Source organism: Rattus norvegicus, chromosome 15, assembly GCF_021556685.1.
Source record: "Rattus norvegicus strain SHRSP/BbbUtx chromosome 15, alternate assembly SHRSP_T2T, whole genome shotgun sequence".
NCBI classification, from domain to species: domain Eukaryota; kingdom Metazoa; phylum Chordata; class Mammalia; order Rodentia; family Muridae; genus Rattus; species Rattus norvegicus.
This window is the reverse complement of record NC_141548.1, coordinates 67,152,211-67,296,389: the sequence shown is the minus strand read 5'-3', so window position 1 is coordinate 67,296,389 and position 144,179 is coordinate 67,152,211. Positions and strand designations below refer to the sequence as shown.

General features: G+C 36.4%; 1 long non-coding RNA gene across 8 annotated transcripts; it reads right to left on the bottom strand.

Annotated features, from left to right (window-relative positions):
- Positions 1-58,745: 58,745 nt before the first annotated feature.
- LOC148001080 (uncharacterized) lies at positions 58,746-122,190 on the bottom strand. Of its 8 annotated transcripts, XR_015638363.1 has the most exons (6): positions 122,058-122,190; positions 116,114-116,265; positions 112,104-112,257; positions 97,296-97,468; positions 93,460-93,671; positions 89,312-89,466 (listed from the first exon to the last, which is right to left on the bottom strand). It is a non-coding gene; the product is annotated as an uncharacterized LOC148001080 (long non-coding RNA). The 8 variants fall into 8 exon arrangements; XR_015638370.1 differs by lacking the exons at positions 89,312-89,466; positions 93,460-93,671; positions 97,296-97,468; positions 112,104-112,257 and adding exons at positions 58,746-58,807; positions 62,497-62,613; positions 69,554-69,674 and having other exon boundaries at positions 122,058-122,179; XR_015638364.1 differs by lacking the exon at positions 97,296-97,468 and having other exon boundaries at positions 122,058-122,168.
- Positions 122,191-144,179: the final 21,989 nt, after the last annotated feature.

The following is a 144,179-nucleotide window of genomic DNA, read 5'->3' as shown; positions in this document are numbered from 1 at the left end:
CCATATCTAAACATACTAAAAGCAATATACAGCAAACCAGTAGCCAATATTAAACTAGATGGAGAGAAACTTAAAACACTCCCACTAAAATCAGGGAATAGACAAAGTTGCCCAACTTCTCCCTACTTGTCAATAATGTACTCAAAGTCTTAGTCAGAGCAATCAGATATCAAAAAGACGTCAAAGGAATGCCTCTTTTTGGAAAGAAAGAAGTCAAAATATCACTATTTGCACATAATATGATAGTATACTTAATTGACCCCAAAAGTTCCAACAAAGAACTACTAAGTCTGCTAAACAACTTCAGCAAAGTGTCTGGGTATAAAATTAACCCAAAAAAATCGGTAACCTTCCTCTACACAAAAGAGAAACAAGCTGAGAAAGAAATTAGGGAAATGACACCCTTCACAGTAGTACCAAATAATATAAAATACTTAGGTGTGACTTTTATCAAGAAAGTGAAAGATTTATATGACAAGAATTTCAAGTCTCTGAAGAAAGGAATTGAAGAAGACCTGAGAAGATAAAAAAAAGATCTCCCATGTTCTTGCGTTGTCTGGATTAATATAGTAAAGATGGCCATTTTTGCCAAAAAGCAATCTACAGATTCAATGGAATCCCCATCAAAATTCCAACTCAATTCTTCATAGAGCTAGAAAGAGCAATTTGCAAATTCATTTGGAATAACAAATAACCCAGGATAGCCACAACTATACTCAACAATAAAAGAATTTCTGGGGGAAATCACCATCCCTGACCTCAAGCAGTATTGCAGAGCAATAGTGATTAAAAACTGTAGGGTATTGGTACAGAGACAGGCGAGTAGATCAGTAGAATAGAATTGAAGACCCAGAAATGAACCCACACTTCTATGGTCACTTGATCTTTGACAAAGGAGGTGAAATCATCCAATAGAAAAAAAAAACCGGCATTGTCAACAACTGGTGCTGGTTCAACTGGAGGTCAACATGTAGAGGAATGCAAATTGAGCCATTTTTTTATTGCCCTGTACAAAGCTTAAGTCCAAGTGGATCAAGGACCTCCACATCAAACCAGAGACACTCAAACCAATAGAAGAAAAATTTGGGAAGCGTCTTGATCACATGGGCACTGGTCAAAATTTCCTGCAAAACACCAATGACTTATGCTCTAAGATCAAGAATTGACAAAACGGACCTCATAAAACTGCAAAGCTTCTGTAAGGCTAAGGACACTGTCATTAGGACAAAAGCTTAAATTACCCAAGTTGCAATCCACAGATCACATGAAGCTCAAGAAGAAGGTTGACCAAAATGCAGATGCTTCACTCTTTCTTAAAAGGGGGAACAAAAATATTCATAGGAGGGGATATGGAGGCAAAGATTGGAGCAGACACTGAAGGAATGGTCATGCAGAACCTGCCCCACATTTGACCCACATATATACAGCCACCCAAACTAGATAAGATTAATGAAGCTAAGAAATGCATGCTGACAGGAACTGGATATAAATGTCTCCTGAGAGACACAGCCAGAGCATGTCAAATACAGAGGGTAATGCTAGCAGCAAACCACTGAACAGAGAATGGGACCCCTGTTGGAGGAATTAGAGAAAGGTCTGAAAAAATTGAAGGGATTGAAACCCCATAAGAACCACAATGTCACCCAACCAGAGCTGTCAGGGACAATACAACTACCAAAAACTATACATAGACTGACCCATGTCTCCAACTGCATGTGTAGCAGAGGACGGCCTTGTTGGGCACCAATGGAAGGAGAAGCCCTTGGTCCTGCCAATGTTGTACCTCCAGTGTAGGGGAATATCAGGGGGTGGGAAGGGAGTTGGGTGGGTTGGGGAGCACCCTTATAGAAGAATGGGAGGGGGATATGATAGGGGGCTTATATCTGGGAAGGCAGAAATGGAATAACATTTGAAATGTAAATAAAAAATCCAATAAAGGGGTTGGGGATTTAGCTCAGTGGTAGAGCGCTTGACTAGCAAGCGCAAGGCCCTGGGTTCAGTCCCCAGCTCTGAAAAAAAAAATCCAATAAAAAAAAGAAAGACAAAAACCATAAGTACAATGCAAACAAAAAGTATTTTTCAATGTCTCTATGCCATGTTCTAATATAAAATATAAATTACAGGGCGAATTCATAAATGACTTTAAAATACCAAAAAAAGAAAGTCATTTGTATGGATTTGGGAATGGAGAATTTGAACTCTGTAAATGTCGGTTTGGAATCTAATTCTGCTTAAAAGGATGAGAACTAATAAATTTATTTATCTTGTTGACAACTTTATCTTACATGAGGAGTCAAATAGGCAATTGCGGCATTTTATTCAGATAGGGTAGAAAATTGAGAGTGGATTTTAGAGCATTAGAAATCTTTCCATCATAGTCGCTGTGCCTATTTGGAATTTAGAATTGTGAAGGACAGAACTGCTCAGCAGACTCGAAGACATGCTCTTGACTTTAAGAAAGCTGAAAAAGGTAAGCGTGACCCTGTGATCTCATCTGTAACTCATCTCATCTGTAAAGTATATAAGTGTCAAGAGTGTTGAAAGGCTCTGAAATAAATTCTGATGATGCATTTATGCATAAGCGTAATGCAGAAGGAGCAAACAGCAAAGAGATTTTGTCCAGTGGTTTACAAAAATCTGCACTAACCTAAAATTGAAGAACATCTGAACATGAAGGGGAAAATACAAGGGCATACCAAAGAATTCTAAAAATAGAATGTTTTATTTTGACTTGAAATTTTATTCCAAATACACAATGCATGCATGAAAATAAAGATATAAAATGTACAAAAATATAATCTCTCCACTGCTGTTTCCTACCTCTCTTAATGTCTCAAGGATTCATGTGGTCTTTACTTAGGATGATATGACGAAAGTTGCTGAAGATTCTACAACAGAAGACCTTGAATGCACACAAGCTAAATAGAGAAAGAAGTTAATGAGAAAAGTGCTAGACTTTGTTGTCAGAATTAGAGTAGAGGTGAACAAGGTCATGGTCATCTCCTAGGAGAAAGATGTGGTTTTACATGGGGAAGAGGAAAGACTAATGTTCAACTTGGGAAAACTTTTGCCTAATACAGTAGGAGGACACATGTTCACCAACTCTCTTCTAGTATTTTTCATACACAGATAATTCTGAGGCAGATCAGAAACTACATTAGATGCCATTTCTAAGAAGCAGATACTGACCAAAATATTCCTGTGAAAAGTGATTTGTTATGGCCTTCTTCTGGGGGAATTGCGAGAGTTATAGAAATGCATGACTTAGAAGAATGCAGTATGTAAGATTGCTATAATGTACTACACGCAAGAAAAATTTATTGTGTCAGGTTTGGATACTAGACACTTTTTGGGGTGAAATACTGGTTGACTGATTTTTCTGTGATGTGTGAGGAAAGCATCCTTGTATCACATGTTTTCTTTTAGCTCCTTGTGTTATACAAAATGTCTTTGCTTTGTCTTGGCATTACATAGGCTTTGGCCCATTTCTGCCTTTATCCCTTTATAACAATGTCCCATGTGTTGTTTGCTTTCAAATTCTTCTTTCTTTTAAAAGAAATTAAAGATAGTTAGAACCCACTCACATGAGCAACTTCCCTCCTTATTTCTATTCCCTCTCAATATAAAGTCAGATTTTTGAAACCCAGAGTAATTAAAACATCCTCCATCTTGTGGGATATAATTATACCCATAATAGGATAGGGGGAAATGTGTAATATACAGCTCTTTGTAGAGAATTTGCTCCTGTCCTATGTAGCTTGGAAGATTTTTCAATCTTTCTGTTCAAGAACAAAGAAAACATATTTAAAGCATTGTATTGTCATTCATTGGTTCATAGTTGCTCTAGGTAAATATAATTTTTTAGTCTTTTCCAAACTAGGAGCAGTAGCTAATAGAGAGAGCTCTCAAATGCCCAAAGGAAATAGCTTTGTGAGATAAAAACACACAATGATCCAGTGTATGTTTAGATACTGATGGAATCTGAGAAACTAAGAGCTTTCTACTTGTGACACTCATTTTGAAGTGCATAACAGAGAAAGACAGTTCATTTTTAAATGCATTCATGTTTTCTAGAATTAGAAGATTTATTACGGATGACACAAATCTATCTTGATTTGGCTGTGGAATGTATCTTCTTAAAGTTTCTATTGCTTGGCCAGACTACTTGACAAAAATACTTGAAGGAAGGAAAGACTTATTTGTGCTTATGGTTTGAGGGGGACAGAGCGGTTCATGGCAAAGACGGAAGAGTGGCAGGCTGTTCATGTCAATGAGAGGATGTAGCTGGGACTCTTCAACTCTCAGACGCCAAAAAACAGGTAACAGAAGCAAATCAGGAAGTCAGGCTAGGCTGTGAGGTCTGAGCCCTGCCTCTTCCACTAAGGATATCTACTGCTACCAGCCTAGGACCAAGCATTTATATAAATCAGTGCATTAGGAAGATGTCATACTCAACTCATACATTAAGAAATGTGAAAAACAAAAAAGTTCTCCAGCAAGATTATAGCATTTTCTCTTTTCAGTGTCAATTCAGGCCAGTTTGCCACATGTCTGGAGAGCAATCTGAAACAAAAGAACCTACCTTTGAGGAGTAAGAACAAGTAACATTATTTATTTTTAATAAATCAGGAGACATTTCAAGGGAATCTTTAGAGGATTGCCTGATTGAACAACAACATAAGGTCATTTAAGTTGTATTCCCAGAAAGTATTTGATGTACTTGAATATTTAAAGTTACCTACTTTGTGTAGGTACATGTGATAATTTAGGACCACTCTTGATAAATATTTTGATTAATATTCTCATAAACATAGTAGATAAGTTGATAAATCTATAGATATTTCAACTGTGTCTTGGGAAATATGGCACTAAAAAATTCACTGAAAGTCTTTGGCAAATGGAAGTTATTCCTTTTAGATAATTTCCCAAATACTGCTAAGTGTTTTTATAAAGACAAATTTCATAAAAGAATCTTGTTAACTCCAATACTTGCTGAGGACAATTGTTTAAGGTTGTATCATATGACATCTATTATTGAGGCTAAAAACAATTGTGACAGGACATTGTCCATTTTTATCTGAAAATATATCTTAAAAACAGCAATTCTAGGCAAAACTATTCAGGATTTTATATATACACATGTATACAATATACCTTGTAATGAAGAATCATGGTTAAGAACAACCTATAAATTCTTTTTATCTCTACTTTTCCATGACAAAATATAGCTCACTTTTTTCATGCTGTGTAAAGTTGCCTATTGCATTGGTCAGCTCTTAATAGGTGAAATACAGCTCTCTGCAGATTACATATCTACAATACCAAAAACATCTCTTCTGATCAACTGTCCCTTCCGTTATTTTCTTTTTTAAGAAAATATTGTGTACTTATGGCTGTGAGAGCAACACAGAATTGTTTTGTAAGAAGTGCTGAGCCTTGTCTAAGACACTTTGGAATAATTAGCCTCTAATCTCAGTCTATTTCTTCCTAATAACTTACCTAATTTTCCTACAAAGGACTTTTCCACTTCAGATGATACAGAAATGTATTTGGGGATTTTATTAGATAGCTTATTGTCAACTTATCGCAATCTAGAATCATTTTAGAAGGTAGGAACTCAATTGAGGAACTGTCTCCATCAGATTGGACTAGTCTGCAAAGACTGAAACATTTCCTTGATTGATGATTAATTCAGGAAGGCTCAGACAACAGTGGACAGTGTCACTCTTGGGCAAGTGGTTCTAGTTTGTACAAGAAAGACAGCTGAGCAAGTCATGGAGAACAAACCAGTAAACAGTGTTTCTCCATGGCCCATGCTTCCAATCTTGACTGAAAGTTTCTGGCCTGCTTGAGTTCTTGCCTTGGCTTCCTTCTATGTTGGACTATGATTGAAATAGGTAAGCCAAATAAGGCCTCATCACCCACCCCCAATAGTGTTTAGTCGTGTTTTTATGTAGCTACAGAAAGCAAACCCAGTTGGTAAAAGGAATTGAACAATAGATTCCACCTCCTTGACCACTGATGTTAGTGGAAGCCAACTCTAAGGATGCATCAGGGCAAAAACCCCTGATATGTCTACACACTAGACAAATCAGGAGACCCATATAATAGACTAGATTTTAGAAAAACATTGAGGTAGAACGTTACACGGTGATTCACTGATGACCTTGTAAATCATCTTTAAGAAAGTAATGCATACCAGATTTGGTCCACAATACAGATGCAGCTGAAATTACTTGCCATCCTCCAGGTTTGGAATCATTAATTTTTATTTATACCAATAACTGGAGTCATATGGCTAAGATCTTATTTCTTTACAACAATTTGCCATTGGCTGTGCTCAGCTTCTGACCAGAGTATTCCCAGTAGCCCAGTACAATTCTCTCATAGTGGCAGAACTGCAGATAATAGCAGTTAACATCTCCACAACTGGAGTATGGTAAAACACTGTTCAGGGGAACTGTGGACAAGGATAGTGTAATCAGAGGATTGTTTCAGATAATTCTAAGAATGAAGACAAAAGTATGTAAAACTGTATGGATTTTATTGGACCACAATCCAGATTAAGTTTAAGTTCAAGAAACAAGGAAGGCTTCATCAGTTGGGGACAAATATAACCAGAAAAATGAACATGTTTAGATTAGGGAGAATCAATTGATGGGTCACTTAACACATATTTCATGTACTTCAGTTTATATAGTACATTTACAAATCTTGCTTATTATGTTCTTTATTACTTCAAAATATAGCAGAGCTCAGAAAAGAATTTATATATCACATGTAAAAGTAAAATTAAACAAAAAATCTATCAATGTACTTGCATATGTATCTTTATTACACCGTAAAGAACATGTTTATATACACTTGTGTGGGATGTGAAACCATGCCAGAAAGTTTGGTAAGGTAGAGGAGGTCAAGACCCGGAGATTGGTGGTCATATATCTGAGGCTTAGACAACTCCCATCTCCCTGCCAGACTCCTGACTTGGAACATACACCATGCTTCTCACATAAGCAAAACATGCCCTATGGTCAGGTATGCTCAAAACAGAGTTCTCCATGCTAATGAAGTACCTAGAGGTCCAGAGGGCTTAGCCAATAAGCTTCCCTTTCCAGACACTCCTCCCTGCAAAAGGTAATTAATCTCAGGCCCAACATGAGAAGTGGGGTATAGTTTTACACATCCATTTTCCAACATAATAAACCGTTTAGAACGATGGTCTTCCTCTTTTCATCACCATATGCTGTGGGAAGCCATAAAGGAAGCTTTCACCTACAGAGCCACAGCCTAATCTCCCTTAGAAGGCCTCTCTGTGCTCCCAGTCACAACCATCACCACGCCAACATTCACCAAGCTAAGGACTGTCCCCTAGACTCAGACTCAGTCTGTGGGTCCCAGACTCCATTCTCTGCTCTTCATTGACTCCTAGCAGCACCTGGATGTCAAAGAGTCTGAGAACCCCACATCCCAGCTTCATAGAAGGCCTGGGTCCTCAAACCAGCTCCGGCTTTCCCACATCTAAGACTGCACTTTCCCACCCCTGGAGCAGTTTCTCTGTGGTTCCCCAAAGGCCAGCAGAGGTGTGGGATAAGTGCAGTCAAACTCTCTGCATTCTCCTTCTCCAAGAGGCAGTGCCCTGGAGCTGGGCAGACTGGGGCCTACACACTTATTCTTCCCAGCAAACTATGCATGCATTCATTATAGGAAAAGTTCAGTGTAATTTCAGAGTTGGGAGGTGGGAAGGAGAGGGGTGTTGGGGAGAGGTACGCCCTTATAGGAGAGAGGAGAGGGTTAGGATAGGGGGCTTATGGACTGGAAACCAGGAAAGGAAATAACATTTGAAAAGTAAATGAAAAATATCCAATGAAAAGAAAAGAAAAGAAAAGAAAAAGTTCAAAAGTAGCTCTAGAATCTTCATGTAACAAACTTCCCAGAGTCCAATTCCTGAATAATTTATAGTAGTATTGAGGAAAGATATACATAGGATCTGCAATATTGTGATGCCTCCATGATCATCCTATTTTATTTTTTTAAGAATTATATTAGCCTATCAAGCTGCTTTACTGAAACCTGACAAATGTAATGCATGACAAATAAAGCAAAATGAATTCACAAATATAGATACTGAAAATGCAACTTACAATGAGTCAGTTAGCTTATTACCAAAAAAAAATTACTTAAGCAGTCCATAAGGGCCTAGTTCTTGATTCATCTGTGGCCCCTTAATATTTCTCACATAGTAGAGTGAATGATCCCTTTGGAATTTTATTTATAAGGGCATAAATGCTAGTCACAGGGAATCAATTCAAAGGCCACAAATATCATTGTGGTAGCATATAATTGTTTTAATGGGTAAATTTTGGAGAGACACAATCTAAGGCTTCTAAATAGATTAAGAATTTCAATTTAATATTTCGTTCATAATGAGATTTTGTAAAAAAAAATATTGAAGTGCGACTAGAAATAGGACAGTCATCTCGGAAGTTTTCAGACTTTCTTTTTTCTGTAATTTTGTTTCTGCTAATTTGTTTCCATAAGTGAGCATAATAATTATACAATAACATTAAATTCTTAACTGTTCTTAATGGTGTTAGACTGAATATAGATTCATACAGAAAAGTATATATAAACACGCTATGGTTTGCTTTTGTAAGGATGCTGATTTGACAAAATTCTCAGTGATGATTCTGGGTCACTGTTCTATTTGAAGTCATCTTAAATATTAGACTTTTTGAGTTATACTTCTTCAAAAATTGTTATTTTGGTAAATAATAAATATATCTGCAAAAGCTCTTCCAAGGCCAAAACAAGGTGTTCCTCAGTGGTAGAGTGCTCAATGAGCACGGACTAGCCTAGTCTTAATATTTAGTCACACAAGAGGAACAGAATTTAAAGAATAGGTAAAATAGAAGATGTTAGGTCTTAGGGGCAATAGAACAGCTGCTTCTGACCCCAGGAGGTCATTCATCTTTCTATCCTGTGCTTTTATGATGCTATTAGTTATAATTTCCTGTACAAATGACACATCTGTGAGACACTATAGAGCGTATAGAAAGGTCATCAGCCTGTATAGTAAGCTCACAGAGAGTCTCTACTAAATATTCACTATCACCCTCATTATGAACTAATTCTAAAGAATTTTTGTACCATCGATGCATATTCACATTTGTGAAATTCACGCTACCGAAGGTATAATCATGTAATTTATAAGCCAAAGAGTACTGAATTACTACTTAAGTTCATTTGGATATGAGCAACATTTATAAAATACTTGCGTACTTGTTACAAATGCATACTAGGTGTAATTAGTGTCATTAAATCTGAAGTGTTACCAAACTCTGTATGACAGCTACTGTGGAGATAGTAGACAACCAATCCAGGAGAAATACAAATAGCCTTCAAGTACAAAATCCCAGGTTTCTCCAAACTGTATCAGTATCAAGAGCTTAAGGTCAGGTGCGCTGAGCATACATATTGACATGTTAAGATTTTGGGTATGTGTTTGTTTTATCAATTAGCTTATGACTGATCTATTTAGTTTACAAGAAAACTATCCAGTCAGTAATAGTTAATATATTCAGATAAGGAGATTTCCCCTGACATACAAAACTTCACAGCTCTATCACAACAAAATTAAATTGTTACATTGAAACAACTAGACTTAATAATGGCAACACTTAGATTCTTCTATTTTTATATTTTCATGATGCTGTGTGTGGATGAATCCACAGCAGGTGACCTCAGGAAAAGAAGATGAGAATCATATTCATCTTCAAAAGCATTTGAATGCTCTGCTGCTGATTCTAAACTTGATTTTTTTTTGTCAATAACATGATAGTACTAAGTCTATACTGTGGTGTGAGTTTTGATCCACCTCTGAGTTTAATTTACTGACTGATTAATTGGTTTGGGTAAAGTTAGGAAATTCAATCTTTTCTACCTTTATGAAATTATGGAAGCGAAGGGACTACTTTTAGTACAGCAAGAAGCAAAACAATGGGGGAAGGGACTTTGGGAACTGGATCATAATATCTTGTTGCTTTTGACTAGGTCCAATTGGCTCGAAGGAAAAAGGAATGTTTTTCTTGATTAAAATCACTTTATATCCCAAAACTGGCTCAGCTCAATTAAGCTTTTTAGTGCTGTTACTGTAACGTTCTTCTTCTTAGCGGAAAAACAAAGACAACACAGAGCTCTTCAATGTGAAATAACTTAGATTTTTAAAAGTTAAAATATAATTTACTAAGTTCCGAACAAAGAAATCGTTGAAAAGCAACGAAAATATACTAATATTAGAGATAAAAAGCCTCCTTAACATTGGGGCTAACTGATTTTTATCATGTAGAAAACTGCGTGTTATGTATATACTGGGTTTAATCTCTAGGAAATAGAATTAGCTTTAGAGAATCAACCCAATAGATGAGAATAACCAGAGTCATCATTGTATAATTAAGACATCAAACAGTTATTCAGGCAAGCTTTCCTAGCCATGAACCATGGATGTATAAACAGCAGCCTGGGCAGTGCTGGTGACTCAGAATGTAAGAAAAACTTGCCATTGAAATGTATGGATCTTGGTAGGAATACCAAGCATCCAAACACAATACACAGAGAATGGTGGGACTGCCTATACCTAGCATTGTAGGATGAAGTTGAAGTGATCTCAGGACATCTCTACCCAGTCAGCTTAGCTAAAACATGTAGCTTTATATTCAAAGGGACCCTGTTTCAAGGGAATGAAGCAGAACACCTGACACATGTGCATACACATGCAAATGTCACACATATACACACATTGACAGCTAAAATCAAAATACTCAACGCTGATGCAGTGGTTTGAATGAACTAAGTGTACAAGGAGAAGTAGGGGTACCATTAGCTGAGGCGTTCCCAAGATTCAATATACATGCATAGTTCTTGACCTTGCGTTGATTTTAATTTGTTCAATAACTATCTTAAACACTGGATATTTTTAATGGAGGCTATTTTTCTTTTCCCAATGCACAATACAACCTTATTCACCTCTAAATGCTAAATTGGATAGGTAATTTCCAGAAATTTTTCTTAATTGCTCTCTCAATAGTATTTCAGTCTTACCACTTGCTTTCTTTAAAACACATTGCTCATTTCCAACATTGCAATAAGTCACCACCACCACTAGCAGATCCCTCAGTAGCATTAGTAGTGACTATTAAGTTTCAAATCCTGTATAAATGCAAGGAGTAGGTCAAGAGCATACCTCTCAATGCTCAGAAAGGCTTGCAATAATCTTCAATTAAGTTACATATGGCACAAAATAATCTGTAAAAGCCACTGACTGTATATGCTGAAAAAAGAATCATATGACCTTTCAGTGATGCTCCCAATTTTACCTCTTTCTCATGTGAAAGTCAGCTTGTAATACATACGAATTGCAATGAAACCCAAATACAATGAACATCTGAAAACCATATTTTTAAAATCAAAATTTTGCACCTGACCTCATTATTTTTTTTATTTTTTATTTTTTTTAACTTGAGTATTTCTTACATACATTTCGAGTTGTTATTCCCTTTCCAGGTTTCCGGGCAAACATCCCCCTAATCCCTCCCCCTCCCCTTCTTTATGCGTGTTCCCCTCCCCATCCTCCCCCCCTTGTTGCCCTCCCCCAACAATCACGTTCACTGGGGGTTCAGTCTTAGCAGGACCCAGGGCTTCCCCTTCCACTGGTGCTCTTACTAGGATATTCATTGCTACCTATGAGGTCAGAGTCCAGGGTCAGTCCATGTATAGGCTTTAGGTAGTGGCTTAGTCCCTGGAAGCTCTGGTGGCTTGGCATTGTTGTACATATGGGGTCTCCAGCCTCTTCAAGCTCTTCCAGTTCTTGCTCTGATTCCGTCAACGGGGGTCCTATTCTCAGTTCAGTGGTTTGCTGCTGGCATTCGCCTCTGTATTTGCTGTATTCTGGCTGTGTCTCTCAGGAGCGATCTACCTCCGGCTCCTGTCGGTCTGCACTTCTTTGCTTCATCCATCTTGTCTAATTGGGTGGCTGTATATGTATGGGCCACATGTGGGGCAGGCTCTGAATGGGTGTTCCTTCTGTGTCTGTTTTAATCTTTGCCTCTCTATTCCCTCATTATTTAGAAACCCTAGAGCTTTCACTGTAGAAAACATATGAAGAAAATGTTTCAGTGTGGAAAACCCAAGTGATAACACTCTCAAATACTACTGAGGGATCAGTTCAAAAACAGTTCTTGAAAGCATCTATTTAGTTTAACATCAGGAAAGTGAAAAGGTTTATATCATATGCTACAAAGAAAAGAGAAATAATCTGTTTTTAAAACAAATGATTCAAAGAGTATCAATTAGAGATTGCAAGAGAAGATTGTAGTTTTGTGCAAAGAATATGTAGTGCATGAAAAGAGTAAAACAAAACTTAGAGAGGGTTACTTCCCTTGGGAGGAGGAGATTATGTTCATATTAAAGGAGACAACTATGGAAAAAAGTTGAGACTACACAGTAGACTGACTGTATCACAAAAAAAGAAAGGATTTGAAATGGCTGTAGATCAGGTAAGCATTATGTTAGATAACTCCACTATTTTTCTAATCCAGGGCTGAAGACAAAAAGCTTGATCTTCTCTTTACTGTTTTCTCCCTGTGATATCAGTGACTGCCACCTCCTGGCACCCCTTCTTATCTCATACCAAGCTAAAATGGTATGTGGTTTGCTTGGTTTCCATTTTGTTGTTTTGTCTGTATGTTTGTGTGTTTGATAAATTAGTTCTCTGTCTGATATACTGTGCATAAGGTTTATTAATTATTCAAATGTCACATATCTAAAAGCTAGAGTCCTACTAAAGAAGTCCTTAAAAAGAAGGCAACGGTTTGAGGATTGCCAAAGCTACTGGTAAATGCCAGTGTGTGTCTCCTTGAAGATTACCTTGGTTTAATTATTTCTAACATTGTGTTTTATTCCCATGTCTTACAAAAAATGTGATGGTGTTTCAAAGATAATCTCACAATACTTAAGGAACTCCTTCAAATGAATCTATAACCATGAGACATCTGCCCCACTCCCAGCTTTAAAAACATCACCATTATGTTAACAAACTCAATATTTTTGGTTGAAAAACCCAATATCTGTTGTCAGGGTCAAGAGTAATTATCAAGTCGTGATAACTTATTGTAGTGAAAACTACACTTCTTGTTCAGAGGATGTGTTCTTTTTAAGTCAGCAGAGGTCTTTGTTCCATATCTCCTTGATCTATACTACTTGGCTTCTCCACCCTTACCCCATGGGACAATCTCTAGCACATGCCAGAAACCTAGGATGTTTGACTCTAGCCACCTGCTATAGCCAGCAAGAGGGGTAAGCACCCCCAAAACTTTGTCCTGTCTATAAGAAGTGCAGGAACAAAGATGGGGGAGAGACTGGGGGAGTGGCAAACCAATGACCGGTCCAGCCTGATCTATCCCATGGACTAGAACCACTCCATGACACTATTAATGATACTCTTGTTATGCTTGCAGACAAAACCCTAACATAATTGTCCTCTGAGAGGGTGCTCCAGTCTTATCAGTATTCCTCCTTCTCACTGAAATGGGTGTAGAAGATAAAATCCTAACCTGTTTCAGAGTGTGCGTAGTGCATTGGATCAGAATCACCCCACAGGCTCATGTGTTTGAATGCTTTGTTTACTGTGTTTACTAGTTGATGACACTATGGGAAAGGTCAGGAGGTGTGGTCTTGATGGAGGTGTTGTATCCTTGGTGATTGACTTTGAGGTTTCAAACCCTACATTGTTTTCAGGTTGTTCTCTCTGTTTCTCTGTTTTTCTGTCTTTGTCTTTCTCTCTGTCTCTGGTCTCTCTCTGTGTATGTCTGTCTGTCTCTAGTCTATCTATCTATCTATCTATCTATCTATCTATCTATCTATCTATCTGCTTATATGGTTGAGAATAATGATGTAACTTGTCTGCTACTGTCTTAGCATCATGCATGTATGTCTGCTTCCCATCAAAATGGGGTGGATTCATTGTCTGGTACCATAAACCCCAGTAAACTCTTCTCTAAATTCGCCTTGGTCACTTGCTATCACTTCACAGCAATAGGAAAGTGACTGAGACAGTGTAAAATGTCGAAAAGGAAAACATCTCACACACACATACATTATATTTACCTGTATTCCTAATATGTTCTTTAGATTTTGTCTTATATTTAAGGAAGTAAATTTCATATATTTTTTTTCTCAAATGACTTTTTATGTTTTGGTGGTTGTCCTTTCTTTTCTTGTATTTTAAATTCTCTAGATCTTTATTTTTCATCTATTAAGGTATTAAGCCATTAAATATTCTGTATTTTGGTAGATACAGCTAAATTTGCTTTAATAATATTTAGCATTATTAAATTATGACATTAGTTTCTGCAACAATTTGTTAATTGAACAAGTCTAGAAAATAAGCTATGGATAGTAGTTGTTAACTTATTAATATGAATATATACATTTTTAATATTACTTTCTATTTCACATTTCACTCTTATCTGGTAGAGAACTTGAGGTAATTTAGAAAATGATTGGAATTCTTCATGTCTAAAGGAAATTCAGGGACAAAATTGGAGCAGAGACTGAAGGAAAGGCCATTCAGAGACCATCCTGCTTTGGGATGGATCCCATACAGTCACCAAACCCCAACACTATTGCTGATGCCATGAAGTGCTTTCAGACAGGAGTCTGGTATGCCTGTCCTCTGATAGGTTTTGCCAGCACCTGACAAAGGTAGATGCAGATACTCACAGCCAATCATTGGACTGAACCCAGGGACCACAATAGAAGGGTTAGTGGAAAGACTGAAGGAGCTGAACGGGATTGCAACCCTATAGGAAGAACAACCAACCAGAACCCTTAGACCTCCTAGGAACTAAACCACCAAACAAAGAGTTTACATGAGGGAGTTCATAGCTACCTCTACATATGTAGCAGAGGATTGCCTTATATCACAACAATGGGAGGGAAAGTGCTTGGTCTTGTGGAGTTTTGTGGCCCCAATGAAGGTGAATGTTAGATGGGTGAGGCAAGAATGGGTGTGTGGGGAAGCACCCTGTTAGAAGCAAAGTGGAGAGGCGATGGAATGGGGAGTTTGCTAAGGGGACACCAGGAAGGGGAAAACTTTTGAAATGTAAATAAGTAAAATAACTAATAAAAAATAAGTAAAAACTTTTGGTTGCATTATATTATTTGTCACTGCATTACCTGTTTAAATTTTCTTATAAACCAAAGTTCAAACTTTGAAATGGGCTTGTAGAAAGTTTAATGTTCTGTGGGAGTTTTAAGGAAAGAATGGAGTTAAAATATCCTAATTCAAGAAACTAGGAAAAAAAGTCCTCATACTGTTTATTAAGACTAATTATCATATTCAAATTATTCAAGGCAGAATATTTCTAACACTTGAATATATGACTGCACATATCTCACATGCTTATAAATACTTTCAAATTTATGTCCAAATGGGTTGAAATATGCAATGCACTAAATGATATAGAATATTATGTACATATTTTCTATGGGTGTTTAAGAGCACTAAGCAAATATGTGAAACAATTATGCTAATTTATGCACTAATATATTTAGAGTAATTAGATGCTGTAGAAAAGAAAGGAGACCTTCTGGTGTATGTTAATTCATTAGTTTTGCATTGATATATGATTAAAATCTCAATTTCTTGTTACTTTCAGCACTAATCTATGTATGTGGCGTACATAAATTTAAGGGAACTATTTTAAAACAGATTTTGAAATATTTAAAGTTTGTCAAATGTCTGGTACAAAACTAGGAGAAGCTTTTAAGTAGTTCATCCCACATCTTCATTTCAAGTCATGTCAATCAGAGTGATGCTATTCAGTGTGGCACGCGTTAAGACTTTATTTGTAACTTATTTATTGTCAAATCCACAGCGAATTTTACGAAAGATAATTTATCTAAAGCCACACAAATAGCACAAAATCTGATTACTTCCTGACTCTTGGACAAGGGCTACTAGTGTCAGACAAACTTAGAACCTGGAGGTATACTTTCTCCACACGGTAAAGCCTGTCCAAAAGGTAACAATCTTATTAATCCATTTTGGTAGTTAACTGAAGGTGATTAGCATCACCTTGTATTAAAATGAGGGTCTTATCAGTAGACATCTGCAATAAAATCTAGTTTCTGTTTGTCCTATGAGAAATGAGTGACAGTCAGATTGATGCAAATACTACAAATTATTTTAAATGCCTAGACATGTATTTAACGAGTATTTACATTTTAGTGGTTAGTCTGGGAAACTGAAACACAGGAAGCACATTCTGAATCAACTGTCAGATTAATTTATATTCATTACAACTTAGTTTGCCCTGTACTTCAGTATGCCATAATTTTCAGGAAATATATAAAAATTGATTGCTATTAATGAAATATATATATATATATATTACATATATAAAGAATTCATGTATGATTTAGTCAAAATACCAATTTAAATAAACAACACTCAACCAGTGACTTAATCTCTCCCTTTTCTCTTTGGAGAAATGAAGACAATAAATTATGCCACAATAGGCAGAAATTATTTCAGTTACAAATGACTGAATTCCAAGTCTCTATAGTTTAAACAATAGTATTCTCATAAGGACTGTGAAATATCTTAAGAAAAGTTATTGAAACTAACAATGTTCTAACATATAAAATGTTTAAGTCAGAAACATACAATATCACTTATATTGTCTTGCCTCATTTTGGCTGTCTTTCTCCTGATAAATGTGGGTTCTCTCAAAGAAGGAAATGACTGTTAAGACATCCCAGAAGATATTTGCATCTCTGATAAAACATAATATGCTGCTCACTGTTTTTAGATTACAGATACAGTGCTAGATCAAATATTGAATTTATAAAATGTTTATATTTTACTCAGGCCCAACAAAGAGATGCTAGTTGTTATTACCATTCTTGAATGCTAAGAAAGTTCTGTTCTTTAAGGCATGGGGCTTAGCTTCCCTAACAGCAGTCACAAGGGGAAAAGTAGCCAAGGTGGATAAGACTGATCTTCTCAACCACTCTATTTCTTGAGAGATCTTTGTACAGGATCCAGAAGGAAGTCCAAAGCTGGACTATTTTCCTTTCCATCCTATCTCTCTGAATGATTTCTCCAATTTCTTTTAAATCATTTCTCAACTTTCTCTTCTGTCATAGAGGAATAAGCACACCATTTTACCTTGACTTTTGTTCTCATATTCGCCCAACTCACTTAACTTTTTCAAAAATATCTGCTCTACTTTTACACTTCCCAACAAAGAGTTAGCAAGCTTCCCATGTCTCAGACTTTTTTGATAGGAATCCTGAAATAAGTAAGATAAAATTTGACTTTACCATGTATTCTCTATGTCCTCAAGAATAAGTTTGCTTACTTTTCCTTATTCTCTGCTTGATTTCTAAAACATAAGACTACCTCATGTATGACACCTCTTGAAGTAATAATTATTAAATTTGAAATCACTAGATTTGGCTTAGGTGATAAAAGTATAAGATATATCTATAATCCAGCATAGAAATCATATGAATACTTGCCCCATGATTTGCCAGAAAAAGTAATATATCATTGTTTTTCCTGAGGAAAAATACAACAAATCATATACATAATTCCCAACCTATGTCTACCTCCATATTTAAGATATAGAGGGTCACGAAGAATAGTCATCTATGTCAAACAATCATTGTTGCTGAGGTCGTACTAGACTACTTTGTGTGTTGAAATGCTGCAGCATGCTAAGATGGTGTAGAAACAATTCAGCAGCTTTCTTTCCCATCCTTGTATTTATTTCTCCTTTTCCATCTGGCAACATGGGAAAATAAACAAAGGAAACAGCATCTGTTGCTCCTGCTGCTTTGAATTAAGCTGCCTTAGTTTAATCAGTTTTCCCCACAAAATCCATTGCTATACCTTCCCAGGTCTTAGGCTGACCTTTACTTTGACATGCCTGATGGTCGGTGTACTAGATTTCGTTTTAAGATGAAACAACCAGAGAGATTGCAATTTTAAAATAACTAGCGTATATTTTAATAGCCTGTTCTTCAGTTTATATGCATATATAAACCTAACAGTTTAAAAATACCAATTTCCATATTAGCGTCTATATTTAAAACACATGAAATAAGACTCTGATATTAAGAACAAGGGATTTCCTAGAGCTTTGCTTCAAATAATAGGCTTTGCAGCTTTAGCACTGGTTATAGGGTGTTTCTCCTTGATAAAAGATAGGCTGAAATGGAGATTACTATATGATTTGGAGTTTGGGGGATCTGCTTGCTTTTATGCAAGCTTGATATGCTTCAGCACACAAATCCTTCCAATAAATTTAAGAACCCTGAACAAAAGGGTAATGGCTAATGAATTTTCTTTTAAAGTCCTGCCCCGATCATCATCAATATCAACAACAACAACATCAACAACACACACAGAGAGAGAGAGAGAGAGAGAGAGAGAGAGAGAGAGAGAGAGAGAGAGAGAGCACCAGTCTAGTGTTGACACATAGGTCTGATTCCTAATATATCACTCCAAAGATGTCAAGGAAAATCAGGGCATTTCCTTCCCATAAACATTATCTACTTGAGTCTGAACTCTGTTCACTTGACTGCAAAAAAATTCAAGTCTCTAAAATCGTTTAATAAGTTTGTCTTCTCTTGTGAAATACTACATTTTAATGGAAAAGAAGCCTTCCAATGAAGCTAGACAACCACATTGGCATTTAAATGAGGAAAATAGAAATCAACATGAGGAAAGTAAGTTCGGAAGATTCTATCAGGTTCTGACAGACAAAAGCATGTAGTATCCTCACTTATAAATTTTATATGCTAATTATCACTCCAAAAATACAATTAGTAAACACTGAACCCCAAATGTTTCAAATCTTAATCTTCAGTTCCAACAATTTGGAATTGAAACAGTATGTTTTGACAATTAATGAAGATTGAGTTGACCAAGTGAAAGGTTAAAACCTATTACGATTACAGCTACTCATTCTGTTAACAGTTTCTTCAAAGCAACATTCTGTTCCTTGGTACTTATTTTTAATACAACAGAAACAGTTGTGTTTTACTTAAACAACAGTTGTGCTGATATTGGTGAAAATGGAAAAATCAAAATTGTTTATGTAGAGGGTCTAACCTACCATGCAAAGGTACACTGAATTCTGCAATCTACCTATTAAGCATGAATGGGCTTTTCTGTGTGACATTTTTCTTGACATTGGCAGATAACAAAGACAATAATACCAACTTACAAGTAAAGGGGAATGAAATGTTCACAGTTTTGTCAAATACAGAACAAATGATCCTTGTATGAATGAAGCAATGTGCTATTCCCCTAGTCCTCCAACATTTAAGAATGCATTTAAAAGACATCATTAAAGCAATTTTATTACAAGCAATTTTTTGTATACTAGTGATTTTTTTAGACCTTTTAATTTAGTGTGTGGGTTATTTTATTCGTCAAACTGAAACTTCATCATCCTTCAACATCACTGAATTGTTTTATAAAAGTAACTTGTCTTTAGAATACTTTCATTGGGCTTGGGATTTTGACTGACTTGGAATATAGCATTGAACTTGAAGGTTTTGAGTGGCAACTATTGGTCAGGTGTGTGAACCCATCCCTGGGGCTCTGTTAATTCCAATTAGGAGAAAAAAAATCTGGATTCCAGAGGTAAAGAAACTTGAGAATCTTCTACCTTCTTTATGTCCTAGAAATAGAAGATGTCATACTTTCACTTGACCCACCAAGCCATCTCCCAAGAATAAATTTAGTATCTTTTTGTGACACATTATTGTATTTGAAAGCTTAATGTAACAAGTTTGAAAAAATATACCTATTTCAATATTTTATGTCAAGTTAATTTGTAATTTCAACTTTAATTTTTTATTATTAAGATGTATTACACTTTGAATATCAATGCTGTTCTTTAAATAATGTATAAAAACAAAGGTAATTATATGATTGTAAGTGACTCATAAAAATAAGAGTATATTTGGATATTACAATATATCTTGATATTATATTTTATAAATTAGTTTAGAGATTTCTGCACCTTTATATTTGGAAACAATTGAATAGTAAGCACATAAAATATTTTTGATGAAGAGTAGATTTTATAATGAGAATTAATGTACTACTTACGGAACACAACAATCATATGAAAGTGTGATGTTTTCTTTAATTTAACATAAGAAATTAGTTATAAATAATGTGGAAATTTTTGCATTTGCTAATTCACTTTTCTGTCCTATTTCACTAAAATAACTTTGGATATCAGTCTTGTGTTTCCTTTTGTAAGATAAATGAGATAGTGTGTGTAAACTGGACTGATAAAATTTCTATGATGCCACATCAACTTTCCATTTGATATATGGCATATCCAGTTTATAAATTTTTTCCATTATAGTGCTTTTAAAAAATAGTTATTTTTTTGTTTTCTTTTTTTTCTTTTTCTTTTTTTATTAACTTGAGTATTTCTTATATACATTTCAAGTGTTATTCCCTTTCCCGGTTTCCGGGCAAACATCTCCCTCCCCCCTCCCCTTCCTTATGGGTGTTCCCCTCCCAACCCTCCCCCGATTGCCGCCCTCTCCCCATAGTCTAGTTCACTGGGGGTTCAGTCTTAGCAGGACCCAGGGCTTCCCCTTCCACTGGTGCTCTTACTAGGATATTCATTGCTACCTATGGGGTCAGAGTCCAGGGTCAGTCCATGTATAGTCTTTAGGTAGTGGCTTAGTCCCTGGAAGCTCTGGTTGCTTGGCATTGTTGTACTTTTGGGCTCACGAGCCCCTTCAAGCTCTTCCAGTTCTTTCTCTGATTCCGTCAACAGGGGACCTATTCTCAGTTCAGTGGTTTGCTGCTGGCATTCGCCTCTGTATTTGCTGTATTCTGGCTGTGTCTCTCAGGAGCGATCTACATCCGGCTCCTGTCGGTCTGCACGTCTTTGCTTCATCCATCTTGTCTAATTGGGTGGCTGTATATGTATGGGCCACATGTGGGGCAGGCTCTGAATGGGTGTTCCTTCAGTCTCTGTTTTAATCTTTGCCTCTCCCTTCCCTGCCAAGGGTATTCTTTTTCCTCATTTAAAGAAGGAGTGAAGCATTCACATTTTGATCATCCGTCTTGAGTTTCGTTTGTTCTAGGGATCTAGGGTAATTCAAGCATTTGGGCTAATAGCCACTTATCAATGAGTGCATACCATGTATGTCTTTCTGTGATTGGGTTAGCTCACTCAGGATGATATTTTTCAGTTCCAACCATTTGCCTACGAATTTCATAAACTCGTTGTTTTTGATAGCTGAGTAATATTCCATTGCGTAGATGTACCACATTTTCTGTATCCATTCCTCTGTTGAAGGGCATCTGGGTTCTTTCCAGTTTCTGGCTATTATAAAAATAGTTATTTTATTTATTTAATTTCCAGTCATTGCCTGCCCTCCAGGTCCCCTGTCCCTTCAGTTCCTCATCCATTCCTCCTCCTCCTCCATTGCCAGGAGGTGCTCCCCCTCCTCTAGGACTCCCTTTTCTCTCAGGCCTCAAGTCTTTCCAGGAGTAAGCTCAATTTCTCCCACAATGGCCAGGCCAGGCAGACCTCTGCTATATATGGGTTAGAAGCCTCTGTCCTGTCCCTGTAAACTCCTGGTTGGTGGCTCAGACTCTGGGAGTTCCCTGGAGTCTGGGTTAGTTGAGACTGCTGGTCTTCCTATGGGGTCACTCTTCCTTTCAGTTTCTTCAATCCTTCCCCTAATTCAACCACAGGGGTCCTTGACTTTAGTCCAATGGTTGGATGTAAGTATTTGCTTCTGTCTTAACCAGCTGCTGGTTTGGACTTCTGAGAGGACAGCCATACCAGGCTTCATTCTGTAAGCACATTATAGCATACGTAATATTGTTAGGCCGTGGTGCCCATCTATGAGTTGGATCCCAAGTTGGGCTGGTTATTGAACCACCTTTTTGCCTGTCTCTTCTGCATTTTTTCTCTGTGGTTCTATTAGACAGAAACAATTCTGGCTCAGTATGTTGACTGTGGGTTACTAACCAAGTCCCTCCACTTGAGGCCCTCTCTATCTACTGGAGGTGAACTCCTCAAGTTTTCTTTTCCCAATGTTGGGTATTTTCGCTAAGGTCAGCCCCATTGAGTCCTGAGTCCCAGGTCTCTGGTACTTTCTAGAGAGTTCCCCCTCTGAAAGACTGCTTATTTCTATTCATTCTCCTGTCCTCTGGGCTTCTCTCCTGTTTCCCACCCCATAACCTGATCCTGTTCCCCCTTTCCCTTTTCCCTCCTCTCTCCCACTAAGATCCCTCCCTCCCTCAGCCTCCTGTGATTTTTTTCTTCCCCCTTCTAACTGGGATTGAAGCCTCCTCACTTGGGCCTTTCTGCTTGTTACACTTTTTATGGTCTGTGTATTACTTGTATTGTAAGTATTCTGTATTTTTGGGTAATATACACTTATCAGTGAGTGCATACCATGCATGTACTTTGGGTCTGAATTACCTCACTCAGCATGATACCTTATAGCTCCATCCCTTTGCCTGCAGATTTCATGATATGCTTGTTTTTAATAGCCGAATACTATTCTGTTGTATAAATGAAGCTTATTTTCTGTATCCATTCTTCAGGAAAATCTGGGTTGTTCCCAGCTTCTGGCTATTACAAATAAGGATGCTTATGAACATAGTGGAGCATGTGTCCTTGGTATACGGTGGGGCATCTTTTGTGTATATTCACAAGAGTTGTATAGCTGGGTCTTCAGGTAGAACTATTATCAATTTTCTGAGGAACTTGTAGATTAATTTCCAGAGTGGTTGTACCAGTTTGCATTCCCACCAGCCAAGTAGGAGTGTTCCTCATTCTCTACATCTTTGCCAGCATCTGCTGTTGCCTGAGCTTTGATCTTAGCCATTCTGCTTGGTATGAGGTGGATTCTCAGGATCATTTTGATTTGCATTTCTCTAGTGACTAAGGACTTTGAACATCTCTTTAAGTGCTTCTCAGCCATTAGAGTTACTTCTGTTGTGAATTCCAGTTTAGCTCTGTATCTCATTTTTAAATTGGGTTATTTGGGTTTTGTTTGTTTGGTTTTTTTTTTGAGGTTCATTTTTTAGTTATTTTGCTCTACTGAATGTAGGTTTAGTGAAGCTTTTCTCCTAATTTGTAGGCTGCCAATTTGACTGATTGATGGTGTCTTTTGCCTTTTAGAACCTTTTCAGTTACGTGTCGTCCCACTTAACAATTGTTAATCTTAGAGCCTCAGGCATTGGTGTTCTGTTCAGGAAAATTCGCCCTATGACAATGTGTTCAAGGCTTTTTCCCATCTAGTGCTTTTAGTATCAAAACAAATGACAAATAGCTAGAAACAAACAAACAAACAAACATCAATCAAAAGAAATTTTGCCAAGCAAGTATACCTAAAAAGTATAACATATATTCAGAAGATTTTGAAATATTTTTCATCACAAATGTCAGATATTTATAAGCACATATGAAATCTCTGACTTTTCTGGAAGAGTCAATAACCCAGAATTAATAACCCCACCATCATCACCACTCCCCTTTCTCAAGGCCTCAGGTCTCTGAAGAATTAAGCTCATCTTCTTTCTCCCACTGAGGCCAGACCAGGCTGAGCTCTGCTATACATGTGCCAGAGCCTAGGCCCCTGATACATATGTAAAAAATGTACAGCTTTGTCTTCATACTAGAGTCCTAAAAACTGGAGCAGGGACTGTCTCTGTCATTGTTGCCATCCTTTTCACCCCTTACTCCTAACTGGGCAGAAACCAGAAGAATCCTGTTCCAGACTGCTCCTGGGTTCCTGTCCCCTGAGGGCTCCAAGAGGCCCACATGGGATCCAGGTGGGTCCCTTAGAACAGAAGTGGGGGTCTTACCTCTGCTCTCAGGTGTTTGAGTGCTCCTAGAGACTGGCTTTCAGATCCAGGCTCAAGTAGAGACCAGAAGTATCCTGTCCCTGGGTTTCCGTGTCCAAAGGGCTTTGGGAGGGTTCCTCTTGGGCCAGGAATTTGAACAGAAGTGGGGGTCTCCCCTGTGCTCTCAGGGTTATCCGTATGTCTGAGAGTCCAGTTCTCTCCTCCATGGGATCTGGGTACAGAGATCTGTGGGACTGGGTCAGCTTCAGTAGTATTTTCTAGTTCCTTCTATTTGCCTACAAATTTCATGAAGTCATTGTTTTTAATCGCTGAGTAGTACTCCATTGTGTAGATGTACCACATTTTCTGTATCCATTCCTCTGTTGAGGGACATCTGGGTTGTTTCCAGCTTCTGGCTATTATAAATAAGGCTGCTATGAACATAGAGGACCATTTGCTTTAGTTATATGTTGAAGCAGTTTTTGGCTGTATGCCAGGAGTGGTATAGCTGGATGCTCCAGTAAAACTATCCTATTCTCAATAAAAAGAGATATCCCCTGCCCTACTGCAACTTGATAAGTCAAGGTAGATTAATATCCACAAGATTATTCACCTACTTTGAGGAGACAAGGAGGAGTGCACAGGGAGATGTTAGGTAATGTGAGGTTACAGGGAGGTACTTAGAGGAGAGGAAGGATGTAGAGGATTTTGAATCCTATAATATGGCTGCTTTGGCAAGGGATCACATCCGAAGACCATTCCAGCTGGAATGCTGATGTGCTTCGGACTATGATATGGTCTTTCTGGTGTATAGTCATACCCTTTGTACACATCTTTAGTCCCTAACAAAGAAGGAGAGTTTGGTTTGTACAAGGAAGAAGCCATTTTTGAAAGCCACATGTGATTGAGGAGCAGAGAAAGTGATGACTTAGAGAAAGACTTGGTTAGAATGAGAGTCTGCCCAAGACACAGCACAGGAGCTCAGTTCAATCAGTCAGTGCAGGAGGCATTACAGTGAAGTTTAGTTCAGTTCTATTCAGTTTGTGCTGCAGAGGCAGTTGAAGCCAGAGAATAAGGAGCCTGAAGATTAAATTTCCAGAGTTAGTTTGAGTTCAAGTAGAGCAATGAAGTGAGAAGCTGAGCGGAGCCAAATTGAATCAGTCAGCCTGGAGGAGTTGAGAAAGAGCTAGAAAGTTTGAACTTATTCAGCAATGAACCTCCAACACAACAATTATGTCTGCTGAATATGTTATATTTTCAGAGTGAGGGAAGCTATGATTAGGATGTAAAATAAATTAATTCTTTTTTTAAAAAGAAATGAGATATAAGAGAAATTAACACATTAGAATTGAACAAAACAAACAGAAGGAAAATATACCCTAGAGAAGGCAAAAGAATTAGTCTCTGGTTGCATACCAAGGAATTCTATCAAAATACTAAACCAGGAGCCATAATATGTGTTCAGAGGGCCTGCTCTTGAATCGTGGAGGCACTGTGGATGCTGCCTCAGTCTCTGAGAGTCCATATGATCTTTGTGCAAGTTGATTTAGAGGTCCTTAATTCATTGTCATCCCCTATTGTCCCTCTTATAGCCTTTCTATCTCCTCTTCTACAGGGTTCTCTGAGCCTTAAGGGGTGAATTTGATGAAGACGGCCCATTAAACCTGATTATTCCAATGTTTCTCACTCTCTGCATAATGTCTGGCTTTAGGTCTCTGCAAGATGAAGCTTTTCTAGTAATGGCTGAGCAAGGCACCAATTTGTAAGAATAGCAGACTGTCCTTCTATTTAGAACTTTTTATTTAGAAAAATACTATTTAGAACAATGCTATTCGATTTTACTCTAGGCCCCAGGCTAGCTAGTCTCAGGTTATTTTTCAGCAGAATTGTGTGTCAGAGATGTAGCCCATCTGGCAGCCTTAAGTCCAATTAGATGTTGGTTGCTTACTTCCACAAACTTTGTGACACCATTTCCATAGCACATTTCACAGAAGGACACCATCGTGGTTCAAAGAGTTTGATTGGTGTTTACATTCATTCTTTGTCAATTTCCGAGTACCATTTTGTTTCCAAAGACATATGTGCCCCTCCACTTCTCTATGTTCAATGAATTGTGTTGGTGTTGTCTTCAGTAATGGGACCTTGCTATCAGTTTGTGGCAAGCAACCTATAGGGTCTGTAATAATCTGAACTGTTTGGGGGTTAACATGGTACTCCTTTGGCCAACAACTTCAGTAAAATCCTGATAATGAAAGCTTCCTTTGATGACAAGCGATGGCCCACTGTGGTTCTGTCCCTTCATTATTTGGAGAGTGTCTTTAAAGTTTTTTAAAATATACATATATTTTAGGAAGATTCTACTGTATTAGGTTTGTAGACTACTCCTAAAATTGACTTTGTTTGAGTTCTTTCTGTATTTCCTCCTTCTTCCCTCTCTTTTTTCCCTCCCAACAGAACTACTGCCCCATCCATCCATAGTTACCAAGTCTTTTGTACTTTTCTATCTGTTCTAGTCTCTTAGTATACCTCAGCTCTGTGGTACTCTGTGTTAAATCTAGGTCATTATTGAGTTAACAGCTAATATTCACATATAGTCGAATATAAACCATTTCTTTCTGGAATGGAAAATGGAAGTGAAAAGATCACACTCGGGAAGATTTTTTTCTACTTACATCCATTTACATGATTTTATTTTTTAAAGGCTCAGTAATTCTAAATTGAATAAATGTACCTCATTTTCTTACAATTTGTTTGAGGGACAGAAAAACTGTTGCCTGTTGATATTCTTATAAGAGATAAAGAAAGTATTTTGGTGGATGGATATGAGGATGGAATAACTGCATTCACAATTTTTAAAATGGTTTGAGATTTTAAAAGAAAAGAATATTCATAAATTGTTTTATGTATTTATTTATTGTTAAAGATTTATAAATGTCTCCAATAACATTTCCACTCCATTGAGTTTCTCTCATTAAGTTAAACAACCTGATAATTGCCAAATTCAGGGCATGAGTTCAATGTTAATTTTATTTGACTTTCCTGTCCTGTGACACTGTTAATGAGTATGAACTTGATCTTTACTTCCTCAGGAAACCTATAAGAATGTTCATTATTGATGGCCCTTTTGTATCCTCAGAGTACATGTTTTAGCTGTATGACATCAGTGTACAAACATGAGTTGTATGTACTTCCCCCTAATTTTAACCTTGTCCCCCTTGATTTCAATTGCCATCTGATAATCTTGTGTTTAAATTGATAGCACAGCTGGCCATGTATTCCTTATGGAGAACAGGACTACATGCTTCTCTGCTTGTTTATCCTATACAGAAATTGGCTTTAATATGTGTGATATGGTCTTGCCTTTCCAGCTATGCAGCCTCATAAATGACCACATTCTTCTTTACATTATGTTTACATCGCAATGGCAAACTATTCCAAATCTTGAAAAATGCCATGCTCCTACATAATTTTATGACTGTATATAGATGACCTGCTCTGTTTAGAATATGTTTCCTATTTCTAGGATTGATCCTATAGTACATCTAATTTTCTCGCACACAAGACGCCTTCATAGATTTCAGCAGTCAAGTTAAATATCCTCTCAATAGACTCAATTCTCTGTGTCATGCACCTAATCTCTAGCATATCACTTCCTATGTTGTATTACTACTGCTTTCATATTTGTTTATAGAGATTGAATAAATTTAGCACAAATAATGTTATTGAAATATTTTTATAACATTAATAATATTTTTATAACATATAATATTTTTATAACAGACCATAATAAGCTAAATGTCCTACATTTCTGGAAATTATATAAGCATTATTTTATCTAGTTATGTTGTATACATCATATTAACTGTTTATGTATATAAGGTACATTTAACTATTCATACCAATACATATTAACTTTATTGTCTACCTAGTCTTTGGTATTGTCTCCAGTTACTTTTAGTGATCTAGACAATCATTTCTTGGAATAAATTTTTGTTGTTGTTTTGACATGGGGTCTTTCTCCAGCCTAGTTCTAGCTAGAAACTTGCAAAGTGCCAAGACTGGTCTTGTACTTGAAGCAACTGTCTAACCTAAGTTTCCCAAGTGATGGAATTACGAGTCTAAACCACATTGCCAAGTTTATCAAAAGATTTCTGGTAACAGACAGCCGTGGTACTAGTTATTACCAGAGCTCTGATCTGAACATTACTATGGGAGGAATAATTAAAAGTCTCACACGTAGCTTTAATTGACCCAATTCTAATCTGATCTATGCATATGTTAGCAAAATAACTATTTTAGGAATACAAAATAGAGATACAGTGAAAATATTACTTCTTAATTCCGGCTTCATTGTTTTAAATTATGTAAAATATTTCTGTGATTAGCAAGAGTTTACTTTTCAGAAAATTTTTAGTTTGTATATAAAATTCAAATGCTTTATAAAATAATTTCTTCAAAATAAATAGATTTATCTAATATTTTATAAATACTGTTATATAACAAACTATAATTTAAAGTCTATTAATGATTTTTATATGTATATACATATATGTATATATATATATATATATATATATATATATATATGATGAAGAAATTTAAAGAGTTGTCAACCTAAGACTTCTAAGTGCTTTAGTGCCTTTTCAGTTTTCAGGATTTTCATATATTTTTTTGAGATTACTTTAGAATTGACACATTTATCCCTTCTCTTTCTTTCCTTGGATACCCTCCCAGATGCCCTCCCAGATCTCTTTCTAATTTATGGCCTATTTTTACATTAATTATTTTATCTCTATATATAGAATTCTATCTATCTATCCATCCTAGATAGACCGATGGATAGATGGATAGATTGATGGATAGATACATAGATAGATAGATAGATAGATAGATAGATAGATAGATAGATAGATAGATAGATAGATAGGTAGATAGATAGATAGATAGACAGACAGACAGACAGACAGATGGATATGCACTGGGTGTGAATTATATGTGTATACATAGATGTATGTATGTATCCAGGGCTGACATTTTGTATTGGATAGCCAATTTATTTGTTCCTTCCTGGGTTAAACAATTTTTTTCTGCTTTCAGTTTCAGGATCTTATTTTCCTGTAGCCTATAGGTTTTTTTTGTGTGTGGGGGTGGGTGGGTGTGGTGAGGCCTCATGAGTTTTCCCCATCCACTTTGGCATGTCTATTAATGTCAGCCTTGTTCAGCTCAAGATAATTCCTTTTCCCTTTGAGTTTGTGATTTGTTTAAAAATTTTTAATTTATTCAAAACTTACTAAAATCTCCTAAATAGAAATTGTTTATTTTTCATTCCTGTTGCAAATATTTGTAAAACTTAATTATGGTTCAGGAGTATTGTATAATACATATTAATATACAAAAATTTTACATATACAATTAAGTTTAAATATATAGAACACAAGCCAGAAAAGCAAGAGTCCATGGTCATTGTCATTACATTGTATTGATTATAATTGATATAACTTATCACTAGAATTAGGGTATTAAGGGTATTAAGTGAAGTCATTTATTTGTCCAGAACTGTGGAAGAACTCCATTAGCTAGAAGGTAGTAGGTGGTTGAATAGGGAGGGACAGTTCAGATAAATGTTCCTTTGAGTAGAGTTCAACTTATATTTGGATAGTGAAATGTCCAAAAATCCATGAAAACAACCCAGAGACAAACAAAGAAACAAACAAGCAATATGCTTTATGTAAGAATAAACTTTTTTTGAGACTCTGGAGTCTTTGTGACAGAGCTGTGTGCTGTTCAGTTTGAATTTGCTAGTGGCACATGCACTCCCCTTCACTCCAGTTCACTTTCTTGCCTTAGGACATTCTCAGAAAACTGGATCACATTTAAAACATAAAGATTAAGGATAGGTGATCACTTTTCTTTGGCTCCTTTAGGCAATGTTAATTCTTCGATGACAATATTTATGTTCATAATACAGCACAAGTGGTGAAAGTTGCCGCTTAAATTTGTAAAGATATCTGATGAGTGCATAGTTGAGGAAAAATAAAAAGGATATCACAAACTATGACACAATTATGGACAGTATATTTGTATTTAAATCTGAAACTGGATTTTTGCTAACATAGTTTAGAAAAACTTGGAGGAATTAATCAAAGTGCAAACAAAGATCAGCTTTGAAAGTTTTTTGTTCATTCCAGCCTGAAAGCATCACTCATTGAAATATATATTTATTTCCTCATCCTATTCAAGAATGCCCAGGGCAGGACTAAAATGATGAGGAATTCTTAACGGACCCTCAGAATCTCACAGACAGCCTGAGGTTGCCATTCTACTTGCCATATTCTTCACAATATTGCCTTGTCCTGGAACAAAGACTGATAAAATCATTCTTTTCTCTTTTTCAATTTTCTCAAAGCCTTGCTCATATAATATTTAGAAAATATAATATTTCACAATTTAAAAGTCATCTTAGTTTTGCTTTTCAGCAAATCTGTATTTTCTTAAATAAAAACATTATGACTGCATATGGTTGTCAACTTGTAACTACTCTGTTTCTTTTAATTTTCTAATTTGATGGAGTACAGGTTTTTAAAGAATGTCTTCCCGGTTCTCTGGCTTTTCACTGTGTCTGTTGCTATGTCTTTTTCATCTCTAATTTTGTAAATTTGGATTTTTTTCCCCTTTTTTTTTTCCGGAGCTGAGGACAGAACCCAGGGCCCTCCGCTTGCTAGGCAAGCACTCTACCACTGAGCTAAATCCCCAACCTAATATGGATTTTTTATCTCTGCATTTAAATAATTTGAATAAGGGTTTGTCAATATTATTTTCTCAAAAAAATTACTTGGTTTATTAATTCTTTGTATTATTTTTATATTTCTAGTTTATTGATTTCAGCCCTAAGCTTGATTATTTCTTGCCATCTCCTTCTTTTAGAAGTTATTTATTTTTATTTTTATTTGATTGGCTTTTGCTGTCGTTGTTCTTGTTTTGTTGATATAGAACTTTCAGATGTGCTGCTAAGTTGCTAGTATGAGATCTCTCCATTTATTTATATAATTTTAAATGTGGGCACTTAGTGCTATGAACTTGCCTCTTAGAACTACATTCATTGTATCCCATAAATTTGAGTATGTTATATATTCACTATTTCTAATTCTCAGAAGTCTTTAATTGTTTGATTTGTGTCTTGATGTGTTTTTGATTCAGTAATAAGGTATAGTTTTGGTGAGTTGATAAGCCTTTTGCTAGTGTTAACAGTCAGCTTTATTTCATTCTGGTAAGATGTAGGGTGCTATTTCAACTTTCTTGTATTCATTGGGATTTGCTTTGTGCTCAACTTTGAAAAAGTTCCACAAGTTGCTGAAAAGGCATATTCTTTTTGGTTTTGGTGATATATTCTGTAAATATCTGTTATATAATTTGATTAAGGATGTCACTTAGCTCCAGAATTTCGCTGGTAAGCTTTTGTCTTGATGGCGTCTCGTGGTGACGGTGGGATTTTGAAGGCACGGTGTGTGAGGATCAATATGTGATCTATGTATGTTAGTGATTGTCTTATGAACTTGAGTATCCTTGTGCCTGGTACAGAAATGTTTAGCCTTATGATATCCTTTTGGTTAATATTTCCTTTGATGGGTATTCCCTGTACTTCTCTATCTCTGCTGATTAATTTTGGAATGAAGTCTATTTTGTAAGATATTAGAATGGCTGCACAATTTTGTTTCTTACTTCGATTTTCTTGGAATATCTTTTCTCAACCTTCTACCACGAAGTAATGTCTATCCTTAATGTCAAGATATATTTCTTAGATACATTAAAAAGATGGATCCTATTACATACCTATTTTGGTAGCATGTGGCTTTTTACTGCAGCATTTGTTGACTCCTGGTATTTTGTTGCTGTGATAGAGTAAGAGGGGCATTTTCCTCCTTTTCTATCTGCTATTATTGATTCTTTGTGTTTTCTTGGGTGTGGCTAACTTCTTTACATTTTACCTTTCTTTCAGTTGGCCTTTTTTATGGGTAGATATGGCTTAAATATGGTATTTTACAGAATGTCTTATTTTCTCCATCTATTGTAATCGAAAATCTGTTAGATATATCATTTGCTTTGGCATCTGTGGTCTCTTGGAGTTTATCGAACACCTAACTAGTCTCTTCTGGATTTTAGGCTGTCGATTGAGAAGTCAGGTGTTATTATAATACATTTGCATGTAATAGTACTTGCTCTTTTTGTTTTTCAGCTTTCAATATTCTTTTTCTTCTGTGCAATTAGAGTTTTCATTTATCTGTGCTCAGACCTTTTTCCATTTGATGTTTTTTGTATCTTGATAGGCATTTCCCTCTTTAGGTTAGAAAAATTTCCTGTATGATTTTGTTGAAAATATATTCTGTGCCTTTGATCTGGGTTGTTTTCTTACCTCTATGACTATTGTAATTATATAATTTTCATAATGTCCCAGATTTCCTGGATTTTTTCCCTCCATCTTTATTAAATTGGGTATTTCTTATTTATATTTCAAATGTTTTTCCCTTTCCTGGTTTCCAGGCCAACATAACCCTAACCCCTCCACATCCTCTTCTATGTGGAAGTTCCCCTCCCCATCCTCCCACATTACCACCCACCCTCCAACAATCCCGTTCACTGGAGGTCCAGCCTTGGCAGGGCCAAGGGCTTCCCCTTCCACTCGTGCCCCTACTAGGCTATGAATTTGAAGCCCAGGGTCAGTCCATGGTTAGTGGCTCAGTCCCTGGAGGCTCTGGTTAGTTGGCATTGTTGTTCATATGGGGTCTCAAGCCCCTTCAGCTTTTTCAGTCCTTTCTCTGATTCTTTCAAATGTTTGAGGGGTCCCGTTCTCAGTTCAGTGGTTTGTTGCTTGCATTCGCTTATGTATTTGCCATATTCTGGCTGTGTCTCTCAGGAGAGATAAACATCTACTCCCTGTCAGCCTGCACTTCTTTGCTTCATCCATCTTATCTAGTTTGGTGGCTGTATATGTATGGACCACATGTGGGGTAGGCTCTGAATGGGCGTTCCTTCAGTCTCTGTCCTAAACATTGCCTCCCTAGCACCTCCTAAGGGTATTCTTGTTCCCCTTTTAAAGAAGGAGTAAAGCATCCACATTTTTGTAACCATTCTTGAGTTTCATGTGTTCTGTGCATCTTGGGTAATTCGAGCATTTGGGCTAATATCCACTTATCAATGAGTGCATACCATGTGTGTTTTTCTGTGATTGGATTACCTCACTCAGGATGATATTTTCCAGTTCCATCCATTTGCTTATGAATGACATAAAGTCATTGTATTTGATAACTGAATAGTATTCCATTGTGTAGCTGTACCACATTTTATGTATCCATTCCTCTGTTGAAGGGTATCTGGTTTCTTACCAGCTCTGGCTATTATAAATAAGGTTTCTTGATTGAGGTATCCATTTCTTCTATCTTGTCATAAAGGTCTTGGATTCTGTCTTCCATTTCTTGTATTCTACTGGTTAGTTTTGTCTCTGAGCTTCTTGTTTGAGTTCCTATAGCTTTTATTTCCAGATTTCCCTTACTTTTAGCTTTCTTTATTGATTCTATTTCCCTTTTCAACTCTTGAACTGTTTTATTCTTTCCTTTCCACTGTTTTTGTGTTTTCATAGATTTCTTTAGGAAAGTTATTAATTTCTTCTTTAACAACTTTTATCATATTCATAAACAATATTTAAGGTATTTTTCTTATGCATGAGTTATGTTACATTACTCAGTGTCTATTGGGGTTTTGCTGGGATTTACCAGATACATATAGTCCTGACTGTTGTTTTTGCTTTGCACTAGTGTTTAGACACTTGGGTTTGGAATGATTATAATTCTAGGTGCTGAAATCTGGTGTCCTTGTTGTGTGCGTATTTTATTTGTGTTTTCTATTGTCCCTTTCTGGATTTTAGGAGAATGTAGTGGTGGTATGCTACCTGGGATGGAATACTTTTAGGATCCTGATATATGTATACATTGGGTGATTCACATAAAGTGTGTTTAGAGTTAGGATTTAGATATTGGGAGAAGATATTTAGAAATTGAGGTTGATTAGAAGAGCAGGTTGTGTGGAGCCACAGGAGAGAAAAAGGTAGGGTATTCCTCTAGAAACAGTTTACTCTTTCTGGATGGGGGTTAGAGAGTGAGGAGATGTCAGAACAGACAATCTTCTACAGAAAATAAAGGATTGGATATGGGAGAGAGGAGAGAAGGTCAAGATCTATTGCTTGCTTACATGCATAGCCTACTTGCTTCTCTGTCAGGCTTGGCTGGCAGTTTCCCAGAGAATGTCTGTTGAAATGGTTGAAATGGGGAGGCTTGGGTAACAGGATGAGTGGAGATGTTGGAGAAGATATGTGTGTGATTCACTGGAGATGGGGGCAGAGAAGAGATGGGTACTGAAGCAGATGGTCTGCTACAGAGCTGAGAGTAGGATTAGGAGATTGAATTTATAGCCAAGGAGGGATGCTGAAGATATATATATATCTTCCCTAGATGGATTTGCCTGTGGTTTCTTGTGGGATGCCTGCTAGTGTAGGGAACAAGAACATATCCTTGAATGGTGTATAGGTAGGTCTGAAGAGAGGATCTGTGTGATCCACTGGAGATGAGGTCAGTTGGGGGAAGGAAGCCACAGCCAGCAGTTTCCTACAGAGCTAGGGTGAGTTATGTTGCATTTCTCAGTGTCTACTGGGGTTTTGCTGGGATTTACCAGAGACATATAGTCCTGACTTGTTTTTGGAGCATGGACATTGAACTAGGGAGGGAGAGGAGTTTTGCAGTTAAATTACTTGCTTTCCTGGCTTCATTGGCCTTTACATGTTCAGGGAATATGTCTCTAAGTTTGGGATGAGGATAAATTGATGTGAGTTGGGATGAAAGTTTGAAGGACAGGTCAGTGTGATCCACTGGAGATGAGGGGAGGGAGGAAAGGTGGCAGCAGGTGATTTCCTACTGAGCTCCAATGAGCCTGAAGGATTGGGTTTAGAGTACAGACAAGAAAGGTGATGATCTACAGTTAGTCTACTTGATTTTCAGATGAGCATTCCCAGGATCATCCCAGGAACTGTTTACTACTTTGGTGACTGGGATAATGGGATGAGTTGGGGGAAAAAAGATTGGAGGATTTCTCCCTGACCATTTGGAGAGTAAAACAGAGAGAATCCTGAGATCACAAAAAGTTGTTTGTTTGAGATCTGGGGTGGACTTGGGGATTGAATTTAGAGTATAAGAGAGAGAGAGAGAGAGAGAGAGAGAGAGAGAGAGAGAGAGAGAGAGAGAGAGAGAGATATGAAAATTTTATGTTAGTCTCTCTGCTTTCCAGACCAGGGGGTCCTACATGTTGTCAGGGAATTCTTACTGGATTTGGGGCTGGAATAAAGGGATTAATGGGGAGTACATGTGTGGAAACCTGGAGGAAAAATCAGTGTCATGAAAAATGCATTTTGTTGAGTTCCAAAGGTTGCTATATTTTATTTATCATTTTCAATGTTTGAAAATATAAAGTATTTTCTGAGTCTCAAGGCAATACCTTCATTGTAAAATCCTAAAAATCATAAAAAACAAATTATGTATTTCTAAAATGCATGGGCACATATGTCTTACCATTTCAAAGGGGAAGAGTGGAAGTATAGTAAGGAAATACTCAACATAGGCAATACTGAAACCCTGCAATGTCAATTTCAAATCCTGTAGCTCTATGCACAATATCTTCAAATTCTGATTTTTAAGGGTTTATTTGGTCCCACCTCGTTTTGCTAGCTGATCATACATATCTCACATAGACTGGTTCTTCCCCTTGCAGACAACTCATCTTGCAGATTTCTTATGTCTGACCAGTTCCTTGGGTCTCTTATGCAACTTAGGCTTCACCTTTACAGTTTTACACAATGTTTTTTCATATCTTGTTGCTCTCTCAGTGCATTCACAGAAGGATTCTGGGCATGCATCTACTGGTTCTGTCCTCTCTCCCAGTTTGGGAAAATTCACGACATCTTCACTTTTTCATTCTTCATTAATTTAAATCTGGTAGCATGTAGACACCACTGCCATGATAGGTGCTAGGTTGGAATGGACGCTGGCCTTCTTGAAACACATTAACACTAGAACACATTTATTTGGTAGTTTGCTAGTATTAGAAAACACTGCGATCTCTCTTTCATGAGCTGGAAGCTTAGACAGGTAGAACTTTGCCCTGGAGTCACAATAGCCTTTTGTCCAGTGCAGTTCAATGCTCTCTTCAATTGCATTAATCTTCTTGGCAATTACAGTCTCTCTTTCAGCACATGCCTTGGCTGTAATATTAAGCTTCTTATGCTTTTTTTCTCATTAAACTTTAGAATTTGTATTTTTTCCAACATTTTCCTCTTCATTGTGAATTTGCAGAAGAGTCATCAGTAATACCCATTTCACATAATCAACAATATGCAGTCTTAAAATTTACTCCACTAAATAATCTAATCTGTCACTTTTTATTTAGCCTCAGAAAAATTCTCACAACAGAGACAGACAACACTCATATTCTTTGCCAATATATCATATGAATGCCCTCTAAAGTCTGGTAATGATATGATTCCCCTCTGGAAACTTTGAGCTGGGCTTTCATACTCCATATTCTCTTAGCACTACTGTCTTCCTACTTGAGAGGGTCTGTAAAATCTGCTTGAAAAATTCAACTCTTTCCTAGTGCAAATTCCTCCCCTGAATTAAACAATCAGATTCTTCACAAAAGTGGCTACTTTCTGGTACCAACACTGTACTAATTACTTCTCTCTTGTGATAGTTAAACACCATGATCAAATGCAACAGAAGAAAAAAATGAGATAGTTTATTATAGATTACAGTTCCTGAATGATCAGAGTCCATCATGGCCAAGCAGAGACATGACACCAAGTTTAGCCATGGAGGCATGACCAGGCAGCTGAGAGTTCACATTCTCCAAGTCAAACCCTAAGCAGAGGTTGAACTGGTATTAAAATGAGCTTAGGAACTCTCTAAATGCAGCACCAATGTCTGACTGCCTTCTGTGAGTCTGCATGTCTAAACTCTCCCAAAGAGGGGCTCTGACAGGGAGCAGGTATTCAAATACCTGAGTTTATTGGAATAGTTCTCATTCAAATACTCTGTGTGTGTGTGTGTGTGTGTGTGTGTGTGTGTGTGTGTGTGTGTAGATATAGATATATCGTAAATATTTGATTATGCAGGTATGTTTTCCTATTATATAAGATGACTTTCCAAATGAAAATATGTCAGGATCCAATTGGTGTCAGCCGGCCTTTTTTTTTTTTTTTTAATAGTGGGAGCTGAATTAAGACAAATAGGGCATGAACATTCAGGATACAGCTCTCAATCCCTATATCAAGCTTGAGAACACTCGAGTAACAGTTTAGCAATTTTTTTTCTAATGCCACAAGGCCAGAAGAGCCTACTAGAGGCAATGTTTTCCATCCCCCTGGTTCCAATAGGAATAAACCTAAATAATTTCAAACAGATAGTTATTTCCTCTCCTAAAATATACCCAGGAAATGAGAATCTACCCTTGCTAACTAGTTGCACTTTCTCACAGCCACTATGCCAATATGTACTATTAAGAGGCCTACGTGCACACATTACTGACACAATGAGCTATAATTGCTCTTTTGAAACTGCAGCACGATAACCAATCTATGATTATTTAGGGAGTTTACATTCACTCGTTATTGATGCAACAGCCCTTAATAGCACCTTTGTTGCAAGAGGGGCTGGTTTGCTTATTATCTTCTGCAGTCCTTGAAAAAGCTGTCAGAGCATCAGAAACAGTGGGAATATTTCATATATGTAACAGTAAGTATTTTTAGTGACTCTTATTTTTGAATTTACATGATTAATCCCTTAATCATGTTAAGGGGTGCTAAGATTTTCTTTTTAATATGTAAGAAGGTTATTTATCCCAAGTCAGCAGAAAGTTTTAATTAGCAAGGAGTATGAAATAAACAAGCATCAATGTCACAACTTCAGAAAAATTATTCCAAATGTTTTCAGTATTGTACATTGAAGTATATATGTTGATATAAGAAATTGCAAAACAAACTAACCTCATTTAATTTCACATTGTTCTCTCGGCCTTTGGGTAGAAGCATTTGGTAGAAGCATGTCACAGCATGTACCTTACTTCATCATGGCTAATATAGACACTCATGAAAACTTAGCTACTATATATTGATTTCCAAATAGTAATGACAGGATTTTATAGCAATATCAACTCGTATCAGACATTTCAGAACCCCTGACTTAAAAACAACACAAAATTCTATACTCCTTCTTCCATAGATTTTTCAAGAACAATATTTTCCTCTGAAAAAAATGTACAATAAAAAGTGATCATTGGTACTCTTGGCATGATATCCAAGTATTACACGGAATATGTACATGTCTATGGTTAGGATAGAAATAGGATGAGAGGAAGTTGAGAAGAAAAGAAGTGAACAAGTAGACTATAAGAGTAAGAAAAAGTGCTATGCTTAGGACACAAGGAAGAAAGGGAAAAGGAGAGAGGTAGGATAGTGGGTGGAATGATGGAACGATAAAAGAATGCACAAATAGCTTTATTTGATAACTTCCTATTTGAAGATAATAAGTAATAAGCCAAATTATTAAGGCAATACACCGAGAGTACTTTTGATTTATATTTCTCCTCAGTTTTCACTGTGGAATGAAGAATGTGAAGTTCAGAAGTTGAAATATTTCAGTTCTCATTATTCTGAGCTTCAGGAACTCAAAGGTTTATATATAAACATATATATATATAAGCATATATATAAACATACATATACATATATACATATATATTTGGGACTTTGCAATTTAATAAAAAGGAAAGAAAAGAAAACTCAGGAAAAGATAAATAATGGGTTAATTTTAGAAGGTACTTTTGAAAGTCATTTCAAACTCCTACATTGAGAACACAGAGTAGTTGTGCATTCTGGTACTCTTGTAGAAAATTACACCTGACAACACTGGTAATATACACAAAAGAAACACAAGACTCTAAACACTCTGAACATGTAGAATATTCCTGAAACCACCAAAGAATACAGAGACCTTAGAGACTTAGTGGTCTGAGTTTTGTCTTCACCTTATAGCCTTAAATATCAGCTAGAATCCTAGAAAAAAACCAACCAACCAACCAACATCTTAATAGGTATAGCCAGTGACTCAGAAAGAAAATATTTTTAAAATAAAATCATTTTTAGTAATAATATTCTCTATTCCATCTAAATTTTATAGATGAAAAGTCTGATCTCCCAACTACTTATCTCTTCAAAAGCTAGATAAATGCATATATTCCCACCATTTCCAGGCTGAAGCAAGGGGTAAAGGATCACTGCAAAATTCCTATGAGGCAACATCTTGGAGGAATGTCTGACTTTTATCCCCTTCAAAGACACATGTCCCTTTTTAATCTTTCTGTTCCACCAGTTGTTACAATGAAAAATATTTACAGGGTTGGGGATACTTCCGTACTTGTAATTAATCATCATTCATAATCGGTCTCCTATCAGTATGTCTAGAGATGTCAGAGAACAGACCAAAACTTTCAACACCTGCTCTTGGTGAACCCATGTAGTGTCTTGTGGACCATCGAGAGAGAAGTAATGTGGCAACACTCTCTCACACATGAGTAGAGTAGTGTTAGTCTTTGCTTAGTGCGAAGCTTCTCAGAACAATCAGTTTGCAGTAAGCCCTGTACCTTGGGTGTCAGTAAGGGCAGTGGAATACCTGGACATTTAGACAGACTAGCAGTAGCAAGAAAACAAACATCCACATTCATTTGTTTTAGAATTATTATAAGAAGCCACTCAAAAGGTAAAGTTTATATAAGAGCTAGACTTTCATTCAATACCCCACATGTCTAAATTTCAAGTGGTTGTGACATAAATACTTCAATCTAAAGGAAAATAAAAACAAGCAAAAACTAAACAAAACAAAACAAACAAAAAGAAAAAAAAAACACAAAAGCAGTCTGCTAGGGACCAAAACTGAGATAAGTAAATTGAAATTTAACTAGTAAGACTTCCTCCTGTACCTATGGCCATTCTGCAAGCTGCCACCTGAACAGCAAGGCCTGTCGCCCAGGAAGTCAGTCCTAACCAGGGCCACAGTTGGGACCTCACTCCAATACTCATGCCAGCCTAAACCCATAGAGCCCAGTAGACATAGGATTTATCTAAGTTGCCTGAGACCCATTGGTCTTCCAGTCTGCAACTCTGTATGCATCCATGGCAGATATGCCTGCCTGCGCCCCCCTCCCCTGCAGCATACCTATCTCATAGGAGGTCTGCCATAAACAGGGGCACAGAAGACCTGCTCTCACAAGATACACAGGCGGCCTGCTCTCACCAGAAACACAGGCCTGTCCTAATGGGAGACAGCACTACCTGCCTACCAGGAGGTCTACTCAAAACCCAGAAACCCAGAGCAGCTAATACTAGAGATAACCTGATGGTGATAGTCAAGATCAAGAATATAAGCAAGAGAAAACAATGTAATTTGGCACTATCGGAAGCCAGTTCTACTACAGCAATCCCTGGGAAACTAACACACCTGAAGAGCGAGATAACAACTTAAGCCTCTATCTCATGAAGATGACAGAGGCCTTTATGGAGGCTATAAAGAACTCCCTTGAAATACAGGAAAACACAGACAAAAATGTAGAAGCTCTTAAAGAGGAAAAAACAAATCCCTTATATAAATATAAGAAAATACAATCAAACAAGTGAAGAAATTGAACAAAATGATCTAAAACCTAAAAACGGAAATAGAAACAGTAAAGAAATCACAAATGGAGGCAATCTGGAAGTTGAAACTTCTAGGAAAGAAACCAGGAATTACAGATGCAAGCATTACCAAGAGAATAAAAGAGATTGGAGAAAGAATCTCAGACTTGGAAGATAACATAGAAGATATTGACACATCAGTCAAAGAAAATGAAAACTGTAAAAAGTTCCTAAAGCAAAACATCCAAAAAAATTGAGACACAATGAGAAGATCAAACCTAAGAATAATAGAATAGAAGGGATAAAGATTCTGAGTTCAAAGGGCCAGAAAGCATCTAATAAAATCTTCATCTCCAGTATTACATCCATTTTCAAGGTAATGGTTCTCTAATCACTGAAATATAAGTGATAGAGCTATTCATTAGTAAAAATGTAGATCTCTTGAGAGCTTCTTTTTTACATACCTACACTCTGAATAGCCAACATGACAGAGTGGTTTGTTCTACAGTATATGCACAAAATTAGTCTTGCTTAGGATTTAAAGATGACATTAATTTTCAACATATCCTATGGTCTATCAGTATAACGAAAAATAATGAGAAAATCATCAAGAAAATAGAAAAGCTCAGTGGAATCATTTGTACACAGGATCTAGTTGATACTTCTAGAATACTTTATATAACCAGAATAAATAATATATCCTTTCTAAATGGCCAAAAGCGATGGACTATACTCTTATTCTAGGTTATAAACTCAATTCTAGCAAAGTTACAAAAATAAATGTTACATAAAATAGTTAAATTTTTATTCTTGACTGATAAAGAGACATTCTGATAATCATTTTATGCTGTGATTATTAGAGTATAACCAACTGAATGAGATTGAATTAAAAAAATCATGCCTTCCTCAATGTCTTGAACGTAATTGAATTCACTAGGTTTTCCAGAACAATGTAAGAAGAAGGTCAAACTTGTTTCCTAATGCTTTTAAATGGTTTTATTATTTTTAATTGTTTTACTTTACTGTTTTCATTTAAAGATACTTAGTTTAATATAAATTTTAGGATAGAAAATGGTTCTTCCGTTTGGAAAGTAGAGATGAACACAGAACTCTGCTTCAGACACCTATGTGTGGATGCAACTAATTTATAGCTATTTCCACAGCTTCTATTCATAATTATAACCTAAGATTTAACTGCACTTTTATTTAGATTACAGACCCATATGCTCTTATAAGTAGGAATCTATCATGTTCTGGTCTTAGATACTGGTTCACTTGGTAACACTATTATCTCTTCACAACAGTGGGAAGCAGGTAACCCTAACTGTGGACCTGTATTAATGCCCAAACCATAACCCCCAGCGCTCTCCCCCCGCCTCTCTCATACATACTCATCTCTTTTCACTGAATGAAGCATTAAGTACCAAGGGGATTACATCTAATTTAGTTGCTGTCCAAAATGTTGCCATAAGAACCTGTAAACAACTGCGTTGTTGTCCAGACTATTGCTTGCTCTCAGAAATTGACAGCAAGGTCCCATTGCTGAAGATAACACCTATAAGACTCAAAGAAATAGTAGTAGAGCTTTTACACCTAAGTTCTAAGTAGCATCTTTGGTATATTTGGTAGGAATGTATTTTGCATACTATCAAAGGAGAAACATAAACACTAAATTGTAAACTCTGATCTACTGTGGTACAACATGCTAGTTCAATGGCTGTAAAGCTTGTAGGACTAACCAACCAATACTTGATTTGCCTTAAATTCCATTCCACGAGATGGAACCTATAGACTAAACTGCTTTGTGTGACCAACAACCCGAGACAAATAGCCCACAGACTATTGGTCTATTAAAGTAAAACCCAATTCTACTGCCTTGTTTTTCTGTGTTTGTTTTTAAAATATGACTCCTGATGGCATTCTCCTATAATCATAAATCAGTGTCTTGCTCAGCTGTCACCTGTGAAATGTCTTCCTGAAACAGATGGGAACAGATACTGAGACCCAAATGCAGACATTGTGAAGAGAGAAGAAGATTTTGGACCACTCACCCAGATATGCGGTGTCTCCATCAAATCCTTCCTCTCAGGCCTCTTGAAAATTGATAGAAGATAAAGAAGTGTAACAGTCGGAAGAGATGGATACAAAGAATATGAAATTCTCTAAATCAACATGATCAATGCAAATATGAAAGCACAGAGAATAAGGCAGCAGGCACAGCATATGCACATCGATATCCCTAAATCAGCAGTCTGGAATTTACAACTACATGCAAATATGAATTCCTCTTATCAGGGAAACAAACTTTTTTCAAGGGTAAGGTGGATGCCCAACAGTAGATGGACAACAGAAAAACAACTCAAACGCACCTTTGGAGGATCCTGTTTCAAAATGTCATGCCATGACTTTTCACAGTTTTTAATTGATTTTGCACACACACACACACACACACACACACACACACACACACACACACACACTACGTACTTTACAGAAGATATATGTCTTACAGCACTTAATTTAGTGTTTTAGCATGTTTTAAAATTTTTTCCATCTTTATTAACTTGGGTATTTCTTATTTACATTTCAAATGTTATTCCCTTTCCCGGTTTCCAGGCGAACATTCCCCCGGCCCCTCCAAATCCCTTTCTATCTGGTTGTTCCTCTCCCAATCTTCCCCGATAAACGCCATCCTCCCAACATTCCCATTCACTAGGGGTCCAGCCTTGGCAGGACCAAGGGCTTCCCCTTACACTGGTGATCTTACAAGGTTATTCATTGCTACCTATGAGGTCAGAGTCCAGGGTCAGTCCATGTATAGTCTTTAGGTAGTGGCTTAGTCCCTGGAAGCTCTGGTTGCTTGGCATTGTTTGTACCTATGGGGTCTCGAACCCCTTCAAGCTCTTCCAGTTCTTTCTCTGAGTCCTTCAACGGGGGTCCTGTTCTCAGTTCAGTGGTATGCAGCTGGCATTCGCCTATATATTTGCCATATTCTGGCTGTGTCTCTTAGGAGATATCTACATCCGGTTCCTGTCAGCCTGCAACTATTTGCTTCATCCATCTTATCTAGTTTGGTGGCTGTATATGTATGAGCCACATGTGGGGCAGGCTCTGAATGGGCTTTCCTTCAGTCTCTGTCCTAAACTTTGCCTCCCTAGCACCTCCTAAGGGTATTCTTGTTCCCCTTTTAAAGAAGGAGCAAAGCATCCGCATTTTTGTCATCCTTTTTGAGTTTCATGTGTTCTGTGCATCTTGGGTAATTCGAGCATTTGGGCTAATATCCACTTATCAATGAGTGCATACCATGTGTGTTTTTCTGTGATTGGATTACCTCACTCAGGATGATATTTTCCAGTTCCATCCATTTGCTTATGAATGACATAAAGTCATTGTATTTGATAACTGAATAGTATTCCATTGTGTAGCTGTACCACATTTTCTGTATACATGCCTCTGTTGAAGGGTATCTGGGTTCTTTAGAACTACTGGCTATTATAAATAAGGCTGCGATGAACATAGTGGAGTGTGTGTCTTTGTTGTATGTTGGAGCATCTTTTGGGCATATGCCAAGAAAAGTATAGCTGGGTCCTAAGGTAGTGCAATGTCCAATTTTCTGAGGAACCTCCAGACTGATTTCCAGGATAATTGTACCAGTCTGCATTTCCACCAACAATGGAGGAGTGTTACTCTTTCTCCACATCCTTGCCAGCATTGGCTGTCGCCGGAGTTTTTGATCTTAGTCATTGTCACTGGTGTCAGGTAGAATCTCAGGGTTGTTTGATTTGCATTTCCCTTATGACTAAAGATGTTGAACATTTCTTTAGGTGCTTCTCAGACATTCGGTATTCCTCAGGTGTGAATTTTTGTATAGCTCTGAACCCCCCTTTTTTTAATAGTGTTATTTGTCTCCCTGCAGTCTAATTTCATGAGTTCTTTGTATATTTTGAATATAAGTCCTCTATCAGTTGAAGTTCTCTTTCTTTGTTGGGTCTTTGTGTAATTTAGGTGTAAGAGTAATTGTGGCATCATAGAAGGAATTCAGTAGCACTCCATCTGTTTCAAATTTGTGGAATAGTTTGGATAGTATTAGTATGAGGTCTTCTATGAAGGTCTGATAGAATTCTGCATTAAACACATCTGGACCTGGACTCTTTTTGGGTGGGAGACTTTTAATGACTGATTCTATTTCTTTAGGAGTTATTGGTTTGTTTAAATGGTTTATTTGTCCCTGATTTAACTTCGGTACCTGGTATCTGTCTAGGAAATTGTCCATTTCCTGCAGATTTTCAAGTTTTCTTGAATAGAGGCTTTTATAGTAAGATCTGATGATTTTTTGAATTTCCTCTGAATCTGTAGTTATGTCTCCCTTTTCATTTCTGATTTTGTTAATTTGGACGCACTCTCTGTGTCCTCTCGTTAGTCTGGCTAAGGGTTTATCTATCTTGTTGATATTCTCAAAGAACCAACTTTTGGTTCTGTTGATTCTTTCTATGGTCCTTTTTGTTTCTACTTGGTTGATTTCAGCTCTGAGTTAGATTATTTCCTGCCTTCTACTCCTCCTGGGTGTATTTGCTTCTTTTTGTTCTATAGCTTTTAGGTGTGCTGTCAAGCTGCTGACATATGCTCTTTCCTGTTTCTTTCTGCAGGCACTCAGAGCTATGAGTTTTCCTCTTAGCACAGTTTTCACTGTGTCCCATAAATTTGAGTATGTTGTAACTTCATTTTCATTAAATTCTAAGAAATCTTTAATTTCTTTCTTCCTTGACCAGATTATCATTGGAGTACTGTTCAATTTCCTTGTATATGGAAGAATTCTTTCCTTACTATTATTGAACACCAGCTTTAGCCCTCGGTATCTGATAGGATGCATGGGATTATTTCTATCTTTCTGCATCTGTTTTGTGCCTGATTATATGGTCAATTTTGGAGAAAGTGCCATGAGATGGTGAGAAGAATGTATATCCTTTGGTTTTAGGATAGAACGTTCTATAAATATTTGTTAAGTCCATTTGGTTCATAATTTTTGTTATTCTGTCCATGTCTCTGTTTAACTTCTGTTTCCATGATCTGTCCCTTGATGAGTGGGGTGTTGAAATCTCCTACTATTATTGTGTGAGGTGCAATGTGTGCTTTGAGCTTCAGTAAGGTTTCTTTTATGTATGTAGGTGCCCTTGTATTTGGAGCATAGATATTTAGGATTGAGAGTTCATCTTGGTGGATTTTTCCTTTGATGAATATGAAGTGTCCTTCTTTATCTTTTTTTGATGACTTTTGGTTGAAAATCTGTTTTATTCGATATTAAAATGGCTATTCCAGATTGCTTCTTCAGACCATTTGCTTGGAAAGTTGTTTTCCAGCCTTTTACTCTGAGGTAGTTTCTGTCTTTGTCTCTGAGGTGTGTTTCCTGTAGGCAGCAAAATGCTGGGTCCTCATTACGTATCCAGTTTGTTAATCTGTATCCTTCTCTTGGGGAATTGAGTCCATTGATGTTGTGAGATATTAAGGAATAGTGGATGTTGCTTCCTGTTATCTACGTATTTGGTGGTGAGATTACGTTTGTGTCCTTGTCTTCTCTTTGATTTGTTGCAAAACGATTAGTTTCTTGCTTTTTCTAGGGTGTAGCTTGCCTCCTTGTGTTACGCTTTACCATTTATCATCCTTTGTAGGTCTAGATTTGTGTAGATATTTTGTAGGAAAGATATTGTGTAAATTTGGTTTTGTCATGGAATATCTTGGTGTCTCCATCTATGTTAATTGAGAGTTTTGCTGGATTCAGTAACCTGGGCTGTCATTTGTGTTCTCTTAGGGTCTGTATGACATCTGTCCAGGACCTTCTGGCTTTTCTAGTCTCTGGTGAGAATTCTGATAGGTCTGCTTTTATATGTTACTTGACCTTTTCCCTTACTGCTTTTAATATTCTTTCTTTGTTTTGTGCATTTTGTTTTTTTTGACTATTATGTGATGGAAACAGTTTCTTTTCTGGTCCAATCTATTTGGAGTTCTGCATGCTTCTTGTATGTTTATGGGCATCTCTTTCTTTAGGTTAGAGAAGTTTTCTTTTATGATTTTGTCGAAGATATTTACTGGTCCTTTGAGTTGGGAATCTTCAGTCTCTTCTATACCTATTATCTGTAGGTTTGATCTTCTCACTATGTCCTGGATTTCCTGTGTGTTTGGGTCAGTATGTTTTTCTGTTTTACATTGTCTTTGACAGTTGTGTCAATGATTTGTATGGAATCTTCTGCTCCTGAGATTCTCCCTTCTATCTCTTGTATTCTGTTGGTGATGCTTGTATCTACAGCTCCTTGTCTCTTCCTTTGGTTTTCTATATCCAGGGTTGTCTCTCTTTGTGCTTTCTTCATTGTTTCTATTTCTATTTTTAATTCCTTCACCTGTTTGATTGTGTTTTCCTGTAATTCTTTCAGGGATTTTTGTGTGTCCTTTCTAAGGGCTTCTACGTGTTTACTTGTGTTTTCCTGCATTTCTCTAAGGTAGTTCTTTATGTCTTTCTTAAAGTCCTCCATCATCAGGATCAAATGTGATTTTAAATTTATATCTTTCTTTTCTGGTGTGTTTGGATATTCAGTGTTTCCTTTGTTGGGAGAATTGGGCTCTGATGATGCCATGTATTCTAGGTTTCTGTTGCTTGGGTTCCTGGGCTTGCCTCTTGCCATCAGGTTGTCTCTGGTGTTACTTGATTGGCTATATCTGACAGTGGCTTGACCTTCCTATAGGCCTGTGTGTCAGGAGTGCTGTAAACCTGTTTTTCTGTTTTCTTTCTGCCAGTTTTGGGAACAGAGTTCTGCTCTCAGGCGTATAGTTGTTCCTGTCCACGTGGGTGGGAACCAGAAGTTTCTGCCCCTACTTCTCCTAGGTTCCTGTTCTCAGGAGGCTCAGATGGTTCTAGGTGTTTCCCTCTAGAGTCAGAAATGTGGGCAGAGAGTAGTCTCTGATTTCCCAGGCATGTCTGCCCTCTAAAGGTCTAGCTCTCCCTCCCACAGGATTTGGGTGCAGGGAGATGTTTGACCAGGTCCTTTCATATCCCGGCACAGACTGGACCACAGGGTTCCCGCAGCTTTACTGCCCCTATCTCCCTGTGCCCACATTCAATATACAGTTTCCTCTTGGGCCAGGGATGTGGGCAAAGGTGGGCAGAAGTGGTTCTCTCTCTTTCCCTGCAGTTTCAGGATTACTCACACTTCTGGGTGATTGGCTCTCTCTCACATGGGGTTTTGGAGTAGGGAGCCATGGGCTGGGATCAGCGAGGTTCTTGTGCCAGCTAGAAACTCTAGTTGTTGGGTCCCAGAGGAATTTTGCCTTTGAGTGTTCCAAGTCCACCAGGCATGTCACTTGGAGTAGAAAAGTTGGTCTTACCTCTAGGTCTCTGGCCTGAAGTCGCTCCTCAGGGATGGCTTTCAGCTCTCCATGAGGTCAGCAATCAGAAGGGCCTGCCCCTATTTCTCCTGGGTCCCTGTGAACAGTTTAGTGTTTTATAGAGTATTACTTACATGCAAAGTAGAACAACTTTGTGCTTTCTTTTGTGTTCTTTCTTTCCGTTTGTCAAGTTCTGATGTGTTTGTTTTTAATTTACTTGTTATTATATATATTACAATGTTATACCTAGGCATTTATTTATTCTCTGTTTATTGTTAACTAATTATTTTATTTATTTAAATTTCAAATGTTGCTCTCTCCCAATCCTCCATCACATAGCCCCCTACTGCCCCCAGAATCCCTGATCGCTGAATCCTGAACTCTCTACCAGATTAGGCACATCTTCTCCCACTGAGGTCACACAAGGAAGTCCTTTGCTACATGTGTAATGGGGACCTCTGACCAGACCTTGTATGCTCTTTGGTTGGTGGTCAGTCTTTGGGAGCTCCAAGGGGTCCAGTTTAATTGGCTGTGAGCATGTGCATCTGTCTCAGTCAGCTGCAGGTGGAGTCTCGCAGAAGACAGTCAATCTCTTCAGATGAGGTGGTCCCTTAAGATACTTTATCCTCACTCTGGGCATTTCAGCTAAGGTCACTCACATTGAGACCTTAGAGCTTCCCATATGCTAGTGATCTTGAACTTTCTAGAAGTTCCACCTATGACCAATCCCTGGAAGCTGCATATTTCCATGCATTCTCCTGGTCCACTGGGCTTTGCTCCTGTCTCCTCAACGTACCTAATTCTTTCCCTTTTTTCCTTCACTCTCCCCTCTCCCACCCAAATATCTCCTTCCCTTTGCTTGCCATGGCTATTTTGTTCCCCTTATAAGTGGAATTTAAGCACCCTCACTTGAACCTTACTTCTTGTTTAAATTCTTAGAGTCTGTGGATCATGTGTATTCAGTAATTTTTTTGGCTAATAACCATGTGTCGGTGTGTAGATTCCATGCAATTTCTTTTGAGTCTTGGTTATCTCACTCAGAATGATATTTTCTAGTTTCATCCATTTGCCTGAAAAATTCATTATGTTCACTTTTAATAACTGAGTTAATATTCTATTGTGTAAATGAACACTATTTTCACTATTCATTCTTTAGTTGAGTTGCATCTGGATTGCTTTCAGTTTCTGTCTACTAAAAATAAGGCTGCTATGATGATAATGGAGTACATGTTCTTGTGATATTGTGGAACATCTTTTATGTGTATGATCAGCAGCTACATAGCTAGGTCTTTAAGTAGAACTTTTTCCAATATTCTAAGAAACAGCCAGAATGATTTCCAGAATGTTTGTATCAGTTTGCAGTTCTACTAACAATGGGGGAGTGTACTTCTTTTTTAAATATCCTCACCAGGATGTGATCTTCATTAGTTTTTTTATCTTAGCCATTCTGATTGGTGTAACTTCAGTGTCATTTTGATTTTTATAACTTAAGGACATGCTTCTTAGCCAATTGAAATTCATTTGTTGAGAATTATCTGTTTAGATCTGTACCAAATTTTAAATTGATTTTTTTGGGGAAGTCTAACTTCTTAAGTTCTTTAAACACTTTGGATATTAACCCTCTATTGTAAGTTGAGTTACTAAAGCTATTTTCCCAATCTGTAGGTTGTCATCTGTTCTATTGAGAGTGTCCTTTGCCTTAGAGAAGCTTTTCAGTTTCATGTAGTCCCATGAATCAATTAGAGCCTGTAAGGAGCCATAAAAGGACAAGCTATCTAAGAAGTGAGCTTCCTGAGATGGCCTGCTTTGGATTATAATATAATCTGCAACAGATTCACACTTATTGAGCAAGGCCAGAAGATATTTCATTTTAGGAAGATTTCTCCTATTAATATGTTTCTTGCAGATATTATTAAACATAGAAAACAATCACTAGGTATTTAGCAGATCTCTGCAGATCTATGAAGATGTACTGTCTCATAAGACCAAGTCTTACACTCTACTGACAATCTTCCCCCTCTACTGCCTCAAAAAAAATGACAAGAAAGAAGACCCCAACCAGGGCTGGCCCCTGACAAGAGTCTGTAACAATCAACAAGATAGGTGAACCCTTAGTCAACTTAACTAAATGGCACAGAGACTGTATCCAATTTAACAAATCAGAAATAAAAATTGGGACATGACAACATAAACTGAAGAAATTTAAAAAATATATCACATCTTACTACAAAAAAAACCTATCCTGGACAAAACTGGAAAATATAGATGAAATGAATGATTTTCTAGATAGATACCACATAAAAAGGTTAAATTGAGATTGGGTAAACTACACAGTCCCAAAACCTTTAAGGAAATAGAAGCAGCCATTAAATTCCTCCCAAGCAAAAGCAACCCAAGGCCAGTTGGTTTTAGTGCAGAGTTCTACCAAACATTCAAAGAAGAACTAATACCAATACTTCTCAAACTATTCCACCAAATGGAAACAGAAGGAACACTAACTCATTCATTCTATGAGGCCAAAGTTAACTCTGATACCTAAACCATACAACGACTCAACAAAGAAAGAGAACTTTAGACCAATTTCACTTACGAATTTTGATGCAGAGATACACAATAAAATTCTTGCAAAACACATGGAAAACATCATTCACCACAACCAAGTACACTTCATCCCAGGGATTCAGGGATTGTTCAATATAGGAAAATCCATTGACATAATCTACTATATAAACAAACTCCAAGGGGAAAAAAATCACATAACCATCTCATTAGATGTTGGTTCTTTGACCAAATCTAACACCTTTCATAGTAAAAGTCTTGGAGAGATCAGCAATTCAAGGCACTTAACACAATAAAGCAATATACAGCAAACCAATAGCCAACATCAAATTAAATGGAGAGTCTTGAAGCAATTCCACTAAAATCAGGAAGAAAACTATGTTGTGCACTCTTTCCCTATCTATTCAACATAGTACTTGAAGTTCTAGCTAGAGCAATAAGACAACAAAGAGACATCAAGGGAATACAAATTAGAAAGAAAAAAGTCAAGTTATCACTTTCCTTGATGATATGATAGTATATATTAGCTATCTCCAAAATTTTACCTAAGAACTCCCCAAGCTAATAAATAACTTCAGCAAAGTGGTTGGATAGAAAATTAACTCCAAAAAATCATTAGTCTTCTTTATATAAATGGTAAATGGGCTGAGAAAGAAATTACAAGCAAAAATGCCCTTTACAGTAGCATCAAATGATATAAAAGAACTTGGTGTAACTCTTACTAATCAAGAGAAAGATCTGTATGACAAAAACTTCAAGTCCTTTAAATCATAGAAGACATCTGAAGATGGAAATTTCTCCTATGTTTGTGGATCACTAAGATTAACATAGTGAAAATGGACATCTTGCTAAAAGCAATCTACAAATTCAATGCAATCTCCATCAAAATTCTAACACAATTCTTCACAGACATAGAAAGAGTAATTCTCAAGTTCAGATGGAAAAACTAAAATTCCAGGATACCCATAAAAATTCCGTACAACCAAAGAATTCCTGGGGATCTGCCATCCCTGACCTCAAGCTGTACTACAGAACAAAAGTTATTTTAAAATAACATGCCTGGTATAAGTAAGGAGACAGACAAGTTGATCAGTGGAATAGAGTTGAAGACCTAGAAATAAACCCAGACACCTATGGACAATTGATCTTTGATAAAGAAGCCAAAAACCATACAATGGAATAAAAGAATGCATCTTCAGCAAATGGTTCTGCTTTAACCCGGAGTCTCCATATAGAAGAATGCAAATTAATCTATGTTTTCACCATGTAACAAGTTCAAGTCCAAGTGGATCAAGGCATTCAATATAAAACTAGATACAATGAATCTAAGAGAAAAGAAAGTAGGAAGTATCCTAAAATGTATTGGCACAGGGGAAATTAAATTGAACAGAACACCAGTGGTTCAGGAATTTGTAGATCAATATTGCAGGCATAAAGGGAAGAAACTGAGAGGAGTAGAGGGTGGGAAATTTGTAATCAGGATATTTTGTTTGAGAAAAGTATCTATTTTCATAAAAAATCTATTTCCTCCTCTTATTTCTTGAGCTGTCTCATCAGACTTGGTTATAAAGATGGATTTCATCTTAGGTTACCAATTTGTATATCACAGATTGTGAATATTATTGGCCTACATAATAAATGGACTCTGTAGGTTTGTTTATCATGTGTATTTAGTAATAATGAAAGTGATAAAAGAAGAGGTCATGAATTTGAAGGGGTGGGAACATGTGAGGAGTTAGAAGATCTACAGTGCTGAATAGCAGCAAAACTACTAAATTCTAAGTCATATCTTTACATCCCACTCATATATTTATATAAAAATATTAATATGTTTAATTCAAAACTCTAGAATTATGTTTGTATGATCATCAAAATTATTTTCAGATTATTTGCAATTTGTGTCAAAGAACCTATATTTTTTTAATTATTAAAAAGAAGAATTAAGAGAAAACTCAATGTTCAAAATTATAGTATAGCAACAGTAATCCAGACTTTGTGGTGCTAGTTGATCTATATTTAGACAACTAGATCAAAATGCAGAACACCCAAATTGATGATAACCATAAACAAAACATTCTAGACAAAAGAGCAAAGACAATTTAGTAGTTAGTCTTTATAAAAAATAGTACTGAAGTAATTTATGATGAACAAAATTAATGAACATCATCTCATACCTTAATAAAAAATTTATTTCAAGCTCATCATTGATTTAAATGCGATGAGCAAAACTATAAAAATTTTAGAATAAAATGAAATACAATATCACTACATATATTACATCATGGGCTCTTTTTATAATCTCATTCCAGGTTAAAATTGCAGACAACTGTACATTTTGTGACTGACAGAAAGATTATAAAACAAACCAGAAGGTCATATATGTAGATGGATGAACATGAGTTAGTGGTAGATCTTCAAAAACAAAAGTTTTGCCACATATTGAAATTTCCCAGAAAATATTTGCACAAATACTATCTCTGACTTTGTCTTATTCTAACACTCCATTTCCCTCTTTGCTATACATTGGTTTGAGATGGCCTCAGCTTAAGCTCAGAAGAGAGATGATCTGATGTAACTAAGTGTGTCTCTGGCACTATAAGTTTCATGACAAGTGGAAATAGATGTCAGGTTACCTCTTCATAGCAGAATCCAATATTGTACCAACAGCAATTTTTAAAAAGGATAGACTTATTTATGTGCTGTAGATGTCATGGCCTCATTCTAAAACTGCATCAAGTTTTCTGCTACTCTCCTTTCCCCTCCTTCCCCTTTTCTTCTATTTACTTCTATTTGCCTCCGTGCAAAGCACTGCTTTTTCATTTCACTGATCACATCAACTGGCTTGCCCCATCCTCCTATTGCTCTCCAAAGCCCCTAGCCCCTCAATGGTTCCATTTTACCTTCCTGGTTTCAGTAGTTACTAAAGGCTATGTAATTGTATAAGAAGAACTTGACCTAAGGACACACAATGAAAGAGAACTTGTGATGCTTGTCATTCTGGGTCTTTGTTATCACATTCAACATGACTTATTCTAGTTATATCTATTTATGATATAATTCCCATTTGCATGTTACCTAGTGAACTTGATATTATAAGTAAAGTGGATCATCAATGTGATATTTATATGAATATCTAGAAAACTCAAACTGATCTATAATTTATTTTGATATTGAATAAAAGTTGTAAATGTACATTTTTGCCTTTTAACATGCATAGAAAGTTTTTCTGCGCAGGTGTCATATAAAAGTATAAATTATCTCACATTTTTAGCCAATAGCTCTAATACTGGCTACCTAATATGTTGATGTGTTTTTGCAGATGTGCCACAAATAGTACAATGCCTGTGGTGGAGTTTTATTGTAGTTGACTGTAGAGTAGTCAACTGTCATCCTTCAGGATATTCATGGTCTTGGAGTCACATTGGATGAATATCAGTTCAAGATCAGCATACCTGAATAGTTTAAGCATTGAAGGAAAGCATTGTTCTTTGCTTTTCTACTGTGAGCAATTGTCTTTTCAAGTGCAGGGACAGTCTCTGAAGCTTCTGTGTTTTCTATGATTATACCTCTATCTTACAGACTATAGAAGATTACATGATATCTAATTAAATACAAAGAATATCTACTCCAAGATCTTACAGACACAATGAATTATCTATGGTTCATACTCTTCCAAAAGGCAATTTGTTACATGTACTTGTTTTTTCACTCTCAAAAAGCAGGTTAAGCTCTCTTTTTCAACATACACATTCAAAGCTATAGTGTTTTCATCCCATATTGTATAAGCCTACACCTATCATATTTTACATGTAATATTTAATTACCATCAAAGTGGAAATACTTTATCTGTCTCTGTTTTATCTTTTGATAATAGATTATACACATATGTGTGTATATACATATACACATATAATTTTAAAGCAGAGTTGTTCAAAATTTAATTAATATTAGTTTCTAGTTAATGATATTTGGACAGAGAATATAATTTATGCAAATTATAATCTTTAAAATTTATGAACATTTATTTTATATTAAAGGCAGTCATCAATTTTAATGAATATTTCATATGCTCCTGAAGAAAAGGTATTTTCTACAGTTTCAATTAAGTTATAAAGTCATTATTCACAATTCTCTATTGTGATGGAATGTATATTCATATATATTCACTACATTTTGATTATATGTTATCTTTTCAGTTATATATGTGTTTAATATATGTATTTAATTCATACAAACTTGTTACTTTGACTCGGTGTTGGATTATCAGTCAATGAAAATATGTATGATGAGAGCCTAGAACCTCCAGAAGCTACTTAGTATAATACAGGTATCTAAGAACAAAAGTCCCAAAGTTCCAGCTCTAAACCAAAGGTGAAGTCATAGGAACTCTTTTAAGAACCATTCATGTGCTGTCTTCCTTCTGGATGTATATGCAAAAGGCAACAGAGAGAATTACTTATCCTGTTTATTGCTTCTTTTTACATGAGAGCAAAAAAACAACAAAAGAAAACAATGCAATTGTCTATCAAGTAAGTAGTGAATAATGAAAAACTGATGTTTGGGATTTGGAAAGATGGCTTAGGTGTTGAGAGTTCTTTCAGCTCTTGCAGAGGATCTCGTTTTGTTTTCTAGCATCATCTGGTGACTCTCACCTGCATCTTTATCTAGAACCCTTATCATTCTTCATTTTGCACCCTCACTCATGTGAACATGCCCTCCTGTCACATACATAGGTAGCTAAAAATTCTTAAAGAGGGAAATTGAATATATCCAAAAATACAATATTGTTCATGTATAAATAAAAGTGAAAGTTGCAGGAAAATGGATGCATCTGGAAAGTATAGCTTTAAATTATGAGATCTAAATTTAAAACAAAAGCTCTCTTTTTGTGTCCTCTACCTCACAATGTGTCTGCAAAAATATCAACAGTTATGAATATAAATAATCTCTGATGTATTAGAAAGGAGAAGAGAGAAAATGTGTGATGATGGGGAAGCATGGAGATGGGCAAAAGGTACATGGGATATAAAAGGAAAAGGGAATCCGGCAGGGATTCTATAGGAGAAAAACAGAGGTAGCAGGGGGAAACTGAAAATAGAGAAAGGCAAACCACAAAGACAAACTTAAAAAAAAGGAGTCTTTCCCAGAAAGGAGAAATGAAGGTTATGGATATACCTTAGATTTGCTTAAAAAAATCTCCTAACTCATATTAATCAATTTAACAATTGAATTGCTTCTTTGTGTGGTTTCTGCTTGACCACTAGATGCCTGTCTTCTGCTTCTGCTATTACATGATATAACCTTGTGTATATTTTGTCATATTGTCTCATCATATAAAGACAGTAGAAGTATTAGATTAAGAATGGTTCCTAAATGCTCACTTTTACAAAATTGCTTAGGTTAATTGTAAGTTTCTCTATACAAATTTAGTTGTATACTGAGATAATTAAACACAGAATTTCAATACATAAATTTGAAGAGGTTAGAACTCAGACAGCCTAACATGATCTACCTTGATTTGATTATGTTACTTCTACCATACAGCTATTGAAGATGTTATAGTGTGAAAAGGAAGGAGGTTTTAAGAAATGATTCAGTTCTCTGAGTTTCTTCATTATGGAAAGAAACAAGGCTCCAGTGGAAGAATGCTCTTATAACATTCAGTTCTCTTTCTCTTTTATCATCTGACAAATAAGAATACAGTAGATACATGTAAAGTACTATCAAAGTAACTGTTCTTTTGAAAACAAAATCCCAAATGTTCAACTTACTAAATGAAGTTTTAGGAGCTAAATGCTTTCGGGAAAGCCTGCTATCTCAGAGACAAACTCCACTGGCCTTCCCACTCCGCTGGCATTCCATGTGTATTAAAGCACATTCTTTTCATCCACACTGTTTTAAAAACCTTTCCAATTGAATGTCTGTCCTTTTTTATTTACTGTATATTTCTCTATCTGTCCTCCTGACTTCCTCTCTTTGTGTTTTCCTATATTCACTCTATCAACTGGTTGCATGCTCTTGTCATTTTGACCTATTGACCTATCATTGACTTTATTTAGTTCATGTTTGCAGAAAGCTCTTGAGCCAAAGGTGTATTGTAAGGCTGACCCACACCACAAATACTTGTTTATTATAAACCCAAAGCTCTTGGAAAAAAGGCATGTGCTAGGACTGAGCCACAACCACTACATGCTTTTTTCATTTCACAGTCATGGGGTTCACAATAAGAGCAAGTATACTTCAACAAGTAAGTTATTCACCATAAGTAATTTTCATCCCCAAATCTTACTGCTAAATAAACTTACCATTTCTAGTTATTTCCAAACTCTGGGTAGGTGGTTCAACTCAGCTGTTCTGGTTCTCTAAGCTGACTGATATAATTTGGCTCCTCCCAGTTTCTCACTGAATTGCTCTGCTTGGCCTCCAAATAACTCTGGCAATTGTTTTACTCTTCTGACTCTCTGTTATTCCTTGGTTTCCAACTGCTTTTTCTGACCTGCAGCAAACTGCATGAAATCACATATATATTCAATTCTACTGCCCCCCAAACTGGAACTGACTGTCAACTGACTCCACTAAGCTGCCTAAATTTAACTGACTTCTACCAAACTGACTCAACTGGTACCTCTCTCTCCTGTGGTTTTCTTCTAAGAATTGAGTTTATCGACTTTCTCACTCGTTCTGTCAAATCTTCCTTTGATTCATCACTTTGTCCCTCATCTAGACTTCCTTTTCAAACATGGTTGCATCCTAATACAAACTAACCTTACCAACATTGTTTGGAATTAAAGGTGTGTACTAAAGATATGTCTGTATTCCAGGCAGAGCAGGAGCAGCAATATTGCTGGATTAAAATTCCACTACAAAGTACCAACTGATAATACCTTAATAGATCACACCTGCTGTACTATAGATATGTAGCATGCTATAAGCTCTATTAAAGGCAGATAGTATTCTTCAAAACTATTGCAGGCTTATTCAGTAATATAGAGGGGTCCGGAGACTCTATAATGAGGTTGCTAGTTTTGTCACTGATGTATCAAATTGATGGCTTCACAAATTGATAGAATTTGATTGGCAGACAAAAATTTGAGAGTAGAATTGGTTTTGTGGGAATGCATCTTTGATTGCACTTATTTTGGGGAGTTTAAAATATAGGCCAGTTTTATTCATCTTTGATTGAAGCCATCATAACATTAGAAGTGGTTTTTCTACTATCTGTTCCCTACAATGATGGTATGTCTTATGTCAGAAACAACAGCTCTATCTGTCTTAAATTGCTCCTTTTGAATCCTGAAAAAAAAATTTATCCTTCCTGAATTCTAAGTTGTTGGTTCTTCTTTGTTTTCTATTGTTTAGTGTACAGTATAAACTGAACTTTTATGTATGGAAGAGCTGCTGGCCTTTCTATCTCATTCAATTATTTATTTATATAATTTCATATCAATATTTAATATAAATATTTTGCCCATCACTAAATTATTTATTTGGTGAGCAAATAATCTTGGTTTGATGATTGGCTTTTCATTCAAGTTGCATTCTGTGGATGACAAATTTCTCTGTATTAGAAAACTATTAACCAAAAGCTTCATTGTAAAAGATTTTACTGATCATAATGTTACTAGGAAAGTAATATAATCTATTTAAAGTGTATTTTTTATCAAATTAAATGATGATTATGTCCTATAAAATATGAAAACTTTTCAAACACCACCAAAATTCTAAAATTTAATAAATGATGTAATTATATATATTTCTTTTATAATAAATCAATATACATTTAAGCAAAACATAGTTCTGTAATGTTTATTTTGGAAACAATTTTCAGCAGGATAATAATGTGTTTATTTGGAACTACTGAAAACAAATGCCACCTGACTGTAAGTGTGGGAAATCAAAATTGTTGCTAGTTAATTTTTTGTTTTCTTTTTGTATAAATAATGTAACATACATTAAGAGTTTACCTTAAATTTATGCAATTATTTTTCTCAAAATATCTTCTCAAAAAATAACCATACACTTATTTTACAATTTAAATAAAATATTTTAAATCCAGCATTATTGACAAAAGTTAAATATTTGACTGGGTAATAGATAAGATTAATTAAATAAATCTGATAGAATAAGGTAAGAAGAACATACCTGGTTGCCGTATGCTGATTTGTAAATTTCAGATGATTTTTGTCTTTTCCATTTTCATGTGACTTTTTCAATGAGAATTGAATAATAACAGAGTTTAACATATTTAACTGTTTTGTTGCTCTATATTACTTTAAATGTAAACAAAACAAATTGCCAGAATTTATTTATTGCATGAAATTTGGATTTACCAAATACATGCCGTTATTCATTTAGAAACTGTTTTTTCCTATCTAAGTCTGTATGATTCCCTGGCACAGCAGCTCTTTGGTTGCATGATGATTGAGTAATGTGGTAACTCCACACATCAATTTCAAAGCCTTCTGATGCTGCCTTCACAAAGTCTGAGCATAATTATTCTTATCCATTAATTATTTTAGGAGCTAGCATACCCCGAGACATGCCGTACTTGTCTTAGAATCCCACTTTCTAATAACAATGAATGCCTGTAGCAGGCACTTGACTGGGAGGTGGCAAAGTCATAAAAAATGAACTGTTCCTGTCTTATGATGCCTGATGACTCTTCTCCGTGCTCAGGCTCTTACTTCCCTCTCTCATCCTCAAGCTACAAATGTTATCAGTAATCAGGAGTGAAGGGATGGATGCACTCCACAGGCTGTCACCTGAGTGATTGCAGCATTTGGACAGCATGCTACTACTTAAAGGCAGCCAGCGTAAAAAAAAAATAAAGTCTTATAATATTTCTCTTTCAAAATGCATGTATCATATACAAAATCATTAATTCGTGGATTTTTTTTCTCCACCTTCTATCAAAACGTCCATTTCTAAGGTCATCTAAGGTGAGATATTTAATTCAGCCAATCGTTCAACCTTCCATAGCGAGTAGACCATTTGGCAATGTAATTCTCCAGACTGTCATGTTCCGCAATTGGACTGGACAGAGGCTTATTAGAGAAGGGCTTTTCCCTGATTAATCACAATCAGTTCCCATGTTCTGAAGAGCACTCGAAATTTGTGGAACTAGTTTTCAGAGACACTCATGCCAGATGTTCTTATCAGAAGTGGTGCTTTTTATACCTACAAAATTAGAAACTGAAATCCATTGTATCAGTGTTCCATGAAACCAGCCTCTCCTGTTATCAATTTTAAAAGTCTGTAAATCCCATATAGCCTTTTTTGTCTATTTGCATCCAAATACAATAATTACACACTTAATTTCAGAGCATCTTTCAGTTTATACACTAGATATCTAGAATTTCTAAACAAAGTAATTGTTTCCTTGGCTAATAAAACAATGCGTCATTTTATTAAAGCTGAATATAATTTAGAATTATTTAAGATGATATAGTACCATTGAATTTATTTTATCTGGGAATGAATGTATGATATAAAATTGATATTATGTCAGATCAATTGTTATAATGATTACTCAGCTTCATTATTAAATACCATTTCATGTCAATCATAAGAGAAGCCTTTAGAAACTATAATGAACTTAGCAATCTATAGTTTTACACTATTTCTGTAACATAGCCGTGGTTAGAGCCTGGCATAGTGGAATGAAATAGTGAGTATACTCGTAATAGAATGGGGTAGGGTGGCACAAATGAGATATTTGAGGAACAGTGTGAAGGAGTACAGTCTTAGAGACTCAGACATTCTGTGGTCTTGGGAAAGTTGAAGTCTTTTTGTTTTCACATCTGAAATGTAGAGTTCCAGCCTTGTAAAAACAGTGTGATTTACATCATGTGCGACATATTATAAAATTTTCACTTTTTATCTATAAAAAGAGAATATCGTTATGATATTCAGACCACTATATTCCCTGGAAAAAAAATTAAACCAAAAATTACAATGTCTGAGGGGAGTTCTTGATTCTTTTACTTATTTGTGTTTAGTTATATTCATTAAAATTTTTATTGGATTCTTAAGTCAAATGTTTCAAATATTTTAAGTTATAAACTGTCACACATGCCAGTTCTCTTTCCTGGTCTTATTGTCTTTCACAAATTTAACTATTGAGTGAATATACTAGATTTTGTTTTATAGGTCAGGTATGAATAAATATGTATTATGAAATATACTTTATTGTGTTCAGTAATAACGAGATGTTCAAATATCTTTATATATTTTCTGCTGTTCCTTTGATGGTTAGAAAATATATCTAGGATATATTTCTCCACATATAAAATATGTCTAATTATTTGGAGCTATGTAGTAATCTATTATAATGATAGGTTGAATATATGTATATAGAATGTATATATACAATATATATATATATTGTTGGTATGCTACAATTTTAAATTCTGTGGCTACAATAAACATTATGTCATGAGTGCCATATCTATGTGTAAGTATGTCTGTAGCATGAAATTACACCATAAGCTATGTGTAGTAGAAGCCTTAGTAAGTATTGAACCATTGCAATTAGAGTTGTTACTTGTGCATTCTCACTCATAGTATAAAAGAAGACATCATATATCTGTTTAAGATATGTATATGATATTTGTGGTAACTGCCATTTTATATCTTACAATCAAAACACATTTTCTTTTGCTAGAAGTGGTCCTTTCCTAAGGATGTAGGACCTGGACCACTTAAAGAAGAGAGTCCAGGAAGACTTAGAAAGTCTTACAGTTCAGTGCTACACAGTGAGTTATTTAATTTACTACTGTTCTCCATTCTTTCTTCTTGAATGTGCCAAATATTATACAACACTCCCAACAGTGACAATGATACACTAAATCAAATACTCTTAAGCAAGACTGACAAGACCCAGGAATTCTTTAGAGTCCCTATAAAATGAGGCAGAAAAATATACAACTTGATTATCTCCAGCAAGAATTCTTTTTTTGTTTTGTTTTTTGTTTTTTTTTAATTTATTTAATACTTAATAATAATTCTTTGGTTTCCGGGCAAACATCCCCCTCCCTCCTCCCCTTCCTTATGGGTGTTCCCCTCCCAACCCTCCCCCCATTGCCGCCCTCCCCCCAACAGTCTAGTTCACTGGGGGTTCAGTCTTAGCAGGACCCAGGGCTTCCCCTTCCACTGGTGCTCTTACTAGGATATTCATTGCTACCTATGAGGTCAGAGTCCAGGGTCAGTCCATGTATAGTCTTTAGGTAGTGGCTTAGTCCCTGGAAGCTCTGGTTGCTTGGCATTGTTGTACATATGGGGTCTCGAGCCCCTTCAAGCTCTTCCAGTTCTTTCTCTGATTCCTTCAACGGGTGTCCTATTCTCAGTTCAGTGGTTTCCAGCAAGAATTCTTATGTACTTCTCTAACTTAAGGACAATATAACTACATGGAAATGCTTATTAAGGCCTAGGAAAACATTTAATTCTTAAGTTAGCCATTTATCTAGACAAATTTCAAATACAATCTGATTAGCATGAGCCAAAATATATTTAAAAACATTAACATACATGTGTGATGAAATTCTAATACTCTGGATATTAATCAATGTCAGAGTAACAACGGTGCTGCACTAAAATTGAACTTTCTTCATACATATAGTTCATTATTAGAATTTCACTTTCTTCAGGGATATTTAACAATAGTGTTAAAAATGGTATATTGATAATGACAGAGATAGGAAGAAATATGTTTAAGATAATGTCTTGGGTTCTATTTCTGGATGGACAATTGATAGGTTGCCTTGTGAAAGAGACCTAGGAAGAGGCAAAAAGTGAAGAGTATAGTGGAAAATATTTACAACTATAAATCAAATTTTATATTTGTATTTCTTTGATTTCAACTTGATTAGACATAGTAAATATATTGAAGCAATACCTTCCAAACAAAGTAAATTTACTGTTGTCCCTGTGCTTACTGTCACATCTGCAGTTTGACAGGCATAGTAGCTGAGATGGTAGATGATACGCTTTTCCCATCATTCTTACACCCAACCTTAAAATAAAATTACATAAAAAATATCAATACAAAGTTTTGGTTTGTAAGGCACTTAAACAGCTGATTATATTTGTTAGTCCTCAGGAGTATTGTGTGGTATGGACCTCATTTCTTTTGCAACACAGCCTTAACTAGTCTAGTTCATTTCCCAGTGGGTTCCTCTCTGTTTAACCTTCTGAGTTCTTCTTAACTGTTTTCACACATTGTAAATAAGTCTTTGATACTGTAGGACCCAAGAGTATACTGAGTCAGATTTATTTTAAGGAAGAATCTTGATTTTTCCTAGAAGTACAAAGAAAGCTTTACAAAACATGATCTAATCTCAAAAGTAAATACCATGAATTTTTATTTTTATTCCAATTCTCTCAAGGCTAAAGAGTTTAAATATCAAAATTATACTTAAGTTATTCCAAGCTGTCAATACATATCAACACATGCTAGTAAATTTGTTTAACTGATATAGTGAAGCCCTATCTCTTTAAGTCACATTTAAGGAAAGAAATAAATTTAACATTGCCTTCTTTTATTTTTCTTAAATAAATTATTTGATATTATTTAGAGTTTTTCGGAATTTTCCTCTGTGAAGTCATATATCAAATGATCAATAAAGTCAAATAAAAACTGATGAAAAGACAAAGTACCTTGATGCCCAAACAGCAAATATTCAATAAAATTACAATGATTTCCATATTTTAAAAGCCAATTATTTACATGTCTTTAAACCTAATACTCAGAGAGGATAGAGACTGGTAGAGTCAGGTCTTGCAAAGCAGTCAATGCAACCCAAATCATGGACTCTAGTGTGATGTCTTATCTCAAAATGTAAAATGGGAATCAGGAGAAGCACTCATTCCTCTTTCAGAGTACCATCTTGAGGACTCAAACTGCTGGTAAGTACAGTTCTAGAGGATCCAATACATGTATAATGCACATACATACATGTATACACACACACACACACACACACATGCGCACACACACACGTACACGCATACACACACACGCGCGCACACACACTCACAAATCAATAAGTAAATATATAGATGATAGTTAGATGACCTCATCCCTCAACTGGGGTCGATGCCTATCTACTGGAGGTGGTCTCTACAGTTTTTATCTCCCCTTTGTTGTGTAAGTGCCCATCTCAAAATTGTTAACCCAGAAACATTCCTGTCCAAAGGAAAGACAGAGACAAAAAATGTAGCGATGACTAAAGGAAAGGGCATCCAGAGACTGCCTTACCTAGGAATCCATCCCACCTGCAGACACCAAACCCAAACACTGTTGCTGATGTCAAAGAGCACTTGCTGACAGGTTCCTGGTATGGCTGTACCCTGAGAGGTTCTACCAGCACCTGACCAATACAGATGCAGATACTCATAGCCAATCATTGGAATGAGCCCAGTGACCCCAGTGGAAGAGCTAGGGGAAGGACTGAAGAAGCTGAAGGGTATTGCAGCCCAACACAAAGAACAATATTAACTAACTGGACCACCCAGAGCTGTGAGAGACTAAACCACCAACCAAAAAGTATACATGGAGGGATCCATGGCTCCAGACACATATGTAGCAGAGGATGGCCTTATATGATATCAATGGGAGGGGAGGCTCTTGGTCCTGAGGTCTTGAGGAAGCTTGATGTCTCAGCATAGGGGACCCTAAAGCTATGAGGCAGGAGTTGTTAAGTGGGTAGAGGAGCACCCTAATAGAGAATAAGGGGAGGGTGTAGAGGGAGTTAGGATGGGGGGTTGTCAAGGAGTAACTAGAAAGGGGGATATCATTTGAAATGTAAATGAATAATTAAGAAAAGGAAAGTGGGTGGGCAGCACCCCGCGAGGAAACTTGAGCCTCGGGACCACAGGTAAGACCAACTTTTCTGCTGCAAGAGACATGCCTGGTGAACTCGGGACACACAGAGGCAGAATTCCTCTAGGACCAGGCACTCCCTGTGTTTACCAGGAGTCCCAGACCCGCGGATCCCGGCTCGCAGCAGCTCTCTGCTCCCAGACCCCGTGTGAGAGAGACCTCACCGCCTGGTCAGGTGGGCACTCCTGAGGCTGCAGAGCAGAAGAGACCATCAACACTGCCCGCCCCTGCCCACATCCCTGGCCCAAGAGGAAACTGTATAAGGCCTCTGGGTTCCCGTGGGGGAGGGCCCAGGAGCCACAGGACCCCTGTGCCTGAGACACCACCCGAACCTGAAGGAAACAGACAGGATAAACAGTTCTCTGCACCCAAATCCCGTGGGAGGGAGAGCTAAACCTTCAGAGAGGCAGACACGCCTGGGAAACCAGAAGAGACTGCACTCTGCACACACATCTCGGACGCCAGAGGAAAACACCAAACGGCATCTGGAACCCTGGTGCACTGAAGCTCCCGGAAACGGTGGCACAGATCTTTCTGGTTGAAGAAAAAGCTACTGATCCAAAACATACAGGAAATCCAGGACTCAATGAGAAGATCAAACCTAAGGATAATAGGTATAGAAGAGAGTGAAGACTCCCAGCTCAAAGGACCAGTAAATATCTTCAACAAAATCATAGAAGAAAACTTCCCTACCTTAAAAAAAGAGATACCCATAGGCATACAAGAAGACTACAGAACTCCAAATAGATAGGACCAGAAAATAAACACCTCCCGTCACATAATAGTCAAAACACCAAACGCACAAATAAAGAAAGAATACTAAAAGCAGTAAGGGAAAAAGGTCAAGTAACATATAAAGGCAGACCTATCAGAATCACACCAGACTTTTTGCCAGAAACTATGAAGGCCAGAAGATCCTGGACTGATGTCATACAGACCCTGAGAGAACACAAATGCCAGTCCAGGTTACTGTATCCTGCAAAATTCTCAATTAACATAGATGGAGAAACCAAGATATTCCATGACAAAACCAAATTTACACAATATCTTTCTACAAATCCAGCACTACAAAGGATAATAAATGGTAAAGCCCAACATAAGGAGGCAAGCTATAAGGGTTAGGGATTTAGCTCAGTGGTAGAGCGCTTGCCTAGGAAGCACAAGGCCCTGGGTTCGGTCCCCAGCTCCGAAAAAAAAGAACCAAAAAAAAAAAAAAAAAAAAAAAGGAGGCAAGCTATACCCTAGAAGAAGCAAGAAACTAATCGTCTTGGCAACAAAACAAAGAGAAGAAAAGCACACAAACATAACCTCACATCCAAATATGAATATAACAGGAAGCAATAATCACTATTCCTTAATATCTCTCAACATCAATGGCCTCAACTCCCCAATAAAAAGACATAGATTAACAAACTGGATACACAAGGAGGACCCTGCATTCTGCTGCATACAGGAAACACACCTCAGAGACAAAGACAAACACTACCTCAGAGTGAAAGGCTGGAAAACAACTTTCCAAGCAAATGGTCAGAAGAAGCAAGCTGGAGTAGCATTTCTAATATCAAATAAAATCAATTTTCAACTAAAAGTCATCAAAAAAGATCAGGAAGGAAACTTCATATTCATCAAAGGAAAAATCCACCAAGATGAACTCTCAATCCTAAATATATATGCCCCAAATACAAGGGCACCTACATACGTAAAAGAAACCTTACTAAAGCTCAAAACACACATTGCACCTCACACAATAATAGTAGGAGATTACAACACGCCACTCTCATCAATGGACAGATCATGCAAACAGAAATTAAACAGAGACGTAGACAGACTAAGAGAAGTCATGAGCCAAATGGACTTAAAGGATATTTATAGAACATTCTCTCCTAAAGCAAAAGGATATACCTTCTTCTCAGCTCCTCATGGTACTTTCTCCAAAATTGACCATGTAATTGGTCAAAAAATTGGCCTCAACAGGTACAGAAAGATAGAAATAATCCCATGCGTGCTATCAGACCACCACGGCCTAAAACTGGTCTTCAATAACAATAAGGGAAGAAGGCCCACATATACATGGAAATTGAACGATGCTCTACTCAATGATAACCTGGTCAAGGAAGAAATAAAGAAAGAAATTAAAAACTTTTTAGAATTTAATGAAAATGATGATACAATGTACCCAAACTTATGGGACACAATGAAAGCTGTGCTAAGAGGAAAACTCATAGCGCTGAGTGCCTGCAGAAAGAAACAGGAAAGAGCATATGTCAGCAGCTTGACAGCACACCTAAAAGCTATAGAACAAAAAGAAGCAAATACACCCAGGAGGAGTAGAAGGCAGGAAATAATCAAACTCAGAGCTGAAATCAACCAAGTAGAAACAAAAAGGACCATAGAAAGAATCAACAGAACCAAAAGTTGGTACTTTGAGAAAATCAACAAGATAGATAAACGCTTAGCCAGACTAACGAGAGGACACAGAGAGTATGTCCAAATTAACAAAATCAGAAATGAAAAGGGAGACATAACTACAGATTCAGAGGAAATTCAAAAAATCATCAGATCTTACTATAAAAGCCTCTATTCAAGAAAACTTGAAAATCTGCAGGAAATGGACAATTTCCTAGACAGATACCAGGTACCGAAGTTAAATCAGGAACAGATAAACCAGTTAAACAACCCCATAACTCCTAAGGAAATAGAAGCAGTCATTAAAGGTCTCCCAACCAAAAAGAGCCCAGGTCCAGACGGGTTTAGTGCAGAATTCTATCAGACCTTCATAGAAGACCTCATACCAATATTATCCAAACTATTCCACAAAATTGAAACAGATGGAGCACTACCGAATTCCTTCTATGAAGCCACAATTACTCTTATACCTAAACCACACAAAGACCCAACAAAGAAAGAGAACTTCAGACCAATTTCCCTTATGAATATCGACGCAAAAATACTCAATAACATTCTGGCCAACCGAATCCAAGTGCACATCAAAACAATCATCCACCATGATCAAGAAGGCTTCATCCCAGGCATGCAGGGATGGTTTAATATATGGAAAACCATCAACGTGATCCATTATATAAACAAACAAAAAGAACAAAACCACATGATCATTTCATTAGATGCTGAGAAAGCATTTGACAAAATTCAACACCCCTTCATGATAAAAGTCCTGGAAAGAATAGGAATTCAAGACCCATACCTAAACATAGTAAAAGCCATATACAGCAAACCAGTTGCTAACATTAAACTAAATGGAGAGAAACTTGAAGCAATCCCACTAAAATCAGGGACTAGACAAGGCTGCCCACTCTCTCCCTACTTATTCAATATAGTTCTTGAAGTTCTAGCCAGAGCAATCAGACAACAAAAGGATGTCAATGGGATACAGATCGGAAAAGAAGTCAAAATATCACTATTTGCAGATGATATGATAGTATATTTAAGTGATCCTAAAAGTTCCACCAGAGCTACTAAAGCTGATAAAGAACTTCAACAAAGTGGCTGGGTATAAAATTAACTCAAATAAATCAGTAGCCTTCCTCTACACAAAAGAGAAACAAGCCGAGAAAGAAATTAGGGAAACGACACCCTTCATAATAGACCCAAATAATATAAAGTACCTCGGTGTGACTTTAACCAAGCAAGTAAAAGATCTTTACAATAAGAACTACAAGACACTGACGAAAGAAATTGAAGAAGACCTCAGAAGATGGAAAGATCTCCCATGCTCATGGATTGGCAGGATTAATATAGTAAAAATGGCCATTTTACCAAAAGTGATCTATAGATTCAATGCAATCCCCATCAAAATGCCAATCCAATTCTTCAACGAGTTAGACAGAACAATTTGCAAATTCATCTGGAATAACAAAAAACCCAGGATAGCTAAAACTATCCTCAACAATAAAAGGACTTCAGCGGGAATGACTATCCCTGAACTCAAGCAGTATTACAGAGCAATAGTGATAAAAACTGCATGGTATTGGTATAGAGACAGACAGATAGACCGATGGAATAGAATTGAAGACCCAGAAATGAACCCACACACCTAAGGTCACTTGATTTTTGACTACGGATCCAAAACCATCCAATGGAAAAAAGATAGCATTTTCAGCAAATGGTGCTGGTTCAACTGGAGGTCAACATGTAGAAAAATGCAGATCGATCCATGACTATCACCCTGTACAAAGCTTAAGTCCAAGTGGATCAAGGACCTCCACATCAAACCAGACACACTCAAACTAATAGAAGAAAAACTAGGGAAGCATCTGGAACACATGGGCACTGGAAAAAATTTCCTGAACAAAACACCAATGGCTTATGCTCTAAGATCAAGAATCGACAAATGGGATCTCATAAAACTGCAAAGCTTCTGTAAGGCAAAGGACACTGTGGTTAGGACAAAACGGCAACCAACAGATTGGGAAAAGATCTTTACCAATCCTACAACAAATAGAGGCCTTATATCCGAAATATACAAAGAACTCAAGAAGTTAGACCGCAGGGAAACAAGTTAATAAAAAATAATTTAAAAAAAAAGAAAAGGAAAGTGGAGGCTGAGGAGACATATGTTGGCAGATAGCATGTGCTATGTAACGATGAGGACAGTATTGAAATCTCAGCACTCACCTAAGAAGCCAGTCATTCTATAAGTACCTGTAACTTAAGCTCTCCATGATCCAATGTCACCTTCCTTTCCTCAGAAAGGCATGCACAAGCCCTTCACAATGACAGTCATTCAAATACATAAAAAACACACAGAAATAAAATAAATTTTATAATGTAAAAATATATAGAGAGATGATAGATAGATAAATGATTGATAGTTAGATAGATAGATAGATAGATAGATAGATAGATAGATAGATAGATAGATAGATAGATAGATAGATAGATCTTTTAAAAGGAAAATACATTGGATGAGAAACAAATCAAGAAGATAACTAGCATCAAACTCTGATTTCTACTTACACATGCATGGAATTCACACCAGCACTTCCGTGAACCACACACAAAAATTATTTTTGAAAAGTTAAATGAAAGGAATTGTTTTCAAGTTTTTAACTACTTATCTTTGAAGATGCCCTTTCCATTGCTGTCTGTCACCATGTATGCCACGAGCTTCCAAATTCCCGTGACTGAACACCACACTCTGTCATACCTTTCTCTCTGGAACCCAGTTGAGTCGCCTTATAAAGGAAAAAACCAAACAATCGTAGTTAAGAATCAACAGGTAAAGACCTAGCTATATCCAAAAGATGTTCCAACATGTAATAAGGACACATGCTCTACTATGTTTATAGCAGCCTTATTTATAATAGCCAGAAACTGGAAAAAACAGAAATCCTTCAAAAAGGGAATGGATACAGAAAATATGGTACATTTACACAATTGAATACTATTCAGCTATTAAAAGTAATGGCTTCATGAAATTCGTAGGCAAATGAATGAATCTAGAAAATATCATCCCAAGTGAGGTAACTCAGTCACAAAAGAACAAGCATGGTATGTACTCACTGATAAGTAGATATTAGGCAGAGTTTGGAATACCTATGATACAACTCATGGACCACATGAAGCTCAAGAGGAAGGAAGACCAAAGAGTAGATGCTTCAGTCCTACTTAGGAGAGGGAACAAAATAATCAAGGGAAGTAGAGGGTAGGAGGAACTTGGGAGGGAAAAAAAGTGGGAGAAGAGAAAAAGAGGGGGCAGATTCAGGTATGGGGAGATATAAGATATGTATAGAGGATCAGGAAATTAAACAGAGATGTGTAGCAATGGGGGGTGGGGAATTAGGGGAAGCTACCAAAAAGTCCCAGATGCCAGGAAAGCATCTGGACGCCAAGGGAATGACATTAGCCGAAATACCCCACAAAGGGGAGGGAAAACCTGTAGAGCCCAAATCCAGAGGTTAACCATGCCCTCCACCCCCAGTTGAGGGATGGGGCCACCCCACACGTGCCTAAAATTTTAACTCAGAATTGCTCCTGTCTAAAGGAAGTGCAGGGACAAAGAGTAGATCAGAGACAACGAAAGGCCATTCAGAGCCTGTCCCACCTGCAGATCCATCCCACATGCAGACACCAAAGCCAGATACTAGTAATAATGCCAAGAAGTACTTGCTGACAGGAGCCTGAGCTATCTCCTGAGAAGTTCTGTCAGATCCTGACCAATACAGGTAAGAATGCTTGAAAGTCAACCATCAGACTGAACACAGGGACTCGAATGAAGGAGTTAGGTGAAGAACTCATGAAGCTGAAGGGGTCTAATCTGCTATCAATGAGAGGAGAGGCCCTGGTCCTATGAAGACTTGATACCCCAGTGTAGAGGAATACTAGGGCATTGAAACAGGAGTGGGTGAGTGGGTGGGGGAGCACCCTAATAGAAGCATGGAGGTGGAATGGGATCAGGGCGTTGCAGAGGGGAAACCAGGAAAGGAGATAACATTTGAAATATAAATAAAATATTCAATTTTTAGAAAATGAATGAGCCGGTAACATAATTGTAGGTGCAGAACATAGCATCCTAGTTTTTCTTTCCTTTTATTGGATATTTATTTTTTTATTGACATTTCAAATTTTATCCCCCTTTCCATTTTTCCCTGTGGGAAGCTCCCATCTCACCCCTCCACCCCCTATATCCATGAGGGTGTTCTGCCACCCACACACCAACCCTTTTCCTCCCCATCTCCCTGCCCTGGCATTCTACACTGGGCATCTAGCCCTCACAAGACCAAGGGCCTCTCCTCCCACTGATGCCCAACAAGGATATCCTCTGCTACATATTCGTCTCAAGCCTTGGGTTATTCCATATGTACTATTTTATTGGTTTAGTTCCTGGGAGCTCTGGGGTGTCTGGTTGGTTGATATTGTTGTTCTTCCTATGGGGTTGCAAACCCCCTCAGCTATCTCAGTCCTTTCTCTAACTCCTCCATTGGGGACCCCGTTATCATTTCAATGGCTGGCTACTAACAAACCTTCAAGTGGCAGATGAACTCAAATGGACAGCTCTGGCCTCCTATAAAATGTCTACATCCCTAGCTCCCATGGTCCAAAAAGGCAACCTCCTTCTCTTGCCTCTCTATTCTTCTCTCCGACCTGGAAGAGTGTACGTGTTTGTGTGTATGCATATATATGCACACATGTATATGCTCCCTTGACTCAATATTTTGTAGGCTACTTTGTACAAAAAAGGAGGAATATTTTCCACTTAAAATTTTAGTAAAAAGTTTTTGTAATTAAAAATTGTTAAAATCCATGAGTATGTCCAAGGTCCTTATTCTTTACATGAGAAGCTATGTGACTTCAGAGCTCAACTTTAATTTTGAGTCAATTATGTGTATCACTAGTGGTTCAATCTATTAACAAAGTTTCTACTGCTGTGTTCCTGGCTGTCTGCCAGAAAGAAAACTGTTCCTTTTTTTTTTTTTTTTTTTTTTTTTGCAGTTAATCAAATTAACTCTAAATAGAAAAAGAGATATAGAGACCAAAGGAAAATATTTAATTATATATTACCTACATGTCTTGAAAAAAGGATGATCTCCCATTAGATTAAGGGTAAAGTGTAACTTTCACTTGTACTATGTAGAATACCTCCAGTGTAATTTTCCAAGTATATAGGAAAATTATATGAAAGGTTACAGAAAGAATTCTTTCTTTTGTTTTAAAGGTTTATTGGTTTATTTATATTATTTATGTGTGTCTCTGTGTTCAGTCACACTAGAAGAGGGTATCTGGCCCCATTATATGTGGTTGTGAGTCACCATGTCATTGCTAGGAATTGAACTCAGGACCTCCGGAAGTGCAGTCAGTGCTCATAACAACTGGGCCACTCCTCAGTGCAGAATTCTGTCTTTTATTTCGTGATTTTCTCAATGTGTTAGTCACCAAGGAACAGGGTATAATTTTGGAAATGGTGAAACAAAGATTCCAACCACTTCACAGATTCAACAAAAGAAAATAGACATTGGCCATATATTATTTTGATTTTCAAACTGCTAGTGATGTAATTTTATAGATCTTGGAATATTAGATTATATATTTTTATAAATTTGTTAATGACAAGTTTGTGTAGTTTTTGTTTTCATGTAAATGTGCTAATAGTCTTTGTACTTTTCTTCCTGGTTAGGTGCCCACATTTGCAATATACTTCTGCGATTGACACTAATTGGTAAGCCTTTTTTCAGCCACAGTGAGAAAACAAATGGCCACTGGACACAGAAACTAAACAAGGGGCTACCTGCAGGTTGGGGTTAAAGGGCAATGAGTTAGATTCTATGTTACCACAGCATTCAACTTCACCAGGTGTCAAGAAATGAAGAGTGGATTTTTCTAGAATGTCAATGAAAATTATTCATTCTTAGAGAAATGCATGAAATAGTAATGTCTCTGCAGATTAGCTAGAACTAATAGCATTAATTAAAAATCGAACAACTTCATGATTATCATAAACACTATGTCAAGTTAAAAATTATTTCTGGCATAAAATTAAGTGTCATTGTCATTAATTTACACAAAATCTGCTAACAATATGCCCACTGATCTGTTTGATATAAATTTCCAAAGATATAAGACAGATCTTCCCCTGTTAGTGCTCTGGGAAATTTCAAAGGCATCACATAGATGACCAGTCTCTACAACATTGATCTTTAGTCTACGTGAGATTTTATTTTTAAAGCAAACTTTTGGTTAAAGAAGGCTTTCTTTCAACTGTATTATTACTGAGATCCCAAAAGGACAGAATTATGACAGCATTGAAAATCAAAGATTTTTGGTTGTCAAAGATAATTTTTCAGTTTCTCCTTTCAATTATACTTACATGGCTCCCTTCCTTTCAAGAACTGCTCAAACTATCATGTTCTTGGAGGAGCACAATGGAGGGCAGGAGAACTGATATGGGTAAGCACCATGAGTACAAAAACCATTTTAAATGGCATTTTTTATAACCAGGTCATAACAGTACTGCTAGATAAAAGTAGGATAATAGTATAAAGTACAGTGAAGAGAATGAGTTGTCTCTTTTGGAGTTGTTGACCAGTGAAGTCGAGTAAGTCCAGCATTAAAGGCTATTGCCAATGCTATTTATTACCCTCCAGATTTTATTGAAAAGGACCTATCATTGAAAAAAAATCACAGGTTTGAATCAAGAACATAAAGAAATCAAACTGGTACTGACATGGAAACTTCATTCCTCCTGTCTAGCTTTTGTAGAGCTGAAAGGTGCTATGCCCATTACTAGAGGAAGAATCATCAGTCTTAATTAGCTATGAGCAAGGAAGATACATTCATGACTATGTCGGCAAGATGTGTTAAAAAGTACGCTACTGGCAGTATGTCTTTGAAGCAAACAGACATTGTTGAATCAAGTCCTATTTCACGAGATGATAGCCATATCACACATTGTTATGAGGACCATGAACCAAAATTAGACAGGCTCTAGGTTTTAGGCAAAAGCCTATTGCTATTATTCTGCTAAATGGATATCATGATTAGTTCACTCCTAAAGACTTATCTTTATGCCCCTGAGAAGCATGACAGGCTTTTGAACTGGATCTTGGCATGGAGCTCTTGACACATAGTAACCATGAAAATCTTAGACCGAGGCAAGGTAGCAAATGCCAGAAGACAAGCAGATCGCTGAGCTTAAGATCAGTCTGGAACAAAGCAAGTTTTACATCCAGGCATGGTAGATCTTAAATCTGAGCCACACATTCTGCTGGAGAACTATATAAAGACATTAGCAGAAGGAAGATTCACTCTTCTTAGACTGAAGGCACTTATTTGACAGCACATCGGTTGGAACCTACTTCTACAGAAGACTGGCTCAAATAACTAGCCTTGTGGGACTGACCAAGTACTAGATTCTTGGACTTTTCATTCACACCTACACATTGTTGGGTCAGGCAGACTATAAACTATAAGTAATTGATAGATAGATAGATAGATAGATAGATAGATAGATAGATAGATAGATAGAGACAGACAGACAGACACACACACACACACACACACACACACACACACACACACACACCTACAGAGAGAGAGAGAGAGAGAGATTCCATAAGTTTTATGACCCTACAGAACCACAACTAAGACAGTAGCATTGCTGCTCTGAACCACAATCAGAAAAACATATTTTTTCCAGTTATAGGTGAGAAACAGGGACCCATAACTGATCAAGGTGTAGATAAGAAGAAAATTAACCTTAAGTGGGACTTTCCATCCTCCAAGAGCTTAAGGATCATTATAAAAGAGGGGGTATTTCTCTCCCTAGATAGGGAGAGAGTGGGCAGCCTTGTCTCATCCCTGATTTTAGTGGTGATGGATTTCCATATATGAACAATGCTTGCATCACTGGGATGAGGCCTACTTGATCATGTCGAAAGATCATTTTGATGTGTTCTTGGATTCAGTTTGTGAGAATTTTCTTGATTATATTTGCATTGGTATTCATAAGGGAAATTGGTCTGAAGTTCGTTCTTTCTTTCTTTCTTTCTTTCTTTCTTTCTTTCTTTCTTTCTTTCTTTCTTTTTTTCAAGCAGGCTGAAACTGTTTTATTTTCTATGACCACGAGTCTGTAACAGGCACATTCTCACAAGAGAAGATCGAGCGATTCTTTCCCAGTTTTTTGTTTGTTTGTTTCAATCCTATGTCTAATTCTTTTCTTATTTATTTATTTATTTATTTATTTATTTATTTATTTATTTACTTTTTCCATCTTTATTAACTTGAGTACTTCTTATTTACATTTCGATTGTTATTCCCCTTCCCGGTTTCCGGGCCAACATCCCCCTAGCGCCTCCCTCTCCCCTTCTATATGGGCTTCCCCTCCCCATCCTCCCCCCATTACCACCTTCACCCCCAACAATCACTTTCACTGGGGGTTCAGTCTTGGCAGGACCAATGGCTTCCCCTTCCCTTCCACTGGTGCTCTTACTAGGATATTCATTGCTACCTATGAGGTCAGAGTCCACGGTCAGTCCATGTATAGTCTTTGGGTAGTGGCTTAGTCCTGGAAGCTCTGGTTGGTTGGCATTGTTGTTCATATGGGGTCTCAAGCCCCTTCAAGCTCTTTCAGTCCTTTCTAAGATTCCTTCAACGGGGGTCCCGTTCTCAGTTCAGTGGTTTGCTGCTGGAATTCGCCTATGTATTTGCTATATTCTGGTGAAGTTCTCTTTCTTTGTAGGGTATTTGTGTGGTTTAGGTATCATGATCAAGGGATGGTTCAATATAGAGAAATAAATCAATGTAATCCATGGCTTCAGCTTTATATGTAACAGAGCATGGCCTTGTTAAGCATCAATGGAAGAAGAAGCCCTTGATCCTGCCAAGTCTCAATGCCCCAGTGTAGAGAAATGTCAGGGCATGTAGCAGGGAAGGGGTGAACACTCCTAATAAGTGGATATTAATCCAAAATCTCAGATCACCCAAGATACAATCCACGGACGAAATTAAGCTCAAGGAGAAAAATGACCAACATGTGGATGCTTCAGTTTTTCTTAGAAGGGGGAACAAAAACATTCATAGGAGGGGATATGGAGGCGAAGTTTGGAGCAGAGTCTAAAGGAAAGGCTATCTAGAGCCTGCCCCACCTGGGGATCCAGCCCATATACAGACACCAAACCGAGACAATACTGCTGATTCCATGAAGTACATGCTGACATGAGCCTGATATTGCTGTCTCCTGAGAGGATCTGCCAGAGCATGACAAATACAGAGGTGAAATCTTGCAGCCCATCCTAGAACTGAGAACAGGATCCTCAATGTAGACTTAGAGAAAGGATTGAAGGAGCTAAACGGGTTTGCAACCCCATAAGGACAACTATACCAACCAAGCAGAGCTTTCAGGGACTAAACCACCACCCGACAGTTCACATGGAGAGACCCATGGCTTCAGCTTTATATGTAGCAGAGCATGGCCTTGTTAAGCATCAGTGGAAGGAGAAGCCCTTGATCCTGCCAAATCTCAATGGACCAGTGTAGGGGAATGTCAGGGCATGTAGCAGGGAAGGGGTGGGTGGTTGAACTCTCAAATTGAAGCAGGGTGAGAGGGGATAGGATAGGAGGATTATGGATGGGAAACCAGGCAGGGCATAACATTTGAAATCTAAATAAAAAACTATCCCATAAAAAAAGAAAAAATACTGTTAAACTATAGCCTTTCTATTTTTTTTTTCAGAGATGAGGACGGAACCCAGGGCCTTGCGCTTTCTAGGCAAGCACTCTACCACTGAGCTAAATCCCCAACCCCTTTCTATTTTTCCATATAATTTTATGTCTAAATTTACCTATGTAGTTTTATGATTGTTACAATTGATGACCTCACTTAAATTGTCAGGATATTTCATCTTCATTTTCTACTAATTGTAACACTATTGATTACTTCTTATAAAAAATAATGATAGATGAATAAAATATATTTGGTATTGTTCGTTAATTGTAGGACAGATGAATGAAAACTAAGTGAGCAAAGCAAAGAGAGGCTTTCCTGCTGCAAATCTGTAATTTAAGAGTAACTGACCTAATATAGTTACAAAATACCTTGGCCTTCAACATGTGTGCTTTATTTATTTCACGTGTCAGTAATCAGGAACTGATTAAGGTTTGGGCGGCCCCACCTCAGCATAAACAGAATGCTGACCAATTGTTTACTACTATTCAAGTGTTGGTAGGTTATGTCCTAGGCTGAGAGTTTACCCCTTAGAAAATATTTTTAGATATCAGAAAGGACCCCTTTCTCTACAAACAGAAGAAAAGGTCTAGTACTATATTTCCTGTATGGTGTTGTTTCTTGGTGCTTTGTCCTAGGGTGAGAAATGGCATTAGAAACCAAGGCTGTCCATCTTCATCTAAACTTGTGGATGTAATTAATGTATGTACAAGCTATTATTTTTAGTCAAAGTATTCTATTTATTATCAGATAAAATATTACTATATTAAAAAAGGATTAGAAACCAAATAAAGCTGTACATGCAAATCACTTTTAATTGAGAGTATAAGTGACTAGCAACATGCAACCTTAGTGACATTGGTTTGAAACAGCAAGTTAAGTACAAAAAGGGATATGCACATACATATACTTACACACTACACACACACACACACACATACACACACACACCTATCTACCGTCCTATCTATCTATCTATCTATCTATCTATCTATCTATCTATCTATCTATCATCTAACTATCTATGTGTCATCTATCTATCTATCCATCTATTATCTATATTACATAATGCTTTTACATAGGCTTAGGCTTACCCTTCTAAAGTGATGCACATTTGGACTCAAGGGTGCTCAACAAACATGTAAATAATGTGTCATTTTAGTTGACTGAGGCATGATCCCCTATTGAAATCTCCTTTCAAAGTGAATTAAGTGTTATTAATTTTGCTGGACACACAGAAGGAAGAAAAGTGAGGATTTACATAGTTATAGAAAACCTTGTGTTCTTACCTGTGGCAGAAGGATTCATGTAATACTTTTATACACAGATCCTTTTCTTTTTCTTTCTTTGTTTTTCTTTTTTTTTTTTTTTTAGTATAGAAGAGAGTTTATTCAGGGTATAGGGAGGGGAGTTAAGAGAATAGTAGGGGCAGAGAAATGCAGAAAGAGAGATGGGGGAGGGAGAGGAGAAGGAAGAGGAGGAGGAGGAGGACAAGGATGTGGATGAGAAGGAGGAGAGAAGAGAAAAGTAGAGGAGTGGGGGCGGGCCATGAGCTCATGGAGAGGCGTGGGGGAAGGGATTGAGAGAATGGAGGCCAGAAGGAAAGAGCAAGAGAGGAGAAAGAGAGTAAGAGCCCTCTTATTTATTAAAAAAAATTAGTTCAGTGCTTAAACTGTGTTATTTTATTTTCAACTCCAATTATTCATTTATTTGTGAGTTAGAATCTAGAAACAGAAGTAAGAATTGTCACAGATGTAATCCATTCAGGCAAAGAAAAATAGTTTGCAAAATACAGCCTGTGAGCAAACAATAAACACGACAGGAGAAATTTAAATATTTGTATTCACAGTTCAACTAAATTTGTGTCTTTGAGGACATGTCACCATGAAGAATCAAAACTCAATATTTTAATCCATTTAAATAATGTTAGGTTGAATTATTTTTAAACCAGTTAGTAAAACATTTCAGAATGGGACAGAAGAAATGGTTTGGTGGTCTTCAATTCATCCAGGAGTTCTTGTTAAGTTCTCAGGACCCAGATGGCAACTGACTGTTGGGAGCCGGTGTGGCAGCAGTCCCAAGATGGTGCCCGGGACTGCAGCTAAGTCTCATGACTAGCACCTGACTTCCTCACACACCTGCAACTAGCCACGTCCATTGTGAGAGCTGCGCAGGCGCACCATGACGCAAGATCAGGCCATGTGACGTGGACGTATGAACTGAGATTATACAGTCTGGACTGAGGAGACGGAGTTGAGGGAGGATATAAGGGAGTGTGTTCGGGGGCTGAGTGGGGAGGAGAAGAAAAGAAAAGAAAGATTCCTGCTTGTATGCTGTAAGGTTCCTGAATAAACTGCTTTGAGAAGAACGCTGTGTCGTCGCTCTTTTCTAAGGGTCGGAAACAGAAGTGACAAGTGACAACCATCTGACTCTACCAGTCCAGAATAAAAGGCCTCTGCTGAATGAACATCTTGGGCACCAAGCGTTTACATGCTGCCTAGGTATACATTAAAGTAAAACAACTATACAATACAATAGCAAACGTAAATGAAAGAATAATCAAACATGTAAAGCTTTTAGAAAGTTAATTAAAGTAGCATTTTAACAAATCATTGATAACTTGATTTGTAGCACAGCACATCTTTATTTGCTGAGTGTCAATCTACACTGTTAACACATTTAGTAGTCTTTTCAGCTATCTCCTGGATTACAAAGTAACCCATGTTCACAGTGATCACTGAACAGATATTCAAAAGCTCCTATCTGAATATCCATAAGAATCCTTGGTGTCCTGGTTTTTGTCCTGGTTATACTTTTGTTAACTTGATTCAAACCAGAATTTATCTGGGGAAAGCAATCCCAATTTTAAAATTGATTGCCATGATACTGTTTGTAGGAAGTCTGTTGGAATTTTTTGGTTAATGATTGATGTGTGAGGGCTCAGCAAACTGTGGATTATACCATTTCTGTCCAAGTGGTAGAGAGTAGTATAAGAATGCAGAGTGGGTGTAGGCATTCTTTCTTGGCCTTTGCTACAGTTCCACTGCCTGTCCTGCCTTGAGATCTTCCCTACACTTCCAACTAGGACCTGGAAGTTGTATGATGAAATTAACTATTCCTCCCCTTAGACTGCTTCTGGTTATGATGTTTCTCAGAGCACTAGAAAACAAGCTAAAATAGGTTGCATTTGCAATGTCTTTTTTAAAAAAATCTGCTGTTATTTATTCTATTCCGTAACATGGCATTTTGCCATTTAAAGTTAGTGATTTCGTGTTTCCTTATATTTACAAGTACAGCATCACATTTCACAATTGTTTAATTAAAGTTCAGATTCAGACTCATAGATTCTTTGAAAAGTGTCAGAAACTTCAAGAGAAGAATTTAAGGTGAGAAATAACAATACTTTTCTTAGTTGATACATTTCTTTTATGTTATTCCCCGTCCCACAAAAGCTGGACTTAATGGACAGTAGAGTTTTGATATAATTAGATACGATATACTATTCTAAGTTTTTAGATTATAAGAAAAAATGTAAAAAAAATTGTAGTAGAAAATTATATTATATGAGATGTGATTAAATATTCTAAATGAAGCAAAACCTTAGGCATAGACAATTTAGAAATCTTATGTCCTTATTACTATAATAGTATTTATAAAGAAATAAGGTTATAAGTATCCTTCAAAATATAAGATGAATGATCTCTAGTATGTGAGAACAGTCTCAATTAAACAGTAAGATGTTTTATATGACATTATATTTTTAGAAATGTGTGCTATATAAAAGAGAGTGCTTATTTGGAAAAGAAAAGACATCACAAGCCTGACAACTTGTCTTTCTTATCAAGTTATATATATATATATATATATATATATATATATACATATATATATATTATAGAATGCAGTTTATATGTATAAATACTCACATCTGTATAAATTATATTCTATATAGATAACATTATTAATATGTGATAGCAATGCTATATTATAGCTTGCATATACTACATATACTGAATTCTTGGAGGAATTTATCAGTTAAACATATATTTTCACCTACTATTAAAAATAGTGTATTTCAGAGGTTTAGGAAAAGAATGAAGAACACTTTGATATGTTGATTTTGTGACATTTGAATCCTAGATCCAGATACTAAGGAGTCATATCACAACATGACAATGAAATAATCAATTCAATTACAAAAAAACCTAAGTATTAATTAGTACCTCACATTTCAGTTTTCTGTGACTTCAGTAAATAAACTGTCATTGAACAAAAATATATCGTGGAAAAGTTCAATAAGAAACTCCTGAAACCACATCAGTAGAGGTAGCTAAGTGTGACAAGAGAGAAAATATGGAAGTGGGATTAGTCTTTCGGCATATCACTTCTTCATAAGTACAGAGGTATATTACAGAAATTAGTCTACACGCCCTAGGTAAACTATTCTTGACACAAAATCTATAATGATTGCTTATTTGATTCAGGTACTCTTCATATCATTTCCTTCTCTGTTTCTCTGTGTTGTAAATTCCATGTGTAAAGTGGGTGTGGTAGCACATTCTCATGATGCACATATTAAGTGGTGAGATAGGAATATCAGGTATTTAAGGGCAATTTCAATAATATAACAAGGCCAGCCTAGGCAATGTAAGTCACTGAAATCAACAGACAGATAGATGATAGAGACAGATAAATGCGTACACACATACATCCATATATACAGACATATGTCTAGTATGGACATACATAATACATACATAGAGATAGATGATAGACAGACAGACAGACAGACAGACAGAGGATAGATCCAACAAAGTATTAGCTGACCAACATGCTCTCTAACAGATTGTTTATAGTGATATCTGTATAATTAGAAACAGAGTCAGAAGGAGAAAGGATGGAGGAGGTTAGATAATAGGTTTGTCTTTGCTCAATGAAAGTTCTCATGAGATTTTCTGAGTTTTCTGGGTCCTCTGTTCCAGAGGATATTGTCTGAAACCTGCCTTGTTTCAGATCACTTTTCTCTTTCATCCTCTGATTGTCCCGGTGGGTCTATTTTTTGTTTCAGGAGTTCATCTGCTAGGCACTAATCTTTCTTTTAACATCTTTTCTGTTTAACGGAAATGATCTCTCTGGGAAAAAAAAATATGCTCAAGGGACACGGTTCTTGGATTAGTAGCTTGCCGATGGAGCATGAGAGAGGAAGTAGTAATAAAGTTAAGAGAAGAGTTTTCAGTGCTTGATTGAAATCAACCCACATCCACTGACTGCTTCTCTTCACACTAACTTACGTATCAGAAGCCATTCGGAATTAGAGGGACCTCAGCTATTGTAAATCCATTTCTAAATTTTAAATTGACATTAAAGAAGCATTTTTTTGCATCCTGTAACATCACATTGTTATCTAAAAACCCGCTAACAATGTCATTAGTACTTAAAATCTTTGGAGCTTAAAATGTCTTTACCTTTAATCAGTTCATAAAAATAAATTTCACTGTTTCGTTTATATTATACATGATTTTTAAAGTTCATCGCTTTAGAGATTAAATGTTTGCATCATAGAAGGATTTTTAAGAAAGCTAAATGGATTTAGACTTAGACCTTGATACCAGATATTTTGACTGAGTATTATTTTCTATACATTGCCTAGTACTATTGAATCAAATACTCACTTTATTTAAAGTTGACATTAAATCATTATTTCATGCATGGCTCTGAACCTTTTGAATATGTCCCTTCTCATATCCAATGCACCCCTTAGACACATACAATTATGCTCTGTTATGAAGTTGAATATTTCATAATAAAGCTTATGTTTTACATGAAATAAAATTTAAATGAGAAATATTGGAGTCTAAGTAGATCTAAGCTATCAGACTGACTTATTTAAAGTGTTTCTTGAATTTCTATATTCGTGTTAAACTACTTTACAATTTCTAGAGAAAATTAAAAATATTATGTAACTCAGTGAATATTCCTGATATTTAGTACAATTGGAGTGAAATTGGACATACTGGGACTAATTTAACTCTAAATTTGAAAAAAAGCTACTTTGAAAATGAAGTGCTTAGTTTTTCAATAGGACCTAAACTTTAAAGCACACCACTTTTGTATTATTTTCTTTTTCATTACTGGAACTTGGTAGTTGACAGAAACAACTAAAAGAGGGAAATGTTAATATTTCTTGATGGTTTATGAAATAAATCAGCCCATCACGGTAGGAAATGCTTATGGTAGAAGTATGAGGCAGATGACCACATTATGCGGAAGGTCAGGAAGCAGACAACTTGTACACAGGAAGTGAAGCCAGGGGGAGAAAAAGACATCAAACAATATGGAAAAGATATTTTATTGGCATCTTCTGAATTTAAAATAACCTCCCAAACAAGGCAAAGTTTGTCACATTATAGCAGTCCAGTTGCTGTTATTCTCTTCATTTAAAAAAATGTTCTTAATTAAAAGGGTGGGAGGCTCACATATTTTCTATCTTTTCTTTGAAGAAAATCATCATTGATAAAATGATAGTTCTCAAATAAGGTCCTTGATTGAACTAAATCTGTTTTTAAATAAAATTTTGATCAATAAGCTTTCATTATAATGCCATGCATTTCCTCTAAATTGTTTTCTTTCTTCTTTAATTAGAGTAGTCTAATCAAAAAAGGATTGGCACTCGTCTTTGAAGAGGTGATAAAAAAAACATTGAATTTCTGTGACATGTAAATGTTCTGGATGCATATTGGAACAATTAATGCTGAAAATTAATGGTGCCTCTCTTATATCTGGATCAGGACTTCTTTCATCTAAAAATGTCATGCTAATCATTAGGGAATTCTTTAGATATTTATAATACTGGAGAAAACATTAGGATGAAAAAATGCTGCTTAGGGATATAATTGAATTTCTCAACATTATACAGCATAATACAGGTAAAATATTGTGCTGGGTAACTAAAATATATACTCCAATATGAACAGGAAAATTCACACACACACACAAATACTTATGTCCATACACACACACATGTACACACACACACATGTACACACACACATGTACACACACACAAATACTTATGTCCATACACACACACACACACACTCTTATGTCCATACACACACACTTATGTACACACACACACACTTATGTCCATACACACACACACACAAATACTTATGTCCATACACACACACACACTTATGTCCATACACACATACACACACACACACAAATACTTATGTCTATACACACACACACTTATGTACACACACAAACTCTTATGTCCATACACACACACACATATGCACACACACACTCTTATGTACACACACACACACACTATTGGATCAACTTTCAAACAGCCATTATTACATTGCCTTTGGATTACTGCTTCGGATATTTTCATCTCTACGTATAGCCCAAAAAACGAATGATTCTATCTTATAATTTGTTAAAATATAAATGAAATTTCAAGGCTTCAGTGCTTGAGCTAAAAGATCAAACATGCCCATCCTGAAATACGTTCCTGAATTGGTTGTATACACTGATGTATATTAATATATTAAGAATATTTGTCAGACTTTATTTCAATTACAACTATAGAGCATTATTTTTGCACATTTTAACATATAATAAAATTTACTAAAAAAGGTCCCGGAAATATAAATTTATTTATAAAAGTTTCTTTTCATAGATATAAATTCTTCAAGAAAACTTAATACTCAATATTTAGGTAGTTTTAGTTTTCTTAAATACTACATAATTTGAGATGGCAGCTTGATAATACCTTAATGTTCATACCTTTTCTGTACCTGCATAAAGTTTCAAGGTAAGTTTCTAAGAGGAATATAATGCTTAAAGTTATGACAAATCTATGGTCTTCTATATGGGATGCAAAATAACCTAGAAGGGGAAGTTTATTTTATTGTATGGATTGATGTCACATAAATCAAGGAAAGGGATGGGAAAAATTTATTCCACAGCATATCATCTTTTAGTAAATAGATGCATAGAATGTAAAACAGATCTTGGATAAATTTATGTTCAAATAATCTACTATGGTTTTAGTTTTATGTTTTGACAGTAAATTTATGGGAAATATGACTGAATTAATATTTTGCATCTATCTCTTTACCCATCTTTTTCTTGAAAGATTCCAGTTGATATTTTATCCACCTCCATATGTTCTCTTACATAGGAGTCAAAGCTATGTCTTTGCTCCCTAGCTACCCCAACCCACCAGGTGATAGAACGATGGACGTGAGAACTGATCTTCTGGAAATCTGGAAAAGGCAAACTGAGTGCTACTCTCATAAAGAATGTGTCCCCCATGTCACATGAAGAAAGTGGTTTCAAGAATATTATAGCTAATGTGATAACTGAGGCTATTACTATAGCCTGTAACACTTACATTTGTAGTGAGCAAAAAAAATAATAATTTTTAGTTATGTGTCTTTGGGACCTAGACATAGACTCCTAATCACAGCATGCTCAACAGGATAAATACTCTAATAACTAAAATTTATCACCTGGGTTTATAAAGTCATCTTGCATTACAATGTTGGATTTGTTAGATACCGAAAATTGTAATAAAGCACAGAGGTAAAATATTTCAGTATATATAGACATCTAGCCAAGAATATAAGATTTTTATTTCAATCTAAACGTTGATTTTCAAACATGTATTGTGCATCAAATGACAAAAATTCAGCAGAAAGTTAAAGAACATATAAAGCCAGATAGAAGACTCAATGCATAAAGATCAATTCCTATGCAAAGCTAAGAGCTTGCAATCACATCTCAAACCCACATTGGAAGGAAAGTTGTCCTTGCCTTTCTCTGCTTGAGACATGCACATGTTCAACTGTATTCGTATATTGAGAGATTATACACACATATATGCACAAACATCCACACTACACCCACACTTAGTGAAATTAAAAATAAGAGAAATATATAAATACGTTACAAATCTGTAATATTATATTACATGTAATTTATAATTTATACTATATATTCAAAATATACTATATATTAAAAATATATTATATTTATATAGCTTTGTATATTTATAAATATAGTATATGTATAAAATATCGTACAGTGAATTTTAAATATACTCTATATTTGAAATATAGTAGATTACAATTATAATATTTGTTTGTTTATATTTACAGATAAATTATGTATTTGCAAATTCATATTCGTAAATATAAAATTATTCACTTTATATAGTTATGTTTTATATACTATATGTTATATATTTAATATATATAGAAATACATTATGTGATATATATGAATGTTTATGTTATATATTATAACTATATAATTATGTATTATATATTTAGTATATGAAATACAAATATAAAAGTATAAAATACTAAACACATTAAATATTTACTATGTAATGTATAAAATGGAATACAAATATAATTATAAGTATATAATATTTTTACATTTATTATGATATACAATATGAGATATATCACTAATACATGATATATGATTGACATGATACATGATGTGTGATGTATAATATGATGTATGATAGCTATATGTGATGTGTGATATGTGCAATATGAAGTATGAGATATGAGATTTGAGATAGATAATATGTAATAAATGATATATGATATAAATATATAATGTATGACATGTATATAACATATAGTACACAGTGTACAACATAATGTACGACACATAACATATATTGTATAATGTACTGCATATAACATATAGCATAATATATAATAAAGATTGGGTGGACACACTCTACATAATGAATTTTACAGTAAATGAAGAGATTCTCAAGAATACTGTTAAATGTTCTTGCATATCACTCACTTCACAATGAGAAACATTCTTTTTTTGTTTTAGTGATGCCAGATCTTATTTAAATAATTGAAATTCAGTTTAACAACTGAAGTAGAGAAAGTTAAACTTTCTATAATAGCTGTGGAAAGAACAGCAGCACTGCCTTTGGGAGCATGTCTCACATCAGTGTGCCTCGGGTATTCTTTTAAGCAAACAATAATACATCTTACAAAACAATGGTACATCTTGCTGTCTCACCTCTGTCAGTTCTTTACAATTCTGGGCTATAATACATTGTATTTCCTTTGTCCTCTCTCATTAATGCTGCATTCATTCATGGATGTTTAAGTTCCTCCAATCTATGACTGCTGCTTTTAAGATGACCTTTCTTTGATCTCTTCCCCCCAATGTAAATACAATTTATCATTTCAGGTTTCAGTATACTTATTATGCTATTTATATATCTTATAAATATGTATTATACTTTAGCTAGCTATTTTTGGAATATTGAACTGATTGATACATTTCACAAGCCATAGCAAGACTTTGAAGAAAATATCTATCTTCTTACAATTATGTACAAAGTTGATGTTAAAAAGGGATTGCAAACCCCTTGAGCTCCTACAGTCCTTTCTCTAACTCCTCCATTGGGATCTGATGGTTAGCCGCAAGCATCCTCATCTGTATCAGTAAGGCTCTGGCAGAGCCTCTCAGGAGACAACCATATGAGGCTCTTGTCAGAAAGCACTTCTTGGCATCAGCAAAAACAAACAAACAAACAAACAAAAAAACTGGACCTCACTTTATATTTAGGCATGATGTAACTATTAATGGGGAACAGGTCATGGATTTGAGGGAGAGCCTGGAACACTATGTGGGAAAGTTTAGAGGGAGAAAAGGGAATGGACGAATGCAATTATTTTTTAATCTCAAAAATAAAATTTACAAAACGTGGTGGCTTGATATAGAAGACATGACAGGGAAATTATATAGAACTAATATTTTGAAAAAGAAATTTTAAAAGCAAAACAAAGATGCCAATTCGTTGCATAGTGCCAACTCTCCAGAAAATAATGAAAACCTAAAAATCTTTGAAAAATAGTAGTATATCCCACAAGCCTGGAAGTTATGAAGGATGTTTGTGCTGGCTAGTTTTATGTCAACATGACACAGCTCTAGTCTTCCGATAGGAGAGAACCTTAGCTGAGAAAATGCTTTCAAAAGATTGGATGTGAACAGGCAAGTCTTTAGAGCATTCTGTTAATTAGTGATTGACAAGGAGTAACCCAGCCTACTGTGGCTGTGGACACACCAGGACTGTAGTCCTGGCTTCTATAAGAAAGCAGGCTTAGCCAGACATTACGGGCACTCCAGGAGGCAGCACTCCTCCATAGCCTCTATGTCTGCTTCTGCCTCCAGGTGCCTGCCTGCATAGTTTGTTTCTGCCCGTCTTCCTGCTGATGGCAAACTGTAATATGAAAGTATAAACAATATAAAACCTTTCCTTTCCAACTTGCTTTTGTTCATAATGTTTCACCACGGCAATAATAACCCTAAGACAACGTTGAACAAAGAATATGAAAGTTCTTTAATATAGGGGGAATCCCTTCAATAATGCTGTTTTGCATCAAGGTAACTCTGGTCAAATATTTTAATCTTTAAAATTCATCTGTGATATTGAATGGATGGAAAGTGTTCTAGTCACTAACACTCTTGGAGACCAAATCACGCTACACATGGAGGCTGAACGCGGTATTTAAGCTTGTTGTCCATATACTAGAAATTCAATTTTATTCTATCCATCTGTTTTTTTTTTTAATTTCTGAGCCACAGTTTAGAAGTAAACTGAATGCAATTGTGTTTGTTTTCTCAGTGGCCGGCATAATATATGTGATAAAATCACAATGCTTGGCAGAGAGAGGGAATAAAAAACAAAGTCCTATTGCCTTCATTTGAACTTTCCCTTCCATTCAACCAAAGACACTAGGTGAGCTATGAATTCACAATGCATCTCTGCCTGCTAATGCCTGAAGTGCAATTCTGCTTTTGAAGAATTGAATGCTTCCCCAGTCACCTCCCAAGTGCCTAGTTATACTGCTTCCACTTTTCTGAAATGAGGAAGTTCTTTTATGTAATGCATCTGTAGGTCATTAAAACGAAAGTCGGTAATTTCTGAGCATGGTGCTGGTAATAAGAGTTACTTTGTTTTATGGATAAGTTTTTATTTAATTGCCCAGTTATTTTAGATGAATTCTCCAGAAATTGACTGTAAATGTTGTTCTTTGTTAGCCGAGCTAATGTGACATTTAAGGAAGACGTATACAGACATGCACAGAGATGTGGCATCTCTAAATAGAGAATATCGGAAGTATTACAGTTGAAAAGAACTCAGCAATGCTGGGGATTAATAAAGATGCTTGGTTTGCATTCTGGTCTATTGAAAATGCCTACTTTGGAGCAGACAGTGCCAGGGCTCTTTTCTGAACTTCTCGTGACCTCTCTGAGATTTGCTTATTAGTATGAGAATGACTAATGCTTATGGTTTTCTGATTTAACATTTGGAAAGTTGCTTGGCTCCCATTTTCACACACTTAAAGATCACAACAAACACAACAGGCAATGGTCATTTCCATTACCTGGTAACAAAAACAATAAAAGAGTTGAAATATCATTTCATAAGTGTTCAGCTTGTAAAATTTATTCCATGAAAGTATTTCCAGGATTGGCACAATTGTAGATAAAGCCAGAAAATGGATTTTAAGTTTGGGCTTCTCGTGCTTCTCTGACATAGCTATTCATAAGTATTGGAAATCCAGCTAACCAACTCAGGCTACTGAAGTCATTGATGTGGAGGCAAACCAAAAGGCACCACTTTATTAGTTTGATAAAATTCCAAACTACATTCTAAATACTTGTTCTTATACTCAGGATTAAGTGCAGTTCTTATCCTTCATCGAGGAATCTTCAATTTCCATAGACAGAGGCCTCTAGAGAAAACTAAAACAAAGCAAACTTCAGTCATGCAGACCAGTCCCATCTGATATATTTACATAGCAACTCCTATATGTAAAGCTTAGCATATATAGTGAAGGGGTGGCCAGAATTGGAAGAGTCAGAGTCTACTGTGAGATTATATCTCCTTGGAATGTCAGAAGCTACACATAAAGTCTCACCAACATTCCTCCCTACACATGAGCTGACTAAGGACAACAACTGACATGCCAGGAACAGATTATAAGACTTCAAGTCTAACTGAGGAACTGTAGGCAACTAAAGAACACTGAGATCATGAGGAATAGTTTTCCCCAGAGCAGATCAATTATCCAATACCAAATGATCAACCCTGAAAACATATGTGCTAACATTATACAGACTGAACAGTTGTGTGTGTGTGTGTGTGTGTGTGTGTGTGTGTGTGTGTGTGTGTGATGTAAAATAAAAGCCATGAATTTAAAACAGTATAGAGGGGGAGGTAGATGGTGGGTATATAGAAAGGATTTCAGGGAGAAAACACAAGAGAAAACTGTTGTATTTTATATTTAAATCCTGAAAATAAAAATAATATTACTCTTTGCCTGATACATATCAATTATCTGTAGCTCCTGAGTACGATATGGAATTTCTGTGGGTTAGACATGCATCATTTATTTTTTACATATGTCTCACCATCATGATCTTACATGTACAGTTGCCCTGTTCTGTACAGGGAACAGTGTTTCACGGCAGTCTTTACTTCCCTGCTTCTCACAAGTTTCCACATCCTCTTCTTCAGTGATCCTAAATCTTGGAAGGAGGGTATCCGATTGACATCCCAGTTATATCTGAGCACTCCTTAGCCACTTATGTTCTCCACCTCAACTATCCAGGTATTGGAAAAAATAAGTGTCTCTGGTGTATGCATACACACACTGATGGAAGTCTATTGAGGCTTGAGAAATTCACTAATCTCTGGTGATTGTGATGGATCACTAACAGTCAGTTTATTCCTATGTCACTTTTGTAGCATAATAGCAGTAGGTTCATCCCTAGACTTTATTACATATATGTTCCTGCTTGCTAATGTTGGCAGGTATGAGTTTCTTCTCATGGAAGAGATTTTAAATATAATAAGAAAGATGTTCTCTTAGCAAAACTCTCTCAGCAATCTGTTAGATGGACATCAGGTATCCTTTCTTTCACACTTTCACTCTGATTGATGATTCCACTCAAATGTATGTAATGTGACAAGTTTTGAGTTTGTTATAGCTGTTGGCAAGGATACAGACAGAAAAACAAACCTAACTCTTAAGCAACCATGTAAGTTACTTTTCAGACATCTCTAAAGAATGAAAGATACTTGATGTTTGAAATAAAAAAAACTATATAATCAGTATCCACAACTTTTATTTGATAGTCTGTATTGGTATATGATGTATAAGTAGATTTCGTGACATTTCTATGAGCATGCTAAAATTCTGTGCAGAAAGTGATGGGGTGAGCTATGAATGTCAGCTCTAGAGTTCATGTCGCCGCTTAGGACGTTAATCAAAAAGAATAACTCTTTTGATGGCAAAAAATCAATAATTAGAGGAGCTGCCTTTCAGAACTTGAATGTCATGTGTTTGAAGGTAATATTTACTCTGTGTACATAGCCCCAGGAGTGGACATAAAAGAGTTTATATGCATCTGTCTCCAGGAAAACAATATAGATTGAGGAAAATGCTGGATCTTTGGATTGTACTATGTTCTACAGTAGATGTTAAATATTGTTTTAGCTGTTAATCTTTAAAATATTTCTGGAGCAGTTACTTTGCTTATTTTGATTAATAGGTTCTGTTAAGAAAAAAAGATGTTTTGTGACTCCTTCATCCATCATGATGGGGTTTGTGCCTAATACTGGTAGTCTGTGCTAGAATGGACGCTTTCAGCCTTGAATGCATACAAGAATTTCCAGTTCAACTATCAAAAGACAAACATGTAGAACCCACGCCTATAAGTTCTTGTTCAGTTGTCCTAGGGTTTGGATAGTGCAGATGTATGTATTAACTATCCCTTATCACATAATCTTCATTAGAGGCCAGAACTGAAAATTGCTACCACTACTTTATTTTTGAGAACCACATGCAGAAAATAATGGCTTCTTCCTAAATGCTTAATTCCACCATCACCTCTACTCTTAGACATTCACTGACTATTTTAGTACTTCAAGGCTTTAGATTATTATGCCTAGGAAAGATTCTACCATTTTGACTTCTAATTGCTACCTTCTTCCAAATAGCAACTGTATGCATAGAACTTGAACTTTCAGAGAAGAATGTGGGACTTAGTATTATGAAAGTCACATGAACACTTCTGAGACATTATTCTAGAGGCTTCTGCTTCTGGGCTAGAGAAGCACATAAGCACCCACAGGTGCTATGTTGTCATCCAACGGTTACTAGCACTCGCACTGATGAAGAGAGAGGGGACCATCCTCGCTCTGAGATAATCACCAACCACAGTTTTTCCTGCCAATTCAGTTTTGTAAGTTTTGCCCTGATACTGTTCTAGGAATGAATCATCCCTCATTTTCTAATATCTACCAATATGAACCTAAACCTCTAACCCCCGAATTGACTTTGAATCTGAATATAAAACTCTGCCCAAAATTGTTGAATCATTCTTATCAACCCTGATCAAACCTTATGGGAGGAAATATTCTTTCCTTCTGTTTTGAAGGTGAATTAAATGAGGCACAGATGATCCAGGAATTATTTGCTGTTATTTAATAGTCAGCAACAATGCCAAAAACTAGACTGTATGTTTCCTGGATCCTGATGGAATGCCATCCACCAGATGATTGCTGACTCTCTAGTAATAGAAACACTGAATTCAGACATCTGTTAAATATTGTACATGACAAATGTTCATACAAGCAGTCTCTGGCTAATAGGAACATTTTTATCACTAAAGTGGTTCAGCGTGCCACGTGAAAGAAATAAGGTTTATATATGTATACATGTTTATGTTATAACATTATAATATATTCAATTACTTTCTCATTTTGCTGAAGGTTATTAATAGCATACATTGCTTGTAAAATATAGAGAGTGGTCTGATGGTCTATCTTGAACTGAAAAATGTTATATTGAAGATTTATTAAGGCAGCTCTTGTACAGAAGTGAGACATAAACATGAACATTTACTATTAAGAAAGGCAATCTTAGAGTTAGCAGTTCACAGCTGATGCAAAAACACTTTTCTTCATGAGATGAACATCACAGAATTCACATCCACTGCTGTTGCACTCTGATCCCACTATGAGCCTCTAAGGTAAATTTTTCTGACACAGATATGCAATGTGCATTTTATTCTCTCACTCAGAGAACAGCGGTGGCAATAATCAACTATAGTTTATGATGGGATCATGTGAGGTGTGCTGAGTCTGTCTACTTTCTTTCAACAATGGTCACCTCCACCAAGCCTCTTTAAGCAAGAGATGTGTGTGTGTGTGTGTGTGTGTCTGTGTGTGTGTGAGAGAGAGAGAGAGAGAGAGAGAGAGAAAGACAGAGAGAGAGAGAGAGGGAGAGAGAAAGAGAGGGAGAGAGAGAGGGAGAGAGGGAGAGAGAGAGAGAGAGAGAGAGAGAGAGAGAGAGAGAGAGAGAGAGAGAGAGAGATAGTGTGCAGAACTGTCACTTGCTTTTGTATCAAACATGTGGAATTAGGAAATAACTTCTTTGAAAACATAACCCAGAGAGAAGGCTAAAGAAGGGCCATTGCTTTTATATAATGTCCTTTCCAAATTCGTTTCCAGAATGTCTGAACAGTAATTACAACATCCTTTTAAAAGTTAAAACAAATTTATATGAGAAACTGCCTGTGTTTCTTCCAAATGTGTATAATTGTTAAATTATCTGGTGGAAGAGCATAGAAAGTAGCAACAGTTAATCAATATTGTCATTTCTTGAGAAAGAAAGAGCCCTTGGTGGAAGATGTTTCTTTTTTATAGCCTTTTGGGAAGCATTATCTTACCTTTTGGGAACAGTTGGTCTCCAATCCTCTAGGCCTTTATTTTTTTCCCAGAGCTAGAATTTTGATTTCACTTTACCACATGAAAGAAAATCAGAAATGTGCTCAAGATTATTCAACTCTCTAATGTTCTCTGGAGGGAAGTAATATCTTAATTTCAAAATTGTCCCATAAAGCTGTGGACACCTGGAGCTATCCCAACCTGTTTGTCATTACTGGGAAATGAAGAAAAAAAACAGAGATTAGATATATAGAGAAGTTACATTTTGACTAATATACATCTCCTAGCACATTTGGTTTTTATTATAAAACTAGAGTCACTGTGCTAGCTTAAATTGGTATGGCCCCCATAAGCTAATACATTTGAAGATTTGTCACCTTCCTAGTTGATGGAATTGTTTGGGAAGGATTAGGGGTTCTGGCCTTGTTGGAGTAGGTGTGGCCTTATTTGTAGAGGTGTGGTCTTGGTAGAAGGTATGTCACTGGGGTATGCTTTGAGGGTTCAAAAATCCATGCCTACTGACTGTAGATTAGGATGTTCAGTGATGACCTGCTGCTCCAGTGCTAGTCCTGTCTATTCCCCATCACAGTGATAAATGACTAACTTTCTGAAACTCTAAGCAGGCTCACAATTGAATGATTTCTTTTATAAGAGTTTTTATGGCTATGCTATGGCTTCACAGTAATAGAAAACTAAAAAAGCATGCTCCTTTCAAGTTTTTTAATTTGAAATATAAGATATGATATTGTATGAGTATGTGTAAGATTGATATTATTAATATATTTGGGGAAAATTACAGACAATGAAATGTATATTGAGTATACATTATAATTTCATTTCTTTCTAATAGGAAACTCTAAAAGATAGTTTCCTTTTGATGTCAGAACACTTATTCATATCTATAAGATTAGAAAAAATCCTAAGCTAATGACAATAAAAAAGAACCAAAAATAAAAAATAAAAAGAATAGTTTATTCGTGACAGATACCACTAAATCTTCAACACTGTATACATGGGAGATGTATATTCTGCTCATTTTTAATTGCTTCCAATACTGGGAACTGATCAGGGTCTCATGCATGCAAACTGAATGCTTTTTAATTGAACTATACCCTCAGTTCTTTGAATAGTCACTAGTGGTAAAGGTTCAACATTGCAGTTCTCTTTATGTATGTTTTCTGTGAAAACATTTGGAATTTCTTTTAACTAGAGTTGATAAATATCTGTGATAAAATTAGAAAAATAAGGAGGTGGGTAGAACTTTTAGCCTAATCATTGCCTCAATAAATATGAATTACCTGTAGTTTAATAAGGTAGTCAGCCAAACACTAGAGATCCCAATTAGGTAAAGACAATGGATATTTTTCAGGAAACAATAAGTTTCTAACTGAGATCTTTGTCTTAAAGTTGATGGTGTGATATTGAGGCCAAAGTTTTGGTTGGTTTGAAAAAACAATCAAAAAACAATGTCGATACACAGTTCCTGAGGGTTGAATTATTCTTTTTTGAGAGGGGAGCTTACTCTGCTTGTTTGGTTTCTTTTACTATAAATTTGAAACCATGAGTCATTGTGGATAACTAGAAGACGCTACATAAAGTTAAAGGACAGGAAAACAGAAGACTTTATTCAATATTTTATGGATAGAAAAGGTGATATTAACATGGTTTTTATTAAGACTACATTGTGTGGATGTAAATGAGCATATATTTATACTTTATTTCCATAATGGTCATAAATTATGAAAAAGCTTTAAGGAAGTATGAAAAAATTGTGTGTGCTGCAGAATCAATGCCAACCAAATGCTTTTATTTTTAAATAAAAATCTAATTTTAAAGTTAATGGAAAATTTTTAATATACAGGAAAATATTTTTTCTAAAGATATTTTAAATTTTATCTTATTTAAACTGTGAAAACCCTAGAGCAAACTGTCATGAGTTTTAAAAATGTCTTACAGGAGTTACAGCATTGTGCATCAACCCTACAAATTGACTATAAGCTTGATTAAGATACACTAACTCATAAATTCATATTGTAGAAGGTTATGAATTCATTTAACTTCTTGACACATATTTGATTAGAGATCAACATATTCCAATTTTTGAATATGGAGATAATGTCCAGAAACACTTTGAATGATTTAAGTTTTATTAGTGATTTAATAATTTCTAAATTTTCTTCTTTATATACATATATTTTATATGTGAATCTATAAACTAGAAATTTCAGATTTAAACAAAGATTATTCTCCTTACATTTTCTTGCATTTAGATCTATATCAAACATGTGAGAGTTTCTCTAAAAATAAAAATGGAATGATTTCACAAAATTTGTCTAATCAGAAGCTATTACATTTTTGATTAACATGATTAACAACATTTAACAGTATTGTCCTATAAATTACTTTTATTTACATAAATATCAATAGTACTTTTCTAGCCTTTATTTGTTCCTATGATTTAAAAACTTCAGTAGACATAATCAATTTTTCTTTTGCAATGTGTTTCTTCAATACTTAAGTTACTTTTCTTTCATTCTGAGAAACTGAGTTATGTAGTAATCATCATGCATTAGGCTTTGAAGTCAATGTCTGTGCCTGACCTCTTCAGTCATGGGTCTTCAACTGTCACTGAGTCTATGTTGTCACCCAAAGTCTCTCCTGACCTTTCTCACAGTGACAACCTCAGCAGCTCTTCAAGACTTCTATATGCTAGTACAACCTGGGTGACTCTTATAGCACCAAATTTGGCTGTCAGCACACAGTTCAATCTCAGCCACATCTGGAACATATCTACTGTGTATGACCCTGAGAAAGCATTTCTAAGAGAAGTTTACTTCAGTGGTGCCGGTCTTTTCTTAATCACCAATAATCAGTTACCTTCAGCTAACCAACATCGATTGTTGTAGAGATTCAAAGGTCTTATTCCAATATTGCCAGTCTCCAATTAGTTACAGCTGACCCTTCATGCCCAACTGCCCAGAACAACAGAATCTCAATTCAAAATAGCAAACAACCCCAATAAAGTCTTTAAGCGTCCCTCTGAAACTGACGAGGCGGATATCCATCACCTGCACTACTGTTAACATTCTCATTTCCCATGCTCCTACAGAACAGGTCACTGAGCTCTCAACACTTAATAGCTTTTCTAGCCTTAAGTTCCAAAGTCCTTTTGTAATCCTTCCAAAAGCATGGTCAGATCGGATAGAGCAATATGTCATTCCTGGCATCAATTTCTCTTAGTGAGGGTTTCTTTTGATGAAACAAAATATCATGAATAAGAAAAAGTCGGAGAGGAAAAGGTTTATTTGCCTTACACTTCCATATTGCTGTTCATCATCAAAGCACTCTAGACAGGAACTCAAAGAGAGCAGGAATCTGAGACAGAGGCTGATGCAGAGGTCATGGAGGGGTGCTGCTTTTAGTTTGCTTCCCTGGTTTGTTTGGCCTGCTTTTTTATAGAACCTAGTACCCCAGAACAGGGATGGAACCACCCATAATGACCTAGGGCATCTCCCATCAATCACTAATTGAAAAATGCCTTATACCTTGATCAATCTTCTCAATTGAGATTCTCACCATTATTATAACTCTTTTTTTTCTTTTTTTCTTTATTAACTTGAGTATTTTTTATTTACATTTCGATTGTTATTCCCTTTCCCGGTCTCGGGGCCAACATCCCCCTAACCCCTCCCCCTCCCCTTCTATATGGGTGTTCCCCTCCCCCTCCTCCCCCTATTACTCCCCTCCCCCCAACAATCACATTCACTGGGGGTTCAGTCTTAGCAGGACCAAGGGCTTCCCCTTCCACTGGTGCTCTTACTAGGATATACATTGCTACCTATGAGGTCAGAGTCCAGGGTCAGTCCATGTATAGTCTTTATGTAGTGGCTTAGTCCCTGGAAGCTCTGGTTGCTTGGCATTGTTGTACATATGGGGTCTCGGGCCCCTTCAAGCTCTTCCAGTCCTTTTTCTGATTCCTTCAACGGGGTCCATTATTATAACTCTTGTTTGCTTGTCAAGTGGACATAGGCATAGCCAGCACAATAGTAAAAGCATCAGAAAAACAATATTTAGTGTATTGTTATTCATTGTTTCCTCTATGACTTAAAATTAAAAATCTAAGAATGATTGACTGTGAGGCAAGCATGAGTTTTTCACATTTTTACATTTTATTTTTCTACACCACATTTAATCATTTGTTACAATAAACTTTAATATCATTTTGGGGAAATACAGAATAAAGATAAAGAACATAGTTTGACTTATGGCACTGAATCTTTGCTTCTATATTCTCAGTGAATATAAGAAAATCCCCAAATTATCTAACCTCAACTTTCTTATATTGACTGACAATATAAACTGTGGTTAAATATATAGATACATAATTTTATGGAATGAAAGCATAAGAATCAAAGTAGCATTCTTGTGAATGCTACATTAATTTCACCACTTGGTTCCATTCCCAGCCTTCTAATATACAAGCTATGGCAATAAGTAAATAACATTATTTTTGTCCAAGATGTCTAAAAGTTAATGCTTTTTCTGTAAAAAATAAATGTGTATTTTAGCATGCATTACTATATAGGATAAGTTATAGATAATTCCAAGTATATTACACCATGGTTATATAGAAGAGAATATTATTTTTAGATAACTTTTTTAATGGGATATTTTATGTTTTTGCATTGCAAATGTTATCTCCTTACCTGGTTTCCCCTCCAGGATTCCATTCCCCTCCCCCTGTTTCTATGAGGGTGTTCACCACCTATCTAATCCCACCTCACTACCCTGGCATTACCCTAAACTGGGTCATTGAGCCTTCACAGGACCAAGGGTTTCTACAATTGACAATACCAACCTCTGCTACATATGCAACTGGATCCATGGGTGCCTCCATGTGTAGTCTTTGGTTGGTGATTTAGTCCTTGGGAAATCTGGGGTGTCTGGTTGGTTCATATTGTTGTTGTTCTTATGGGGTTGCAAACCCCTTCAGCTCCTCAGTCCTTTCTCTAACTCCTCCGTGGTGGTTCCCATACTTAGTCCAATGGTTGGTTGTAAGCCTCTGACTCTGTATTTGTCAGGCTCTGGCAGAATCTCTCAGGAGACAGCTATAACAGGCTCCTGACAGCAAGCACTTCTTGGCATCAGCAATAGTGTCTGGCTTTGGTGTCTGTATATGGGATGGATCCCTGGCTAGGGTAGTCTCTGGATGGCCTTTCCTTCATCCTCTGCTCCACACTTTGTACTTGTATTCTCTTTAGACAGAAACCATTCTGGGTTAAAAACTTGGAGATGAGTGAGTGGCCCCAACCCCCAAGTGGGGACCTTGCCTAACTTCTGGACATGGTATCTACGGGTTCTCCCTCCCCTTTGTTGGGTATTTCAGTTAATCTCATCCCTGTTGGGTCCTGGAAACCTCTTGCTTTTCTGGCATCTGGGACTTGCTGATGGATATCCCTAGTTCTCCGTCCCTCATTTCCGCACACGTCTGTTCAAATTTCTGACCCTCTGCATATCATTCCTGTCTCCTCCCATACCTGATACTAACCCCTCTTCCTTTCTCTCTTCCTCCCAAGTCCCTCCCAACCTTTACCTCTCCTGAGTATTTTGTTCCCCCTTCTAAGAAAGACTGAAGCATCCACATTTTGAACTTTTTTTCCCGAGCTTCATATACTCTATGAATTGTATTAATCGTTGGAGGGATTGCAAGCTGGTACAACCAGTCTGGAAATCAGTCTGATGGTTCCTTAGAAAATTAGAAAATTGGATACAGTACTACCTGAGAACTCAGCTATACCACTCCTGGGTATACATCCAAAAGATGTTCCAGCATGTAACAAGGACACATGTTCCACTATGTTCATAGCAGCCTTATTTATATTAGGCAGAACCTGGGAAGAACCCAAGTGTCCCTCAACAGAGGAATGGATACAGAATATGTGGAACATTTACACAGGGGTGTACTGCTCAGCTATTAAAAACAATGACTTCATTAATTTCTGAGGCAAATGGATGGAACTAGAAAATGTCATCCTGAGTGAGGTAACGCAATCACAAAAGAAGACACATAGTATGCACTCACTGATAAGTGAATAGAAGAAACTATCTGAGTCTAGGTATTTACTTTAGACTTTGACTTGTTCAAGGAGAAGACATGCTAAACATTCAGTTTCTTAGAAGGTCAATTCGTTGAGTATGATGGAGAATGAGAAGAAAAGACTTAACTTATTTGTAATAATTTGTTATAAAAAGCTACAGTTCAAATTACAACAAAACATGAGGTCTAGTTGTGACTCTATTCACATTCTTTCTCTTTATTTTGTCATTTTTATTTTCTGTATTTCATGTTTTTAATTATTTAGTCTTTAGGAACTTAAGTGTGCTTTTTCTACCATATATTGTTATAAAAAGCTATGTATTATTAGTAACAGATTCAGAAGTTTTTTCCACCTATATTTATATTTTAATGTCTGAACTAGAAAATATGCTTTTCCTTCTTTTGGAGCAAGAACTGTGTTTGGCAATCAGTGAACAATAAATCATCATAATAAATGAGATGCCTTGGTTCTTGCAGGGGTGCTCCATTCTGGCATGGATTTTGTTAGTGAGGATGTATATCTTGTTGCGTGTGTTGCTGCAGCTAATTTAAGAAGACCACATGTGTCGTCTACAAGAAAAACTGTGATTTAAATAATGGTGTAAATTCTGGAGATGATGTCATAAGCGGCTTTCTCCTCCCTTTCCTTTCTATTTCTCTAAGTAGAACCTCATCATTTTTCATCACCGTTTGTTACTTCTTTATAAAAAGAGGGTTTTTTTGTTTTGTTTTGTTTTATTTTATTTTTTTAATGTAGCTGGGTTGTTCCTTTGGTTTGTGTCTTTTCCTCAATCTTGTTATAAGTAGATGTTGGTGTTTTTCATGGTGTCATTTTATATACCAATAATTATTTTTAAATTACTTCTCATTTTAGTCTTCTAATCTTTTTTTCTGCAGTAAAATAGCTGCTGTATTTTACAGAATAAAAAGTAAAGGCATACATAATACAACCCCATTGCACATTATTTTTCTTCTTACAGCATCAAAAAGTAATAATGAACAAAATTCAAATAACCCTACTAAATTACCTTGCCACTTAAAAATTAAAAATAAGAATTGTCTTGAGATCCCATTATTTCAGAATTTTTTTTTACATCTTTGGGTGTTAACGTTAACAGTTAACTTCAACAATCTTTCAGCAAAATATAGAGAGAACTAAGTAAATCAGCAACAAAATTAGCCTATATGAGTAATTTTATGACCAGCACAATATCCTAAATATAATAGGAATTTAATAATCTAAGTGTGAAATATGTGCATCTCAGTATGCAAATATGCATGTGATTCACAAGATGATTTGATCAAGGAGTTTTCTATATTGTGTTTCTGATAGATAGAAACACAAAGCAATACTGGTGAATTTGTATTAACCCAAGTGCTACAAATGCTATTACTATTGGAGATACAGTTTTCTAAGATCAAAAGCATCTGCTAAAAAAACACTATACTAAATATACAGGGTGCTTTGGTGTTTGTATTGTTTGACATTCCTGGATTTTCAATATATGTGCATATATATATTACACATATACATATTATATAGGTGTGTGTATATATACACAAATATGTATATATAATAGATGATATATGTGTATGCATATATACAATATACATGTATTCTAGTAAAATTATAGTTTTATGAAATTATAGACAAGATTTTTTTTCATGTTGTTTTAAATCTAAATGAAAATGTGATAAATTTACAGTCAAGTCCAAGGAAACCATAATTAACCTCAGATCTATGAAAGAAGGGAAATGAAAGCTGCGGATAAGGTGCCACTTTAATTGCTATTCAAAATATTTACTAGTTGTATTGCTACTAATTATATACAGCATCTTCTTTGTGCCAGTCAAGTTTCACAATACTTACATGCATATTACATTCTAATTTCACCATTCTCTTACAAACTTTACAACATTTGAGAAAAACAAGCATCAAAAAGTGTATCTAGAAACAAAGTATTTTATTAAAAATTCTTCCAGCTTACCAACCACTGAAATTTATACATTTTATATTAAGAAGCACTTCTTTCATGAGTGAGATTAATAGGTTATAGATGTACATTGTTGAATTAATTAGGATTGTTTTGTGTAATTAGATTTTATGCATGATAAATTCTCTGGGTGATATTAAAATATTGGATATATAAGAAACTTTTCCTTGGGTGGAGTATTATTTCCTTCAATGTATCAGTTATGTCCATCTCTCATGCCAAGAATAAAAGCTGACAGAAGTTACAACATACTCTGAAACCTATTGAGTATACATGCTGGAAATGAAAGACGTAAAATTGACCTTTGCAAGAGTACAGGGCAAGAGAGAAATAGAGAGGGAAATAGCACAATTAATCTGATCCAGGGAAAGGAAATAAACCAGGGAGTGTTCTACTTAGAGATGGGGAGTGAGATAAATACAGTAAAAGAAGGTGGAAGTTAAAATATCAATAAAGATGCCTGAAAATGCCATAACAAATCATATGATTAACTACCTGAAGAAGACTGCAATATGTGTGTGTGTGTGTGTGTGTGTACAGTGACTTTTTCCTCGTATGACCTGACACTACACACACTAAGAGCCAAGCACCAGTAAACCAGGAGTACAAATCTATTTTCAGTTGTTGGGGTTACCAGAAAGATTTCCAAAACATACATATTTTTTTTCCTTCATTTTTCCCAGACTTGGACGTTAAGGCCCTATTCTTGAAGATATCACACACTTCAGACAAAAGGTCAAGATGCCTATGTAAATGACCTGAATGCATCCTCCCTGAAGACAAACTTGCATAGTACATGAAGGTGCCATGAAAGTTTCCACAGGAGGCAAGCAAGCAATAACCTTATATATCAATGATACCTATAAACCTATGAACAAAGACGAGCATGCCACGATAATGTTATGGGTACAGATAGGGCATGCATCATTGGTGATAAGCAACATTTCTCTAATTGGACTTAAGAATAGTTCAATAATAATGAAGTCATGCCTGGTAGTTGTTACCTAGTCAACTAATCCGTGCTAGTGAAGCCACAGACATTGGAGAAGAACCTAAAACATGTGAAATCCCTAACTATATTCTAAATATTTGTCTTTATATCCACATACAATTTTAGTCTCCATTCCTCATCCAGATCCTCTTTTTGCAACAGATAGAGAGTATTACAGAAAACCACAACCAATCAAAATGAAGAATAATGTATCTTTGTATCATTGGTGCATCTACAAAATAATTCCAGCACCTAAAGTGTGTTTCTTAGTGATTTCAGAAGCTACAGTCAAACATTCTCACTAGTGAGATTGTCTAAATGTGAGCTGAACAAGGACAACAATAAAAGACACACTAAAGTGGTTAAGGGAAGCCCATGAGGCCTCAACCCTACATAAAGACATGCAGGCGGCTGAGGAGTGCTTAGAGTGGAAGAAACTGCCTTTATCAAGAGAAGAGCATATCAATAGGCTATCAAAACCAAATGATCAACCCAGAAAAAAATAACATTATACAAAATGAGCAGGTTGTTTTTATGAAGATGGACATACATACACAAATGCAGATGTATGTAACATAAATTAATAAAAAGAAAAGAAGGCCACAAATTTGAAAGAGGGGTGAGTGTTATATTGTGAGGGTTTGGAGGGAGGAAAGGGAATTGAGAAATAGAGTAATTACAATATAATCTCAAAATTTTAGAAATGCCAAAAAAGTAATCATATAGAATAAATTGTGCTAAGGAACAATTATGTAAAATAATCCTGATTAATTTAACATTAATTTATATTTTTAATGGAGATCTGAAGTGCTATTATAAAACTGAAACCTTGGAATTTTTTTCCCAATGTTTCTTTATTAATTGAATTACCAAAACCTACCTATGTGATGAACACATATTACATAAGTGAAGAGAGAAGTTAGGTAATAATATTATAATCTCTGGTGAAAATCATTTTAAGACATTTTTGAAGCCTTTCCTACTGACTGTCAAAATTTCTTTCCTTATCAAGAAAGGATACTGCTGAAATTTCAATAATTTTCCTGAATATATATATATATATTTCCTTAATATTCATTGTTAAATCACCTATAGAGCACACAAATACTTTCATGTCACTTCTACAAGGAACATCATTGTTGTTGAGAGTTACACATATGTATAATATATTCTAATCATATCCACTCCCTAACTTATTAAATCCCTTACCCATTCCAGATGGCCCTCTTATTTTTCCCAACTACTATAATGAAGACATGAAATTATAATAATTATAATAACCCCATGTCTTCATTATAACCCCATTTTTTTAAACTAGAGTTGCTTTTATAATTAAAAAGTTTTATTTAGCCTGCCAGGAAGGGACCCTTCCAGTCTCCATCTGCAACTAGAGTTGGGGATGTCCCACATTCCTCAGTCACAAAACCTACCTGCAGATAGCTGCCCTGCCAGGAACACTGTCCCTCCTAAGGCACCAGCCCATAAGTGGTACTCCACTTTCTCTCCATTGACTACAAAGAGAGACTCCCTGGAGTGCAGAGGGCTAAGGAGCCACAGGGATGCCAGTGGGGTTGTTCCAGAGCTCTCTGCCTGCAGAGAACTAGTCTGCCAGGAGCAATCTCACTCCAAAGATCCCAGGCTCACAGGCCCACAGTCAGGGCAAGCTCCAGTCAGAGACAGCAGGACCAATTAACATCAGAGATAACCAGATGGCAAGAGGCAAACACAAGAACCTAAGCAACAGAAACCAACACTACTTGGCATCACTAGAACCCAGGTCTCTCACCACAGCAAATACTGGATATCCAAACACACCAGAAAAACCAACATTTGGATTTAAAATCACATCTCATGTGGATAGTAGAGGACTCTAAGAAGGACATAAACAACTCCTTTATAGAAATACAAGACAACAAAGGTAAACAAGTAGAAGCCGTTAAAGAAGAAACATAGAAATCCATTAAAGAATTGCAGGAAAACACAAGCAAAAAGGTGAAGGAATTGAGCAAAACTATCCAGGGTCTAAAAATGGAAATAGAAACAATAAAGAAATAATGAATTGAGACAACCCTGGAGACAGAAAATCCTAGGAAAGAGATCAGGAGTCACAGATGAAAGTATCACCAAGAGAATACAAGAGATTGAAGAGAGAATCTCAGGGGCAGAAGATATCATAGAAAACATTGTCACAATAGTCAAAGAAAATGCAAAAACCAAAAGGCTCCTAACTCAAAACATTCAGGAAATCCAGGACACAATGAGAAGACAAAACCAAAGAATGATAGGTATAGAAGAGTATAGAGATTCACAAGTAAAATGGTCAGTAAATATTGTCAACAAAATTATAGAAGAAAATTTCTGTAACCCAAAGAAAGAGAAGCCCATGAACATATAAGAAGCCTACAGAACTCCAAACAGATTGGACCAGAAAAGAAATTCCTATGGGGCTGGGGATTTATCTCAGTGGTAGAGCGCTTGCCTAGCAAGCGCAAGGCCCTGGGTTTGGTCCCCAGCTCCGAAAAAAAGAAAAAAAAAAAAAAGAAATTCCTCTTTGGTCAAAACACCAAATACACAAAACAAAGAAAGAATATTAAAAGCAGTAAGAGGAGAAAGTCAAGTAACATATAAAGGCAGACCTATCTGAATTACACGAGACTTCTCAGCAGACTGTGAAAGCTAGAAGATCCTGGACAGATGTCATACTGACCCTAAGAGAACACAAATGCCAGCCCAGGTTACAGTATCCAGCAAAACTCTCAATTAACATAGATGGAGAAACCGAGATATTCCATGACAAAACCAAATTTACACAATATCTTTCTACAAATCCAGCCCTACAAAGGATATAGATAGAAAACTGCAACACAAGGAGGGAAACTATACCCTAGAAAAAGCAAGAAAGCAATCTTTTTGCAACAAACCCAAAAGAAGAGCCATGAAAACATAATTCTACCTCTAACAACAAATAACAGGAAACGGCAGTCACTATTTCCTAATATCTCTCAACATCAACAGACTCAATTCACCAATAAAAAGACATACTAACAGATTAGATATATGAACTGACCCACCTAGAATTTTTGCTGCATATAGGAAACATATATCAGTGACAAAGACAAACACTACCTAAGAGTAAAAGTCTGGGAAATTTTTTCCAAGCAAATGATCTGAAGAAAAAAGCTGGAGTAGTCAATCTAATAGCAAATAAAATTGACGTTCAACCAAAAGTTATCAAAAAAGACAAGGAAGAATACTTCATACTCATCAAAGGAAAAAAATCTACCAAGATGACCTCTCAATTCTGAACATCTATGTTCCAAATGCAAGGGCACCCACATTTATAAAAGAAGTATTACTAAAGCTCAAACCATATATTGTACCACATACAATTATACTAGGAGACTTCAACACACACTCTCATCAATGGACAGATCATGGAAACAGAAAAAAAAAGAGAGACATAGTGAAATTAACAGAAGTCATAAACTAAATGGATTTGTAGACATCTACAGAACATTTCATCCTAAAACAAAAGAATATACCTTTTTCTTAGCACCTCATGGTACCTTCTCCAAAATTGACCATATAATTGGTCACAAAACAGACCTCAATACATATAAGAAGCTCAAAGTAGTCCCATGCATTCTACCAGATCACCATGGACTAAGGCTGGTTTTCAATAACAACAAAAACAACAGAAAACCCACATACACATGGAAGCTGAACAAAGCTCTACTCAATGACAACTTGGTCAAGGAAGACATAAAGAAAGAAATTAAAGACTTTTTACAATTTAATGAAAACAAAGGCACAACATACCCAAACTTATAGGGTACAATGAAAGAAGTGCTAAGAGGAAATCTCATAGCTTTGAATGCCTCCAAAAAGAAATTGGAGAAAATATACACTAACAGCTTGACACATGCTCCACTAGGTTTATAGCAGCCTTATTTATAATAGCCAGAAGCTGGAAAGAACCCAGATGCCCTTCAACAGACAAATGGATACAAAAAATGTGGTACATCTGCAAAATGAAGCTATTAAAAACAATGACCACATGAAATTCTTAGGCAAATGGATGGAACTAGAAAATATACTGAGTGTGGTAACCCAGTTATAAAAGAACACGCATGGTGTTCACTCACTGATACGTGGATAATAGCCCAAAAGCATGGAATACCTAAGAAGAAATGTATAGATCATTTAAGTCCTAGAATAAGGAACACCAAAATATGGATGCCCCATTCCTTCCTAGAAACAAGAACAAAATACTAATGGGAGGAAATGCAGGGACAAAGAGTGTAGCAGGAAGTGATCTTTGAAAGGAGGACTCAATTTCAAGTCTGTAGCTTATTTTGTGATACTTGTTTGTTGTTGTTGTTGTTTGCTATAAATTTGCCCATTCAAATCGTTTGTCAATAAAAAAAAAAGAAAACATCATCCAGAGACTGCCCCACCTGGGGATCCTTCCCATATGCAGCCACCAAACCTAGTCACTATTGCTGATCCCAAGAAGTACTTACAGACAGGAACCAGATATAAATGTCTCCTAATTGGCTTGGCCAGAGCCCTACTGATACACATGAGGATGCTTACACCTGACCATTGGACTGAACAAGGGGTTCCAATGGAGGAGTTAAAGGAAAGACTGAAGGAGCTGAAGGGGTTTGTAACACCATAAGAAGAGTCAATATCAAGCTACCCGACCCCACCAGAGCTCCCAGGGACTAAACCACCAAGCAAACTTTACACATGGAGGGATAATGACACCATCTACATATGTAGTAGAGGAGGCATTGTCCAGCATCAATAGGAGGAAAAGCCCTTGGTCCTTTGAAGACTTGTTTCTCCAATGTAGGAGTAAACACAAAGGCTTCTATGGGCAGCTGATACAAGGGATACACCATGGAAAGTATAAGGCTAGAAGGAAAAACCAGCCTCCCTCCATCTTCTTGTCCCATTCACAATTGGATTGCTCTTACTGGTAAACCATAACAACATTAACTCTGCAAGTGAAAGCACCATAAAATGAAAACAAACAAGCAAACATAGGGTTTTTTTTTGTTTTGTTTCATTTTGTCTTGTTTTTTTACTGGAACATAGGCATTTTCAATGGCTCCATTACTGAATAGAAAACCTCTGCCTTCCCTGATAACCACTAACTTCCTATAGACTAACCATCTAGCACTATGAAAGCTGGCCAGCAAGGAGGAAGCTGCTAGATCAACCCCAGATTGATTGATTACTCCATGCTTAGTAATTAAATAGTGCAGTGTCTTCATCAATAAGTTGTTTCCCTCTAGTTCTAGTTGGCAAACATAAGCAATATCCATCCTGCTTTGGCGGGCTCTGAGGATTCACCCAACCAATAACTCATAAGAAGGAAATGTCAGAGCAACTCTGTGCTATTTATTTTCCTACATTACAAAGTTAAGTTACAGTTACTGATACATATATCCCTCCACTTCTACATCGAGATTGACAAAGGATAATTTTCTGGAGACCTCATTATTATTTTGAGTACAGACTCTTAAATCAATTTATATTTCTACTAAGAGGGGGTTTTTGAATGCTGACAGAGAAATGATAATACAGTAGCATTCAATCACAGAAGGAGAACGAGGGCTTGGCAGCGTTCCCAATGGCTATTACTTTGGAGGACCAAAAAGAATAGTCCTGATGGAGACAGTGAAGAAATGAGTGGTAGGGAAATGGGGATTGTATCAGAAGAAAATCTGTAAGAAAAAGAATGGTAAGAAAAGTTATATGGATTGACATATGTATCTTTTACTTAATGTAAAAATTTTGATGAAATTACTCTATTCTGCATATTAGTATAATCTGTATCTATTAACAACTCAGGTTTTCTGAAACTAAGGCACAATGATAGATACATATTTAATAATATTGTAACTGTATCTATTTATTTCTTGTATTTAATCATATATTTTTATCTCTGGAAAGTTTAGGGTTGTTTACTTAAGACTACTATTTTAATACTATAAATAAAATATTCAATTCTTAGAAGATTTATAAAACATCAAGAGTTTTCTTTATATCAGAAGTTTTTAGTAAAAATATATCTAGCTTTTACAAAAATAACTTTTCAGACAGCATAATTCCTCTTATCTCTTCATACTTATTCACAGAAGCAGAACATTAATATATTTAGACCTTTTGATTGGAGACAGCATTTGCACTGGAATAAAACATTAATGCTATCATTGAAGCATGAAAATTCCAAATTAACAGAAACTGATGCTGCTATTCAGACAAAGTGGGAGTCACTGTGAGAAATGGAACCAATTCTATAAAACATGGTTAAGCAGGAAATTAGAAATCTATGTCTAAGTTTTATTCATCATATATGGTAAGACAATATATTAATCCACTTACGAAGCCTGCTTTGAATTATATGACTTCTTTCTACAAACTTACTATTAATACCTGATGGTGATTCAGGCAATGACTCCAAATAACTTGGCGCCAAGTGTGGATCTGCTGAATGATACTTGGCTTATTCCCCAAAACACTGTTCCTTAGTTTCCTCTTTTCAAGTACAGTAGTATTTGTGCTGCTCTTTCATAGAAGGCACATTTGGCATGTGAACTTCTTACTGCTCTGATTGCTGTTACAAAAGGCTTAGGAAATTAGGGAGGCTGTACTTTAGTGTAAAACTTGAGGGTACAGTCCATCACAGCATTAGGAAGTAAAGCCCTGGCCATCACTAGAATTTAGACAGGGAATACTATACTAAAATGGCTTTCTCCTTCTTACTCATTCTGGGCCCCAAGCTCATGAAATGTTGCTGTCCACACTTAGATTGGTCTTCAGTGATCACAGACGTGTCATGAGGTTTGCCTACCAGATGATTCTACATCTTGACTGGTTTCACCTAAATTTTAGACATCATAGGATCTGATAAACTTTCATTAAAAGTGAGTTTTTAATTAAATCACTTAGTTGAAAAACCAAAAATTATTAATTGCAATCCGTACATACATAAAGAAACATACTTACATGATGGGCAGTTGCTATTATATGATGAGTAGAAATATATTTTATTAATGAGGACTGTTAATTTTGTCCCTCTGAACCTGACAGATGTAGTTACTTCTGGTTCAGCATATTTTCTTTTTAATGTATGTGAACGTCAGTAAATGTAAGCAGTAAAATTAAACAATTTTAAATATCCTGTACTTGTAAATACCATATAAATTATTTATATTCACTCCACGTTTGAAATCACTAATTTTTTTCTTTTTTGTTTGAAATTCTTTTGTGAACCCTTAGCAAAGTAATGAATAGCTGGAATGTCTTTCCTCTCCAACTTTAGTTCGCAATGATGAAATCTCTCCTAAGGCAGGGCCCCAGCGCACAAGAAGGGAAGACACTAATGAAAATTAGCATTCTAAAAGAATCCACTGCAGCTGTCATCATAAAAAGGAACTGATTAGTGGTTTGGACTGTGGTAACTCTCTAAATTATCAAACAAAATACTGCAGAAGCATGCATTTATGTTTATGAAAATTACAATTTGAACATCACACTTAGGGTACATTAATCAACTTCATTCTTTGTTTTTATGGGTAATGAGGCTTCACAGAAAGGTAAACAGCTAACTAAATAAAGTTGCTTTCATAAAAATGGATTAAATATATTCACACTTTACAGGGAGAAAAAAATGGAATGTGCTAAGAGGTGTTTAAATAAAAGAAGCTTCTCCATGGTCATTTATTTCCATTTTTAGAGTCTAAAAAACATTTTTTGTTGTTTCTTAGTTATTATCCCCCCCACCCATAAGCTTCTCCTGCTGTGTTCTTTTATAGTTACATTGCCTGTATTATGAATGGTAAAATATCTAAAGGTAATTAACATAATGCATTACTATATCTTATTTGATCTCCAGCAATACAACCATCCATATAATAGGTTAGTTTCTTAAAGGTTATTCAGTTTTTGCATACCTTGCTTTCAGGTGATAACTGTTTCCTGAGGTGAAAAATGTAGTAGATTATCTTTATTATTTTTTCTGCTCTTTAAGTAAAAATATGTATAAAGACTTATCATATCACATTTGTACTTTCAGAAAATTAAACCAATCTAGAATATGACTAAACTTGTTTAGATTATGTGTGGGAAAATGATTTTTAAAATATGTCAAGTATCACACATAACTGTTACAAAGCATACTGCACACAAACATCTTGAGCTGATGTACTCAAAACAATAAAAATATATATTTTCAGTGTGTGTGTGTTGTGTGTGTGTCTACCTATGTATGTATACACAAACACACACAGACACACACACAGACACACACACAGATACACACACAGACACACACACACACACACACACACACACACACACACACACACACACACAAAGTAATTAACCCTAGCCTCTTGCATTCTGTCTCTAGATGCTGGATGGACAGGCACAGATTTGAAGGGTGATTCTCTCTTTGGATCCTTTACATTTACTGATTTTCCTGGTAAAATTTAAGTACATCTCTAAGTCTCACTCGACAATTTTTTTTGTGTTTTTGATTCATGGGATTATTTTTTCTATGAACATTTTATTTTACTAGTTTTCTTTTCTTTTATTGGATATTTTCTTTGTTTACTTTTCAAATATTATACCCTTTCCTGGTTTCCCCTCCAGAAACCACCCATCCCATCCCCCTTCCCCCTGCTTCTATGAGGGTGCTTCCCCTACCCATCCACCCACTCACTCTGCCTCCCTGCCCTGGCATTCCCCTACACTGGGACATCCAGCATACACAGAACCAAGGGCCTCTCCTCCCATTGATGGTCAACAAATACATCCTCTGCTACATATGTGGCTGGAGCCATTGGTCCCTCCTTGTGTACTCTTTGTTCCTGTGAGCTTGGTGGTGGTGGGGTGATTCTGACTGGTTGATATTATTGTTCTTCCTATGGGGTTGCAAACCCCGTAAGCTCCTTCAGTCCTTTCTCTACCTCCTCCATTAGGGACCCATATCTCAGTCCAATGGTTGGCTGTTAGCATCACCCTCTGTATTTGTCATGTTCTGGCAGAGCCTCTCAATAGACAGCTATATCAGTCTCCTGTCAGCATGCACTTCTTGGCATCAGCAGTGTCTGGGTTTGGTGACTGCACATGAGATGAATCCTCCCACCTCCACACCCCCAAAAAACATAAAATAAATTTCAATTACAGTCAGGTAAATTAAAACATCTGTGTTGCAGTAAGTAATGCTAACCATCCCAAAGCAAGGATTTCTTATGTTCCTGGTAATTACGATTCTTGTACTGGAGCACATAGAACCAGACTATGAGGCAAATGGACAAAAAGGGAGTCAGAACAATGCTATTTCAAAATGACTATGCACTCCCTCACAGTATTGTCAAAGATTTCACCAGAAGCATTGAAGAAGGTTAGTAGATACTTACATTTGTGTATTGATATCTTGTATATAACCATATACATTTAAAATGTTTTCAGAAGCAAATATATTCATCATACATTAAAAAAAAACACTTATACTTCAACATTCTATTTCCTCATTCTATGACCTACCTGTTAAATCATCTGATGAGTCATTCTCCATAATTGATACACTAGACACTTAAATTTGTTTTACTGCAAGTGGGTGCCTCGTAGGCAGATTGCTTCTACTATACTATCTGTAGTGACAGAGGCCGTAGTTTGCACTGGTATCTATATGGTGAAACTGTGCAGCAGGGAAAAGAGAAATCAAGTGGGGTCTTATTTCTTGTAAAATTAAAAGAAAAATTATCCCTAGGTAATAGAGTTATATATGAAACATTCCATTCATTTGCACAATTTTGAATACCTCTGACCATGTTTTCTATTTCAATTTCTGACAAAGTTAAAAAAACGATCTTCCCTATCTCACGACATATTAATTCTAAAATATTTTTCTTCTCATCTGTCTTCACCTGTTGACCCATCACCATAACCAGGTCTTAGCAAAGTGTTGCAATGTCATATTCCTGAGAATCCACCCTACTCTTTCAGTAATTTTTCATCAGTTGACCACAAGATGGAACTTGATGTTGTATTTTCATTGTACCATGTTCAGATCAAAGTTGTTTCCATGCCTCATTTCTCCAATTCAAATATTTAATTCATATATTCCTTATGGTGATTGAAATATCTGTGTGATACACAATAAACTTTATTTCTTTTATAAAAAGAACATTTTATATTCTTATACCCTCTTTGACTTATGTAAAAACTTAAAATTTATAGACTACCACAAGTTGATTCTATAAATGTTGGTTTTGCCAAATATGCATAGATTCTTTGACAGTAGTGGCTTACATGATTACCACCATGCATACCTTATCACAAAGGCAAATGATTTTTCATTAGCTCATTATCATATATTATTATGTAATACAACAATATAAAGAAAAACCCAACCTTCTTCCTCATTCTTCATATAATTTTTCATAATACTTATTTTATTCCATATAATACCATAACATGTTTCCATTATTTGTTTAATAGTCCCATGTTTTATTTAAAGTTGATGTTGACCATATAATTTGGATTCAAATGACTATGAGAAATAGTGTTGGTACACTATCATAATATTGACATATAACTAAAGAGTCAGGGATAACAGGAGTACCAGGGCCTTTATCATGTCTTTCTTTCTGAATAAGTTAAGTCTGAAATCTAGAAACTATATCTTTGGAAATTCAGTATTTCTCTCAACAATCATAATAGGCATAAGTTCTGTGGATGGAATTTTTGCTGTTCTACATGTAATTTTCATCTGAGAGGTGATTTACAGCTGAAGTTCTTCGAGAAGCCTTTTCTTCTACTGTTCTAATTCTCAGTAATATATCATACTTCATCAAAATTATCTACCTGCAGGGCACATGGTGTGATAGTAGAACAAAGGTTATGTGTAAGTATCCTTCTAGGAAATGTCCATCATTTTGAATGGCCCATGATGGGTGAGTGCTGGGACAAAGGGTCCTTCAAGACTTTATCCTAGGATTGCTTTTGATGCTGATATGCCTTTCGTGTCACTGTTACATAACCAAATGATTCCTGGCATTAGCTCACGGTATTGGACAGATCTCCTCCAGAATCAACATGAAGATATACTCTCGTGTAGTAATGCTTTGTAGATGAACTGATTATTTCATAATTCCTAATAATGATTTTATAGAATCCCTAAATTGATACAAGTAATTCCAAGCTCTCTATAGAATAAAAGCTGCAAATAGAGCTTTGTAAACTTTCATGTGTCACAGGCTAATTGCTCTAGGAAAAGAAAGCAGGTTTGAAACAAATTTATGATCAAGGAAGACATTCCTTGTACATTAGGTGTGAGACCATTATCTCATAACTAAAGTTCATAACCTGGGAATGGACAGGTACAAGAACAGAAAAAATATTCACTAATTAATCTATACAAAATTTCAAAACTAATAAGACACAGATGATCTTGACAAAATCGTTCTAACTTGTGACATAAAAATATTGCTTTAAACTTGCAATGAATGTATGGTGCTAGTAAGAGATAATGGATGTTTAGTGAGATACTTGTCTTGCTGGAAAGACATGTAAACAAGTCTGCTGTTCTTCAAGATTTATCAATCTATGGCATGAATTTTTGCCTTAAATCTAAATGAATTATTGAAATGTGAAAGTATATTAAAAATCATGTAATCTTACTGTAACAGTTCTACCTCATTGTTGTATGAGGTGATTTTTAGAGAGTATAAATACTGCTAACAGAAATAAAAGTTTGTTGGAGGTTGATCGTTGGAGCTTTCAATCCACCAAATTGTGTATATTTATGTATCTGTGTGTATGTATGTATGTATGTATGTATGTATGTATGTATGTATGTATATACGTGTGTAAAATTGTTGGAGCTTTTCTTACCTTGCTTCATACAGAATGAATATTTTATTTTCCTGCATGCCTGAATTTTATTTCTTTTCCTTCTTTCTTTGTTTCATAATTTTCTCCTTTCTTTCTTTTTTTCTTTTCTTTTTGATTCAGAGTTATGAACTCTGAGTTCCTGATCAGTAAGGGGCTTGCAAGTCAAAGAGAAAACAGCCCAAGCAACTAACTTCTTTCTGTAATCCCCAGCCACTATAAGCAGGAGTTAATTACCAAAACCCAGCAGCCTTGAGCCACAAAGTAGCAAGAGAGATTTTAATTCCCAGAAACCATTAGCTTCTGTCCCCCAAACAATAAGAGAGAGTTACAAGACTAGAGATCATCACCCTTTGGTCCTTGTGCAATGCTATATCCCACCTTAGTATCAGATTCTAATGGCCAGGTCTTATCCCTGGCAGTAATGAATCCCATTTTGATAGGATTAAGGGCCCACTATATTAGATGGAACCTATGCATGACCATGCTAAATTATCCAAGAAACTGAAATTAGATAAGACATGGTTCTAAGGGAAATCCTATTTCTATTACCCCGATAAATGATTACATCAATGAAATATTCCTAGTGAAATTACTATGATCATAGATCAGTGCTTTGCTCAAACATCACCAAAGAAGATTCTTTCAGTAAATGATAATTAACACAAAGTTATACTTTCATATGTAGGATGTTGTTAGTTTAATTAATGGCCTTTTAATAAAACATAATGTAAGAAACATTATAAACATATGGGATAACAAATCTATATTTAATTTTTTATTAGGTAGCCTTTTCTATATATTTGTAACACTATTCTGATATTTTTGGTAATAATACTTGTAATTATATAATTATTTATACATTGTATAATTATATATAATGTTTGTAATTTTAAATAATATACAGAATTATAAATATAAAATAGAAACATTACTTCTACTACTACCAGTACTATACTAACATACAACTACTACTACTACTACTACTACTACTACTACTACTTCTTCTATATAGAGTCTTTTATATTTTACAAACAGTCTCTTTATATAATCCTGGTTCTGGAACTGGCTTTGTAGACCAGGCTAGACTCAAACTCATAGAAATCTATGTGCATCTTCCTGTCAAGTACTACGATTAAACGTGTATACTACCACCTCACTCGTTTCAGTTTCTTATTTGGCTTTCTTTACAAATATGTTTCTACTTGCTTCATTTTGGAAAGAGTGGTTTCCATTTTAAATCATAAAAGGTGGTGCATCGATTGGTTATGATTTTGATATTCTAGAAGCAAACAAATACAGTAACTAGAATTAAAAATTCTCAGTGCAATTTTGTCCCTTTCAGATGCTCACTGCCTACTGTTACATTCATTTGGGCCATGTAAACCAATCTTCTACAACTAGAACAATGTTAATCACAAGGAAGATGGAAATGTGGGATCAACAGAAGTTAGCAATTTTTTTATTATTTATTTACTTTTTGTTGGAAGTGGTTTATTACTGCTGTTCATATTTATTGCACAAGGCAAGACAAAAGGTTTGGTTTTTAATGTGTGATAAGAGCATTTCAAAGTGAGGAAAAAAGAAATAGTTTGAAAATAAACGCAATTCCTTACAAAAACATGGCAGAAATGATAACACTTCAAAGTTGGAGTACCCACCTTGTGTAAGTAACAATAGAATATTTGAAGCATTACATAAATGTAGCCAAAGGTGTTTCCAGGCGCTTGCAGGTTGTCAGAAGTCTGTTGCTCGAGTTCAGTCACACAGACGTGTCCTTTATTGATCTGCCTTGGATGGGATCTGCATTTAGCTGTAAAGAAATGCAGAACATCACCCCTTTGAATGGTTTCAGAGAGTGTGTTGGTCATTTTTTACATGGTGTAAAACATCTAAGATTTCCTTCGCTGACAGCCTAGCTCATTTATTTAATGGACTCTAAGTGAATCAAAACATTGCTGCTGCCAATTATTCAGAACTTACAGTATTGGACGGATTCTTTTTCCCCCCTGTGACACGTGTTAAGGTCATATTATACCACACAGCTAACTCCAACTCAAAATGTCAGTCAAAAATCAAGACTTCTAGTATTGTTTTCTGTTTTCACCAGTTGAAGTCAACTAAAGCAGGCTTGACTACGTCTCACCCCTGAAAATGTCTCTGCAGGTGGTCTCCCTTGGCTTACAATACACCCACCTCAAGGGACTACTCCCGTATCTGCTGCTGTTGGCTCCAGGTTGAAGCCTGAATTTAAGCAGTGCTTGTTGTCATTGCCACAACCCTGATTTTAACTAATTAACTCAGCAGGAAAGATACCTTTTGTAAGTTTAATGCCATAGCAAACCACCTTGAGATACCACAGCATGACAGGATGACATAAAAGTTTGTACGCTTTGCCTCTGCTTTCTCCTAGAGTTAGGCACCCTGGAGGTTTCCGGAAAACACATAGGTTATTCAAACGGAAATATGATACTGACTGCTAAGGGAAAAAAGAAAAAGATTGAATTCTAATTTGATGTTTCCAGTCTTTTATAAACATAAATAAGTAAAGGGGCCATTCATAGTTTATTTGCACCTCATAATTAGATAAAATGACTGGAATGTTGAGAAATTATTATTATGTAATCATAGTTCTACTCATATTCTATCTATGTGATGCTGACATGTTGTTGTTTTGTTAACATGTATAGGATATTAACTTTCAAATGTTAGGAACCTCATATTATTATATTCATCCTACAAAAGTGCAGCTCTTTAAAACCAAAGAAAATGCTCTGAATATATACAAATCAGAAGGTAAAAACTATTGACACTTAAACTCAGACATATCTGTAAATCATTTTGTTCTTATCTTAGTAAGGGTTTCATTACTGTGAAGAGTCACCATGACCACAGGAATTTTTCTTTTTCTGATTGCATGTTTTTATTTACATTTCAAATGTTATCCCATTTCCTGGTTTCCCCTCCAGAAACCTGCTATCCCACTGAACCTCTGTTTCTATGAGGGTTCTCCCTCACTCACCCACCCACTCCTTCCCACTTTCCCGCCCTGACCTTCCCCTACACTGGAGCATCTAGCCCTGAGAGGACCAAGGGCCTCTCCTCCAACTGATGCCTGACAAGCTATCGTTTGCTACATATGCGGATGGAGCCATAGGCCACACCTGTGTTTTAAGTGTGTGTATAAGGAGGAAATAAGGAGACATATTGTGGAGCAGAAACTGAAAGGCCATCCAGAGGCTGCCCCCCCCCACACCCCGTGGGGATGCAGCCCACATATAGCCACCAAACCCAGAAAATATTGTGGATGCCAAGAAGTACATCTTGAGAGGAAGTTGATATAGATGTCTGTGGAGAGCCTTTGCTAGAACATTACAAATAGAGGCAGCTGCTTCCAGCCAACCACTGCACTGAGAACAGAGTCCTCAATGGAGTAGTTAGAAAAAGGACTGAAGTAGCTGAACGGGTTTGGAACTGGACAAGAAGAACACAATGTTAATCAGCCAGACACCCCCCAGAGCTCTAGGGACTCAACTACCATCCCAAGAGAACACAGGTGTGGCCTATGGCTCCATCCGCATATGTAGCAGAGGATAGCCTTGTCAGGCATCAATTGGAGGAGAGGCCCTTGGTCCTCTCAGGGCTAGATGCTCCAGTGTAGGGGAAGGTCAGGGCGGGAAAGTGGGAAGGAGTGGGTGTGTGAGTGAGGGAGAACCCTCATAGAAACAGGGGTTCAGTGGGATAGCAGGTTTCTGGAGTGGAAACCAGGAAATGGGATAACATTTAAAATGTAAATAAAAACATGCAATCAGAAACAGAAAAATTCCTGTGGTCATGGTGACTCTTCACAATAATGAAACCCTTACTAAGATAAGAACAAAATGATTTACAGATATGTCTGAGTTTTAAGTGTGTGTATTTTTGTTCCCCCTTATATGGTCTGAAGTATCCACACTTTGGTCTTCTTTTTTCTTGAGCTTCATGTGATTTGTGAATTGTATTTTGAGTATTCAGAGCTTTCTGGCTAATATCCGCTTATCAGTGAGTGCATACCATGTGAGTTCCTTTGTGATTGGATTAACTCACTCAGGATGATATTTTCCAATTCCATCCATTTGCCTGAAAATTTCGTAAAGTCATTGTTTTTAATAGCTGAGTAGTACTCCATTGTGTACCACATTTTCTATATCCATTCCTCTCTTGAGGGGCATCTGGGTTCTTTCCAGTTTCTGGTTATTATAAATAAAACTTATTTGAATATTGTGGAGAATATGTCCTTGTTATATGTTGGAGCATCTTTTGGATGTATGCCCAGGAGTGGTAGAGCTGGGTCCTCAGGTAGTACTATGTCCAAGTTTCTGAGGAACTGCCAAACTGATTCCTAGGGTAGTTGTAGCAGCTTGCAATCCCACAAACAATGGAGGAGTGTTCCTCTTTCTTCACATCCTTGCCAGCATCTGCTGTCACCTGAGTTTTTTTTTTAATTTTATTTTTCTTGGATATTTTAGGTATTTACCTTTTAAATGTTATCCTTTACCCACTCTCTGATCACCACTTCCCACTCCCCCTGCTTCTATGAGGATGTTCCCAGTCCTACCCACTCACTCCCACCTCAATACCCTGGCATTCCTCTACATTGGGGAAAGGAGCCTTCGCCAGACGAAGGGCTTTTCCTCCTATTGATGCTGGACAATGCCATCCTCTGCTACATATGTGGCTGGAGTCAGGTCCCTCCATGTGCTGGGATGGAAATCGCAGCTCAGGTCCGGACAAACCACACCAGGCCAACAAAATCTCCGGGGGGAGGAGGTTTATTGGAAAGATGGAGACAAAGTGGGGTTTGGGGGTGGGCTAAGAAAGACAGGAGAGAGAGTAAAAAAGAGGAAGAGGGCAGAAAATGTCTGCCTTTTATTTGAAATGTGATATAACTGCTCCCAAGTTAAGATAGGTGCTGAACCAAAGGTATGCTGGGAATGTATGCCATTGCCATGGCAACAGATGAATAAGTGACCAGGTGACATCACTGCTAGAGGAGAAAGCAGTTCCTATTACCAACATACCTCCCTTTTTCTTTTTACAAAAAGAAGAAAAACAAGAGGAAGGGAGAAGCTGATGGTGTAAGAGGAAATAGGGAAACCATGTCTCTTAGTCTACTTCCTGCTGTCTTGGGGCGTCGTCAATTTTGGGGTATAGCTGACTTTCATCATCAGTATCCATTTGGTAAACGTTTGTATCAGACTCCTCTGTGGACAGCGGCTGGAAATTCTGTAAGAGGAACTGATTAATAGTTTGATTAGAAATTTTCTGTATCTGTCATTGAAGAAATGTCAAGATAACAGTAATGAGGCAGGGAGAGAGTAGGAAAGGCATTATGAAAGGGTGTAACTACTTCCTTATAGAGTTTTCAGAAATCCAGGAATTGGAGGTCTCACGTTCCTTGAAATTTTGTATGTCTGATTGAAGTTTCTGGATTTTATTTCTCAATATCCTCGATTGGTTGACATAAAAACAGCATTCTTCTTGGAGGGCCAGGCAAAGACCACCTTCTTTAGATCCAGCCATCCTCCCTTGGTCTCTTCTGTTTTGCTTCTTTGAGTCTGTTGATTATATCATAATTGTCCAGTAGTTTATTGCTAATATCCACTTATAAGTACCATTCATTGCCTTTTGGGTTGGAGTTGTCTCAGTCATGATGATATTTTTTTAGTTCCATCCATTCACCTGCAAAATTCCTGATGTCCCTGTTTTTACTGATGAAGTATTATTCCATTGTGTAGATATACTACATTTTCTGTATCCATTCTTCATTTGAGAGATATAAAGGTTTATGTCTCTGAGCCCAATATGACCCTAGGGGGTACAGAGTGACATAGTTCTTGCACCCGGGACAGAACACTTGCATGAGCCTCAAAGAGTGCCGATGGCTATTGTGCTTGTCAGGCTTGTTTGTGTAGTAATATATATACTTTGTGGACCCACTAGCAATGGAGAACTCTTTCCTTCTGAGGAATGTCCTCACAGTTTATATTAATGGTTCCATAATAATTAGCATGAGTCCAGGAGTTTAAGCTGTGGCTATGTCTTGGCAAAATGCTAAACACTGGGACCTTCAGGAAAGCCTTAAAGACTGCAGGAATAAATGGCTTTGAAAATACATAATTTCTCAACTATTCCAAAAGTAAGGATGCAATAGGAGTTATATGAGGGGCTTCATTGATCTAAAGGAACAAAAGTAGAGAGATTTGGGGAGTAATGATCCCAGGAGATCTCACCCAGCTAAGGATTTTTGTTTTTGCTCACTAAGGCAGATAGATTCCTGAGTTTGGGATCAGCCTAGCGCAGAGCAAGTTTAGGCTCAGGAATGGTGGAAATGGTAATTTCAGGGCAGAGTTCCACCCAACTATTTTGTCACCTATGCTTAACAAAGGCAGAGAGATCTCTGAATTCTTTTGCAATGTTAAGAAAGAAGTGTATGCTTGCTGTCTTCTAAGAATCCCCTGGTGTCATGGGATGCTGATTCATAAGGTAACAAAACGAAACTTGGAGTAAATGACTTTATTGATAGCTCATTGCCTAAGCTTGGCTGTTCTGGAACTCGCTTTGTAATTTGACCTTGAACTCAAGAGATCTGCTTGACTCTGTTTCCTAAAGGTTGAGAATGAAGGCCTATAACAAAAGGCTTGGATTTAAGCATTTCTTCGCTTAGAACTTGATCCATCCCAGGTTGGCCTTGAAATCAGAGATCTACTTTGCTTAGTCTCCTGGGATTAAAGGTATGTACTACCTTGCCTGGACCCTAAGGCCCTTTCATGGCCACTGTTCCTCAAGATCCAGATAAAAACCCCATGTCTTCTAGCCTCATGACATGGGTCACAAGTGTGTCATCCATTTTTGGATTGTAGTTCATTCCAGATTAAAAGTCCAAACTCTTCCTAGTTCAACTGCAAACACAATCAATAAACTTAGCAGGGTGGGATCTTTTCCGGAGACCACCACGTCTAAATCTCTTTATTTCTTTGAACATAAAAAGAACATAGGATTGAGCCCCACTTTATTTCTTGATGCCCCTTTATTATTCCTTAAACCATACAATTTTTTTATATTTCCTTACTAAGCTTGCTATGCTTGTTCAAAATGCTTTTTTTTGAGACTTATTCAGAGAACAATGTCTCTGTTGGGTGTTTTTTGAGACTTCCTTTGTCAATGCAATTAATATAAATCTCTTTACCTTAGCCTCAGGTAGACTCTTCAGACAAGGGAAAAAAGCAGTCACATTCTTCACCAAAATTAACAGAAACAGTCTCTCAGCTTCTTCTCCACTGAAACCACTTGAGCTAGGTCTGTGCAGTCCAAATCACTCTCAACAACAAAGTCTTCCATATTCCCAGGTTAGCCCATTATGCCCCGATTAAAGCATTCTACTGCTTTCCAAATCCAAAGTCTCAAAATCTACACTCTTCCAAACTAAAGCATGATCAGGCATATCACAGCAATACCCCAGTCCCTGGTACCAACTTCTGTTTTAGTTAGGGTTTCACTGCTGTGAACAGGCACCATGACTAAGTCAACTCTTATAAGAACAACATTTAATTGTGGCTGGCTTACAGGTTTAGAAGTTCAGTCAATAATCATCAAGGTGGGAACATGGCATCATCCAGGCAGGCATGGTACAAGTAGAGCTGAAAGTTCTACATCAGTATCTGAAGGCTGCTAGTAGAAGACTGACTTCTAGGCAGGTAGGCTGAGGCTCTTAAGACCACGCCCCCAGTGACACACTTACTCCAACAAGGTCACACGTCATAATAGTGCCAATCCCTATGCCAAACAAACACAAACCATCACAGTGACCGAGAGTTTTGCTGGATATAGTAGTCTAGGCTGGCATCTCTGCTTTCTTCAGGTCTTCAAGACATCTGCCTGGTCCTTCTAGATGTTAAACTCTCAGATGAGAAATCTAGAGTAATTCTGATAGGTCTGCTTTCAATGATACTTGGCTTTTTACCTTGCTGCTTTTAGATATTTTTCTTTTTACTGCATATTGCCTGTTTTATTTTGTGACAGAAAGAGTCTTGTTTCTGATACAATCTGTTTTGTGTTCTATAGGCTTTTTGTACCTTCACAGGTATCTCTTTTTTTAGGAAAGAAAATCACAAATTCCTCATACGATTTTGTTGAAGATGTTCTCTGGGTCTATGAGCTGGGAATCTTTTCCTTCTATTTCTATCTTTCCATATGTTCATTTCCAGTATTTCCTCAGTTTGTACTTTATTGCTTTATTGCTTTTGTTTCATATCCTTTACGTGTTTGATTGTATTTTCCTGTGTTTTTTAATATTCATTTGCTTCCTTTTTAATGCCTCTCTGCCTGCACGAATGTAGTTTTTGTTTGTTTGTTTTGTTTTGCTTTTGTTTTTTGTATTAAGCAATGTATTCATGTCCTCTTTAAAGGCTTCTATCATCTTTATAAGATTGGATTTAAGATCCTCATCTTGTGCTTCAGTTTCATTCGGGTATCTGTGGTTAGTTGTAGCAGGATAGTTAGGTTCTGGTTATGCCATACTGCCCTGGGTCTGGTGATTATGTTCATAAGCTGTTTTTTAGTCATCCGGTTTTCAGTCATGTGGCTGGATGATCCTGATGATAGCAGGATTTCCTGGGAAATGGGGGTGCTGTGGAGCAGAAATGGAGGTCAGGGTACGCTATTCTGCTGGCTATGCCTCAGTCTATGTCCCAGGCTGACCCTACTCTGTAGGCTGTGTCCCAGTCAAACCCAACTGGGATGGTGGGCAGATCAAACACTGTATACAGTCCCAGTCAGACTCTTTTTAGGGAGTAGAACTGACTAGGATGAGTGTCAGGGCAGGGTTCTATTGGTTAGTATTGGGGGCCCAAAGGCTTCCACAAGGATGCATGATGGACATTGACTGGGTCCTGAAAGACTGACTTCTCTGGACCAAAAAACAAGCCACTTTGATTCAATTTTAGGAATGGTTCTGACGCACATAGAATTCTTATTTGACAAATTGGTAATCATTTTGTTGTATTATTTTTCTCAACATGTCATTAAGTTTGTCCTTCATTGTTCAAGAATAAAATTAGCTGTGAGCCATACCCCCCATACCCCTGTTCTACTTATAGACATGACTTATTTCGTGTATGTCTGTCTTTGATTCTTCTGTTTGTTTTTCTTTCATACATTTTACCGTGATACTTTAAAATAAAATGATTTTAAAGGTTAGTCTGTTTTAAATGTATATCCTTGTTGTATGTGTATATTAACAATATCTTTTCAGATGTACAAATTTAGACATTATGTCTCTCCCCCTCCCCCTTTCGTAAATAGGACAAGGAAAGGAACAGATTGTTAGAAACATCAAACGTTTAGCCCGTATGTGGAGGAAGAAGCGCCCTTAGTTGATACTTTCTCACATTTTTTCCACTTCCACCGTGGACAGGTGCATCTCCTGTCTCTGGCCCTATTTATTTTTTGTCATTATTTTAATCTGCTCATCAGATTATATGATACATATTAATCTATCACAGTTAACTGATTTATTCTTATATAGGCTCATACTTTTCATTGTGCCATTGTGGCATCCATTTCCTTTGTAGTATTCTCTTCTTGAATTTCTATTTGCTCACATTAAAAAATACCATCTATCTTTTGTTCTGTGTTACAGTGTGCGTCATTATTGCTCCTAAGTTTTGGGCATTGTGTGTGTGTGTGGAGTGGGGGTTGGGCTTGTTTATGGTAAGTTTGAGGAATCATTTAGGCTGTGACATTTTCAGAAACTGTCACTCAATGTCTCTGAAAAGATGATCACAATTTCTTATTTCTTGGAGTCTTATTTCTCTGCTAAAAATTGGATATCTAGCACAAAAAGTTGTAACAAATGTGAACTGGTTAATTTCTTCTATGATAATAGTTGAGTTTGCATTTGTTTTGGGAAAATAAATGATGGGTTTACTTGTGATTACACACACACATATTATGCTCACACATATATTTAACATTTATATGTTAAAAATTTCCCATGTCAATTTAAAAATACTCTATTTTAACGTTTATCCTATTTGAGTGTAGATAGAGAATAAATTAATTGTGGGGTGAGTTACAGTGATGGGTTTCTATTTTTGAAAGGTAACTATAGTAATGGAGCTTTATTACAATTACAAATTAGCAGCAATGATTTAAATACATGCTGAGAGTTTCATAATATATTAATTAATGTGGTCAAGAAATAATTCTACTTTCTTATGAATTCCCTAGTGGCTGCTACATGAACCATAAGAACAAGACCTTCTAAACACGAACACAAAGTTATTTATTCCCTTTTTGTTGAATATAAAAGATATGTGAACAACCTTCTTTTCCTTATTGTTACTAATTAAAATGTTCTTCTTTATTCTATTTATTCATGAACACTTCAAATACTATTCTCAGTGTGGTAGGCTTTTATATTCATTGCTGCTGAATAATAAATAAAATAAAAATAGGGGTCATTTTAAAAATATCTTAGCATGATTAAATGTGTCATGATCCTAGTATTTTGTTCAACTTGATATATTCCAAAGCAAATCTGTGGAGAGAAAACCAGTAAGCTTTCACTTCAGCAGAAAGATCCTTCTGCTTATTGAATACTTCTCATAGGATTGTGACATCAAAACTTTTGGAGCAAACTGAATCTTTCAGAGAATCTCTGAAATAGGATATTGTCTCTAACACACTATCAAGTTCATTGGTTGATTTGTTGATTCATCTTTTGGTAGATTTCATCTCTAATTGCAGGTGCTATCCTATAAGAATATTATGATAAAATTTAATGTACATGTTTGAAAAATTTAAATGCATTGCATCTGTAACTTTTAAAAAGACTAAAACTGGTTTGAATAATGTAAATGATAACAATGGAAACATATTCACCTACCTCTCTGTTAGTCTACATAAATATTATTGAATTGGTAATCAGGTCAATTAGGAAGCATTAAAAAATGTCAAGTAATGGGGTTGGGGATTTAGCTGAGTGGTAGAGCGCTTGCCTAGGAAGCACAAGGCCCTGGGTTCGGTCCCCAGCTCCGAAAAAAAGAACCAAAAAAATGTCAAGTAATAATTATGATTACCAAAGATATATTTTTACATAATTGGTCTAAGATAGGAGCTATTATAGCTAATTAATTTTAGTATAATAATGTTTAAATTGATGATATACTTGAGATATATAAGAAAACTTTCAGTTTTGTGTAACATTCTTATGTTTTTATTGTTTTCACATAGTACAAATGCAATGTAGAAATCCTTGCACATGAACATTGAGAGATATTATTAATTCTGGCTTAAACTATGTGCATGTCTTTATTCCAACAAAGATCATAGGAAAGTCCTTTGTCTCAATGTGAATAAGACCAACTAATTCAGAGTATTTAGTATGAGATGTATAATACTTTTTGCGGTTCATTATAGCTTTTGAATACTCTATTTGTGATTGGAAGAGTCCCATCGTTAAGGCTGTTGGAGCATCTTATTGAAAATTTTTTTGACTTGCTTAACTATATCCTTCCATGTGGACGAGGTAACCACATCGTTTGTCATCTCTCAATCCTCAGAATTGATATAAACTGTTTAGCTATATCAGGAATAAAATATCTTTCTTGTGAAACAGAAAATTATGTGGATAGCATTCATTAATTTATTTAAGAAACAATCCACAGATGTTAATGATAGAGAGCTTCTCAAAAGTGCATACCTCTTTTCCAGTGATTTACTTTTCTAGAAGATAAACACTGAGTGGTTTAGTTCAACTCAAAGTTGAACAGTAATCTCAGATTCTGAAAAAAAACTCACCAAACTATAAATGTTAAAATTGACTTAATAGTAGTATACATTTGGGACAGGCAAAATGGCTTAGCAGGTTGCTTCCTGCTCATCCTGATGGTCAGAGTTCCATAGACTGAATTCATTGATAGAAAGGTAAGAACAGACTGCCACTAGTTTTCCTCAGTCTTCTACGTATATACCAATATGGACACACACACACACACACACACACACACACACACACACACACACACACAGAGAGAGAGAGAGAGAGAGAGAGAGAGAGAGAGAGAGAGAGAGAGGTAATGAAGTAAAATTCATTTAAAAGGGGAGCGACTAGCAATGGCTGAGCAGTTCACAGGTCCTTGTTCACAAGCACGAAGTCATAAGGTCCATCAAATCTCAGAACACACATAAGGGTAAAAGGAATAAGCTATATCTACAGTTTCTTCCTAACTGAAAAGTGACGATTACTGTAAGAATTAGGAAATAACATGTGCATGTCTTCATGATAGCTTTCAGTATTATGAAGATTTTATGATGATGTAAATGTTTAATTACACTTGCTTCAATTATTTATTGAATCTTACAACAATGCATTTGTTGAAGCTTTGGCTTTTTATCCTCTTCTGTCTACAAAGTTTGCAGGAACACATATTTTAAGCATGTCTACCACCTAATATAACCGGGATGAGCATCTCAATTTTATTAAGTTGCTTCTAAGAAAAGTGTCTTTCAGCATAAAGCAAATATGCATAACACTTAGAGATGGTAGAGGTTTTTTTTCTTTAATTTAAAGCTCAAATGTATAAATATCTCATTATGGAATATGAAGCGCAAGAAAACCCAGATTGACAGGCAAAAACATGCATTTTATTCAAAAAAAAGAAATCTTCTAAAGTCTATTTTTTTTTCATTCAGTTGTTATGGTTGCCTAGAAACCAGTACTAGGATCATGATGATTTAAGAGAGTGCAATTATCTATCCCTTTTTCTCTCTAAAGCAGAGAAAAATGACTAGACTGAATGTCACTTAAAATTATCAGCAAGTCATTACAACTTCAGGACACTTCTCACTCTATGGTCACATAAGAAGGATTGGTACTCACTGCCTCTAAGAGTAATGCCACTGACCCGTTAATTGATCATCAGAGGTAGCTGATTTCCAGCTCCTCTCTAAACCTGGGATAGACAGATCCTGTCAGATCCTTTAGGTTCCCTTTGTCTTTACAATCTGTGTTGAGCTTTATGAAATTATTTTGAAAATAGTTATGTACAAACACTAAGATTATATAAAAAGCCTGATATGTTTACTGTAAAGTCAGTGTGGTAAAAGTGTTCATAATTTATTCTTCCCTGTGTGTCTGACTTCTTATCCAAGAATGAAATACATGCTGCTCAGAGAACACCAAAGTCCAAATGCAGTGTTTGTGAAGAGGCAAATGGCAATGCTGATAACAATTCTGTGGAGGATGTACCGTCCAATTCAAGAGAAACACACGTGATTTGCCATTTAGTTCTATTGTGTTCAAGTACTTTTTCTTCCCATTTCAGTTGATACTGGAAAGGAAAAGAAATTCATCTAGTCTTTAGCTCTCTCTCCAAAGAAAGAACAATTTGTATTTGAAATGAACTACAGGATGAGGGACTGGAATACTTTGTCCCTGATTTGCTGGTTAAGAAGGTGTGTTTCAAATCAAAGGGGACTTGATAAAGCCATTTGACAAAGAGAGATTAGCATTAAATCCAAATGTAAACATCTCAGGCCTCAGAGTAAGGCTGAGTGGAGGGGCAGAAGGAAGCTGATTAGTAATTCAGATTCTAGCTTGATTGAAAGGAGACTGATAGCTGGGATCCTGGCAATTTTCACCTTTTGTTGACCATCTGCACCGAGTTCCCCAGCAGAGTCCAAGCTCATTTGAGGACAGATGAGCAGAAGGGCAGAGCTTCTCATGTGAGTGAGGAAGCAAAAGCCAGGCTAAACAGCATCAATTAAAATGCATTAGTCCTGAAGGAGCAGCCCATTAGAGTGCTGAGGGTGCACAGATGCCGCCATGACACCAGTAATTAGGCATCACAAGGAGGACTTCACACGCTGTTTAGCAGAAACATCATACTGTTTTGCATAAACTTTTGCCATAACTTTAATTGCAGTGGGCTTCACCAATATTGGCTGAAAGGAAAAAAAAAACAACAAAACAAACCAGTCATTATTAAAACAGCAGACGGTTGCTTTCTAATTAGGTTTAAGACATACAAACTAGATGATATTACAAAGAGAAGAGTTGAGGGCCAGGGGGAAGGTCTTATGCTATTACAAGTGAGCTATGATGAATGTCTATACTTAGTCAAGAAAAAAAAATTAAAGCTCAATTTATCCTTATACATTTTCATGCTCCCTATCATTGCTGACTGATGGCTTGTCTTTTTGAGCGCATCTATAATGTTTTAAAATAAATAAAACAGCACTTGAATCTACCTCTCAGTGGCTGCCTTGCATTTACCGTCACAGTGAAATTTATACTAAGAAAGAGTCCCTCCATTTTGCATTCTTAGTCTTTCTCCCACAACTTATCTTTGTTCCTCTGAAATCACATTTTTCCTACAATGTTCAGAGGAGGAGTGGGGAAACATTTCTGCCTGGTGCAAATCCAAATCCATGTAATGTAGCCTCTACTGCCCAGATGGGATATTCTCAACAACGGGTCCCTTGAGTACTACTGTCACTTAAACTCAGAAGCAACTCTCTCTCTCTCTCTCTCTCCTCTCTCTCTCTCTCTCTCTCTCTCTCTCTCACACACACACACACACACACACACACACACACACACACACACACACCCTTCTGTCTTGGTACTTCAGTTAAGAGATAATGAAAGAATCACCCCTTCCCCTCCCCACCCCGAAATCCTACATCAATTCCAGACAGCAGGGTATCACTGTAGTGCTAACCTCTCCAGGGAATGGGCACATAGTATGTAGATTAATGAGAGCTACAGATTAAATAAGTCATTTGGGCGTCCCCCGACGCTTCCTTCCTGCTTCCCACATATCTTATCTGTAAGAGCTCTGTGCATTACCCTCATTAGAACAATCTGTGCAAGCCCTTATGTCTCCCAGGAAGAACATCACAGTAAGGAAATGGGGAATCAATGGTGGAAGCTTCCAGAGGACAATCAAGCAGCCCCCAGGACAGCGAGGAGGCAGAAAAAAAAAAGCGCAAAAAACAACAACAGCTTGTAAAGCGTGACAAGCTAGAGTCAGATGCTGCTTCAGGACTCCTGTTGCTTGGCGTCTGCATCCTGAAATAAGAACATTGTTCTTAGGGGATGGCCACAGCTCTGCTGTCTTCATTTAGAATGCATAAAGTTGCCCAGGTAGAGAGATTCAGAGTGATTCAGACAGAACATTACATAAAAAAATAAAATAAAACAAAAACCCGTAGGAGCAGACCATTGGGACGCTGAAAATAGAATAAAAGAAAAATATTCAGAAATCTGTGTTTACATGTGAATATATGCTCAGTGGTGCTCAGATCTGAATATAGGCAGGCATTAATAGTATGTACATAGTCTGTAACCTAGTGGCCTTGTACAAAACAATATTTATAAAAATGCTAAATAGTACTAATAAATAAATTATATTTGGCCCTCTTTTTGCTACTGTGTTTTCTTAGTGATAAACTTATGTTTAATTATATTTTTTAATTTATGAGTTTTCATATGGAAATACAGCAAGAAACTAAACCACTAAGTTTATATGCTAAGTTATATATATGAATTTCTGTGTACATAGTTTTTTGAAATTTTCAAAATATTCTGTGTTACAATAAGCTGTCAAATTAAAAGGATAACATTACAGGACTTTTCTCGAAATTTATTTATTTCTCACCATTCTCTTGCTGAGGACAGAAATTGAAATAGAATAACTGAATCCAAACAGCATATGATTTCAGGAAATCGATATTTGCATAAGATGATTAGTCCTCTCACCAGTAGAAAGAAGCCATCAGCACAAAAGAAACAATTAAAAGTCTTTGTGATCCTGTGAGGTTCAGGCTAGTAAAATTCCCTCCCTCTTGGGAGGAAAGTGCTTGTCCATATGAGGTAAATTATTTCTCTAAGGGAGCCAAATGAAGATAATGATTTTCAGAAGCCAAGTAATAATTCAGCGACAAGTAAAATTTTCACATGGCAAGTATGAGTTTAGAGTATTTATAGATTCCCTCGGGTCTTTCCCATTGGAAATAAAGCAAATGGCCTAATAATTTGATATTTCTAAGCTAACTGCATTTGCCCAACATGTAGTTGGCTATTAGAGATCACAGCAGTATTTATGACATGAGATTTTGGCTCCAAAGGTGTATATGACTGAGAGGTCTGCTGACTCCATTTAAAGCTTTAAAAACCTGATATATTAGGATGAGATCCTCTCAACACTGCACATACACATACACACGGTGATAATTAGTCAATTAGGCATATGTCACACATATCTTACTATTCCCTCTAGAGGGTACAGCTAGAAAGTCTACCATCGTTCTGTCAGAAAGCTTGCTACTTGTCATAAAATACTCTTCCTTCGCTCTCATAGTGGCGGTAACTTCAGCGGATGCTGAGGCGGTAATAGAAGAGTAATTGTTTCCACTGTTTCCTCCAGCTTCTTTCTTAGTGGTATTTATTATTAGATCAATCTCATTTACAGGCCTTCTAAATAAATTTACAGTTCTCTATAGGGTTGATGGACAATTGTGCCTGCAGGCAGTGGGGACCTCAAATGGAAGTCAACACTGGGTTTTCCCTGTAAGCCTATTTAGTCTTGATGCAGCCAGAGAGAAAGTACATGCACCTTCAATAAAACTTCAGCACAGTCATCCCTCCACATTGCTCTTTGTTGAAGTGCAAAGGTTCAATGCCCAAACATCTACGTAGATAGAAGAAAAAATGCTACACATTCTCCAACAATAAAAAAGATTTGAAATTATTACAAAACGTTTATTCTTCTAGTTTGACTTTTTGTGAAATGGAAAAACTAATAAACATATTTGTTATTTATATAAATTTAAAGATATTTGTGTAGTTCTAGTTTAACGTCACTACACAATATTACGTCTTACCACAGCTCTCAATATGTAGTAAGATGGATTTCAAACTGTGATTCTTCCGACCTAAACTTTAGAGAACGGGTATTAAGGTTGTGTGTCTCCACAGCCAGATATTTAATTAGTGTCTAGTTGACTCTCTCTTTGTTCTTCATTGTTTCTGGTCTTCTGTATAGATCAAAGACTGATAAAATAATATCCTAGATGCCTCAAACAATTAAAATCACATAGCAGATTCCTCAATATATTTTAGTATTCAAAATAGCTGTATTGTCTTCTTAAGGGGTCTTATTGGCAACATTATATAATAACCTTTGTTAATCTGTTTGAGATTTAATGCTTCTACTATATTCATGAACATGTAATCACATCACAATCGCATAATTTTCTCATTCTCTCAAAACAGCATTTGTGTGTGTGTGTGTGTGTGTGTGTGTGTGTGTGTGTGTGTGTGTGTGTAAGTGTGTGTTAAATAAGCCATTAGCTAGAAAAGTTCAAACTGGTCTTAGAATAATCCTTCTGTTGTTGTTCAAGAATTCAAGGAGATGATTTACATAACCATTCAGTTTGATAAACTTATAGGAATCATTTGTAGAAATAGAGAGGTAGTTGGTCACCCATCCAGAAAAAAAAAGTCTATTTTCTCACTTTATTTCTCTTGTTTTTATAAGAGCATGTGTGTATCAAAGAAACAGAAGTTAAATAGAAGGGGGAAAAACAAGTTGAGAATAATAGAAAAAAACATTGCACGTATAAATCATTTATATATTAAGTGAAAAAATGGAGAAAAGCAATATGCATAATATATAAAAGTGTACTTTCCAAATACTTATTTAAACATACATGCATTTATACACAAATTAAATGTGTCTGTAAAGACCTAAGATATGTGAGAGAAACCAGTATGCAGGAGTCTGGAAGCTGTCTTCACTCTACTTTGACTTCATCAATCAAGCATGCACTAGGAAAATAAAAACAACAGATTCAAAACAGTGAAATCTAAGTAGAAGGCTTGAGGACTATAAGAGTTCCATAAAGTGCTCTACACTACCTATGCCCTACCCAGGTACAGATTCTTAGCCAGGTTAATGATGCTAGGGATGGACTCCATCTTGTAGAGGAGCCATTAAGATGTGATCATAAATTAGTTGATTTTAACAGTTGTGTCAAAATTTCATCAGTGGAGATCGTGTCAGACTGGTGTTTTTGTAGCTCACTGTGGTTACAACTGGTTCAAATAGTGATTAATTTTCTGCTCAGATAGCATGCATAGCATGTGCCAGCACTTTGAAAACTGACCAATAGAGATGACCCTTCCAGATGAGTACTACTTAATTCATATTCTGAAGATTAAGAAAGTCAAATCTCTCTACAAATCCAAGAACAACATGCTTTATATAGCTTAGGGAGTTCCAGACTAGCTAGGGCTAGTTTAACTAAACTAAGCAACACCCCAAAGAAAAATAAATCAAAACAGCAAAATAAAGTCTAATAAGCTATCTCTTTCTCAATAAGCTCATAGTTCTGTTTCTACTTACAGGTTCCTGAAGAAATCCTGCTCCCTGGGACAGAACAGTTTGGCAGTGATTGGTCTCTGAATTACCCATGGCTTAGCTTTCCTAAGCACTCTTTCGTCGACACTCTAAGCTTTCCCTATGTTCCTCTGAACTTTAACTGGCTAACTTAAAAGACATGAATTTTTCTCTATGACCTGTCCTCCTCCTGACAGCTGTGAATATGATTTTCAGCTTCTACATCCTATTGTTTTTATCTTAAACCCGAATAAAATTGTCTTCAAGTTTCTTCATGAGTTTTTATTTTTCCCATTCTTTAATAATGAGACCAAGACCAAGAAACCCAAACAGGTACCAAACTTTCCTCAGTAAAACATGACCTAGAAGTATCCTAACACACACACACACACACACACACACACACACACACACACACACACACACACACACATATATACATACGTGTGTGTGCATATATATGTGCATATGTATATGCATATATATATAATTTTGTAGTACTAAGTATGTGCTCTGTGCTCTATTTTTTTACCACTCACTATATTTCATCCCATAGTGACAAAACTTATTAATATTCTTGTGATGGCTCTCCTAATAAAAGTAATTTATAAAATATGAATTTATATCCTATTGTAAAATTTCTCTCATATTTTATTTTCATTTTTCATATGTAACCTGTTCACAAATACATGCACATACTATACACATAGAGAGACACAGATACAGAGACACACAGAGATACACACACACACACACACATATGCAGAGAGTGACAAAGACAGAGAGACAAAGAGACAGCAAGGGAAAGAATAATGTAGAAAGAGCCATTCGAGAATTTCTGAAATAGTTTTGCTTACTTAATATCCCTCTTTGTAGGACTAAGAAGGTATCTGAGTCATTTCTGAAGAATAGCGTTCTTCCTTCTTAACGTTTTTTGTCCAGCTCAGATGATGACTGTTCCACACTGCACTTGCTCAAGCCCAAGCTCACAGGCTTGTTCCTGACCCATTTTAAATCTGTGCAGCACTAGTTTTCACACTTTATTACTTAACCAATGCCCCTGTAAGTTCTTTGGTCTCCTCACTGGTTCCCATACGTAGAGTTTCCAGTGTGATTCATAGAGAGACCCACAGATTGGATGATTCTTTTCTTTCTGGGGCCTCCCATTGTTACTCAGACCAGCTAGTCCTTCTCTACTGACAGATATCTTGCCTTTCAGAGGTCAGAGCCTCTTGCCCATAGGACTTGCTTATTCTTTTTGACTCAAGGGCTTTCTCATCCTTGTCAGTCCTATTGCTGTCTTCAGGACAGTCTCTTGTTGCCTTTCAAACTTGGAAACTTGCTTTCTAGCCTATTCTTACAACTTGCTGATCTTCTCTTTTTCAAGTATTTGTTCATATATCACTAACTTCGATAAGAACTTCACTAAAGAAAGTTTCACGATATCCCTCACCTGGCATTTCTAGCGCCACTTCTTTGTTCCTCACACGATTGATTGTGTCTGTGTTTGTATGTTTGTGTGTCTTTGTATGTGTGTGAGTGTATATGTGTGTGTGAGTGTGTGTGTGTGTGTGTATTTATGTTGGTGTATTGTGAATCAGTGTGTGTGTATGTAGCAGAGTCCAGACAAGAGGAAGGCTCTCTTCCTATACTGCTTTCTGCCTTACTGCTTTGTCAGCGTGGGTTACTGAAATCAAAGTTTGTCTTTAGCTATGAAGTTATCAGGATTAGCCTATTCCAGTTCTCTTAATTTAGGATCTCAGGTACACACAGCATTGTCCAACTTTGTATAGGGTGCTGGGATTCAAGTTTATGTTCTCATGTTTGAAGATCAAATGTCCTTCCCAAAAAGCTATCTCCAAAGCCCATCTCTTGAATCTTAGTATAAATTCTCTTATACTATATTAACATACATGGTGGTAGAAAGATTCCTTACACCTAAATATTTTTTGAGAGAGATGGGTATGAATTCTATAACTTCTCATTTTTGCTACTTAATGAATTAAGAGCAAATCTCTATCAGTGAATTTTTAGGCATTGGGAAAGGAAGATAATTTTGTGGAAAGTAGGCTAAGGAAGGAATATTTGTTAAGCAAAGATTAACAGTGCTATAGAAATTCATCTATAGTTGCCGGCATGGAGGTTGGGTAATGCGTTTTTTTTGTCTAGATGACATAATTTTTCATACTAATAGAAAATAATTATTATGTTAAAATGTGACATAAGGTGTCTCAAGTATAAAATTGAATCATCATGTATAATTTAAAATTATGTTGAACATCTGCTAATATATAATATAACTAATAGCTCTTGTGTATCATTTTAATAAATAATATTCTAACATGCCACAATATTTTCTCTGAAAGTTTACTATAAAAAAAGAACAAAAGGGTCGACTATATAAAATTGCTCAGTTAACAATGTAGAAGTGGGGAAAAAAGATTTTAAGAACTAGAAGATCAGGGAGTTTGTTGCAAGAGTATATATATATATATAGTAATATCAGATGCCACAAACCTAAAATCTCAATATAACTATTCAAACATGAGCTAACAACAACAACAACAAATATGACAAGTTGATGGGAAAATAAGATGGAGTCTATATGAAGAACTCCTGGCATTTAAGTAAGGCTAAAAATGAGAGGGAGAAATAATCTGATGAAGGGAAGAAGATACTAATTGGTTTTTCATAACAAATGGTCACCGCTGAAAACATCCATATAATAATGTTAGATTGACTGAGCAGCATATATTTAGGAATGTGTTTACATGTATCATATTATCTATATACATATTTGTAATATGCATACATAATAATCATAATATGCTTGCATACACATCGCTATGCATTATGCTTATTTATGATTGAAACCGTTCATGAAGTCAATGAAACAATTAATGGGAAAAAAGAGACCGTGGATATAAAAGAGGTCAAGGAAAGAATTTGAGGGAGGAAAGGAAAGGGTGAAATGATTTAATTGTATTATATTCTCAAAAAGATAAAAAACAATATCCCAGAATTTTCCCAATTACTGGTACACAATTCTGTATAAAGATTAATTCAAAAATCAACATTCCTCTTCTAGTATTGTTTTGTTAAAATGACTTGTATAAACACTTGCATATTATTGCTTAGACTGTCTCAAGTGACAACAGAGTCATTGAAAAATCAACATTCTCAGTTTATAACATGTATTATATTTCATCATCTCTAATTAATTTTGGATTTATTAATCTCTTGCTCTCTCAAGTGTCTACAATTCTTTTTATGCAGTAAATAATTTTATTTCTTGTGGACTAGAACATTTCATACATTGACATAATTCTGATGTATATGACAGAGGAAAGTATAAAAAATAAAATAGCTTTTACAAGAGTACTAATTTTTAAAAATTATCTTTAAACTTTTTTATAGTCTGGTCATTATGGCCCTCCTGGTCCACACTCATCCTATTCCCCCTCCCCTGCTGATCATCCTAAGGGGTCGCTTCCTCCTCAGCTTCTTCCAGCTTTTCCTCCATTCAAACACTGCCCCCCCACCCCCACCCCCAACTTCTGTCCATTGGTTGGATGTCATCTGCATCTCACTCTTTCAGTTGCTTGTTGGGCCTCTCAGAGGGCAGCCATGCTAGGCTCCTGTCTGTAAGCACATCATAGCATCAGTAATAGTGTCAGGCCTTAGAGCTTCCCTGTGAGATGGACCCCAAATTGGGCCTGTCACTGGACCTCCTTTCATTCAGTCTCTTCTCCATTTTTGCCCCTGAAGTTCTTTTACACAGGAACAATTCTGGGTGAGAGTTTTTGACTGTGGAACGGCAACCCCATCTCACCACTTGATTCCCTGTCTTTCTACTGGAGGTAGACTCTACAAGTTTCCTCTCCCCAATGTTGGCCATTTCATCTACATTCCCTCCCTTTGAGTCCTGATATTCTTTCACCTCCCAGGTTTCTGGTACATTCAAAATATCATCCTGAGTGAGGTAACCCAATCACAGAAAAACACACATGGTCCGCACTCATTGATAAGTGGATATTAGCCCAAATGCTTGAATTACCCTAGATGCACAGAACACATGAAACTCAAGACGAATGACCAAAATGCGAATGCTGCACTCATTCTATAAAAGGGGAACAAGAATACTCTTGGGAGGGAATAGGGAGGCAAAGTTTAGAACAGAGGCTGAAGGAACACCCATTCAGAGCCTGCCCCCAATGTGGCCCGTACATATACAGCCACCAAACTAGATAAGATGGATGAAGCAAAGAAGTGCAGGCCGACAGGAACCGGATGTAGATCTCTCCTGAGAGACACAGCCAGAAAACAGCAAATACATAGGCGAATGCCAGCAGCAAACCAATGAACTGAGAACAGGACCCCCATTGAAAGAATCAGAGAAAGGACTGGAAGAGCTTGAAGGGGCTCGAGACCCCATATGAACAACAATGCCAAGCAACCAGAGCTTCCAGGGACTAAGCCACTACCCAAAGACTATACATGGACTGACCCTGGGCTCCAACTGCATGAATAGCAATGAATATCCTAGTAAGAGCACCAGTGGAAGGAGAAGCCCTTGGTCTTGCCAAGACTGAACCCCCAGTGAACGTGATTATTGGGGGGAGGGCGGTAATGGGGGGAGGATGGGGCGGGGAACGCCCATAGAGAGGGGGGGAGGGGTTAGGGATGTTAGCCCGGAAATTGGGAAGGGGAATAAGAATCGAAATGTAAATAGGAAATACTCAAGTTAATAAAGATGGGGGAAAAAAGAAGGAATGAAGCAAAAAAAAAAGAAAGAATAAAAAGAGGGTCCTCCTACCTTCTACCTCCTGAGGTTGCCTGTATCCATTATTTCTGCTGACCCTCATTGCTTTACTCCTGTTTCACTGCCCCAATACCTGTTCCCCTTCCTTCCAATCCCTCTCCCCTCTCCTACCCAGGTACCTCGTTTTCTCTGCTCCCTTCCTGTGATTGCTTTCTTCTCCCTTCCAAGTGGAATTGAGGCATCCTCACGGGTCCTTTGGCTTGCTAAGCTCCTTGGGTTTTATGGATTGTACCTTGGGTATTCTGTATTTTTTATGGCTAATATCTATTTATTAGTGAGTATATACCATGAATGTTCTTTTGAGTCTGAGTTACCTCACTCAGAATGATATTTTCTACTTTCACCCATTTGCCTCCAAAACTTGTGACTTCTTCCTTCTTAATAGCTGAGTAGTATTCCATTGGGTAAATGAACCACATTTTTTGTATCCATTCTTCCGTTGTGGGACATCTGGGTTGCTCCTGGCTATCACAAATAGGGTCACTATGTACATAGTGGAGCTTGTGCCCCTGTGGCATGATAGGGCATCTTTGTGTATATGCCTAAAACTGGTATAACAGGGTCTTTAGGTAGATCTATTTTCAATTTTCTGTGCAACCTCCAGATTGATTTCCACAGTGGTTGTGCAGTTTGCCATCTGACCAGCAATTAAGGAATGTTCCTCTTTCTCCATATTCTCACCAACATGTGCTCCTCCCTGAGTTTTAAATCCTAACTATTCTGATTGGTGTAAGGTGGAATCTCAGGGTCATTTTGATTTGCATTTCCCTGCGGATTAAGGACTTTGAACACTTTATTTTAACTACTTCTTGGCCGCTGGAGAGTCCTCTGTTGTGAATTCGCTGTTTAGTTCTATATTCACTTTTTGATTGGGTTGTTTGTTGTTTTGGAGGTTAGCGTTTTGAGTTGTGTGTGTGTGTGTGTGTGTGTTAGTGTGTGTGTGTATAATATTATATATATGTATATATATATAATATTAGCCCTCTATCAGATGTGGGGATCTTAAATATTTTTCCAGTATATATGTTGCCAATTTGTCCTATTGACTATGTCCTTTTCCTTCCAGAAGCTTTCCTGTTTCATGAGGTCTCATTTTTCAATTCTTGATCTTAGGGCCTAAGCCATTGGAATTCTGTTTAGGAAATTCCCTTCTCTCTGGTCCAATTAGTTTAAGGCTCTTTCCCACTCTCTCTTTTATTGGATTCAGTGTATCTGGTTTTAAGTTGAAGTCCTAATTTCCTTTACAATAAGCATTTTGATAATAATATAAGTTTCGAATGATCTTATCTAATTTGTAATATTTATGTACAGATGCCCGTTTACAAACCCAATTGAAGCTTAATAATTCCCTGAATAACAGCCAAATTTAGACGAAGTGAAAAGGCTAGTGAGGGTAGGTTACTTACAACCATACCCAAAGACTTACTTATATCATTCCAATGTCAGTGAAATCGACTGTCCTACTGTCCATATAAAAAAGTTGAAAATACTGCCCAGATAGGGTAGACCCAAAATAAGTATGGGGTTGAAGTGTGTATATGTGTGTATTGCCTCTACAGATATGTAAAAAGATAGAGGCATCTGTACTGATTTGTTTCAGACTACACACAATAATTAGTAGTGTGCTTATGCAGTAGGTCGTGATGCAATAAATGATTAATACATAGTATTTCAGGTGTTTCTCAGAGTTTTTACAAACAATTTAGTTAAATGAGAATGCCCCTCTGGAAAAGAAATCTGATTCATTATACAGGTATTGATGAATTCAATAAACAAAATCTTATATTTCTGTATATCATCTCATTTTACTTTAGTTTTTTTTTTTAAATCTGTCTTCTGAGCTTGTAGTGAATAGAAGTGGATATTAGAAAGTATAGCTTTTGGTAAAGAGGTTAGATTAATAGCAAACTGGGCCTCTGTCTGTGGAAAATTGGCATAGAGAACATGAAAGGGTGAGAGTACCCAGAGGCTTTTGTGAAGCGTCACAAGGTTAGAGATTGTGGTAGCAGCTTGCTGGACTGAGTAGACAGCTGGAAAGGTGGGTTAAAAGGTGAGACCAACAGAATGCTCTAAGTTAGTGTACTGCATTTAATTATTAATGTGAGTCCTGGGCCTGCACATCAGCTTACCATGACCCTTACAGAAGTAATAAATAGGATTATTAATATTATTTATCTTTTCCAACTCTCTCTGAGAAATTTTGTAGATTTGTAAATGTCTTCTAGCAGGAAAACATAATCATTGGAAAAACTAATTAAAATCTGGAATTTTTATTTGGCTTGGAACCTTCACGAGGTGTCAATCTTTCTTAATTAAGAATACAGTGAAAAAAACATCCATATTACTCAAAGTCATTTTGTACAGTGTAAAATTGCTTTTTTCTTCTCAAAAAATCTGATGTCATTTTTAAATACAAATACCAGACATTTTAAAAAGATATTTTCTCAAAGACCCGTGAAATCCATAAAGATTTCCTTGAACTAGTTATATGTTTATACAAAGCAGTCAAACAAAAGGGTAAATATATGTGTATGTCTGTATAATCCATTAAGCACAAACATATGTAAGTGTGTGCTAAATGTATAAAAATTAAAGATGTATGTATATATATTTAACTTGAATACAGTTATATATGAAAAAAGTGAGTTTATATAATGCATACAGAGTATTATGCTATAACATACACAGTATGCATGCTCACTGAAGTAGCTTTGTTTTTGTTGTTTCCCCAAATTGTCCAAACTAGTTCAAAAATATATAGTTAATCTTTATTCCTACTTCAATGTAAACAATAAAGTATCATTAGATTGATTTGTTTTATTTTAATGAAAATCAACATATAACAACAGAACAAACTTTATTCACAGAAGTTCATTTAAACCTCAAGAATCTTGGAGAACTTATACATATTCAGGCAGAATGTGCTTTTGTGCATTCGTATGGTTTGCTTGAATGTGAGAAATTTTTGTACCCCCCAACCCAACCATATTATCAGAAAAACCTCTGTATCTGCTTCAAATTATTGACCTCAGAAATAAAACACTGATTTAGTGACATCTCTTTTATCCTATTATTAATCTAGTTCTCCCTTGGAATCTCTTTCAGTACAAGAATTTTGTATTCTGCTCATTATGAGTTCCTATTTATCAAAGTGAGAAACTCCAATTGACTAGGAAAGAATTCTCAGTGAGCAATGAGAGCTTTTAGCAATGATCTGGAGGCTTGCAAAAGTGATTTGTAATCCAAAAAGATCTTGTTTATGGATAGAAGCTAGACATGGACTTTAAATTAAAGAAGATGCAATAAAGAAAGAAATCTTTAATAGAATACTCTCAGAATCAAGAACTCCTCAGGAACTTTTTCTTCCCTGTTAACATGCATCAGTTGTTCCTTGCTGCCTTGTAATTACATTTGAAATTAAGCATTTTAACACCTTCCAATCTTTAAGACAAGGATATAAATAAATAATAAATAAATAATCAGTCTTCAGTAGGTGAGTGGAAAGAATATAAATTTTACAATGAAATCCGGTGATAGGAAATTCTCTTAGGCTACGCATACATTGAAAGACATAGAAATTATCTAGACATCGCTAAATTGGTATAGTAACTGTATTATATTAGCCATATGCAAATTTTTGTGACCTCGTATATATGATATACGTAGTACATAACCAATTCTGAGTAGGTTTTATTTTATTTTTTCTATTTAATACACTAAAGGGGTGGGTGATAACTTAGTTTTTATTGCAACAGTTTTACAGTGCAGGGTGGAGAGAAGCTAAGCATGAAGCTGAAACTGAATGCAGCACAAATGAAACCTGAGAGTCAACCGACCAATAGACTCAGTAGACATTCCTAAGACCAACCAAGTCACACAAGCTCTCCCATCTCTGCTTTGTCTTTGTCTGGAAGGTTTCTTCTAAGCAGTGAGAGTAGAATTTGTAAATACAGGAGAAAAAAATGTAATCTCAGCTTTGTTCACACTGGGTGAGAAGCAAAGTACTAGCTATAGTTTCCACAATCATGTTAGATATATTTCAAGTAATCAAGGACTTGTGAAGTTGCATATCTGGGAAGTGTTAGCTTGAAATGATCATTTCGAACTTCAGATCTCATTGTTTTCAACTAAGATGCCTTTTCTTACCTGTATAGTACAAAAGAACCTTTGATTGTATGGTTTAATTCTATCCTAGATCTTTGATTGTTGAACAGAGGTAGAAGAATAAATTAAACACATTTTAAAGGTTTCTCAGTTGATTTTGTTTCTTCTATTTCTAATTTTATTCATTTCGTGTGTGTGTTTGAAGCTCACATTTGTAAAATGAATTTTCACTTATCCTGTGATATTTTTACTATACTTAAAATGTATTGTAATCATATAAGACAGTCATTTATCCTTGAAATGTTCCCTGGGCTTCACTCAACATACCCACCTTCCAACTTCCTGTTCACATGTCTATCTGTTCATCTTTCTCTCATCATTATGTATAATAAGGCTATTGCAAATTATGCATAAACATACAGAGAATGGAAGAATGCAATGTTTTGAAAAACAATTTCTGCATTTAACAAACACCTAACACTGTAAATCTTTTTTATAACCTCATCTATTCTGAGTGGCTCAAATTGCATTACAGATGCAGAGACAAGCAATAGTCATGCACACCTCCCCCATCACTGTTTAGTTTTATTTACTTTTTTTTTTATTAACTTGAGTATTTCTTATATACATTTCAAATGTTATTCCCTTTCCCGGTTTCCAGGCAAACATCCCCCTCGCCACCTCCCTTTCCTTATGGGTGTTCCCCTCCCAATCCTCCCCCCATTGCCGCCCTCCGCCCATAGTCTAGTTCACTGGGGGTTCAGTCTTAGCAGGACCCAGGGCTTTCCCTTCCACTGGTGCTCTTACTAGGATATTCATTGCTACCTATGGGGTCAGAGTCCAGGGTCAGTCCATGTATAGTCTTTAGGTAGTGGCTTAGTCCCTGGAAGCTCTGGTTGCTTGACATTGTTGTATTTTGGGGTCTCGAGCCCCTTCAAGCTCTTCCAGTTCTTTCTCTGATTCCTTCAACGGGGGACCTATTCTCAGTTCAGTGGTTTGCTCCTGGCATTCGCCTCTGTATTTGCTGTATTCTGGCTGTGTCTCTCAGGAGCGATCTACATCCCGCCCCTGTCGGTCTGCACTTCTTTGCTTCATCCATCTTGTCTAATTGGGTGGCTGTATATGTATGGGCCACATGTGGGGCAGGCTCTGAATGGGTGTTCCTTCAGTCTCTGTTTTAATCTTTGCCTCTCCCTTCCCTGCCAAGGGTATTCTTTTTCCTCATTTAAAGAAGGAGTGAAGCATTCACATTTTGATCATCCGTCTTGAGTTTCGTTTGTTCTAGGGATCTAGGGTAATTCAAGCATTTGGGCTAATAGCCACTTATCAATGAGTGCATACCATGTATGTCTTTCTGTGATTGGGTTAGCTCACTCAGGATGATATTTTCCAGTTCCAACCATTTGCCTACGAATTTCATAAACTCGTTGTTTTTGATAGCTGAGTAATATTCCATTGTGTAGATGTACCACATTTTCTGTATCCATTCCTCTGTTGAAGGGCATCTGGGTTCTTTCCAGTTTCTGGCTATTATAAATAAGGCTGCGATGAACATAGTGGAGCACGTGTCTCTTTTATATGTTGAGGCATCTTTTGGGTATACGCCCAAGAGAGGTATAGCTGGATCCTCAGGCAGTTCAATGTCCAATTTTCTGAGGAACCTCCAGACTGATTTCCAGAATGGTTGTACCAGTCTGCAATCCCACCAACAATGGAGGAGTGTTCCTCTTTCTCCACATCCTCGCCAGCATCTGCTGTCACCTGAGTTTTTGATCTTAGCCATTCTCACTGGTGTGAGGTGAAATCTCAGGGTTCTTTTGATTTGCATTTCCCTTATGACTAAAGATGTTGAACATTTCTTTAGCTGTTTCTCAGCCATTCGGGATTCCTCAGCTGTGAATTCTTTGTTTAGCTATGAACCCCATTTTTTAATAGGGTTATTTGTCTCCCTGCAGTCTAACTTCTTGAGTTCTTTGTATATTTTGGATATAAGGCCTCTATTTGTTGTAGGATTGGTAAAGATCTTTTCCCAATCTGTTGGTTGCCGTTTTGTCCTAACCACAGTGTCCTTTGCCTTACAGAAGCTTTGCAGTTTTATGAGATCCCATTTGTCGATTCTTGATCTTAGAGCATAAGCCATTGGTGTTTTGTTCAGGAAATTTTTTCCAGTGCCCATGTGTTCGAGATGCTTCCCTAGTTTTTCTTCTATTAGTTTGAGTGTGTCTGGTTTGATGTGGAGGTCCTTGATCCACTTGGACTTAAGATTTGTACAGGGTGATAAGGATGGATCGATCTGCATTCTTCTACATGTTGCCCTCCAGTTGAACCAGCACCATTTGCTGAAAATGCTATCTT